General features: G+C 38.8%; 15 protein-coding genes and 1 long non-coding RNA gene across 16 annotated transcripts in view; 5 read left to right on the top strand and 11 right to left on the bottom strand.

The window, feature by feature from the left end:
- Window positions 1-16,406: 16,406 nt before the first annotated feature.
- On the top strand, window positions 16,407-18,217 carry LOC102711454 (tryptophan decarboxylase 1). The gene has a single exon (XM_040527028.1). It carries the CDS (start codon window positions 16,411-16,413, stop codon window positions 17,947-17,949), a length of 1,539 nt encoding a protein of 512 aa, XP_040382962.1. The 5' UTR covers window positions 16,407-16,410; the 3' UTR covers window positions 17,950-18,217.
- A 10,633-nt stretch (window positions 18,218-28,850) lies between these two features.
- On the bottom strand, window positions 28,851-30,707 carry LOC102711724 (tryptophan decarboxylase 1-like). Its single transcript, XM_040527048.1, has one exon. It carries the CDS (start codon window positions 30,565-30,567, stop codon window positions 28,996-28,998), a length of 1,572 nt encoding a protein of 523 aa, XP_040382982.1. The 5' UTR covers window positions 30,568-30,707; the 3' UTR covers window positions 28,851-28,995.
- A 16,722-nt stretch (window positions 30,708-47,429) lies between these two features.
- Window positions 47,430-50,742, bottom strand: LOC121055124. The gene is made up of 2 exons (XM_040526576.1): window positions 50,527-50,742; window positions 47,430-48,086 (listed from the first exon to the last, which is right to left on the bottom strand). The coding sequence occupies exons 1-2, from the start codon at window positions 50,740-50,742 to the stop codon at window positions 47,430-47,432; spliced, it is 873 nt and encodes a 290-aa protein (XP_040382510.1).
- A 7,631-nt stretch (window positions 50,743-58,373) lies between these two features.
- On the top strand, window positions 58,374-61,102 carry LOC102712562 (vesicle-associated protein 4-1; the record flags this gene model as incomplete). Its single annotated transcript, XM_006659755.2, is given in 8 exon segments — window positions 58,374-58,419; window positions 58,422-58,793; window positions 59,256-59,326; window positions 59,739-59,820; window positions 59,906-60,021; window positions 60,303-60,380; window positions 60,481-60,600; window positions 60,709-61,102. Coding segments are annotated over 8 exon segments (945 nt in total), but the record flags the coding sequence as incomplete, so codon positions are not given.
- Window positions 61,103-62,819: 1,717 nt separating this feature from the next.
- LOC102712838 (external alternative NAD(P)H-ubiquinone oxidoreductase B2, mitochondrial-like) lies at window positions 62,820-68,585 on the bottom strand. The gene is made up of 10 exons (XM_015840720.2): window positions 68,363-68,585; window positions 66,352-66,616; window positions 65,637-65,843; window positions 65,147-65,397; window positions 64,749-64,965; window positions 64,567-64,671; window positions 63,903-64,175; window positions 63,671-63,792; window positions 63,298-63,417; window positions 62,820-63,179 (listed from the first exon to the last, which is right to left on the bottom strand). The coding sequence occupies exons 1-10, from the start codon at window positions 68,455-68,457 to the stop codon at window positions 63,092-63,094; spliced, it is 1,743 nt and encodes a 580-aa protein (XP_015696206.1). The 5' UTR covers window positions 68,458-68,585; the 3' UTR covers window positions 62,820-63,091.
- Window positions 68,586-75,962: 7,377 nt separating this feature from the next.
- LOC102713110 lies at window positions 75,963-76,669 on the bottom strand. Its single transcript, XM_040526713.1, has one exon. It carries the CDS (start codon window positions 76,563-76,565, stop codon window positions 75,999-76,001), a length of 567 nt encoding a protein of 188 aa, XP_040382647.1. The 5' UTR covers window positions 76,566-76,669; the 3' UTR covers window positions 75,963-75,998.
- A 1,520-nt stretch (window positions 76,670-78,189) lies between these two features.
- On the bottom strand, window positions 78,190-79,256 carry LOC121055193. The gene is made up of 3 exons (XR_005812369.1): window positions 79,228-79,256; window positions 78,923-79,131; window positions 78,190-78,659 (listed from the first exon to the last, which is right to left on the bottom strand). It is a non-coding gene; the product is annotated as an uncharacterized LOC121055193 (long non-coding RNA).
- Window positions 79,257-85,440: 6,184 nt separating this feature from the next.
- Window positions 85,441-86,013, bottom strand: LOC102708171. Its single transcript, XM_006659042.1, has one exon. It carries the CDS (start codon window positions 86,011-86,013, stop codon window positions 85,441-85,443), a length of 573 nt encoding a protein of 190 aa, XP_006659105.1.
- A 1,606-nt stretch (window positions 86,014-87,619) lies between these two features.
- On the bottom strand, window positions 87,620-88,269 carry LOC102713388. Its single transcript, XM_006659758.2, has one exon. The coding sequence runs from the start codon at window positions 88,267-88,269 to the stop codon at window positions 87,703-87,705; it is 567 nt and encodes a 188-aa protein (XP_006659821.1). The 3' UTR covers window positions 87,620-87,702.
- A 1,806-nt stretch (window positions 88,270-90,075) lies between these two features.
- Window positions 90,076-90,842, bottom strand: LOC102713658. Its single transcript, XM_040527256.1, has one exon. It carries the CDS (start codon window positions 90,829-90,831, stop codon window positions 90,280-90,282), a length of 552 nt encoding a protein of 183 aa, XP_040383190.1. The 5' UTR covers window positions 90,832-90,842; the 3' UTR covers window positions 90,076-90,279.
- A 4,070-nt stretch (window positions 90,843-94,912) lies between these two features.
- Window positions 94,913-95,545, bottom strand: LOC121055136 (the record flags this gene model as incomplete). Its single annotated transcript, XM_040526714.1, has 1 exon — window positions 94,913-95,545. A coding segment is annotated over one exon (537 nt), but the record flags the coding sequence as incomplete, so codon positions are not given.
- An 11,024-nt stretch (window positions 95,546-106,569) lies between these two features.
- Window positions 106,570-110,914, top strand: LOC102713931 (4-coumarate--CoA ligase-like 3). The gene is made up of 6 exons (XM_006659759.3): window positions 106,570-107,737; window positions 108,298-108,487; window positions 108,929-109,068; window positions 109,569-109,636; window positions 109,759-109,861; window positions 110,494-110,914. Exons 1-6 carry the CDS (start codon window positions 106,640-106,642, stop codon window positions 110,644-110,646), a joined length of 1,752 nt encoding a protein of 583 aa, XP_006659822.2. The 5' UTR covers window positions 106,570-106,639; the 3' UTR covers window positions 110,647-110,914.
- Window positions 110,915-110,989: 75 nt separating this feature from the next.
- Window positions 110,990-114,444, bottom strand: LOC102714210 (lysine-specific histone demethylase 1 homolog 2). Its single transcript, XM_040527223.1, has 2 exons — window positions 112,867-114,444; window positions 110,990-112,035 (listed from the first exon to the last, which is right to left on the bottom strand). The coding sequence occupies exons 1-2, from the start codon at window positions 114,410-114,412 to the stop codon at window positions 111,281-111,283; spliced, it is 2,301 nt and encodes a 766-aa protein (XP_040383157.1). The 5' UTR covers window positions 114,413-114,444; the 3' UTR covers window positions 110,990-111,280.
- A 271-nt stretch (window positions 114,445-114,715) lies between these two features.
- On the top strand, window positions 114,716-118,239 carry LOC102708456 (beta-glucuronosyltransferase GlcAT14B-like). Its single transcript, XM_006659043.3, has 4 exons — window positions 114,716-115,461; window positions 116,061-116,136; window positions 116,251-116,366; window positions 117,570-118,239. The coding sequence occupies exons 1-4, from the start codon at window positions 114,813-114,815 to the stop codon at window positions 118,133-118,135; spliced, it is 1,407 nt and encodes a 468-aa protein (XP_006659106.2). The 5' UTR covers window positions 114,716-114,812; the 3' UTR covers window positions 118,136-118,239.
- A 14,662-nt stretch (window positions 118,240-132,901) lies between these two features.
- LOC121055137 (phospholipase A1-Ibeta2, chloroplastic-like) lies at window positions 132,902-134,368 on the top strand. Its single transcript, XM_040526715.1, has one exon. The coding sequence runs from the start codon at window positions 132,902-132,904 to the stop codon at window positions 134,351-134,353; it is 1,452 nt and encodes a 483-aa protein (XP_040382649.1). The 3' UTR covers window positions 134,354-134,368.
- A 5,930-nt stretch (window positions 134,369-140,298) lies between these two features.
- LOC102714485 (lipid droplet phospholipase 1) overlaps window positions 140,299-144,179 on the bottom strand; it is a 5,554-nt gene continuing 1,673 nt past the window's right edge. The window contains exons 4-10 of the mRNA XM_006659761.3: window positions 144,112-144,179; window positions 143,260-143,423; window positions 143,077-143,132; window positions 142,920-142,972; window positions 142,688-142,805; window positions 140,807-140,904; window positions 140,299-140,687 (exon numbers count right to left, since the gene is read on the bottom strand). The exon at window positions 144,112-144,179 is cut by the window's right edge and continues 148 nt beyond it. Of these exons, the coding sequence (XP_006659824.2) occupies window positions 140,619-140,687; window positions 140,807-140,904; window positions 142,688-142,805; window positions 142,920-142,972; window positions 143,077-143,132; window positions 143,260-143,423; window positions 144,112-144,179 (626 nt within the window). The 3' untranslated portion in view covers window positions 140,299-140,618. The remainder of the gene's footprint in view (window positions 140,688-140,806; window positions 140,905-142,687; window positions 142,806-142,919; window positions 142,973-143,076; window positions 143,133-143,259; window positions 143,424-144,111) is intronic.

The raw sequence follows: 144,179 nt of genomic DNA on the forward strand, positions 1-144,179 counted from the left end.
AACGTTTGACCATTCGTCTTATTTGAAGAATTTGTACAAAAACTTAAAAAAATTAGTTACGCATAAAGTACTATTTACGTTTTATCATTAGTAAGAATAAAAATATTAATCACAAAAAATTTCAAATAAGATGAAGAGTCAAAACATTGAATTGAAAAACTGAAAAATGATCTTATTTTAGGACGGAGGTAGTATTTGACATACACAAACAGCTAAATAGATATTTTGTATAATGACTTGTCTATTTGTTTGTCTGTAAAACATTTAATTTATTCTTTAACACATAATTAAATCAAGGTAATCAATAATACTAGCGAATAGACAAGACGTAGCGTATAACAGTGCTAACGCTGTCGGTTTGGTGTTGAAGCACACACCCCTACCGTTTCTTCGCGAAGAGATGCTGTGATTGTCTGTTAGATGGAGAGGTTTTTTTTGTAAATTTCGTAACATATAGACGGCTTAAAGATAGGCGTTATATATGCTCTAACATTGTGCCATGTTGTAACTAAATCTAATTATGTCGAGTTTAAGACTAAGATAAAAAATTGCGATTAATTGAGAAGAGAAGGTGGTGGGAAAAAATGGTAAAAATGAAAAACTAGGTGGACCAGTAACTATATTTACAACAGAATTTAAATTCTAGCAGTAACTATGATATATATCCCTTATTTTGCTTAACTCTAATATAATTTTAAAAAATAAAATCTTTACGAGATCAATGAGAAAAGCTAAAGATAAGTCTTCGTGACGGAGACAGTGATAGAGGCAGTGAAGAAGAAAAACAAAGACACACCAAAACCAACTACAGAGAAGAAAATACCGACCACCGTCCTCAGCAGTCCGGTATAAACTGACAGACTTATTTTGTCATTTTGCTTATACTTAAGCCAAAAGTAAATTATCAATCTTAAATTTAAAAGTTAATTTTAGGATTTTTTTATCATAATTTATTTTTCAGCCTTAGCTTTTATATCGCTAAGAGTATGTATGTAAAAATTTTATTCATTATTGTCCCTTTTCTATTTGAGTCCCTACTTTTGATTATTAATATACTTTAAAATATTTTGAATTTACATTCAAGGCTCTAAAGTGATAGAATTTATATATCTATTCAAAGTGAATATGTATGTACATTTTTAACAAAAATACATAGTTTCTAATTACTTTTTCTCTATTGCAGTTGTTTCTATTACTTGGGCTAAAATATTTGGGCGAAATAGAAATGAGTAAAAAGTTTTACACATAATATAAAATATTCTCTATTACTTTTAGAACCGCAAAAAACGAAACGCATAAAACAGTTTTCTTAACAATAAGTCGTAGCGCTTCCAAAAATGCGCGGTGTACAATGCAAATGATTAGTATAGCAATACATTCTAATTTTGTCTTTCAAAGCCCAGCCTAATTATGTCCTCCCAAAATTAAAAGACCACTTGGGCCGCAAATTCTCAATTTAAAGCCCATATCGAAATAAGGAAAACCCACTTGTCTGGGCAGAAAATGTCCGGAACGCAACAATAGTAATCAACTCCCATTCTTGGTCAGAAAAAGTCCAACAAAGGACCCTAACTTTAAGACAATTTTGTTTTTCGTCCCTTAACCGTAATAGTAGAAATATGTACTCCTAAATTCACATAATCTATTTAAAAAAGTCCCTCGGCAGCATTGACTGGTTTTGCTGATATGTAGGACCCACCAGTCGCCACATCAGCAAAATCGGTCAAAAAATAGGTCAATACTGTCGAGAGACCTTTTTGAATAGATTCTGTGAGTTTAGGGGCAAACATTTCTGATATTGCGGTTAAGGGACGAAAAACAAACTCGCCTTAAGTCTAGGGACCTCTGGTAGACTTTTTACTTCTTGGTCCAACCTATACTTGAGGGACTCAATTTACATTTTTCCTTCTGGCCTAACCAAGATGGAACGCACGTAACTCCCATCCCGTTATTGGGCCTAATAAATATGGGCCTCACGAAATCAAAATCCAGTTAAGGCCCAGCTGACATGTCCCGGGCCAACCGATACGGGCCTCATGTGAGTTTCGGCCCACTCAATAAGCCGGAGAGCCCAGCTGTAGCCGCTCACCGGATTGAATTCCGTCTTCTCCGGCGCCGGCGGCCGACCGCCGGAGGAAAGGCCGTGTCGCCGCTTCTCCACTCGTGCGAGACACAGCAGTCAGCCACACCCATGATTTTCCTCGTCTTTTTTCACCGGTTGGAATCACCGTCTTCGTTTGCAATTCCATGCATTATTATCACCAACAGCTGGATTTGATCCTCGATTCGAATCGATATCTTTGAATTCATGAAAGAAGCTTCGTGAGCGTGACCAAGATTCTGTCATGTCAGCAACTGCCTGACTGTCTGCAATCTTTTCTGACGGTGCTAACTGAAAAGAAAGTATTCTCGCTTTACCTTTCCTCCTTCTACCTGCATTTTGGGCAATGCTAACTTACTTTCCAGTGGATTTAATACAATGGTTTCATTGTCTAAGAAGAAATTTAGTCAGGTATAATTGACTGTCTACATCCTCAGTTACTAACTGCATGCATATTTCTTTATGACCAAAAATTGAAGCTGCAGTCTGCAATTCTGCATGAGCATGATCTCAGTCCCAGAGAATAAGAACCCGCGTGTGTGCTGCAAAATGAGGGTGTTAGGAAATTCTGCTGGTGACATAGCTGCCAACCTTCAGATGGATGGATCAACCCTGGTAACTTTTTCAAGATCAAGTTGTTGAATTTTTTTGAGTAATTGTGTTTCTTCATTCTTCTATGTTCAGATTGAAAGTGTGAATGTGCTGGTTCTTTACATGCAGTGCAATTGTTTTATGCCATAGTAGTATAGGCGATGGACAAATGCTTCTTCTTGATCGTGATTGCTTTTCTAACAAAGTGAAGGCTTGAAAACTAGTGAGAAAGTAGAGCAGAGGAAGTAGATTGTTCTGCCAAATGCTGCTGTATGCCTGTATCGAACTTATTATAAAGTCTATTATCCTTGAGAGCCCATACAGAAGAGTGTAACCATGCATCTTTATATAGGGGGTGTTTGTTTGTAGGGACTAAAGTTTAGTCACTAGTTACATTAGATGTTTGGACACTTATTATAAATAATAAACGTAGATTATTAATAAAACTCATCCATAATCTTGGACTAATTCGCGAGACAAATCTAATGAGCCTAATTAATCCATGATTAGTTTTATGTGATGCTACAGTAAACATTTGCTAATTATGGATTAATTAGGCTCAAAAAATTCGTTGCGGGTTAGCTCTCATTTATGAAATTAATTTTTTATTAATCTATGTTTAATACTTCAAATTAATGTCCAAATATCCGATATGACATGGGGCTAAAAAGTTTAATCCCATCTCAACAACCCCATAATCTAGGCCCAGTTCATATTTAATGGGCCGTATGCCTGTAGCCTAATGAATCTCAAACAGACCAAAAGTGGTATGGGCTGGGAAAACATCTCATCCGGTTTACAAATTTAATTTTTATATAAATTGTTGATTGCCAAAATTTTTAAAGTGTGGTTAGTTTCTCAAATGCCCAAACAGATATCAAGAAAAAGGGAAGGTCTTAACATTATATTTTTACCGTTGTCGTTTCATAGTATATCATTAATTACTATAAAATTAACATTATGATTTCAAATACAGTATTACACATGCAGATCTTGAGGAATATATTCGGCCAAAAGAAACTAATAAAATTGGAATTACTACACATGTAGGTAGAAGGCAAAGTTGCTAGAGATCAATAGTTACACGGCAAGTGGTTACTTAGGCTGTTTCTTTCGGCTTAAGACTATTATTATTATAATCTAAATTATTGAGTTAGATTACTATAAACTAGATTGTTATAATCTGTAAGAATAAACGGTTAGTTGTTTTTTTTCTAGATTATTAGGTTTGTAAGTCTAAAGGGGAGTGGGATGGTGTGGCGGGTAATTTTTCATCCAATAATATAGAAAAAGCCCACCTAAATGAGTTTATCAGATTATAATAAGCTGTACTCTAGATTATAATAAGCTACTTTAATAAGTTGTCTGTTTCTTTCAGCTTACTCCTAATAATCTAAATTATAATAATCCTAAGCTGAAAGAAACAGGGCCTTAGTTTTACCTTGTTGATCCGTGCGTGAATGCTCGGTCACAAGTCAAGACAATAATTTTTACAAATATATATAAATTACATATTAATTTCTAGATAAATTAAGATAATATGCAATGGATAACTAATTTTTTCATTAGTTTCTTTCAGACATCGGTCATTAATTAATTAGACACATTAATTGACAGTTTAGTATCACCTTATGTATGGATAGATCCGATTGATCTATAGTCAATTTAAAACTGACTCTGGTTCATCTAAATAAAATAAATTTTACTCAAAACAAAATTACCTCTGAATTAAGTCACGCCATCTCCTACCATCACCTACCATATATACTCTGCTTTAATCAGGGGTGGGGGCTCGAGCCCCGCCACTCCTATAGATTCCTTACAGTTTTATGATAAAAATCAATAGAAAAGGGCGGGACACCTAAAACTTCAACATATTCAGACCCCTAATTAATCTTGTCGGCGAGATCCGCCACTAACTTTAATCACAGCTTAAACCTATCACTTGAGCATGCAGAACGAGCGATCGAGAGAGGAAAGTCCACAAGCTAGTGTAGGATATACACTACCAGCTCAACAAATAGCGAGGTAGTTTACGCAAATATTTTGTTTGAGTAACTAATTAACATATGTAGAGAAAACTCAAGCGGCTGAAAGTGTACGGCATTTATAATTTCTTTGCAGCCGAAGTCGTCGTACGTCATGCGTTTTCAGTTATAATATAATTCTTGGTTGGTAAGAATCGAAACAGTAAAACTTGCATAAGGGCATTGATTTTCCCCATTGCAATTTGCATCATGACGACGACACATTTAACTTTTTACCCCCACTTAAAAAAATGGCACATAACATATTTATCATCCGCTGTCTATGACACGTAGGCCCTCATGTGTCTATGATATATGGGGGCAAATATGTAGCATTATTTATAAGAGTGGCAAAAAGTTAATTATTCCCATGACAATCTAGCTCGATCCAAAAGTAGTCTGCAAATGAAAATGCACGCTCAACTGCATGTTTGACTGTTCCAGCAGAAAAAACATAGAAAAAACAAACTCTGTCAATGAATTTCGACGGATATACTTATTTCACACAGAAACAGAGCCTTTTTAATTGCAGGTTTTTTTAGTAATTCTAGATTAGTAATACTAATAAGAGAAATTTTATGGTTACCTCAAGACATTAATTTTTATATAAAATTTTGGTACCGCTAAATACACGGTGCCTAGTGGTACCAAAGTTTTTATTAGAAAATATAGTATCTCTCGATAACATCTTAATGGTAATAAAATTGCCCTATTTATAGTGGATTTTTTTTCTATCCGATGGTATTAGAGCATTCCCAACAAATACTTCATCCTATTCTCCATCCTAAAAATATAGTATGTGAGAAAAAAATATTGCTCCAGAACATACTTCATCTCGTATCCGAAAATAGAACATCATCCATATTGAAAAAAGAAACTGCATATTTGGAGTTTCTCTTCTCACTCAATATCTCGATATCCAATCTCAAGAGGAAAGAGAGCAAGAACAATATGAGTATACATAATAATAACTAGGTAGATGATGTAATTAATGTATGCGTTCCTTTTGCTAAACTTATTATTAATCAACTACTCTATGTTTCCAAAAACGATTTATATATTTAGAGTTGTACACCAAAAGATAAAGACTGAATTTGCATAAATTGTCTCACATTGAATTATTGCTCATATATCCCTAATTTTAGAGTGAAGTCACGTACATTTATTAAAAAAAACATCATGCATCAAGTTTGCATGCATTCTCGCATGCTCGACGCACGCGATATCCATTCAATGCGGTAACATAACCGAAGAGATACATACATACTATACGGATATCAATTCTGAAAATGCAAAAAAGAACTGCTACCTTCGTTAGTAAATGTTTGACGCATTTGATTTTTTAATGCACGTTTGACCATTCGTTTTATTAAAAATTTACATAATTACTAATTATTTTTATATCATTTTATTTATTGTTAAGTATAATTTTATGCATATATATAAATTTACATATTTTTAAAAAAATTAATAAGATGAATGGTGAAACGAATATAAAAAAGTTAACGACGTTAAATATTTAGGGACGGATGAAGTAATATAAATTAAGATAAAATCTAGATGAAGTATTATCAGCTAGGTGCATGCCATGAATTACACCATAGATCATTAAGCAAGATTGGATCGCGACACAAAGTCACATGAATGACGAGATTATATAATTACTTGATGAGCTAGCTAGAACTTCCGTGTTGTCTTTCGTTTTTACCATATCTGCGCGTGAATGCTGGATCCATCGGTCGGTCAATAGTCAAGACAAACTCCTACCAACCATATATTGTTTAACACTTTAATACTATTCTACTAGTCGTTAAACAAATGAGTTGTCTAACTAAGCATGCAATTAGGCCCAAAAAAGAAAGTGTTAGTTCACAAACCATCTAGTTCAACAAATGCGTAGTTCAATTTATAGCTAGTTTACGTCCAGATTAGCTTGCTTGCTTGCGTAACTAACTGAGAAAAATTATATCTTTCTTGCTAGCTGGAGAATTATAAGAAACTAAGGTGGTGTTTAGTTGCCAAACTTTTTTGGCAAAAACATCACATCGAACGTTTGATCGGATGTCGGAAGAGGTTTTTAGACATGAATGAAAAAACGAATTTCACGGCTAGCCTAGAAACCACGAGACGAATCTTTTGAGCCTAATTAATCCGTCATTAGCATATGTTGGTTACTGTAGCACCTAGGCTCAAAAGATTTGTCTTAAGATTTCTTCCATAACTGTACAGTTAGTTTTTTGGTTCATCTATGTTTAATGCTTTATTTAGGTGTCTAAAAATTCGATGTGATGTTTTTGAAAAAAAATTTGGGAACTAAACAAGGCCTAACTCAAATCAAGTAGCTGAAAGTGTACGGCACTTGGAAGCTGAATTAAGTCAAGCGTCGTTTTCAGTTATTCTAGGATCGATCTTAGCTTGACCATGGTTGGTAGGACCAAGAAGCAGTAAAACAATATTTAGGGCATAGATTATTGCATGGTCCCAGAATAAAATTAATTTGCGTTTCAACCTGTGCTTTAGTTTTCTTCACTTCATTCGTTCATATATATGTCTAGCTATGAAGATATGTATATATGAGTCTGAAACTCTTTAATTCGACAGGATCTGTTTACTGAGGAATACAATCATATTCCTGACAACCTGGTATGTAGCCCATGGGAAAAAGGATACGAGCTGCTAACTATTGCGACAGATCCTGTCAAGAAAAAACAAATGCACATTAATTGTGTTCTGCAAATTGTTGGTGCAAAATTTTTCTACCCTCCAGGAATTAGTGTGTCAATAAAGTTAGCAAATTGTCTGTGGATTTGTATGAGGTAGGCAAAATATAAAGTCTTTTTTTAGAACATAGAGAGTATTGATTAAACGATCTGACCATACATTTGTACGTACCCTAATATGCATGGTACTTAATTACTCCTCTTTCCACGATATAAGACCCTCTAGCTTTATCTATAATTGTACGGATGCTAATGAAACTAGACACATATAAATCATATACATCGATGATTAATGAATGAATCTAAATAAGGGTATAGTACCTTACAACATGAAATTGATGGAGGAAAGTAATTAATTACCACAAAGGAAAAAAAACAAAATTGAAAAATCAATGAAGAACTACTATACAGACGCAGTTGCATGGATGATTCATACGCAGATCGATGATATATGCACGTGCAAACCAGTAGGGCTGCATGGCTTGCTGTGTATGCAAGCACACAAATGCCGGGTAAACGCAAACGTTATAGTTTGTTGGATCTAGCTTAATTAGTCTTCTTCCCGGCCGATCGAAGACGATGCCAATCTCTTCTCGCCTACAGAAGATCGATCGATCGAGTACCGGTCAACTGAACAAGCCAAAAATTTTCACTGCAGAGAACTGAAAAAAGTTTGCAAGAGACCGATGATCAAACGACAATATCGAGATCATCGCTTGCGGCTCCGGTTTGACGCGTGCACCTGATTGATTTCATGGAACGGAATTTAGTTTGATCCATCCATCGATATCGATATGATTTTATGATGCTTGCTACCTGAACGTGTTCCTACTTGGTCACCCAATTGGAGTACGTGCTTTAATTAATTAATCAATCAATTAACTACTCTGCAAATCGAGTCGTCTAAAATGGAGTAATTAAATAATGCTTAATTATTGTCGGCTATAAAGACATGTGAAGTACGTAGTTAATATAATATTCTTCACATCTAAGATTTTCTTTTTCCGATTAAACGGGAGTTACACACGCATGATATGCATGCGCACGCGCACGTCGTGTGTATCGCCAAATGCGCTCTAATCTAACAACCACTCAGAGAGATGGAGACCAGAAATCATCTTATTATTGTTTATGTTTACGAGAATGCTACTATATATTATTACTAAACATTTATATTGTATGTTAACTATCATATCATATACTACCTCTGTTCATCTTTGTTTGACGTTTTGGACAAAAACTTTAGCTTGTTTCTTTGTAATTTCTTGGTCCTAAACGTCATTTATTTGTGTTTGAAGGGAGTATTATTTTGTAACCATATAGTTGTGTTATGTTTAAATTCAAAAGAAAATTAATCAGTATTTAAGTTACATGAAAAAGAAACATGATTAAAGTATGACTTAATCATGACTACACATAATCCATAATGGTATCATTGTCAATCTAGTTTGAATCCTATCTTTTAGAAGTTCTGGAGTAGATCAAGTTAGTCAAAATAATAAGTTTTAGTTTATTTTTTGTTGTAAATTATAAAAGTCAAATTTAAACTTGCATATTTATATGATGATGTATCTTACATATACTAGTCTATCTTGTTAATTGTTTTAAAATTTTCCAATAGATATTTAAATGATACTTCCCTGTTCCATATTATAAAACCTTTTAATTTTTGTTTAGATTCATCCATATATTAATATATATGTTTTGTATATGTGTCTGAATTTATTGACATATAAATGGATTCAGGTAAGATTAAAAAAAATCTTATAACGTAAAACAGAAGTAATATTCAGGAAACAAGTCCACCGGGATAAAAATCCATCTCGTAGTTAAAGCGACGGAGAAGACTTCAATTATATGTTAACATGCGCCGCGGAAACTGAAGTTTGCTAGCTGCCCGGTGTTGACTGCAATTAATGGAATATTTCATGAGCATGCGTGCACGCACGTGTGTAAGTATATATTAATTGTACGTGACGCACGCGCGCACGAATTGATCGAAGCGCATGGATGAAATGTGGTCGACGGTCAACATCAACTTTTGCTTAGAAAATTATATGCCGTTTGATTCTAGCTAATTGTTTACTTTTACACTCGTAATCTAGCTTACTTACTTCCTTGTTCAAAATATAGCCTACTTAATCCATTCCATTTCAAAATATAATTAAGTATTTTTAGTATTTAAAATTTATACCACAATATAAGTATTTATGTACCTATTTTGATTATTCCAATCATTTTAATGATATTAAGAGCCAATTAGATGTTTCAAAAAGGAATCTAGTCCATTCAAAATTTAAAGTTGACATTGTAATGATTAAAAGAGAATATTTTGATCTTGTCTTTTTTTACTTCTTTGCCTCATATATCATATTTTTCAATGCATGTGGACAACGACTACTAGTCCAGGTACATGGTAAAAAAGTAACCTGTTCTTATGGAATAAGGTACAAAATAAGGTATATATAAGAACCATAATATACCTGTATATGAAATTAAATTTTCACACAAGTAGTGTCGATTAACCGCTTGTGAAAAATCCATTTTAATAGACACGTGCTTACAAGCGGTTGGTTTAATTAATTGCGAAAAATAAGTTTTAGCCATATGGAAAAAACCTTTTCTGTAGCAGCCAACACTACTTTAAAAAAGTGATTTTTCTATACGAAGCCCCTTGATTTTTACAAACGTACCATAACTAGTGGCGTCTGGAAAATTAATGGTTATTTTTGCATGTGGCCCCTTAAGTGCTTAAGGGGCCGCATGCAAAATAAAATTTGAAAATTTAAAAAAGTTGAAAGTAGTGTATCTCACTCATATGAATTCTAAATTAGATGATTCTTTTTTGTAAATGTTTATAAAATTATTGTCTATCATGGTATTGTGTTCTTACTGCTATTATTTAGCCATTTTTTCTTGTAACTTTGTTTTATCAATTATAATTTTGAATTTCAAAACTTCAAATAATATTTTGAAGCTATCATTTATTTCAGCTAAAAAAGTCATCAACAATAAAGTTATATAATTCATCAAGATATATAAGTCCTATTTTAGTTATCTCTTCATCCGATAAAGTTATTTATCAGATTGTTCACAAAGTGTACATCTCTCTTATAGTTTTACAAACTATATAAGAGATATGTACATTTTGTGAGCAATCATACAACTACATTTTGCGACGACAAGCTCGGGGGCGGCGGATCCGGGGTCGGCCGCCCTCCTCCCACATGGATCCGGCACCAGCGCCCTCCCCCGCGGCGACGACGAGCTCGGGGGCGGCGGATCTAGCTCCGGTGCGGCGACAACGACGGCGGCAGCGACTACGACGGCGAGCTCGTGCGCAGTGGATCCGGCGTGGTGGCGAGCGGCGGCGGCGAGCTCGGGCGCCTGGGGCTAGGGTTTTTTTTGGGATTTTTATTTTTTTCGTGATTTTTCATTTTTGCATGCAGCCGGCTTAAGCGGCCGCATGCGAAAATCCAATTTTCGCATGCGGTTGCGTCAGCCGCAAGCTAAGATCGTGATCTTTGCAAACCTTCTCTAGCATGCGGTTCGGCCAACCGCATGCAAAATTGCAATCCACCCGTTTGCAAAAAGGGGTTTTGTAGCAGTGCAAAGTCACCATCGACGTCGTCGATTTTTTCTTTCCTTTTTCTTAGGAGAATGTCGTCGATCGAGTACAGTTATAATTTCACAGTAGCCATCCATGCATCAATCGACGAGATCGACACAGCACCCGGCTTAATTAGCCGTCGGCTAGCTAGGTCACCAAAGTTTGTATATTACATTCATCCTCCAGATATATAGCTAGACTCGTAAGTAACAGAATATATAGTCTAATAAAGTGATATGCCTTTTCAAGTTTAAGACGAGAGGGAATACCTGCTTTTACTGTTATATGAACTCATCATCTGTGTAAATATTCTGTTACACGGTCTAATCAGTTAATTTTGACTGATCGATCGACCAGCACACAAAACATGTGTTAAATATGTATGTACAGTACTATTAGATTATATCACAAAATAGTTCTTGCTACCCATGAGGTTAATTAATTAATTCTTTAATTTCTAACTAATTAATTAATACTTTTCCACGTTTTAGAAATGGGTGCAGGAGGGAGGCACACCCCAGGTGAAATGAAATGAGAATTTTTTTATTTTTTAAACCTTTTTAAGAAATAATTTTATTACTAAACCTCTGGGAAAATATTTCCACTGCATGAACCTTTTGGCCACGCCACCAACATTAGCGTAGCCAAACGGCTTGGCACACCATTGTCGGTGGCGTGACAGCATTATCTTGCCACGCCACCGTCAATGACGTGGCAAGCCATGCGACGCCGAAAAGGCTGTGTGGCAGCATTGTCTTGCCGCGGTAATGTTGGTGGCGTGGCTAAAAGATTTAGATTTGAAAATATTTTCCCCGAAGGTTTAGTAATAAAATTATTTCTTAAAAAAGTTTAAAAAATAATGAAATTTCATGAAATGATAGAGGTCGTTTTCGCCGGCTCGTTGTACAGTACAAACATGTGAGAAGGGGCGAATTGTGCAGCTAGCGAATATATTGGAGGAGCGTGTGTCAAAGCAGCAAACGTACGTTTCTCCTCGTCTCTCCATACATCTTCAGCCTGGACCATACATAGACGACGACGACGACGACTGCTACGGTTTTCATTCTCACCAACCACACAACATGCCAAGATACCCATAGCTTCTACCCCTCTTCCATGGCCGCCATCGATCTGATGAACATTATGCATGCATGCAGTAAAAATAATTTGGAGGAATTTGTAATTAATTAACTATCTTAATTGCTGTCACCGCTCATCGATCAGTACTAGCTTGTCTCGATGACTAGGGTTGTGTTCTGTCCATTTATTGAAGTGGAAGGAGATTATTTGATATTTTAATAGCTAATTAATGGTAAAAATGATAGAATTAAATACTACAAATTTAAAACTATAATATTTAGAAAGGTGAGATGATAAATTTATATATAATATTTTTCTAAAAAAACATTTAGCGGTTCGGAAAACGTCTACATACAAACCGAGGAATAATCTGGTGAAAAAAACACAACCTAGTTATTAATATATACTCAAGGGTGTATATAGGTGGTGGCCCCGGTGGGCATGGGACCACCCAAAAATCCTAATATGAGCTACATATGTATGAAAAGAAAAACAAAATAACTCCAACGATATGTGATGATGATTTTTGAATCAATTTTACTCTTATGTGGTATATTTGGTATGGTACATTTATGGTATTTAAAAATATAAAAACATTTTTTGTCTAAAGCGCTCGAGCGAATTTAATTAAACTCATTCTCTTCATTATATCAAAACATGAAAACCTTTTCAGACATATCAACACATGATATATCACTATATAAACATATAAACTTGTAAATATATAAACAGAAACAAACAAAGACATCAAATGTGAACAATACTCAATGCTATTTGTTATTTTATTTCCTCCTGTGCTGGTCGAATTTAAATTTGTATATTTGTAGAGTGATATATTACATATTCATCCATCCTACCAAAAGTTCTTAAATTTTTTAATAATATTTAGGTGAGATACATGAAACAAGAAATAAGCGTACATTTGCTCAATGAACAAAAAGGCTTTCTCGCATGGTAATATGTGTACTCTATTTTCCATTAGAAACACCCCATATTTTGCTTTTGTTTATACTGAAAAAACAAATTTTAAATTTTTAACCTTTGTAGTTGATATATTTTTCAGCTTTTGTTTTTAAATTGCTAAGAATATGTATATAAAAGTATATTCACAAATTATTTTTCGTTTACAAATATGTCGTTTTGCTCAAAAAGCAAAATAATAACCACCATAATATAGTAGATTGCAGTTTGGAAGATCTCTTTTACTGCTAATGTTTTACTCTACATGATCCCACAAATGTGTTTCTTCAATTGGATTTATTTTTGAACTTTGGACCATATCAACTTTCTTCTGTTGCTATGTTCATAGGTGGGGAAGTACATGGCCGTGACAGGCCAATGTTCTGAACTACTCAAGCTCATTGATCGATGTGCTAGACAAGAAGTTAAGAGGTTGTCTAAATTGCATCAAAAAGTATACTTATCTAGCCCAAAGTAAAAAACGATGGGGGAATTGGAAATTTGTTAAGAGTCGTTTATTACAATACTGTCATTAAGAAATAACATAAAATGCCACTAAAATTGTCATTCAAATGACATCCATGGGAAACTGGAAAAACCAATATCAGATTTCCAAAATTGATTAGGTAAAGTGTCAGATCAACAAAAAACTTTAGTAACAAAAAGTATCACAAACTGTAATTTACTCTATATAATTAAAAGTTTCATACTTACTGGACTATGAATCAGCATAGAGATTTGTCTAGATTTGTAATACGAGATTATGCCAACTTTAGTACTAGGTTTTATTATTATGAGAGGAAAGCAATATCTAAGAAGATGCCATTTTTAATGCCCCAACATATTATCATGTATCCTCTGTTTCTATATAGTTATATTCCACAAATTAACAACAATACTTACCATAATTGTTTTTACAACTAGATACTATAACACCTAACTATACGCACATGCAACCTACTTCCTTTTTTATGTTTAACACCGTTGACTTATAGATATAGTTCGGTTTCATGTTATTTAATTCTTTTTGCAAATATGTAAAAATATAAGTTATATGTAAAGTTTACTTAAGGATAAAAAGGTCACAACAAAATAAATGATAATACATAATGTTTCGAGTAAGAGTAGTGCTCAAATTAAGATTCAAAAGTCAATGAGATCAAACATAAAAAAAACCAAGGGAATAAATAGTTATAAAAAAGTTAATAAATTTGATAAGTTAGATTATAATTCTATAAGCTACTGCACAAACATACAAGTAAAAAATCAATCTCAATGCATCAAGAAATAGAAAAGAGACCATTATTTGTGTTGTGTAGGTACTGTAGGTTGTCTGATTTTATTAATTTGTTTTTATGTAGTTGTAGATTGAATTTAGCCTTGTATATTTAAATTATCCTCACTGATGCTACTTTTGTTTTTGAAATTTTCTACAACTATTTAGATCACATGCATATAATGGGTGCTATTTTATACACACACACACACACACATCAAGGTGAATTTTTTTTTCTTCCATTACTTACTAGGACTATAAATTAGGAAACGGCCATGTCGAGTCATGTAATCAAACTGTGTTAGTCATTTGATTGAAGCGCCTCTAGCGGAGATAAATATTAAAATCAATAATTTGTCAGTACATTAGTCCTACTGTCTCACTGCAAACTGTACTGTGTGAAGTGATAGACTGCAATGTAATCTAATCTCAACTTTTCAAAGAATTTGTACTGAGTGTTTCTGATATACAAGAATTCAGAGGTAAGTCTCTAGACTGGATCTGTCCCTACTCTATCTGTTCACACATACGCCCTCTTTAGGAAGTACTCACTCTTTCTTTTAAAAAAAAAACTCCCAGCTTCGAGTTTGGACATGTATAATGGTACAAACATAGCCAAAAAAACGTTTTTTTTTCTGTTTTATGGAGCGGGTGCACTCAACCTGGCAATCTGGACTAAGGTAATTAATTAATAAGATAATTAATATCAAAGAGATTTAATTTTTAACCTACCTCACATATATTTATACAAAGCTATATAAAAATTAGAATACCCTTCACTTGTTTAAGCCATTATTAATTCTCTACTTTTTTTCCTTTGCAATTCGTGGAAAATTTATCTTGTTTTTTCTTATTCTATATTCAGGTTAGTAAGTTAAACTATAGCTATATGAGTGAAATAAAACTGCCCAACAGGAGAGCGGACGACTAATGTGTCCCACTTATTAAACCGGATGTATGATTGTTCCGTTTTTCCTGATCAGAAAAATACATGAAAAAGAAACAAGGTAGAAAAATTTTGGAGTACCTTAGTAGCCTATAATGCAATAGTTGCTAAAAGGTAAAAGTCTTCGTGGGACTAACAAGATAAGATAAAAATGGAGTCACCGTGGACAGGGGTAGTACATAAAAACGACATTACACTACTTGTCAAAAACACACTTTATACGGTTATACATAAATTATTAACAATATTAATTGACACATCATGTGAAACAAACAATTAGGTCAGTCTTAATGCATGTTTTATGGGGTGTTATACATATTAATATGGTGTCATATCAGCAAAATTACTGACTTGGCAGAGTCATTAAATGAGGGAGCTAGTTTCATGAGATAAGAGAGAAGGTTTATCCCCATAAAACTTGTCTGATTCAGTTATGTAATTTACGGTAAGACTATGTCATAAAACCAGACCGGACTTACCGTAACAGGAGCGTATGACCATGCATGCAGAAACGACTGACGACTGGCGATCGATGCAAATGCAATCAATTCTCTCTGCTGCGATCCTGTGTTTGATCAAATCAAATCAATCGATCAGTCCATGCATGACTGAATAGATGAATTAATGCATGCATTGCACGTACTACTGACGACCTCAGCTCAGCCTAGCAGCAGCAGCAATGTTGAGACAGACAGTTTGACACTACTCTCGCCTCTCGCCGCGTGTTCCTCCGCATCGCATGCAGCTTCCTCTCCCCCCCACCTACCAACCCTCACGATTCCTCCTCTTCCCTCTTCCTCTTCTTCTTCTACCTCCTGATCGATCCATGCATCCATCACGACTCCTCCAACGCCCATCCCACCACGCCACTGCACCGCTCCTCCATACTCCATAGCTAGCTAGCTCAGCTCGCTCGCTAACCCCTATATATACCCAGCTCCACCACCTCCTCTTCCCCACCAAAATCAAGCTCAGCTAAACAGAGCAGAATTGAAGCAGATCGAGCTAACCTAACTAGCTCACCTGCAAGCTCCAGCTTTGCTTCCTTTCCTTCCTTCTCCAGCTTTCTTGCGACCTAGGTTGAGTTTGCAATAGTGACATGGGTAGCTTGGACACCAACCCTACCGCCTTCTCCGCCTTCGGCGACGAGGGCGAAGCGTTCCAGCCGCTCAACGTCGACGATGTCCGGTCGTACCTGCACAAGGCGGTGGATTTCATCTCGGATTACTATAAGTCCGTCGAGTCCATGCCGGTGCTGCCCAATGTGAAGCCTGGCTACCTGCAGGACGAGCTTAGGGCCTCGCCGCCGACGTACTCGGCGCCGTTCGACGTCACCATGAAGGAGCTTAGGACTTCTGTGGTCCCGGGGATGACCCACTGGGCCAGCCCTAACTTCTTTGCGTTTTTTCCGTCGACGAACAGCGCGGCGGCCATCGCCGGTGATCTCATCGCCTCTGCGATGAACACTGTTGGGTTCACGTGGCAGGCGGCGCCGGCGGCCACCGAGATGGAGGTGCTCGCGCTCGACTGGCTCGCGCAGATGCTCAACCTGCCGACGAGCTTCATGAACCGCACCGGCGAAGGGCGTGGCACCGGCGGCGGCGTCATACTCGGGACCACCAGCGAGGCCATGCTCGTCACGCTCGTCGCCGCGCGTGACGCCGCGCTGCGCCGGAGCGGCTCCGAGGGGGTGGCCGGCCTGCCGCGCCTAGCCGTGTACGCCGCCGACCAGACGCACTCCACGTTCTTCAAGGCGTGCCGCCTCGCCGGCTTCGACCCGGCCAACATCCGCTCCATCCCCACCGGAGCCGAGACCGACTACGGCCTCGACCCGGCGAGGCTGCTCGAGATCATGCAGGCCGACGCCGACGCCGGCCTCGTGCCCACCTACGTCTGCGCCACGGTCGGCACCACGTCGTCCAACGCCGTCGACCCGGTCGGCGCCGTGGCCGACGTCGCCGCGAGGTTCAACGCGTGGGTGCACGTCGACGCGGCGTACGCCGGCAGCGCGTGCATCTGCCCGGAGTTCCGGCACCACCTCGACGGCGTGGAGCGCGTGGACTCCATCAGCATGAGCCCGCACAAGTGGCTGATGACCTGCCTCGACTGCACCTGCCTCTACGTCCGCGACACCCACCGCCTCACCGGCTCCCTCGAGACTAACCCGGAGTACCTCAAGAACCACGCCAGCGACTCCGGCGAGGTCACCGACCTCAAGGACATGCAGGTCGGCGTCGGCCGCCGCTTCCGCGGGCTCAAGCTCTGGATGGTCATGCGCACCTACGGCACCGCCAAGCTGCAGGAGCACATCCGCAGCGACGTCGCCATGGCCAAGATGTTCGAGGAATTCGTCCGCGGCGACGACAGGTTCGAGGTCGTGGTCCCAAGGAACTTCGCGCTCGTCTGCTTCAGGATCAAGGCCAACTCCGCCATGACCGAGGAGGAGGCCGACGAGGCGAACCGCGAGCTGATGGAGCGCCTGAACAAGACCGGCAAGGCGTACCTGGCGCACACGGTGGTCGGAGACAGGTTCGTGCTGCGGTTCGCGGTGGGGTCGTCGCTGCAGGAGGAGCGCCATGTCCGCAGCGCGTGGGAGCTCATCAAGAAGACGACCACCGAGATGATGACGATGAACTAATTAAGTTCAGATTCAGAGGACTCAACTCATCTCTTGGCCGGCTTCCAAGAAATTTTACAGATAATTACACATTTAGAACACATACGTTTTTCATTTATTTTTTTGGTTTATAAGCGAATTGAATCTTATGGGATTCATTTTATGAGCTATTATTTATTATTTATATCTATGGGTTGAGAGAGAGATACAGGGTATGTGTGCACAGACATTATTAGTTATTTGGTTGTAAAAGAAAGTATAGATACTGATACCTTACATGAATATACAATATGATACAAGTTTCTTTATTACTTTGTCAGAAATTTATAATCTTTGGTGTTCATTAATTAGTACTCTCTTTGTTTTTTGTATTATAAACCAATTTAGGTTTTATTACAAAAATGTACTAACTTTAGGTGCACTTGGCCTAATGGACCGAAACTACAAGTAGAACACACACACATGCCAAATTAGACTAGGGTATCTAGCTCTAGAAAATCTAGTGATCTAGCTAGAGCTGTATAATGATAATCCGCCCCAAATTAAACAAGTGATCGTTTTATAATTTAAATTTGTCTCAAAGTATATGGATTTATTTGTTGTGAAAGAGAATATAAATCAAACTGAATAAATACATATTCAGCGAATAATCAACAGAAAATAAATTTGTTACTAATTTTGATGAATATGAAATTTTATATTAATTATATTTGCTAATATACGTTTGGCTGCAGTGCATACAGCTATCATATCGATAGGACTCTGACGCTTCACTTATTATTATACATCTGGGAGGCCTTTTTGCCATTTTATAGTACAAATATTTTACAGATTTTCCTAGGCAGCAACTTGAGTTGGTGGTGGAATTGTAAATATACGGATACCTTTATCCAATTTGTTTGAATCTTTGTAGAATTTGTTGATTCTTATAAGGGGCATGCATATATATGTATGACAATAATCAACAGGGGGCTTTTAGCAGTACCAAGTAGACAAATTTGTTGACATGGAAGAGAGAGAAGAAACGACGTCAGAGAAGCATCAATTTAAGGTTATGATCGATTCTTAGTCTCTATGGAATAAAGTTTTGTCCTATGACGCTGGATTAGGAAAAAAAATGAGACATAAGAATGATAAAAAAAATAAATTTGGCAGGCGAATTATTAGAGTTTTTGTTGTCTCAAGTGTACTAACTGTGGTAAAACCACCATCTCTAAATATATGATGTGTACTGCATAAGAGTTCACACAGAATGTACTTTTTAAGATGCCCTTTAGTGCCTATAACTAAGCACACATTTCTCCAGATAATGGATATTTTACTTCTAAAAACTGAGAATACTTGGGTTTGGTCTTAGTAGAAATTTACTTATGAGGTTCACGTATCTATTTTTTTTGGGGTATTATACGAGTGTCATCATATATATATATATATGCATTTGTCATATGATTGCAAAAGAAAAGAAAAAATAGTGTCCGCAGCCTGATTTCAGATTTTATTTGTAGAATACTATTTCGAATAACAATCATTTGAACATACCAATATACCAAAGTTTGGCGTAGGCACGCAGATTATGGAAGGACATATTGTCGGCATGAACAGTTTCCTAAGTACTACATATGAGACCTAAATATAACTAATGCTACTCATGTTCCTTATTACTTGGTATAATATTTGTATGAAGCAAAAACTAATCTATATATCCTACTATGAACGATCCAAGTTTTACATCCCTGCTATGAATGCCAGCCTTTCTTTGCTAAGGATTAAAAAAAATACTATAGTATTGCTGGAAATAAATTAATAAAAATATATAGTATGTTATACACATTATTTCTCTACTGAAAATACTCACCTTAATTTGATTTTACATATGGCTATCTATTTAAATTTGATTGTTTTAATATTGAGGAGAAGTTCCAGGTTGTTTGCAAAATTTACTGCTGAAGTGGGTGAAGGTGGCAGATTCTTTTAAAGAGTTATAAATTGCATCTCTCTACGGCTGGGGTACGTGTATAGAGCACATTGCAATAGCTTTGGATGTTTTCTTTTTGTTTATTCTTTTACCCACTGGACTCGACTGTAGCAAAAACTACCATTGCCAGGTTAATTAATTAGTTTCAATGTGAAAATATATAGCGTTCTACTAGCATATTAACCACACGTTCAATGAGACTTTATTAAAAATTATTAATATGTTACTAATATTATTTTTTATGTCATAATTACTACATATATTTGTGTCTGATATATATATGTGAGGCTATTTATTACACATTTTGTTTTCTTCTGATAAAAGATAGAGAGTTAGCAGAGCTAGTTGTTTTCTCTTTTAAAAATCAACTCTGACTTGGGTAACACATTTACCGTCCACCATCAACACTGTTTTTTTATAGAAGTATAGATAGAATTATCATATCGTTTAGTAGTACGACCAACCTTAATTTTAATTATAGTGAATGATACATTTAAGTTGTATCTTAATATATATGTGGGCTCCAGAAGCATTAATTTTGCTGCATGTATAGAAGATGTACTGAAGTACTACTAGCTAGATTGCGCTTTGGCTCAATGATTGTCCTCTCCGTTTTAATTTATCCTTAAAACTAGTAGAAGAAACTTGCATGTCTCTCTCTCTGTCCTGGTCACTTCAAATAGGGTTATATTATTGTATTGGAGGTATCATAATGAAAGCACCTGACTGACCACTATTCTAGTATCTTTTTAATGGATATATAATAGCTGAGCATTGATGACAGGGAGGGAGAAATCTCTCTGGTCATGAAGAGACTGCATGCAATTGTTTTTTTTTTTGCATTTAAATAATTAATACACATGCATGCATAAAAGAAGAAGCAGGGAAAAAAATTTCTCCCCATACAATTTTTTTGATCTCATGGTCATGCACTAGCACCGAATATTTCAAAAGATTTGTGGCTTCACAATGCATGCATTAAATACACTAGTAATTTCCTTGTTTATTTGGCATATTTGCAGGTGGCCCCTGCTATGTGTGATAAAACGCCCAAGTAGTGGTAGGTAGGCAAGGGGGCTACATTCAAATATTCCTTCCTCCATTAACATACCGTTGTCCCTCCGCTGTCAGGTCTGCCACGTCGATTTTCGCTTCTAATTAGTGGACGGTTTATATTTTCACCCACTAGTTAGGCATTGAGAGTATAGATTTATGATTTTTCTAAACATATATATATATATATTTCAAAATTTTTAATTAAAAAATATATAAATAAAAAATTGCAAAAAACTTATGCACAAATATTTTATATATATATATATATATATATATATATATAGATATATAATGTAAGAAACTTTGATTCCAAAATTGAAGTTGAGACCCAAATCTAAATCAGACATATAAACTACTTAATTTACATGTATAAACTTTATATGTAATCACGTATAAAACAACTATACATAAAATTAAAAAAAAAGTTTCTTTGCATAGAATCTTTGCGTTGGAACTCTAGTTTTAAATCAGTATTGGACACATAAACTTTCTGTATATAAAGTTTTCTTATATAAATTTTATATAAAGAGAAATCAAAAGGCATTTGCGCAAGTGTTTCAACCACACGGTTGATGCAGTTAGAGGTTTCTTAGGTGTTTGTTGGCAGGTACGTGCAGGTAAGAGCATCTTTGGTTGTCTACCCATCCGTATGAGCTAGGTCTATAGCTGATTGATGCAGAGCTTAATTTGGGTTGATTGATGCAGAGCTTAATTTGGGTTTGTGATCACCTTCCCCTTTCTCTTTAGGCTTGGTCCCTCCCTCCTTCATCTCCTCCACTTCTCTAGGCCGCGTTCGAAAGATGTTTGATAAGTTAACTTATCCCGATGTGAAAAACGTAGTAATAAATTAGTACATAATTAATTAAGTATTAATTATTAAAAAAATATAAAATAGATTAATATGATTTTTTAAAACAACTTTCCTATAGAAAATTTTTACAAAAAATACACCGTTTAGCTGTTCAGAAAGCGTGCACGCGGAAAAGAGACGGGTAAGTTAACTTACCGCCGCGTGCGAACGTGCCCTTAGTGGTGAGAATTGGGGTTATATATGAATTCATTGACACAGATCTATCACTAGATTGCGATCGATCGAGCTTGCAGATGATACACCCAAAGCCCAAGAACTTGTGCTACTGGATCTGGGTGGTGACCGGCCGACCTGTTGAGTCCCTGAGATTGAGGTTGTCATCATCGTCTTCCTCTTGTCACTGGCCAACTTCTGCCAATTATACCAAGATTTTTTTCGAGAAATATTATTATTTTAATGAAAAGTTATAAAACAAAAGGTCATTAGCGGAAAATCGTAAATCTAACAACCTGTCAAACAGTGGATAATCGATTGGGCCTTATCGAACTGCCGCTGTATTATCCATCTTGTATTGTCCATGCATGCATGCCCATGTGATACAACCAACCAATATATCATGGTACATTGCACCTACACATTTAGGCCCCACTCAGTACAGATGGCTAGTTAATACAACCTCCCTCTCAAAATAAGTCATTTTAATTTTTGATAAAATATTTGACTCTTTGTCTTATTTAAAAAATTATGATTAATAATATTATTATTATTAGATGACAAAACATGAATAATACTTTCCGTGACTACTTTTATTTTTTCATAAAATTTTTAAATAAGACATATGGCCAAACGGTCGACAAGGAAACCAATAAATATTTTTTTTGGATGAAGTAGTATGAGCCAGGTACAATGGTGCAGAGAACCAAAGAAGCCATTGGTATATGCAGAGGTACCATTAGGGCTGTCAACGAGCCGAGCTCGAGCGAGCTGGCTTGTCCAGGCTCGAGCTCGGTTTGAGTATATGATAAATATATATTTTGATGATATTTATAAATAAAAATAATAATTTTAAGTCAACTCTATTAAATATATTATAAATAAGATTTAAAATTAATATATAATACTAAAACAAATTAATTTATCATTTAAATAAATACAATAATTTATTATTAATCTACTATTTTATTAAATAAAAAATAAAAATAACATGTATAGATAAGCTCGTGAGAAGCTTGAGCTTGGCTCGAGAAAGCTCGTGAGCTTCCGATCGGGTTCGGGCTCAGCTCGTTAGGAGCTTGAGCCGAGCTCTAACCGAGTCTGAAACGAGCCGAGCTTGAGCAGCTCTCGAGCTTCGAGCTTTTTTGACAGCCCTAGGTACCATCCTATTAATTGGATGACCTCTGCCAGGGCTAGTGCATCATTTAGTAGATAAAGGCTTCTTCGAAACGCTTATACTGCCTCCGTCCTAATTTAAGTGCAGTTATGTATTTTCGTGTTCAGTGTATGTTTGACCATCCGTCTTACTTAAAAAATTATTAAAAATATTTTAAAAATAGTTATATATAAAGTACTATTTATGTTTTATCATCTAATAATAATAAACTTACTATATAAATTTTTAAATAAGAATTATTAAGTGTTGAACACAAAAAGTGCAAAACTGCACTCTTTTTCTAGGACAAAGCTGGGATGGAACATTATTTTTATATAGTAAAAAGGTTCACCTTTTTACATCCTTGAAATTTCAAACAGAGTACTCTAACACAACCATCCCCTAACTTTACAATTGGATATTATTCATCTATGAATTTTTCAACACTTCTCATCATTAATTTGACAAGATTCAAAGAGATTTTGGATTAATTACAAGGCATTGCACTTCAATGGCGGAAAATATTTTGAATTGTAAAATATAGTATAGCTACTAAAACATCTTTAAAAATAACCACCTATTCTATGTGGCATGTATAACTTATAGTCATTTAATTTATAAACTATATATAAAATAATTAGCCTGCAGAATTTGTTTTATAATATAGATAAAACAATTTTTGTGCTTTGAATAAACTCTATTTTTGATGGATATAATTATTTAGTTTAATATACTCAAATGGGAAACTGAAAACTTTTCTTAATTTTTCTGACATAAACTAATATTTTTAAAAACCCAAATGTAATTCAGTCATGGATTATATATTTGTATTTAAAAATTAAAAATTTATTTTTACAAAAAGTTACAAATTGAACAGATTAGAGTTTACATAAATTTTGTAAACGGGGATAAATAAAGTTGACTTTTATCTTAAAATACGATTTAGTAGTTAAGGACTATTTCTATGGCCAAATTATGTTTTGGTTTTAAGTCATGCGTGCATGGTCAGCTTTGAAGGCATTTTCATATATATATATATATATATATATATATATATATATATATATATATATATATATATATATATATATATATATATATATATATATATATATATATATATATATATATATATATATATATATATATATATGGCTATAAGCCGAAGACACGTGACCATATTAAGGTGGTGTTTAGTTTGCAAAAAAAATTTGCAAAAACATCACATCAAGTTTTCGGATAAATATTTGAAGTATTAAACGTAGTCTAATTACAAAACAAATTTCAGATTCCGGCTAAAAACCGCGAGACGAATTTTTTGAGCCTAATTAATCCGTCATTAGCACATGTTGGTTACTGTAGCACTTATGGCTAATCACTTTCTAATTAGGTTCAAAAGATTCGTCTTAAGATTTCTTCCGTAACTGTGCAATTAATTTTTTGATTTATCTATGTTTAATGCTCTATTTAAGTGTCAAAGATTTGATGTGATGTTTTTGGAAAAAAAATTTGGGAACCAAACAAGGCTAAAAGAAATAAGTTTGGGGTAGGACTATATTGTACTTCTTCTCTTGTCAGTTAAAAAGGCAAAGCTAAATAGATACGAAAGGACTGGAAAAGCATCTAAGTAATTAATTCTAAAAAATAGTTAACTTAAAAAACTCAAAATTAATTGTTATGTTTGTTACTCAGACAAGCATGCATATCACTACTAAAAAAGCCCCTTTAATTAATTAGTCGATTTGCGTGAGCAGTTGGGACTGATATATTGCATTCGACATATATAGTTGCGGTTCTTGCCGGGCATCGCAAGATCAATTAATTATTCAACATATATAGTTGGGAAAAAAAATTCACGTTTCATCTGTAAATTCGTTGGATCCAACCACATCTTTGTTTCCCCATTATAACGCGTCCTTTATCCTCGTTAATTAACTAATTGATAAGGTCACATATTTTGACACAAAGACTGAAAACAAAATCGTCCAAAATTAATCAAAGCAGATGCCATTAATTATGTATTCTTGCTGCTGGTGTTTGTGCATGCGTGTGTGTAGTTAATAAGTTAGGAAGAAAACGACAATATATATGCATGATCAGCAGCTTGAAATTAATCAACCAAAACATGTGTAGAAAGAGGACACGGCATATGTATGTATAATCAGCTTAGGTGCCAGGTGCAATTAATCAGCTAGCAACAAATTAAAGCTTTCTTCACAAGGTGGTTGGTAGGGACTATAATAGTCCTGCAAGCACTATTAACTATATATATGCTTCATGCATTTGTGTTGTACATAAATTAGTGGCTATTTAGTTCCCAAAAGTTTTCACCCAAAAACATCACATCGAAACTTTAGATATATAAATAGAGTATTAAACATAGATAAAATGAAAAACTAATTGCACAGTTATGTGAGAAATCGTGAGATGAATCTTTTGAGTCTAATTAGTACGTGATTAGCCATAAGTGCTACAGTAACCCACATGCGCTAATGACGGACTAATTAGGCTCAAAAGATTTGTCTCGCGGTTTTCACGCCAGCTGTGAAACTCGTTTTTCCATTCGTGTTCAAAAATCTCTTCCGACATCCGGTTAAACATCTGATGTGAATTTTCATTTCACCAACTAAATACCTCTTTAATTGATGCTAGCTGCCAACTAACTTGTGCAGGGAGTACAAAAGTGATAGCTATATATGCCTATATATATACATACGTGTATGGATCATCGACGGCCATCTATCTGTTTTATCAGATATATGCATGGAGAAGTAAAATTGAAATGTTGTTTTGACTTTCCACGTACTGCTCATCTGTTACTTTCTTGTGTCACTGTGAACACGTTTTGTTGAAGTTATTGTCCCTGGTTTGCAGGTTAACGTAACTGTCATGCTTGCACTTAAGCAACGAATCTGATTTACCAAGCTACACAGTATGTGCATGTGATGGGGTGTTTAATTTCAGGGGAAACACACACATTATTATCCTTCATTTTATAAAGCTGGATTTGTGGATATATATATATGCCTTGCATTCTCCTGGTAATTAAACAATATCTTAAAACCACATTTTATGTACATATATACGTACTGAGGCTCACCCATGGCCATGCATATATGTGAGACGACAGATAAGCCCATATGTTGCTATGATCGATATTAACTGTCGCATGCAGTAAGTGTAGGAATAGCTGTGTGTACCGGCAAGTTCGTTGCTGGGCGTTGCAATAAATTAACACCATATATATATATAGCAACGGCATGTTGCAATAAATTTTGAAGAGAAGCAGTAAACGGTTACTGGGAGACCATCTGGATCGATCGATCGCGGTCGTTGGGCTGCTGGATTCGATCGACGGTGTATCGGCCGGTGTATCGATCCTTATAGAGCAATCAGCGATAGATGTGATAGGTCAAACAACAAGCAGGGGTGATTATATTTTGTAAACGAAAACTAATTTATAAATAAAGCTTTTAAATACGTATTTTTAGCGATCTTAAAGTTAAGGTTAGAAAATAAATTTTGATATAAAAATATAGAACCTTAAAATTATCTCTAAATTTAAGATGAAGAATTTAGATTTTCACGTATAAGCAGAAATATTTGTGAAAAGATAAGTCCAAAGCGGCACGTTGCAGCAGAATGTCAAAAAGCCGTGATGGTGATGCCGCAAATCGAGGAGTAGCAATGGCAATGGCACATGTTATTTTATTTTGTCATTCATTTAATTTTTTTAAATTGTTTAGATGGTATGCAAAAAAATATTTTATCATTCTCTCTCTAATTAAAGATCAACGCAACATGACTGAAGACATTTTCCGGACCAATATAATTAGATTCCCTAATTATCATAATCCCTTTATCACATACAGTTCAACAAAACATTCTCCCACGAATTAATTGCAGAGAGATATGTTTATTATTTGTACTGACTGCTACATGAAAATATAAATGCAACCTATATATCCACACAAATCTTGAGCTACTGTAGTATGTGTATATATGGGTCTATTTGAGAGGAGCTTAACATTCTGAAGAACAACTGATAGCCTATTTCTCGTAGTCTTAAAAAATTGGGTTTTCTAGTTCACTGTAGTTCATTTTCTGGATTCTATACCTCTAAATTTTTAGAAGCTAATTATTATTTGAGAGAGGTAGAGATTATGTGAAACATGCGGCTGTCAGAAGGTCTCCAAGCAGCACACAGTGGCACACGTAGGGCCAGGCCATGAACTCACGACATGCATGCTGGTTGCAGGGAATCTACAATTAATTACTACACGAGCTAGGGACGCTACTACTATATTAACATAGTATGTATAGGACGGGCCCGTTTAGTTTTTAAATTTTTTTCCTCAAAAATATCAAATCAAATCTTTAAACATTTAAATAGAATATTAAATATATAGATGAAAATAAAAACTAATTACATAGTTAAGTTAAAAATCGTGATGTGAATCTTTTGAGTCTAGTTAGTCCATGATTAGCCATAAGTGTTACAATAATCAACATGTGGTAATAACGAATTAATTAGGCTCAAAAGATTCGTCTCGCAGTTTCCAAGCGAGCTACGAAATTTCTTTTTTATTTGTGTTAAAAACCCTTTTCAACATCAAGTCAAATGTCTGACGTGATATCTTATTTAAAAATTTTTGGAACTAAATAAACATTAGTTCGTGAAAATATATGTTGCATGCATGCCGTCAGGAAGCACCATTTATAGAGCTGTCGGTCATCGCCACTGATCGATACACAGCTTTTTCATCGATCGATCAGCTATAGTGGCCTCGATCGAGCTAATGTGCAATATATGCAGCTCGAGCTAATCAATCAATATAGATCAAATAATAATTGAATTTGGCATGCACACGATCCTCTCGTGATGCAGCATTAAGTGTTCTCTCTGCTTCTCCGATGATTCAATTTAATCTGGCAGTCATGCATTCATGCATGCATGTTTGCAAACAAATGTTGCAACTTGTGCTTGCATTAATTTCATAATTGCATTACCTACCAAGCTTCACAAAAATGAATACACAATGTCCATCGTACATTAGCTGAGAAAGACATCAATGCTTAATGTGAGCACTGCATATATATGCATAATGGGGAAAAAAATATAATTTCCCCATTATGTCACCAATGAAGGATATACTTATACTTGGGTAACCGTTTTGCACTTCGGTTTTGCTATCTGTTGGTTGCTAATTTTATTGTTTCCCCTTATTTTATCAATCAAGTCAAATCATAAATTAATTTGTAGGCGTGGAAAAAAACCTATAAAAATTAAGTGCAGTTTTTAGTTTCATTGTTGTTTCATTGTTTTTTAATCAATATAGAGGCAATTTTACGCTTATATGTCTAGATTATTGTTTTACATATAAGTACATTAATCTATTAAAGTAATACATTTACCCTGGAAAAATTAAGTTAGAATCACAGTAGCTGTAAAACTGCAGTAAGCATAATACACATGATATAAGGCTGAACCAAAAGTGAATTTAAATTTTAATGCATAAGCATAACCAAAAGTCAAAACACAGGGTGATATAAGGCTGAACAATTCACCTGTATTTTTAACCCAATTAATACACATGATTTGACATGTTGCCTCTTGCTTGGTATACACCAAAAAGCAGGAAAAAAAAAGAAAAAGAAAAAATGCACAGTATATATGAATCACTCACGCGGAGACTACACAACGCCCGATCGACGTAAAGCGATGAGAGGCTTTATTACCACGCGTACGTACGTATACGGTATTTATACCACACGTACCTCCCGTCGGCGTATTTAATATTTTACTGACAACTTCCACCAACAAAAAATAATCAATCCAACACACGGCAAATAACTCTACACCTTCTTCCTCGTCTTGTCTTCCTCGGCGCCGGCGACGATCTCGGTGGTCGTCTTCTTGATGAGCTCCCACGCGCTTCGCACGTGCCGCTCCTCCTGCAGCGACGACCCCACCGCGAAACGCAGCACGAACCTGCCTCCGATCACCGTGTGCGCCAGGTAGGCCCTGCCGGTCTTGTTCAGGCGCTCCATCAGCTCGCGGCTCGCCTTCTCGGCCTCCGCCTCGCCGGCCGTGTCGGGTTTCCTCGGCCTGACCCTGAAGCAGACGAGGGCGAAGTTTCTCGGGACCACGACCTCGAACCTGTCGTCGCCGCGGACGAGGTCCTCGAACGTCTTGGCCATGGCGACGTCGCTGCGGATGTGCTCCTGCAGCTTGCCGGCGCCGTAGGTGCGCATGACCATCCAGAGCTTGAGCCCGCGGAAGCGGCGGCCGACGCCGACCTGCATGTCCTTGAGGTCGGTGACCTCGCCGGAGTCGCTGGCGTGGTTCTTGAGGTACTCCGGGTTGGTCTCGAGGGAGCCGGTGAGGCGGTGGGTGTCGCGGACGTAGAGGCAGGTGCAGTCGAGGCAGGTCATCAGCCACTTGTGCGGGCTCATGCTGATGGAGTCCACGCGCTCCACGCCGTCGAGGTGGTGCCGGAACTCCGGGCAGATGCACGCGCTGCCGGCGTATGCGGCGTCGACGTGCACCCACGCGTTGAACCTCGCGGCGACGTCGGCCACGGCGCCGACCGGGTCGACGGCGTTGGACGACGTGGTGCCGACCGTGGCGCAGACGTAGGTGGGCACGAGGCCGGCGTCGGCGTCGGCCTGCATGACCTCGAGCAGCTTCGCCGGGTCGAGGGCGTAGTCCGTCTCTGCTCCGGTGGGGATGGACCGGATGTTGGCCGGGTCGAAGCCGGCGAGGCGGCACGCCTTGAAGAACGTGGAGTGCGTCTGGTCGGCGGCGTACACGGCGAGGCGCGTCAGGCCGGCCACGCCATTGGACCCGCTCCGGCGCAGCGCCGCGTCACGCGCTGAGACGAGCGTGACGAGCATGGCCTCGCTGGTGGTCCCGAGTATGACGCCCCCGCCGGTGCCACGGCCACCTGCGGTGCGGTTCATGAAGCTGGCCGGCAACCTTAGCAGCTGCGCGAGCCAGTCCAGCGCGAGCACCTCCAGCTCAGTCGCCGCGGGCGCCGCCTGCCACGTGAACCCGACCGTGTTCATCGCCGACGCGATGAGCTCCCCGGCGATCGCCGCCGCACTATTCGTGGCCGGGAAGAACGCGAAGAAGTTAGGGCTCGCCCAGTGCGTCATCCCGGGAACGACGGCCTCCCTCAGCTCCTTCATCGCGATATCGAACGGCGCCGACGAGGAGGGCGGCGCCGACTGCAGCAGGCGCAGCAGGTAGCCCGGCTCGACGCCGGGGAGCACCGGGAGCGACTCGACCGACTTGTAGTAGTCGTAGACGAAATCGACGGCCTTGTGCAGGTACGAGCGGACGTCGTCGGCGTTGAGCGGCTGGAAGGCCTCGACGTCGGCGGCGAACGCCGCGTACGCAGCCGGGTTGGTGTCCAAGCTCCCCATGATCGAGAGTATGAGTGACGGAGAAGGGAGCAGCTAGCTGCAGATGGATGTGGTTGATGGAGAGTGGTAATGGCGGTGGGGTGGGGAGGATGTGAGCGCGGGGGTTTATATAGCGGAGCGGAGGAGATCGAGACGACGGATGGATGGATGGATGGATGGGAAGAATCGGAGGTGAGAAGCGGCCTGGCGAGGCGGGCGTTTAACCGGTGGCCGGTGGCCGGCGTGGTGGTGTGTTGGTAGGTGGTCGCGAGGAGGACGACGACGGCGTACGGCGTGCATGCGCGCATGGGTTGTATTGTACCCTACTCCTATGGATGTATTATGTGACACCATACGTAGAAATACCATTTACACGTACTCCCTCAGTTTCATGTTATACGATGTTTTGCTTTCAGTTTGTTTTTTGTCAATCGTTTGAAAATTTTCTAATTTCTAATTTATGAATTGAATATTTTGTCCATTAGATTTGCTTGAAAATTTGTGCTTGTGGTCCACATGTTAATTGGTTTAGTTTCCATGGTTACCATTCGATTTTAATCCAACGTCTCACAAAATCGATCGATAAATTTAGGTTTTTCAGGTGAGTGACTAATAGGTGGCCCCTTTTCCTTTACTACATTCATCTATAAATCAATGTATATGTTGTGTGTGTATACATATATATTCATATTCCTTTATCATCCATATATATGAATATAGAAAAAACATAACAATACCTTATCACCTACTACCACCGTCCTGAAATAAGATCATTTTTCATTTTTTTGATACAATTGTTTGACTCTTCGTCTTATTTTAATTTTTTTGTGATTAATATTTTTATTCTTACTAGATGATAAAACATGAATAGTACTTTATGCGTAACTATTTTTTTTAATTTTTTGTATAAATTTTTCAAATAAGACGAATAATCAAACGTTGGACATGGAAAAACGAAAAATAAAGTTATTATGGGACGGAGGTAGTAAAACAGAGGTAGTGGTGCAGTGTGATAGTATATCAATGTTGATTTTTAGCTGAAACTACCAATGAGTATGGTGTGATTGTTTTCTTTTTAATGGAATATCCAAAAGTCATATTTGCAAATAAAAAATAATTTATGAATAAAATTTTTATATACTTATTATTATCAATCTAAAAGCAAAGATTAAAAAAATATGATCTGGTAAAAAGAACCCCTATAATCAAGTCCAAATGCTTACAAGCTAGCATAACCTGAAACGAAAAGATAGAGGGTGTAGTGCCAAGTCTATGAATAAACTGTTGACACTGACTATAAGAAGAGGATTTTTTTATATATCAGATACCCTAACGAGCGTGTATATAACTCGGCAATGTAACATATGCCATGTTCTATGTGGAAATAAACTTTATGTATATAGATAAGTAAGATGTCCCCAATAAGTAAAGAGATATAGAGTTTACTTGGATCCAATCAAAACCACTCACGTAATACGTAACTATACTCGTTGCACTACTCTTACTTAGACAATGGGATACTTGAGGGTATAATACATTTCCCATCAGAAGATAAAACAAACCGAAACCAAGACAAAGGATAAGCCACAATGGACTCACCCAAGACAAGCCACCTATATGTTTCTTGCGAGAAATTCAACTTTTTGTCACTCTTACATACCAGTGACAATAAATTTATCACATCACTCTTCTCTCACAAGCCTTGTGAGAGAGATTAACCTCTTCATGTAAAGAGTAACAAAAAGTTAAAAGCTCCGTTACTCGTGGATCTCGTTACATTTAGATTTGAGAGAAGCCTGACAAGGACTAGCTACTGCCTACCACCATGCCCGAGCTCGAGGGATGTCATGCAAAGCATTGAAAGCTTAACATAGGGCTGCACATGTGGCAGGTATAAATACGAGGTTCGTCTAGGGTTTGTACGTTGGGGTGTGTTTGATGATTGGTAGAGTAATTAAGCTAGCTTTTTTGGCCTGTCAGTGAATTAATTAGTCGAGCTGTACTTCGATCGATTGGGGAGCAAGCATATGCATATGCAAACTCTATGCATGTGTGAGATTAATTGCATGTGGTAGAGCTACAACACGCCATTGACAAAGAATCATAGATATCATAAAGGCAACAATAGGGGTGTTAATTAGCTAGGTGAGAACTAAGACGGCTTTATAAATAAGTCCTTGCACGTGCATGCACATCCTCCCTGTCAAACTATAATTATTTATTTCTAGAATGTAAATCTTATATGATATTTATAGCTATTCACAATACTATTTATCATATTTTTTATTTAAGTTTCTTTCAATTTTTACCGATGGATATCATATTATTCATTTTTACTAATAGATATCATATTATTCATTTTTTTATTTAAATTTCTTTCCATTTTTACGTACGACTCAATCTTATTCATTTCTTATTTATCGATGAATATCATGATCTCTATTTCTCCACTTTAATTTCTACAAAATAGTATGGCGCAATGCATATATTTCTGAACAGAGAGAGTTACTTGAGTTAGTTTTAATCATCCTCTGTTAGTTGTAACCATGCACCTCACTAATTATAAGTAGATATCTGCAACAGTATACTATCGTCTCTACACGTACACTTGAATATATTTCTTCGTTTGCTTTCCATTATTCCATATATACTTCTTACCTTCCCTCTCTCCTCTTCACCTTATCATCCAAATCTATACTGGAGATAGCTAGCTAACATTTAATTAATGCCTTGTCAAAGATAACAACTAAATTATAGCATAACCAGTGAAGTTTCTTTTAAAAAAATCGACCTACGTAACAAAATCATCTCTAACAAAATTTCCCGAGCTTCACTAGCTTTTGTTAAATTTATACACACCTGCATAATGCAGTAGAGAAAAGTACACATCCTCTTGAGGAGAAAGCATGCTCCTTGCATTTAAAATACAGCAGTTTTTAGCATTTAAATTTGTATTAGAATTAATGTAACACTTTTTCACATACTCTGGTCATCTTCAGCAATCGTAATTATCTCGTATTTAATTTTTTATACACTCTTTCTAGCTCTATAAATTACAACCATTCGCATTAATTAATGTCAGCTCTGTCTTTAATCCCGGGCAAAAATTATAGAAGCTCTTTTTTTTTGCGATAGAGTAAGGTTGTACATGCGTTTGGCTCGTCTAATTGGTGCACCAAGCTCTGTGCATTGCTTGCAGGGGAGAAAGCCAAGCATACGCGCAATACTTGAAACGTGTGTGCTGATTAATTAACCTTTTTTTTGACTTAATTCTGGTCAATTCAAATAACTTTCGTGATCCATTACCTAAAAAAATATCAATATAGAGTTACTCCACACTTCTCAAAATATTAAAAAAAACTAGTATTAGATATTAGTAGTACAATTATCTGGGTAGAGGGCCGGGCTAGCTATAAAAGTATAAATATTTATAGTGCTAGGTTATGTCAATATTATAGTGACTTGTACCCTAACTAACTATATATATTTATGAAAATGCCTATCAATATTACTTCCATGCATGTTGCTATAGTAAAAAAAATTAAAAGTTATTTATAGTCAAAATTCTAAAAGTTTGACTTTTTTAATCTTAATTAAAACTATAAGTGTTTTGGAGCTAAGAGGGAGTGGCTAACTTATTATTTGAGTAGGGGTATTTATAATATGTGAATTTTATAACTAGCAAATGGCTAATTGACATTCTCTGGCTGGCTGGCTAAATTGGTCGTTAATCACTAGAAGTATATATATGTGCGCGTGGTGTGCCTGGCTGTTCCTGTAGTAGTAGAATATGCATGGAATCTTACACCAAGAATATTCTCGGATTTTTCTGTGTTCAAACTTGTTTGGGGAAATGAACTGCTCACATCGTCAAAGTACAAGTACGAATAAATTCAAGATAAACTCGTTGATCTTAATTCCATAATAGGAGGAGGGACAACGTCTTCCCAACGGCATTTCAGGCTGGATCGATCGATCTTCAAGTTGTGTTCTTGAAGAAAGAGGATATATATAGAGAGGGACCGTCGTCACAAATTAATTAAGTTACTTGGGCATAATTAGTTGTAAGATCATTAATAAATAAAGGATCTAAAAATTCTAGTATTTCAGAGGTTTAGCTGTCAGGAAAGTGACGGTCTTTTTTTTAACCGAATATAAGCTTCATAGTTAGTACATGATTAATTAATTAATTACTGACTTTTACAACTTTAGCAATTAGATTATTTATATTTTTATAAAAACTTCTATACAGAAAGTCTTTTGAAAAAAAGTTTGTATCGCGTTTTACTCACAAGTACAATATTTAATTTGGTTCAAGAAAAAACTGCATGCACCTTGTATCAAACTCTCACCACCATCTGTATAATATTTATTAGTGTGCATACGCATACATGGTACGTCTAAAACGTACATATATAGTACAGACTTTACGTACATACGTCATGTTTATACATACGCATCAACCGTTGTACGCTGTACATATCATAGTCAATTGCAGGTGTTTTCCATGATGCTCTTACGTACATACTTAGTTTGATCAGGGTTCGTATGTATACGGCGAAAATTAACTTCATGGTCGAGGTATTCGTATACACATAAGTATATATACTAATTAACGATACAAATTTCAACTATCCAATTAAACATGTCGCCTAGCTTCAATATATGCACATGGTTGGCATGTACTTAATTATGTAGTGATCGATTTCCAGCCATGTCCTTTCACTTTTGTTTGTGATTAATTATAAACTAAAATTTGAATTTTCAAGTTGATTTTGAGAATTTTTTTAATCACTGTAATTTATTTTTTTTAGTCTTTGCTTATAGATAAATAAGGACACATATACAGAAATCTTATTAAATTCTTTTTTATTTGCGAAAATAACATTTGCCTTTTATATATATATATATGAAAGATGACCCCGTTCATCGAGTCAGCAATTTCAGTCCGTTTTTCACATGTTTGGTTGCAGGCGGCGGCGGCAGCAGCAGAAGATGCAACAAGCCTGATCGATGTCCAAAGTCTTCACCTACCAACACTGATATATTCAGCTGCATGACTCGACATGCAATGTAACGCAAGATATTGAAACTGCAGGCCGGCTGATATATGGAGCTAATTAATTAAGCTGGAGAGAAAGGAGAACTACTATGCATTAGTTTTACCATGGCTTCTGCATTATAATCTAGTTCATCAATCGAGTAAATTTCATTTTTTTATCATCTTTTAAACTTTATAAATTTATCATTGTTATGATCGATGTAGATCATCCCGAATTACTTTTCTCATTACGTCAAAAATTCCTCTTTTAGTAGATATATATGGACTGGTGGGAGTTCATATATAGGTGCACCAAAACTGATTCGTTTGGGGCCATAAGAAATTGTCTGGGACGAAACAAACTGTAACTATCAATTATTTATTTAGTCCAAAATAAAAGGTATAGGTTTAAGTATAATCCAAAATACATTTTACTCTAAATTATTTTAAAAAAAATATGGCCTAAATTACATTTTACTCTAAATTAATCGATCCAGATAACCTAGTCACCGCAGCAATACCTGTGACAAGAAAACGCAAAGCTACCCGGCCCTCCGTTCGAAAAATATTATTTTCCCAAATCGGTTCATACTTACTGCCTATATATATTTACAAGATTTGCTTCAGTCCAATAAAAAGTATCTCGAGGTACCGGTACCAAATTATTTCTAATCGTTGGATCTAATAGTGCATAACCTACTCAAATAGATCTAATGGTGGAAAACAATTTGATACCTCAAGATACTTTTTGTTAGACCGGAGCAAATCTCTATATTTACATGGATGAATGTTAATTAAGGGACGAAACTACAGTAAATTTTGGTGGATGAACTAGTCCAATATTAACCAAACATATATCATCTCTAAAATTATTCCAAGCTAGCACACATCCTTGTCACACAAGAATATTGCCCCTTGAGCTATATCAAACACTCATAAACACATGAATTAATCAAGCGTTGGCACACTTGCGGCGTTTGACTCTTTTGACATGGGACATACAACAATGCCAAATTAACGGTTCTATATCATATTATGATCGATGTATCTGGACACATTAGGCCTTGTTTAGTTCCCAAAAAATTTTCCCAAAAACATCACATCGAATTTTTGGACATTTAAATGGAGCATTAAACATAGATGAATCAAAAAACTAATTGCACAGTTATGGAAGAAATCTTGAGAGAATCTTTTAAGCCTAATTAGGACATGACTAGTCATAAGTGCTATAGTAACCAGCATGTGCTAATGATGGATTAGTTAGGCTCAAAAAATTCGTCTCGCGGTTTCTGGCCAGAATCTGAAATTTGTTTTTTCATTCGTGTCCGAAAACCCCTTCCGACATCCGATCAAATGTTCGATGTGATATTTTTGCCAAAACAATTTGGCAACTAAACACTACCTTAGTGTGTTAGTTTCACCATTTCTAAGAAGAATCTGATCTTGCATGAGCAGCTGGTCAAAGGCTAGATTTGATCGGGAAGTGTACAACACCACATCTAGCTAGAGAGGCATGGACTGTACCTTTCTGTCATTTTTTCTTGCTGAAAGTGGAAGTCTTGGTAACTAATTAACTTAAGCTCGTTCACGTTCTTATCTTTTCGCTTCTAATTATATTTATAAGATAAACTTTCAATTTTTAACCTTTACTTTAAAGTGTTCATCATGATTTATTTTTTAACTTTTGTTTTTGATTGCCAAGAATATATATATATATATATATATATATATATATATATATGCAGTTCGGAACAATCACCCTAGTCCTCGATGTCTTGGAAAATTCTTGCTTTGGCTGTAGAGACTTCCTGGTAGTTGCATTTGACAACACTCGTGTGCTTGCTGCTTGGAATCATCTGTCAGATTATGCACACAGTGAAGGAACCACGTACAACGCCGTGTCAACAAATGCATATACTCTCGATCAGGGATTACATTGTTTGACACACTTGCATTTGTTTTTTATCGATGCGGTTTGACAACTGCGTCCATGTTTCTGTAGATTGATTGTTTTAATATATTATTGTTCATTTGTTTGCAGAAAGATCGAGTGGGTTGTTATATGTTCATAGATTTTTTTTATAGCTACTGCTACAGTATATGATATTTGTGAGATAAACGGATCGATGGTGACAGATGACTATGGCCCGGCACGGGGCATAAGTTAACTTATGTCTGATACAGAAAGACATGAGGGCATAAGTTAACTTATGACTGACATAGAAAATATAGTAATAGATTAGTACATAATTAATTAATTAATAATTATTATAAAAATATAAAATAGATTAATATAAATTTTAAAAATAATTTTCCTATAGAATTTTTTTAAAAAAATAAACCATTTATTAATTCGGAAAGCGTGCGTGCGAAAAACAATAGGGGCTTAGTTAACATGTGGTCATGGCCGAACGCGACCTAAGTTAACAATAGTTTGCTTGCTGCTCGCAGATTCGCACCTCCGGCTCAGGCGTCGTTCTGAAGCGTTCGATTTCGGTCGTCTACGGCTAGATCGATTTAGAAAAGGGAAGCAACCAAACAACCTCTATAAAGCTATGTCTGTTAATTGTCTGTGTTACCATATGTTTCCAAACATATGGATGCGACTATGTACATCAATTTTGACCAGTAATAGTTTAGTCCACATCTTACGTGACCAGAGGTAGATTATTAATTCCGATGACTTCGTAAATATTCGTTAATTAGAGTGGTTTAATTTGGGCTAGCTGCTAGATATTTTCAACACCATGGCATAACTAATTTCTTCATCTAATTCTTGAATAATTTTAGCTCGACCTGACGGCGAAACCTCCATTATCTGCAAGCTAGTGTTTGTTCCAACACGAGTACTGCATGCTTCAATTCAGTGTTAGCTAGCTTGTTCATCAATCTGCTATATATCACGTGCATTACTAATTATTAATAGTATAGGACAATTATTTCCCATGTGTTTAATGGCCGGGCAATTATTTTGTTTAATGGCCGGTTTACAAGTGCTATTAGTTTTTCTTCCTTTTTCTCTTCTCAATTTAAATTAAATTATTAACGCAACTCTTGGTTCTCTTTTCCTTACTTAAATTAAATTATTAACTCGGTCATGACTACCTCACTTAATTAATTAATTACTTGTTGCATGATCTTATGGAGGGAGTACGTAACTGACTTGATCCTGGACCAGTACTTCGATCAGTTTATTAACTAATTAATAGCTCTAGGCAGTCAAAAGTAATATACATAACCAGTTCACAGCGACCAATAACCAAAACGAGTGTGTGAACTGAACATATAATATAATTAGATCGTTCTTACATTTGCACGAGCTATTAAGTTGGTAGAAAGCACTAGCTAGTCTAAGTCTAAATCAAATAGGAGAATATATTAAAAAAATTGAAATCTTCATGCATGCATGCATATGTAGAAACAACATGGATCAGTTAGCTGCTACCCAAAATAATCGTCATTAAATTAATTAATTAGCTAGCTAGAAACGGTTCGGTGATTAAATTAATAAATTAGCATCACATCACAAGCGACGACAGATCTATCAAAATCGCCACAATTTCGAGTCTTGACATCTTAATTAGTCCATTTATGTCCACGTGAACCAATTAATGGCTGACGTACTGCTAATAAATTCTCGGTTGATTAATGTCTGGGCGGTCGTAATCTAATTAGAAAATTGATTCCTTTTTGTTGACTCATCTGATCTCTCTCCCTGGATTTTGTTCACAGACATATTAACCAATTAAATTAATTAGGAGTAGCTTTCTGAGATAAATGACCGATTTGACTGGCTGCATCTCTACGACCGTACAAGCTAGACAACGTCCAGATACATCCGTCTACCTGCTGTTATGCTTGCAATTGTAGATTTAATTTATGCCATAATATCAGCACTGTCTCGTTAGGGCACTCGCGGTGTAGAACCTTGGGCAGTCTCTATCTGTATTTATACATAAAAATATTACTAATATGATAGGTTATTTATTGAAGAGGGAGACAGAAAAGAAGAAACTCGTTCGTTCTAGATTAAGACCCAATATTTTCACGTAAAATAAGATTGTCTGTGAGAGAGATGAGTGAAACATGTGATAATACAAGATATACCCAATGTTTTCACGTAAAAATAGTTCAGCTGCGAACAAATATGTGTATGAATATATGTACACATATATATAGTGTGTAGCTACTATATATACATACATACATATACATGTATAGAAAACTTATATTATATCGTATAGTTATTCTCTTCATGCTTAAGGTGTAGTAACACCTCTCGATACATGTTTATGCTTTTATTCATCAAAAAGCATATATCTTATACGTGAACAGAGAGATCTAATTTATATATGTATGTATATAAATACACACACCTCTTGTTGTCTTGTTGATTCAAGATTGTACGTCTGTATTCCATTTAAAGAAAACGGTGGTGGTGAATCTGATTTTTCATCTTCCATGCTAATTTCTTTATCAACTATTCCATGTCTTTTAGTGTTATAAGAAATATCCTTCAAGATATTTATAGGGATGAATATCATGCAAAGCCATAGGTGCAAGTAAAAGTTTGAAAAATCTCACATTTATTTTGTTCCGAACAATTATAGCACATGCATAGTTTATTTTTATAGGTAGTAACGCATGGTAATTAGCTAGTATCCCTGACAAATCATTGAGTGAATAGTGTTGCTAATTAAAGTTTGAACAAAGACATTTATAGCATTAATTATTTGTCTTATCTTCAATTCCTTAATTACTCTGACTACTTATATGCATGTGTCTTAGGTTGGTAGTAGTAGTAGGTAGGAATGCAGGTGTCATGTACATAAACTTTATATATGTATCCATGGGTTGGTACAGTAGTATGCAGGATGCGGGTGTCACATAAACTTCATATCTAATGTTACGGTGCCATAATATTTTGATAATACAATTTAAAGTAAAAAAGTTCAAGGTATGTCCAGCTAATAAGCATAAATAGCAAGATTTGAAGTATGTTCAGCTATGCATGATCTAACACTCAAAAACACAGAAAATATGTCCTCTAGATAAAAAAAACTCATAACTAAAAATTGAAAATTCTACATAATTAAATTGTTCTCATATACCCTTCTAGTAAAAACCATGCAATCATTTGTGGGAAGTTAAAAAATGTTTTCACCATAGGTCATCCCATCGATAGAGAATTCAAGCAGATCAAATATAGTCAGTATAAACTTATATTTAGAAAATGTGTTCAAGCAAAATTGAGTGATGTAAATGCTAATCCTTCAGTACCGTAGAATCAGATAGCTCTTTGAATATTGAAGATATTACACGTTAAAAATATTGCTGCATAGTGAATCACCTAAAAGATACTGTAGGAAAATTTTAATCTTCCTTGCCATTACAAACTATACACCATGGAACAGACTTCTATGATGGCCAACGTTCAAAAAATTGAGTAAAACATCAACAGGGTGGGTCGTCGATTAAGCACCCACCTGCACGTCATCCTCTGCACCACGGAAGGAGTGAAAGCTCATTACCAAGTATATTCTAACCCACTGATAGAGTTTTGGGTAATCAAAAGGAAGCTCATAAAGTTTATTTAAATATCGGACAATATAATTTAGTAGTTGCCAAAAAGCATCCATGCATAGTGGTGTATGGATTTGTGAGCATAAAGTGGCTGAATATCAGCATATATTCACCAAATATATAGCTTGGGAAAAGAAAAATAAGAAACTTAACATTCTTCAAGTTCTAAAGACATAAGCTTAGAATAATTGTGCTTAATAACACGAGATGTATAGTCGGCAAAAAAATGACCAGCAGCGAGCGAGGGTAAAATCATCAAGATACTAACAATTGACTAGCAGCTACCATGTGGAAGTATATAAAATTGATCATCAAGATATTAGCAAGCATGCAGTTATACCTAATCTGACTTTTATGCCATGAACTCTGCATATTGTAAGTTGAATTAAACTGATAGGGCTTAATCCAGAAAATGCTATCATCTTTATTCTGCAGAATATCATTACGAAGTGTATGGGCACCAAAAACAACCATTACTGGACATCCGTCACTATCAACTCCGCCGCGGTAACTGCAATTAAGAAAAAAAAAGGACAACTGATAGGAGCGCAAAAGGTAAACTGAAATAAACAAGCAAACTAAAGAGAATCTTATGAAAGAATCCAATTGAGAATGATAACTTTTCACATAGATTATTTTCATTTCAGCAATCTCTCAAGGATTGAGAGAATTTGCTTTCAGAAGGTATCGTGAATGAAGTGAATATTCTTCAGCAGCAGATAATGGAGGACCACCAAGGTCACCGTATCCAAGCAATTTAGCCCAATTAAATCCCTTGTTTGCCTGAACAGACTATTCCCACTGCTTGCTCCTTGTGTCGGAGATCTGGATCTTTAATTATTGACACATGAAAGGTAGGATCCAAATATGAATCTAACTTGAAAGAATCCATGTTTAAAGATTAGCTAAAATCAAATAAAGTTCAAGTTCAATTGAGGGCCATCAGACAACTGGATGTACAGTGGGTATATAATGAAAAATATATCTTGAAGGAGCTCAAATGGTAATCAAATCAAGAGGGTGCATATGGTTTATAGCCTCACCCTCTAAGTGCCAATCCAGAATCAGAAAGTGGAAAATATCCACAGGCGCACGAGCTGCACATTTGCTAATAGCAGCTAGCCCCAGCAGGTAAAGGTTTTATTCGTATTTTCCGTTCATCTATTATTGTCTCGCCATTCTCATCCCCGACATCAGCTGGAAGTTTTACTGAAACAATCTCCTCCTCTTTCTTGTCCTAAGGGAAATATAGGGGAAGCAAGTTGCAAAATGCAATGTTGTTAACCCACATTATCGTATATAGATAGCATTAGTGGATGTCAGTCTAATTACCGCTTATATATCTCTGTATCAGATGATGCAGTAGTACAAAAGACAACAGCAGTTATTTTGCCTTTTTGCTTCTCCAAAAAACGTCTAATAGTTAATTCCTGTTCATCCAAAAAAGGATAGGAATTAAAACCATGAAAAGCTAAATGTATAATAAATAAGCATTCATACAGATAGAATCTAATACCTCGGCGACACCATAGTAGAAACAATCAAGCAACGAAATATAACGCGAGGCCAAAGAAACTATTCATTAGATAACTCACTTATTGCCACATGAGCAGCTGGTTCACGAGGGTAATTTTTGGCCCCTGTATATATGCAACCTATTGCGATGCCAATAAAAGCAAAAGAAAAAATTTACTTAGCATTTCAGAGAATTAGAAAACATGCAATGAGAGATTAATATTCAAGAGCATCAAAATAACCCAAACTAAATATGCACTCAAGGGGTAGAGCTTTCAATATACCTTTCCAGACCATTCTCAATGAGTAGTTCCAAACAAGATCTGTAGCAGTGAATAAGTGCATTCTCTGCAGCTGTGTGGTACTTGACAGCATATTTTTAGGGCCCATGGCATGAATTACCTTCCTTCCAAGCCATTCATAAGCATTAGAGATTACCAGAGAGCATATATACCAGTGTATCATCTAAAAACCTTATCATGAAATAAACTAACATCCTCAGATAGAAAACATGCAGGTTTTCATATATTTTTTTTTAGAGAAGAGTATTTTTACCCGGCCTCTATACCCAGCCGGATATATGCAGGTTTTCATATGGTAAACATTGTCACTCATTGCACTCATGTCTTCAATTTAATATCGTAAAGCTAAACTGCACTGCTCCAACAAATTACAGGCAACCTGCAATAGGGTCTTGAAATAATGAAGCGGAATATATAGCACTTAAGAGGAATATATAGTATTTGACACCAGTTAGTGTATTGCACCATGTAATATAGCATTCTCATTTTCTATGCAGCTATATATATATATATATATATAAAAGAAAGCGTGTGATCAAACAAGTGGCAGTGAGTCCTACATGCATGTTTCATCATCCACTCCTGTATATAAAATCATACAACCTACTCAAACTTTGTCCAGTTGGATAAACACCCGGTTGCCCAAGTGCACTCCCTGTATATATATGCACTCTCTATTTTGGTTTGCTAAAAAAAAAAACAACTTCTAGAGATCATGTTGTAATCTTAAAACTGCAATAGCTAGCAATGGCAAACAAACAGACGAAAAACCCATAAGGAGGTGCAGCGACCGCATCTCGCACACCGACGACGGCAACGACCGCAGCTTGTTCAGGTGCACCCACAGCTCCTGCCCGATCCGCGTCAGGAGCACGTTGTAGCTCACGTCCAGCACCAGCGACCTAGACGTACCACCATCGTGATCAATCACCATTGGCAAGAGCTCCTCCAGGTGTTCGAGCCCGCCTATGGCATCCGGGACAGCCTGCAAATTCAATGAAAATAGCTAGTAGAAGACCTACTCTCTTCACGTCTAAGGCACGGCTGTGCGAGCGCAAGCAAACGACATTTCACCATGATTCATCCAATGGCATCATAATCCAAATATCCAATGCCACTACCGCCTATGTACGGCGTCATGCATCCTCCTTCAAGCCTTGATACACACAGTACTAGCGCGCCGCCTGGGAACAGTTGGTCCATGAGCGGACGCAAGGGTGGGTAGTCTGTGCTGGTGGCTGCATGCATGGAGTGGTTTTTTCTCTCCCACAGATCACATGTCTATTAGTTTTAAGATGGTTGAAACGAAGCAATTTAATGTTTTTACTTACATCTTTTAACATCTATTTGAAGTGCATACTTGGAAATATAAAGCAAGAAAATTATAATAATTAAGTTAAGGTGAAAAGGAACGTCAATCTCAACAGGGAAATAGAAAAGCAAAGCAAACTAAAAAGTTCTGTCAAATAAAAAAACTGAGGTGATGCTATCTACTTATCATTTTTTTTAAAGAAACTTTAAGATATTTTTGTAAATGGCATAACTATCTATAAGAATTTATATCGTAAATATAAGCCTAACACTTTTGTTATGGCCGTCTTAATTACCATTAAAAACGATAGTTTGTAAAGCTAAAACAATACAAGTAAGCCGTGGCAAGTAAATTGAAACCGCAGAAACTCGCAGTGTTGGCGTCAAGCAGCAAGAGAAGAACGTAAGGTAAGGTAGGCGCTTCCGTCCATGTCGGTGATGGGGCTCCCGGAGTGTCGCCAGGCGATGTCGCCGGACGCCGGCGTAGCGCTCCAAGACGCATATCATGTTGTCGCGCACGTAGGGGCGACCGTCGGCAGCGACGAAGACGGCGTCGAGGAAGCGGGCATGGCGAGCTGCATGTCCTGCAGCCCGAAGCCGTACTCGCCGGTGTCCATGTACGTGTTGAAGTACCACGCCCCCGTCGGGTCCATGTACGGCATCCACAGCTCCGACGCCATGCCCTTGTAGATCACCTCGCGGTGCTCGCCGGTGGACGCGGGTCCTGCACCCGAGCCCGCGACACCACCATGCCGGCGCGTGCATCGGGCTTGAGGTGGAACTCCCACCCACCCACCCCACCGCACGGTGTGCCCGTCTATGAGCTCGAACCCCGGTGACCCGGCCGGCGGGTCCATCGACGGCACCCGTACTTTCTATAACCCGAGCCGCCCCTGTGCCTCGGCCGACGGAGGCGAGGAGTGTCCGTGCCGGTAGTCGGTGTTGGCGGCGGCGGGGATGGGGATGGGGATGGGGATGCTGGCGGCGCGGTCGGAGACGCGGACGACCTCCGTGGTGTCCATGTCGACCAGCACGGTGAGGCCCTCGATGGGGCGCATGTAGAAGTTGGCGGTGCCCTCGGTGGAGAAGCACTAGCTCTTGATGAGCCGGCGGTCCTCCTCCGCCGGGTCGTACCAGCCGAGAAGATGGGCAGGCAGGCGGCGGCGAAGGTTGGCGTTGAACGGCGTGAAGCAGAGGCTGGTCTGCTCGTCCATGTTCATCATCAGGTAATTAACCGGAGGCAGGGACAGGCAGAGAAGTCACCGAGGCGCCGCCGCCGCCATCGAGATCGACCAGCGAGGACGTGCGAGTCGCGGCGGAACCGCGCGCTGGACGGCCACGGCGCAGCGAGACGGGAGCAGGTCGGCGCCCTCGGCCCATCCGCCACCTATTGACGACGGCCTTCTTCGGCTCGTCGAGCTCGAGCGAGTGCACGAACAGGGACGACGCCGCCGACGTGAACGGCGGGTGCACGTGGAGGAGCTCGCGGGGCGGTTGACCTCGCTCACCGTGAGCCCGCCCCTGCTGCCGGCACGTACGGCACGGCGAGAACTTGGTGCAGATGGCGCCATCGAACAGGGACGCCGCCGCCGTCGTCGGAACGCGAGGGCGAGGAAGATGAGCTGGAGCAGAGAGGTGGAGTGATCCGCTGGAGCGAGTGGCTTTGTCCGGCCACCACATTCTCCCTAAGGCCTAAGTCCACCAAAGACATCTTTTTTTACTAACTTGTTCATGATTATCCAAATTTCAACTTACCATCATATAGTAACTTTCAACTCAAGCCATATGCATTTTTCAACTATGGCCTCAATTTTCATTTGAAAACTTCCCTATCATAACTTTCATATGAAAGTGTACCAAATATGCGTTACTTAGCAATCCTGAAGTGCTAAAACTTTAAAAATAGAAGAAGAATACTGCCGGTCATTGATTTAGTTCGATGGAAACCAATGAAAGTCAAGCAATTTTATTAATTGAATTTTGTTTTAAACTAGTAAGTCGCACGCGGCATTGTAACAAACAACGGGCTGAGTTCAGTCAATTGGTTAAACCAACTTCTCGGTTTGGGCTTTTGGACGGTTTTCAGATGTGCTCTCCGGCCGGACACGCGAGACGGGTATGAGTAGGGCAAAATAGCATGATACGCCGCAACTACTTTTAGAACCCTGCCGATAATTATTACTCCCTTTTATTTCCTTCTATTTTATTAGATTCTTTTTTTATACCTAGATTCATCCATAAGTAATATATATGTTTTATAAATGTATCAAGATTCGTTAGCATATATATAAGTTTAGAGAAAAGAAAACCATAAGCATCCTATCATATGAAACACATGTTATGGTATAAAACAGGGGTAGTTCATCCGTTTTAGACTATAAGATATTTTGATTTTTTTTCTAAATTCATCTGAACCAATTTATATTATATATATATATATATATATATATCCATATTCATTGTACTAATATAAATCTTGAAAAAAAACAAAATATCAAATAACCTGAAATGGAGATAATCTTAGTTAATATTCATATGAATATAGGAAAAAAATCGAAACATCTAATAACCTGAAATAGAGATAATAATACAAAGGATAGTTGGCAATGAGAATTTGATGATACCTTCATTTGATTTTAAGTTCAATTTCATCAACAAACGAGCATCCCACAAGTCATCCACAGCGGAAGACAATATGCTGCTTCTTGCTACTAAGATAGGTCAATCGGTGACAGTTCACATACAACAATATCAACGTTCCAGAGTTGGATACATGCAAGTTAGATTCCGGCTTGAGGTGACAATAAATAAAGGAAGAAGCATACAAGATATAACTAAAGTTGGACAACCGCACTTCCTAATCATCTCAGCAACTTATCTATCAATCTCATCTTGATTGATATGATCATCAAATTGACCAGTCAGGAAGCAATGGCATCGCACAACCAGAATTTAGTTTCGATAACACATCAATATGAGTTTTAATAAGGTAGGTAAGACACCAATTCCGGGACTTTAACACATCCACACGCAGAAAATCTTTCAAAGGCCAGAATTAACAATACCATACAATACCAGTTCATCTTTCACAAAGTTGTTATCACCATCGGATGCCTGTCACAAACTTTGAGCTACAGTACCGAATCAGCAAAAACAGGCTTCTCCGAAATGAGTGACCAGGCAACATTGACTTCCAGCTTACAAAAGCCAATGTCTAGCTCGCCATTGCTTAAACCAACTTCTAATGCTGTGAAAACCTTCACCTTTTCCACCACATTGTTATCAACATCCCATACCCTGATACAAACTTTCAGCTCTCCCATACTTTCAACTGAAACAACACACCGTGAAAGCTTGATCTTGCCATCACCTGTCACAACTAATTTCTCATCTCTAGAATCAAGCAAAACAATTTCCTCATGATCAATACTGGCTATATCACCTTCACGAACCAAATGCCTGCAATAGACACCAGTGGTAAAGGCACCAAATTGACCACGAAAACCATCAGGCCATGACCCACATATAACTCGCACGGATATTGTGGCCTCCACAGATGATGCAATATAGCCAAGTCTAAACTCCAATGTGCTTAGCTTGCTAGTGTAAGAACCAGACTTTAGCACACGTGAATACATACTACTACATACGAGTGGCACAGCTAGAAGGCTCAAGAATTTATCCTCAGATTCAGTAGAACCCTTCATTTTCAGTTCAGCATCGATCATCACAGGATCCGTAGACAACACAACTGCACGGGTGGGGCCTACCAGTACTAAATTTCTTTCCTACATGCATGAAATAGCACTAATGAATAATCACATGAAACTGTAGTAATAAAAGACGAATAGATATGCTCAACATAATCCATACAACACTGTAATAAACAGAAATCACATAGCATGAACATAGTGTGCATAACACAAAACCTGCGAGAAACATATGTATTTGGAATAAGTCTACATAACCCCCCAACATTTTGCCACCTAATCACTTAACCCCATCACCTAACAAACTAGGTATTTAACCCCCTAATCTATCTAATACCGTTTATATTACCCCCTCACGGTGGTTTTGGTGGTTTTGCTCCTTGTTTTGCCATGCTGACAGATTTTTTTTGAACATGATTCTTTGATGCCTTGTATATCGCACTAATTCAAGTGAACATGATTGCATATGTACTAATTCGGTAGTTTGCATATTACACTAATTTTTTGCTACTCTGTTTCATGAATGATTGTAGAGTATCCTATTTGTGTCATGTTTAAATGGATTTTCTCCACATTTATGTTTCTTAGTACTACTAAAGTATTGGACATGTGACTTATTTCTTGCACAAGGATGCAATTCAAGTTTTAATGGTAATGTTGATAAAGGAAAAAATTAGTTAAATGGTACTGTTAGCTTTCAGTTTCCAACGATCTGGCAAAAAAACTTTCATTTTCTAATGCAAGTGGAACTGTTAGCTTTCAGTTTTCTAGTTCATATAAAATCATGTTCAGCATGGCATAAAAAATAGTGCAATATACAAACTACCCGAATTAGTCCATATGCAATCATGTTCAACCGAATTAGTGTAATATACAAGGCATCAAAAAATCATATTAAAAAAAACATCTGCCAGCATGGCAAAACAAGGAGCAAAACCACCGTGAGGGGGTAATCTAAATGGTATTAGATAGATTAGGGGTTAAATACCTGGTTTGTTAGATGAGGGGATTAAGTGATCAGGTTGTAAAACGTTGGGGGGTTATGTACACTTATTCCATATGTATTAGCTCAATGCATTAGTGACAAGGAATAGGGTATTTCTTGGGTGCAGATATTCAAGAGTCATTAGGGGTGCTTAATTTGCATATCTGTCTGCCCATGCCTTGCAAACAAACCTAAAAAAATTTTAGCCCCAAATTCAGAAGAACAAAGCACCAGAAATTATCAAGCACAATCATTATATCACAATAGTTTAAAACATAATCCCTCTATTTCATATTATAAGTTATTTTGGGTTTTCCTTAAGTCAAACACTTTCAAGTTTGACCATGTTTATGAAAAAAATATTAACATCTACAACACCAAATTAGTTTCATTAAATCCACCACTGAATATGTTTTTATAGTATATTTATTTTATGTTGGGTATATTGCTATATTTTTCTATAAACATGGGCAAAGTTAAAGTGGTTTGACTTAGGACAAACCCAAAGTGACTTATAATATGAAACGGAGAGAGTATTACGTATTGTGGAGTGAAGAGACATATTAATGCGCCATGGTAAGCATGTATAAAGTCCAGACTTTGCCAAGCATAGTGGGGCGTTCGAAAAAATTGTGCAACATCTTCCATAGGATCCCCTTATACCTGATGTTGTGCATACACATGCATGAAGTGGCGAATCCACCAGGGGTGCCCCTAGGAAATTAACAGCGTGTTCAAGTATGTATGCGTGTGTCTATCACTAGCTAGCAGGCAGATCATTAGCTAGCAAGCAGGCAGCTGGAGGACTGGATACATGCATGGTTATCGCCACTAGCAGGTAGCGTCAGCAACTCGCTAACAACATGCAGCTAGGTGGAAAGTTTTGATGTGATGTGCCCGATTAACAGGGTGAAGATTTTAAATTGGGTTAGTAATTAAGATGTTTTGTCGGGGTATCAAATCTGTATGCTAGTATAAAGCAAGAGAAATGTTTTAGTTTAACTCTCTTTTAACGATCTAATTAAAATAGAGACGGGCATGTGTCGACCATGGGTAATCTGTGTCCGGCTCTCGCTCAACTAAAAAAATTAAGTTTTATTTTAAAAATAGTAAAAATGAAACTTAGTTCATTTGGTTAAACTAGAGCGACCACAAATCACCTGCAGACTGATCTACACCCATTCTTAAAATTCAAGTTAGAGAATCAAACGAGCAGTGGCCACGCAAGAGGGTCAATTGGACAACTTTTGTTCTACTGCTGTACTGCATACAAAAGACATGGTAATTTTCAACAATTAATTATATCTAATCGTCATGTATATAGAACAGGTTATTTTCCATAAAGTCCTTAAATGAAAGGAGGCCATTGACAGAATTGATAAGGGCGCCGAGAAACTATGACTACAAGCTATATATATGCATGCCTGCACGGTTATGAAAAGTTGGACAGCTGCATGAATGGTTAAGGTAAATTATACCAGCACAGGAGACAAAGTGATCAATAAATGTATGTTACTTAAAAAGGCTACTAACCAGTTGGGTGAGGGTTTGGCAGTTGTCCCTTGTGCAGTGGAAGAGAACATTGCGATTACGATCAACAAAGTCACGCACAGAAACTGTACCAAACACATGAAGCGGCCACTGCAAGCCTCCAGTTGTCGCAGCAGCTACCTTGACTGAGAAGATCTGTAGAGTATCTGACATGTTGGCAATGTGACGACCCAGCCCAGGTTTGTGGGTGAAACGCATTGGGGGGATCCTCGCTGCAAGAATTGAACTGAGAAGAGTTAAATGTTGGGATCAGATTTCAGCAGCACTAAACGCACTAGTGACATTAACTAGCAAGTGCAGGGATTGCAACATCTCAGGTACTAGTACTATTGTCGACTGAGAAAAAAAAGTCATGGATGGCACACAAATACTACTGAATTGAGTACAAAAAAAATCTGAAGCTTGGTTAGTGTAGGAGGATGAAAGGAAAACTGGCTACTCACTGGTGTCCTCATATGAACCATGTTCGGGGGAGTAGACATCGTTCCAGAATTTGCGATAGTGGATAGCGTTCCAGGATTCGTCGTCGTCGTCCTCCTCCTCCTCCACCCTGGCCTCCAACTCCTCCATGCTTTCTTTCCTCTTCGGTTTGGAGGAGGCGGCCTTGGCTGCGGCGTCCTCTAGATCGGCTTCCTCGTCGTCCTGGGGCTTGCTCGTCTCCCGCTGCTTACCGAGCGCTCCCCCTTTCCTGCGACGACTCCGCCGCCGCCGCCGCGCCATCGTCACCGGCGACGACGAACCCCCTTTGCGGTCGCTCTTCGGCACCGCCTCCCTGCTCATATCCACCTCCATCTCAATCTCGCGAGGGCACGGCCACCACCAAAACTCACCACCCCTCCCCTCCTCGCCGCCGGAATGAAACCCTAGATCTACACAAATCCTCTCAGGAGAGACCGAGTCTTTTCTCTCGAATTTTTTGAATTTTGAATTTTACTTATTAAATAATTTTTGTATTTCAAAAATTCACAAAACTAACCCCTACATCCCTCCAGGAGGGCGGAATGCTGACGTGGCAAACGGGGGACGGGTGGAGAGAGAGTTGGAGACGGGCAATGATGACAGGTTGATAGATATATGTATAAGATATATAATTGTTTGATTACAATTACTACCTTAGCCTAGTGGGCATTGTCCATCTTTTCTAACTAAGAGATCTAAGGTCGAATTCCCACCAGTGCAGAAACCTAAAAATGGACGTAGATTATGTACACCTGTGGGTGTGGATCGAGAAATTCATATGTTAGTTGACTAGCGCTCTATTGCCTATGTGGGCATGCATGACTGATTGTTGCGGATGATGAAGGGTACTACTATGCATGCCTAGAGTATAACCTATGGATGATTAAAATTCATGTGTTAGTTTGTCTATATGGGCATGCGACAAGGCTTAGTTCTTGTCATTGCACCTAGGGTTTGCGGATGTTGTTTGCGAAACATAGAAGGCACAAAGTTGTGGTGCTTGCTTGCGCCACAAATCAAGGTGGAAACGACAGAGCAATATCAATGTCCCTCTTCTCATGCAACCAAGGCCTCGATCGGGATATAGAGAACACAAGCATCCTAGACTATTTCCGTGATAAAGTTGTTTACGATCTTATTGCCGATGAAGCCGAACAACCAATTGCACATGATGTAAAGGACTATTTGGTAGTAAAGATGGGGTGAAAAGTCATGGGTGATAAGAACATTTCTCCATATGACTAATGGTTTTTTTTCAGATTTTCTCTTCTTTTTGCATGTTGGGGATTCTCCAGCTCTATTTAATCTTCTAAACTTTTGGCTCTGAGAATTTTATGAAGGCTAGAGAAGTCTTATTATCATCCATTATCTAATAAGATGATAGTAATATTAGAGTTGACAAAAAGGTGCAGTAGGGTAGTGATGGAGATAACAAAGAGCCTTTGCGAGGGATAGACTTTATTTAATTTAATTAAAAATTGGTTTTTCTAAATGCCAACCATAATATTTATCAAAAAAATAAAAAGCGAAGGAAAAACCTAATGTACGTCAGTTTAGATTTTTCGGTTTTTGGTTTGAACCGAATCTCTGTAGGTGTCTTGAGATCGAATGAAAGGATAGAGTTCAAGAATGGGTGGCCAAAAATTCTACACGTTTAGCTAAAAAGTATTTAAGGGCTAAGTTGGTTGTAGAAGAACCCATGTATCTTGATCTAGCCCATTATTATTCTCCCTAATTCTGGTCGTGAATTAATTAATAATATCTCTCGATGGAAACTTGTCATCCCATGACTCTAATGAATTGGTCTGTTTAGCCCTAGCTACTGCTTGTTGACACCACCTGGCCCAACTAGGTTGCTGCTTACTTTAAACTGGATTTATTTGGGCCAAAGCCCAAACCATAGAAAAAGTATTTTAACAATAATTTGCAGAACTAGTATAAGTTTCTAAAATACTCCCTCCTCCCATAAATAATCTACATATTTGGATTTACACCGAGACTGAATTTATATTCATTGTATTGTGTTAAATTATATGCATTTGCATCTCTAATTTAAAGGCGAAGTCATTTTACGAGAACAAAACAAACATTATAAGTTAAGTTTGTGTGCATCATGTGACGTGCGACCATTCAATATAATATGGCGACAAAACATAAAAACAACTATGTTATATGGAGATCAATTCTGAAAAAACAAAAAAAAAGCTAATACCTAGGTTATTTGTGGAAGTAGAGAGCGTAGAGTCTTTAAATGGATGCATAGTTATTATGAATGGAAACAAATGTAAAATTTGCATTGCAGACGGTATCTGTCAACAAGATCAAAACCATAACACTCCTTGCACAACCAACATAATTTTGAGTGATTCGTTCATTCTGTATCGTCAATATTTATGGCAGAAGAATTCACAGTACAAAATAACACACTTCAGTACTGAAAAAAGAATACTTATCAACAATTATGCTCAGCAGTTATTCATGAGATGACAGACTATACAGTGGAACTGAAAGAATTCGATCTCTCTCTTTAAAATTGAATTTAAATTTTAAATTTGAGGTTGGTTTTGAGGTTTTTTCACCGAAAATTATTTTTTAGCTTTGGTTTTTGGATCCCTAAGATTGCGCATATAAAATTTTTATTAACAAATTATTTTTGATTTATAACTATATTATTTGGTTTTTTATAAAAAGTGCAAACAATTACTCCTATCTCTATGCCTGATGATTGTTTAGCCAAACAACATATTTATAAATAAAAATTAATTTGTGAATAAAATTTTATATACGTATTTTTAGTGATCTAAAAAGCCGAAAAGTTAAAAAGTTACTAAAATCAACTCTACTGAGGTTATAAGCGCAAGGGAGAAAAGATAGGGTGTTGATTTTTTTTTTCTGGTCAATGTCCTGTTCATGACTTCATGCTAGTGAGAGAGAGACATTGACTAGCTGCAGTCTGAGGCCCCCTCGTTGTTTGCAACCCTGATTCTGAATGTTTTTCTGTTCCATGATTTTGTACCATATCTTCTTCGTCCGATTGCATGTGCTGTTCTTCGTAGACTGGGCCAAAAATTTAGTAATTACTTCTAACGCCAAGTTAATTACTCACCCCGTGGAACAACAGTTCATACCATCCAAATGGTACGTGTTGTTCCAGTTGATATATTAAAACCACTTAAGAGTCATAGTAAATTAGCTAAAAAAAAAGAGTCATAGTAGTACTAACTCATAAGCAAGGGCATTAACATTGACCACAGAACTCCTCCGTGAACATTATAATCAAATACTAATACCTTGTTATCTTAGGTAATTACATCAAATTGATATATTTACTTAACGACTATCATCGGCTTCTCTAGAATATTCACAACCAATAATTATTAAAGAGAAAAAGAACAATATGATAACAAAAATCATTCCCCGGCAAACTATAACCACAAGTGATCTTCATCCTGAAACCTCCACAGAAGCAGTTCTTCTACGAGAAAAAAATATCTCCTAAAATTCATCTGCTCCTCAAACTACCTTGTTACTATTTCGCTTATGCTTATGTTTATATGCCAAAATTTAAATTTTCAGGCTGTAATTTAAAATTGATTTTAAGAACTTTTTTATTATAGTTTATTATTTTTAGCTACACGTATAAAAGTTTTATTCAGGAAAATCACCCCGTTACAGCTCAAAACAAAACTCAAGGTAGACAGGGAATTTGAGTAGGTCTGTAGGACCACGCAGAGTCGCTGAAATAGTTGGCAGTGCTACCAGTTGAGGAGGCAGCCGAGCAGGAAACAATGGCGTTTTCTTGCCTCCGGGAAGAACACACAGCTCGTGACTCGTGATTGACCGGACCAGTGTCACCATGATTGTCGCTAAGCTAGTACCCATCTTTTGTTTTTAATCGACCAAGCGAAACGACGTATCTTTACTGCAATAAAAACCTTTAACGGTGCACCTACTTCTGTTGCATTTTTACAAATTACTCTTCTAACTTTGTCATATTAAAAATCAGATGATGTCCACGTAAAATCAAATTGATATGGATATTTTTATATAAAAATATATGGTCACATATTTCATAAAAAAATTTCTTTTGTCTAGGAATAGCGTTTTTATCCTTTACACATTCAGATAGTTTATAAATAAAAAATATATCATTAAAAAATCTTAATATATATGTTTTTAGTAAAACTAAAAAATAAACTATAATAAAAGAAACCTAAAATAATTTTTAAATTAAAGATAAAAAATTCAAACTTTGTGCATAAGAATAATAAGCCAAAGGACGTGGGTGCTAGCTCGCCGAGGAGATTAGTATGTACTATTATCGATGCAAAAATACAAAAGAGAGAAGAGAATAGTCTAATCCAATTCCAAGATGAAAAATTGCCCCTGTCGATCCGACGTGCCTCACAGGCTCTCTGCCATTGACTTCTCCAGCGTTCTTGTACGAGAGTACTGTACCTGACCCTACACTGTTTTGTTCCCTCTCCCATCCTTGGATTCTACTGCCTCCGTCCCGAAATTTATTTTTCGTTTTTCCGTGTCTAATGTTTGACCATTCGTCTTATTTGAAAAATTTATATAAAAACTTTTAAAAATTAGTCACGCATAAAGTACTATTTATATTTTATCATCTAGTAAGAACAAAAATATTAATCGTAAATTTTTTTCAAATAAGACGAATGGTCATATCAAAAAACGAAAAATAATCTTATTTCGGGATGAAGGTAGTATTCTAGTACCACCCAGCTCTCACTCCAAGATTTTTCTTCTTTGTAGAAAAAACTAATGTTTAATTGGTTGAGCTAATTCGACAAGTTGTAAAAAACTGAAGGAAGTATTCCAGTATAATTTATATGAAAATTTTGTATGTATGAAATGGAATAACAATGACAAAAACTAAAAACAGTTCTTTTAGAGTATAGACTTTAGCCACCACCGATAAGCCAGTGAACGACGGGAGTAATATTCCTTTGAGCTTGTGCCAATTTTATGGGCGTTTTAAGCTATTAAAAAATAAATTAATTGTACGCTACTATATTTTCTAGCGATGTTCATGTATATCTCGGAACGAGATCGTCTAACATTAAATTAGAGGGACTCAGAACACTGACATATGGATGGTGAGGCCTATATATCAGTGGCAACGTCCTCTCCTTCTGTATATCTCTCGCGGCTATAACAATGATAGTATATATGTATGTTTTAAAATTTTAAGGGTCATAGACAAGATTTAATTTAAGACAGTTGTTATTAATGAAGGATGGATAGCTAAAGGATTAGTAAAGCTCACTACCGCTCTGCTCAACTATATCAACCAACATCCACAAAAGCTAGTGACCGTCCTTTGCCAAAGACACTAGTACAATATAAAGCTTTGCGAATATTTCTTATTGGAAATCCCCTTTTAAGTCAATGGAGTCAACTACCTTGAAAAAGTCATTAGTAGCAATTCTAAATAAAAGTCATTAGTAAAAGGCAAATAAAGCGAGTGTACAAGTCAACCAATACATACCTATCATCTTTATTGTTGTCCTTAGAGCAAGTTCAATATATAGCCAACTAATAACTCCAAATTATATATAGTTAATTTATATAATAGTTACCTATAAAGTTTTAATACATAGTGCCACATATCATATATACTATGTCTTAGAGCCCGTGCTATAGCTGGTTACAAATTAGTGACTCACTACTCTTGTTTCTCCTCTCTTACCTCTTTAAAATATATTTATAACTGACTTATAGTCTGCTATTGTACCTGCTCTTAGTGTTAGACCATAGTTTGAGGGCACAGTGTTGTTATACTATGAGATCATATCAACCCTAGCTAGCTAGGCCATAGATAATCCATCCTCACATTAAATAATTGTGCTGCATCTGTGTGCATTTGTGCAAGATTTGTACCACCCATTGCATCCAACTAATTAAAACAGCTGCTGATTCTACTAAACTAGGCACTAATAATGCGATCATGACAGACCAGCAAAGAGATCAACATCATATTCTGTCGTGATTATGGGTTTTCGTGCGCACAATTCGAATCAGATTTTAAGCTGAGCTTATTAACCAACCACGAAAAAGAGGAGTCGTTAGTGTATAACTAATTGATTATTGACAATTATAAATTATAAAAATAAACTTTTGATCCTTTAAAAAATCTATTTATCAGAGTTTAAAAAATATGCTCACGAAAACATGAAAGTAGGTATAAAAAAAAATCAGAGAATCCATCCATCAGTTGATTTCATCTATCTCAGACCGATCCTAAGGCTGTTGTTCAAGCCAACGTAATTTTATTTTGGGCTGTCTATACATCATATGACAAAAAATCTCATCTCCTATCATTTGAATTTTGGATCATTGGATCAGTCTTAAGATTTGTGCAAACCCTATTTCTTTCTTTCATCCCTCTCCGCTCGCTTCCTCACCGCGCTGCCACCACCGCTCCACCGCGCTGTCGCCTGCCTCGCCCGGCGAGCCCCCTCCCCGCTCCCTCTTCCCCTTTCTCTTTCTTCTCAAGGTGGTGATGACCTCCCGTCTTCCCATCTCCGGCGGCTCCCCGCTGTCGGATCCACCACCACCCGTCGACGCCTCCCAATCTCACGCTTGCTTTGCCCCAGCCCCACCGTCCTCCTCCATCCCTGTGGCTTCGGGGGCGACGCCGCATCGCCGCCCGTCGGAGTCCACTACCCACCGCCGGTCCTCCATCGCCCACAGCCATCCCTCTAAGCCCTGAGGAAACCCCCCTCTTCCCCCTCCACCAACCCCTCAACCCTAACCCCAAACCCTAACCCGTATGCTCATTACCGGAGTTGGGCTTGTCGCCGGCGCCGGAGAAGAAAGGGAGCTCATCGGAGTTGGAGGAGAGAAGAAGATGCACGAATCTTGACATGGATCTAATGGTTCAAAATATGTAAGATTTTATCCTCAAATTTCATTCGAATGACATATAGCATTTCCGTTTTATTATTTCTTATATTTTTTCATACCCTTTTCAAACTACTAACAACATGTTTTTAAAAATTATATATAAAATTTAACTGTATTATCTTTCTAAAATAAATTTTCAGTATTGCAACAGATAATTTCATCATTTATACCAATAAATATATAAAAAAATAAAAAAAGTCTTAATTTTATTTTTCATTAGGAAGAAACATCGCCTAAGTGAAAAGACGGTCATTGATATTGAGATTAGAATTAGATGAGATTTGATGAATAGTCATCAGAAATGTGGTGGGCCCACCGTACAGGAGAGGGAGAGGTGTGGGCCCACCACAGAGGAGTAGAGAGAGGGAGAGAGAGCCGCTGCCACTCACTCCACAATAAGAGAGAGAGAGAGAGAGAGAGAGAGGGAGGAGAGCTCCACCGCTGAATTGACAATTCCACCGCCGCCCGCACTCGCAGTCTCCGGTCTCCTCCTCCTCCGCCTCGCGCCACCCAAACCAAACCCCCCCTCCCTCCCTCCCCCACCATACGCGGCGCGGGGGGCGACGACGGGGCGCCGCTGCTGCTCGGAGAGCCACCGGCGGTGACCCGTGCCATCGCGCACGCGCAGGGGGGAGAGGAGGAGGAAGGCGGCAGCAGCAGCCTCGGCCTGTGCCGCATGCCGCTGTGGGGGACAGGCTCGTCCGCGCCCGCGGCGGCCTCGCCCGCCGAGGGCAGCGCCGCCGGAGCCGGAGGGGATGCGCCCCGCGCGTCGTCCGGCGGGGGCGCCGCCGTCATCCGCTCGCTGCTGCCCACCCGCCGCCGCCTGCGGCTCGACCCGCCCACCAAGCTCTTCTTCCCATGTACGCTCCTCCTTCCCTTCTTGCGCTGTTGCTCTCATGGCGGCTGGGGTCGCTCTGTTCAAAGATGGCTCCTTTGGATCATCTCAGTTTTTGATCGGATTAATTTGGAGTCGCCTTTGCCGTGTTCTTGATTTTGCTTGGCTCAGACTCGTCAAGCAGCCGCCTTTCGCATACTGATTTCTGGTTCAGAATTGTCTTCCGCTTTGTCTCGTCAGAAGAAAAAAAATTCTCACTTGTTCTTCTGTTTCCGCAAAGAAAATTCGCACTTTTACCTGCACAACTCGATTACGTTCAAATGATTTATTACAACTGTTGCTTTTACTTGTTTTGGGAGATTAATGAATGAATCATTCGTGGCATCTCTGATGCTCCTCGAAATGGAATAGACTAAAATCAGCGTGATTGATTGAAGGATACTGGCTCCTTGTTGTTTCTAAATTTGCCTTGTACTGATTGGTACAGATGAGCCTGGGAAGCAAGTCCGTAGTGCAGTCAGGATCAAGAACATCAGCAAGTCTCATGTAGCATTTAAGGTAATTAACAGAACAACTCTCCGGTGGCTTCTTCATTAAATTCGACCCATAGATTGATTTTACTAAGAGTAGATGCCATAGCAGTGGTTTTTCCATTTCATACAACTGTTCATCTCAGTTACCTGTAGTCCATCTGCTGTTAATTTAAAGGTGCTCACATTAAAGATGAAATCAATCCTCTCAACTACTCATATTAAAGGTGAACTATATTTTAGGATGAAATCAACCCTCTCAACAACCAGTATTAAAGGTGAAACCATATTTTAGGATTATCTGTTACTTAAAGATGCTCAGATTTTATCAGATGGATTGGCTATGGATTGATTTACACCTTAAAATTCTATTAGTCCAATCCCCACTTACACAATAGCTAGTTATGAAGCACTAATTTGATGAATGCATTTTGTTCTAGTTCCAAACAACAGCACCAAAGAGTTGCTTCATGAGGCCTCCAGGTGGTATACTTGCTCCAGGGGAGAGCATCATAGCTACAGGTAATGCAAAGTTTTGAGATTAATCTTTGGTGCGCATTCCTCGTTTTACCCTCGCCTTCCTCACTCCTCACCTATGCAATGCTAGTTTTCAAGTTTGTGGAGCATCCTGAGAATAATGAGAAGCCATTAGATAAATGCAAGGTTAAGTTCAAGATTGTCAGTCTGAAAGTCAAAGGACCTATGGAGTATGTCCCAGAACTGGTATGCATTTCTGTATGTTGACCTTGTTCAGAAGTTCTATTATGGATGCTTAATATATTCTAGGGTGTGAAAGGCAAGAATTTATATAATAACATCCCACATCCTCGCTAGTAATTATCAATTTACCTGAGGTTGCTCTGAACTTGATCATTAGTGACAACATCTCACAACATATTTATTTCACCAGTAACACAAAAGGAATACAGTCCATCTGGTAGAAGCCTCCACATATTTTGACCATTTTAGCATTGATAGTCTAAAATTTTACCATTATGTGACAGTTTGACGAACAGAAAGACCAAGTAGCAGTTGAGCAAATTCTGCGTGTTGTGTTCTTGGATGCTGAGCGTCAAACTCCCGTAAGTTACAACAAGTTCTATTCATTCATTTTTCTTAATGCAATGCAATTCTGAAGAATAGCAAGTTCATCTTACAAATTATCATCAATAATTTTTGCAGCAAATGGACAAGCTCAAGCGCCAACTTGCTGAAGCAGAGGCAGCCCTTGAGGCACGCAAGAAACCTCCAGAGGAAACCGGTCCCCGTATTGTTGGCGAAGGCCTTGTAATTGATGAATGGGTAAGATCAGGCACATAATTATTAATGACAGTTGTCTGGTCTTTTACTAATATCTTGGTGGCCGTCTCATCTGACCATTTGACATTTTCCTTTCCCCTCTTATTTCAGAAGGAACGAAGAGAACGATACCTTGCTCGTCAGCAGATTGAAGGGGTTGATTCAGTGTAGACAACACGGCGTCATGAACTGTAAACCAATTGTTGCTTGGACATATCGTTTTATCCTCAGCACACGTCCTTTTGTCCATGGTTCTTCAGCTTTTACAAAGTTTCTGCTTGGAACAAGAGTGAGGCTTTGTGTAATTAGGATTTGAGCTTCATGCTGCAGGTCATTCCCGGGGTCTAAATGTAGATACTCAGTCACTGCTTGCTAATAATATCTTCCGTGCTAGATCGTGTACTGGGGTTTGAGTATCATGTTCCTATCAATATTGAATGTAATATTGTCAGAAGGGACTTTTCAAAGTGATAAATGGAAGTTCTGCTATCATGTTACTCTATTACTTAAGACTTACATGCTTCTGCTGCACATATTTGAGTCAAGTTTCTTCCTAAAAAATGTATTAATTAGCCAGCCTAGTGCCAATTATCCAGGGAATCTTCTCTGTCAAGTTATTAAAAAGTATCAGTACTGTCCTAGAATTTGTTTTTTTGTGACATTGTGTATGTGAGTTATGTACTGACAGGTCTTTCGAGGAGAGGAAACATTCTGAGCTCAGCATCTGGTTCTCATGTTCTTCTATTCTTTTATTTGTCTATCTGACCTGTACTGATATAATTGTTCTTGTCCCTTTGTTCATATGATCTGTACTAATGTAACTATTGAGCTGGAAGAATTAGGTACAAATACACCTATACCTAACCAACCAAACCATTAGGCGAATAATAATGGAATATAGGTAATAGTTTAGTCCTTTGTGGTTTGGACAACCTGTTGCTTTCTTGGAATTCATACTTGATGATTTGTTAAGTATTAACTTCCATTTCATAGCCAGATAGATGCAATCAGACATGCTTGACTTTAAAGCTGAAAAGCGCAACTTGCAGCTTCTTATCTTCTGTTTAGGGTTCTTTCATTGTCATTGAGACAAAGATGTATTCTCAGGAACATTTTTTTTTAATGTAATTTCACCCCTTCTCTCTCTCTCTCCCCTTTTTTTTCTTGTGAAGGGTGGTGATCCATTGGCCTAAGTCAAAAACTAAATATTTGGCCTCTTGTGCATCCAGGTGATAATGCAATTTGGATTGATGTGTACTATTATACATTTTAAAATGTCTGAGCTTTCATTAGAGTCTGTTGCTTACCTTTCTTTTCTTTTGCTTCAGCTGGATTACCTCAACGAGAAAAAAGAATAAAAATTATCAATGGAGAAAATGAACATTATTAGAATTGATTTTTTAAAAAAATCTGGAATGTGAATTATAAAGTTTAATTCTGCCCTCCCTGATTTTCTTCAACATGTTGTACCAAAATATATTGAGCTGCATCTTTCTCCCTAATTTTGGATGCATCTCTTGAATATGCCATCAAAACTGTACATCTTGCCCTTAGTTTGAGGGAACTGTCTGCCCCACTACCTGTTCTTTATGTTTCCATATGTTCTGAAACCCATCAATGAGGTAATGGATGATGAGAACCACCTAAACAGTTGCACCTAAATCATCATTTCCAGGAGGTTGTTTTCAACATTCAGACTTTTCATGTAATAAAAATCCAAGAACTTTTAACTGCAAAGCAAGACCAACAATATGTCTACTTTATTCGTCATCAAAAGCCCAAACTAACCAAATTAGCTGAAAAGAACGGGGTCACAGATAATAAGCACATGGTACTGAAGCATGTTTAATAATAAAAACTTATTCCTCCGTTTTATAATGTATTCCTCCATTTTATAATGTAAGATGTTTGATTTTTTTTATAATGTTTGGTTATTTTTTTATTCAAAAAATTATAAAAATATTATTTATTTTGCTTGTGACTTACGTTAAAAAAAAAATCAAACAATCAAACATCATGAAAACGGAGGTAGTACAGTAGTCCAAAAACAGAGAGCATCCACTACAGAGAGCACAACTGTTTGATCTGTCACCACTGAATAATGACTGTTCAGCAGTTCCTATATCATTCTATCAATATAAGCCAGACGACAATTCAGATAATCCCACTGGACTGTTAATAAGAACAAAATTCATGTAAACAGGATATGAAAATAACGAAACCAGGTCCAAAGTGGGTTTCTTTCGCTTCTCTTTCAAGGTAAAGAAACTAGTAAAGAATCTGCAAGTTTGCTCATGCCGCAAAAGTACAACTCTTCCAAAAGAAAGGTACAAGGGAATTTTTTTCTCCGTTGTGCACTAAGCAAGAAAAAAAGGGTAACTTTTATTCTTCTGATAAAAAAGAATATATATTTGCAGAAACAAACTCAAGTGGGAGGCACTACTGCTGCCATTTAGCTTCTGAATATGTCACAACAAAATCTTCCCTTCCTTGACTATATGCAACTCGAGTCCCTACCGAAGATAAAGCGACGGCTCCAGTCAGAGATCACCAGTGCCCTCGTGCGCCAACTTATTTGTTTACTGAATTCAGAGAAAAAAAAAAGAGCATTAGACACCAGCATGGATGAACAGCAATGGGGGCACGGGAGTGATAGCAACATCAACTTTTGTCGTCCTGAAAAGGGAGAAGAATACTTACGTTGCGTACACAGAATACCAGAGCCACTGTGAGCTGTGGCCAATGGAGATCCAATCACCGGGGAGCTGTGCCGCAGTCTGCTCACCTCCTAGTGGGGCAAATTGGCCTAAATGCCTGTACCTGCAGGAGTCATCAAAGCTGTGGAATCAGATGCTTGAAAAGAGAACTTCTAGAATTATGCAGGCATGAATTTCTTAGCACTGAATGCAACCTAACGCAAAATACTTGTCTTTGGGAAGATTACTGTACAACGACACTTTTAGGGGGGCAATTGTAACAGGCATTGTGTTTCATTCAACTGTTTTCTGGATGATGTCATATATCAACACTTCTAGGAGGATAGTGAGAAGATGGCTGATGAGAGAATAGGCACCTGAATGGGCGGAAACGATGACGGCCTTCTCCCCTTATACGAATTGGGCCTTCAGGGTTTTCTTCAGCATCCTTCATCTTATTGAAGCACCTAGCCAAATATTGTCCTTGCTGTGAAGCAACCTGACAGAAAAAAAAAATACACTAGTTAACACTTGGCACTGATGCACTTTCATGGAATGTTCACTTTGAAACTGGCAAATCAGTGAAAATTCTGAGGAAGAGAAGGCAACCTGAGCAGTTGCAGGCAGATTTTTGACTTGAGAGTCCACAAGAGAAAGAGCCTTCTTAAATTCTTCAATGTTCAGTTCTATAGATTCCTTTTCAGCATCACCTTTGGCAGTCCTTACTAGATCAGCAATTCCATTCATTTGCCTACTCTTAAGATAGAGCTCCACCTGCGGATATCTTACGTAGATATCATCTAAGACATCTTGGATTTCTTTCACTGTCAAGGTTCCAGAGTTATCTTTATCTGCAACTCTGAATATTTCTGAGATGTCATCCTGCATTACAGATCAAGAATATAAATCCATATATATAGATATAATCACATAAGAGACAAACAAGATCTTTCTTTTACATATTCGACTTATAGGCTTAAGGTTGTATAGCAGGAACAAAGGATAGTTGAAACATCCCCTACACCAAAGGTAATTTGACAAACCAGGTATACTACTTCCATTGTATGCTAGTACAAGTCAAATAAGCTGCATTTCCACTGTAACTTAAAAAACCAAGAGCATTATGCATCAGCAATAAACTTTCAGATAGATGACAGGAGTCTCAAGAAAACAAACAGACAATGTAGAGCATGCAAAAGAACAACAAAAAGAACTCTTATCTTCATAGAAGAACGTACACAAAGATTTAAACACGACAACACCCATTGCTTACCATCACTCTCCTCTGGTTTATCGTAGCACAGTCTCCTACAGCGTAGACACCATCGCATTCACGGATCCTTAGCCATTCATCAGTGGCCAAAACACGCCGTTTGCCCTGCAAATTGAGATTGAGAATTAGATGGCTAGCTCAACTAGCTACAAAGAATCAACGCTGAGTTTCTATCTAGGTACCTGCCCAATTTGTTTCATGAACTCTGATATAAAGGGTCGGGTACCAATACCAGTGGACCAAACAGCCATTCCATAAGGAACTGAGATATCTCCAGTGGCTGGATTTTGCATGGTAATTGCATCCTTAGAAACCTTCACAACTTTGTATCCAGTTTTCACATCAATGCCATCCCTTCCAAACTTATCCTCAGCAAATTCAGTTATCCTCTTGTCAAACCTATAAAGAGCACACGTAATCAAAGTTACACTTGCACCTCAGGGTAACATTGTGTTGCCACATCATTGGATGATAGCTAATCATGATGATCAACAAAAGGGTAAATCTCATGTAAAGAAGTACTAGTTGTAATAACTTCATATGCATCAAACGAAACATAAAACCAGTATGGCCTTCTTACATGGTCAGTATGTGATCTGCAGCTTCAATCAATGATATCCTGACAAGGTGCTGAATAGAAGGATACAGCTTGGATAGATCTTCGGTAACAAAATCGTGCAACTCTGCTGCAAATTCCACGCCTGTAGGTCCACCACCTACAACAACAAAGTGAAGGTTCTTCTTCCTCTCTTCTTCATTCAGGTAAGGCAGACTTGCTCTCTCGAAGCAGTCCATCACATTCCTTCGGATCTTTTGGGCATCCTCTACTTCCTGTGATTCAGCAATGACAGTATGACTGTATGAGCATAGAATGTATGATTTATCGCACAGAAACAATGAAGATGTAATATACGACATTTTTCAGTCAAAGAAGTAAGATAAACTTTTCCTTTTGAAAATAGGGACAAACTGTGTATATTACACTATGGAACAGTTATATGAGTCACATTGTCTTTCAGATATCTGCACACAAATATCGGGTAGTGATGAATTTCATAGTGCAAGCTTACCTTCAAAAAGTAGCAATTCTCCTCAACACCAGGAGTGTTAAATGTGTTAGACCTAGCTCCAACCGCTATCACAAGATAGTCGTAGTCAACCAAGAATTCACCATTTCCATCAAGATTCGTCCTGATATTTGACCGGCAATGGATCTTCTTGTTTTCTGAATCAATCTTGAAGCATTCTGCTTCCCAGAACTTGATATCTCCACCTTTCTGCAAGAGGAATTAGAGAAAGCAATGTTAATGCATCTTGCTAGAAATGAATCAATCCTTGGTGCATGTAAGGAACTTAAGCTAGTTTTTGAGAGATCAAGAAATTCATTAAACTATTAAAAAACCGACAACTCTGTTTCTCAGTGTACATGACATTCAACATGTTCAAAACTGCGTATAAACAAGTTCAATATTTGCGTACACATGTATGTAGAAGTTCTTCAACACAAACTCCTTGAATTTATATGTTATGTATATTACTTCAGGTTAAATAACATATATTCCATATGTTCTATATCATAAAATGTTTTGGTCCTAACTAGATTCATCTATGGATCAATGAATATGTTCTATACCTATACATATTTAGATTCACTAGCATCTATATGCCAGAACATGAAACGGAGGTAATAAATTGAAGGAAGTGCTCTGACAAAGACAAGTCAGTGACAGAAGTTTAAATATAGAGAACACAAATAAATCTCTAGAAAATTATGAGTCACCATACCTTCTCCAAAATCCTACGAATTGGCTCAACAACGCTCCTTGGCTCAACTGTCCCACAAGTGACACTTGGGAGCAGTGGTGTGAACGCGAAGTAGTTCCGAGGTGAAATGACCTGAACATCATACAATCTGCTGTCAAGATTCCTCAGGAACGTGGTGCCACCCCAGCCGGTGCCAAGAACAACAACTTTCTTCTTGGGTGGTCCTTCGGGCTTGTCAAGAACATCATCTGATTTGGAATCCGCATATGCTACTAGGCCTCCACTACTGCAGATTTGATCAGCAACCGATGAGCAACAGGTTTTTGAAAAGAAACACGGGACTAGAAATGCAAAACATTAAACAAGTTCGCAGAATTATTCAGTCATTTCAACTATAGGCAGAATACATCGAATGGATGAATAGATCGAAACAGGAGTGAAGAACCCAATCATCCAAATCCAACAGTGACGGCCCTAAAACATTCACACGTCTCTGTCTACAAACAGCTTGAAAAGACTAGTTATACTTTTCGTTAATATCCGTAGGTATAATTACTTCAATGCACAAGTCAAACCAGGAATTTGATTTCATTTTGTCCTCGCATGCTCTCAAATAGGCATGTTGCCTAACTAAATATTTATATTTCATAGTTAATTTCCCTTAGCCTTTTTTATTTCACATCATCGACTTTTGAGAACGTTTGATCATTTGTCTTATTCAAAAAATTCATAATTATTTATTATTTTATCGTGATTTGATTTATTACTAAATACAATTTAAGCCTGGCTTACAATTTTACATATCCACAAAAAAAATTAAATAAGACTGAACGATAAACATAAATGTAAATACAAAAGTTAACAGAGTCAATTAAAAAACGGAGGGAGTAATCATTATTAAGATTTTGATGAAAAATGGCACTGTCCAAACAGTTAGGCACAGTATTATAAGTTGTGAAAGAAACGTTACTCTCAAGTCCAGAAATGAAAAGGCAATTAGCAGCACATGGCACCGACTCACCTACCTTGCTAACCATCATGTGCCCTCTTCACGTTGTTCGATATTTAATTAAACTTTTAATAAGTATACAAGAGATCTCTCCGAGTACAGGTGGGCATATTATTATTAGAAAAAACAAATGAAAATGTGAAACGTTGCATCTAGCATGGAATGGAGAGATGGAGGGGAATTTTCCTTGCTAGTTTCTAGACTGGACCACGGTGGAACTGGAATATTCATGTGTGGACACGTACGCCGACGACAGCAACGAGGTGGGGAACAAGAAAGAGAAAGCACGTTCTTTCTTGTTGTATTGTGAAATCCGAAATTAATTTAACAATTAGTATAAGCAAGCGATTGTTTGGATCTTTTTTCAAGAAAAAAAGAAATGACATATTTACAAACATAAAAAAAATTATACATAATATATATATATATATATATATATATATATATATATATATATATATATGTTCCTAGCGATCTTCTGGAAAATATACTGCGATGAAAACCGCAAACTCAACTTAAATATAAGATTAAAAATTTAAATTTTGGCTCGTACATATAAATGGAAGCGAAAAGATGATGTTTTAATGAAATTAATATTATTGTTATTATTATAAAAGAGAAGGCAGATCCTGCTCTGGATGAAAAGTTGAAACCAGAGTCGGCGTTGAACAAATAAATTGGAGCTCTAAAAAGAATAGATGAATTGGTAAACAGAGGAGTGGTGAATGCGTGAAGTATCCCTTCCGAGATCCATGGATCGATAGAGACGAGGAATGGAATTACTCAAAATTAGGAGTACTTTTCAAGAAGAAGAAGAAAAAAAAAGGGCAAAAATAAAACTATTTTTTTTAAAAAAAAAGATTGGAGGAGGAGCTTGATCTCGGAGGGATGAATCACGAAAGGCAGCTGCGCATACGGAGCTTGACCGAGCCTCCACCTCCATGGAATCCGGGCTAGCGAACTCCGGCGCGGCGGCGCAGGAGCCGGAACCGAGCAGGAAGGGAGGAAGGAAGGAAGGAAAACCTGGCGGCGCCGAGGACGAGGACGAGGTTGGTGAAGGTGGGGCGGTGGCTGAAGGCCCTGGACGCGCCCTCCCAGATGAAGGCCGTCCACCTCATCGCCGGCGGGCGCTCTGCTTCTCCGGTGATGTTGGAACCAACCAACTGAACTGGAAGCTTCCCCTGCGCCGGCAACGTGCAAAGCAGGAGAAGATGAAGAGGAAGAGGTGGAAGGAAGCCCAATGCACGCAGGCTGCAGCTGCAGCCTATATATATATTAATTAATGTTCGCTATAGTTTTTCGTGAAATTTGTAAAATTCAGATGCTCTCCCAGTTTTATTAAATTTAAAATAGTTGAATCTAGAAAATAAACTAAAAATCAGAAGGTACTTTTAATTAGTTGCTTTTTATAATCTTATGCTCCCAAACAGCTCTATCCCTAGCGGGAGCGCTCCATCTTCTTTTATTTTACTTATTATACCTGGGAGCAATAATTTAAATTTTAAATTGTAAATTTAAAGCTGAGTTTTGAGTTTTCTTTTGGTTTATTTGTTAGACTTAACTTCCAGGAATTAGTTCTATATATGTGAAGTGGAAGTTGCTCTGTGGGATTTGTTTTGGAGCAGGCTACAGAAATGCATACGCGTTCCTGTAGTACGATCATGCGTAGGTTGGTGAGACTGGTGAGTGGGCCCTCGGTCAAAGGAGGCAGGCTGGCTGCTTTCTTTCCTTCTCGTTTGTTCCGGCGAAAGAGGGTTGGCGTTGGGAGTGGGACACGTGGAATGCGTGCTGCTAATAAAGCGGAGCTCTCCGCGAAACATACGCACAGATTGGAGCTGATCGAGTAGTTCCTAAAATATTTTTTTTTCCAAAAACATCATCTCAAATTTTATTGAAGCTTGAAAAAAACTAATGACATGATTAGAGAAAAAATCATGAGACGAATCTTTTAAGCTTAATTAATCTATAATTAATCATAAGTGCTACAGTAACCTGTCTATGCTAATGATAGATTAATTAGGCTCAGGAGATTCGTCACGCGGTTTTTAGCCGAGTGGTAAAATTCGTTTTTTTATTATTCGTATCCAAAACCCTCAATTCAGATCAATCGGTGGACGTGGCACCTAAATATTCTGTTTGCCAAACTAAACGCACCCTTTAACTAATTGGTGGGGTGAATGGCTGGCTGACTTGCTGCGCAAGAAGAAATAGCTGGAGCGAGATCTAGAACATTCACCGGGGACGACCAACCAACAGGCAACAGCCGAATCCTAAGTTAGACTTCCCTGCCACACACACCGGCTTTTTTGACGTGCACGACGTACGGTTGGAGCTCCGTAAGCACCTCATCCTAATTTGATTATTTAGAATAGAATGTTCATATTACATCGATTATTCATTATACTTTATTAATTTTTTTCACCACATGCTTTTATATATTGTTCTTACTCTCTACTCTTGAGAATAGATGTTAAAGATAAAAAAGCGCGGAGAGGAACTCTAAAAGATAAAGGGGAAAATGATTTGGGGGTTTTACAATTTTGGAGTTATTGTCCATTTATTTCAGCTACGAGGGTTTGCGTAAATCTTGAACTTACATGCATTGTTATGAAAGGGAAAATCGTTGGTGGTCATAATCAGTTTTCATTGGCGGACATGGCAACCACCACTGACCAAAGAGCAGAGAAAACAAAAGTGTCATACATACGATGTGTAGTGTAGAGTACGATTCACTTACGATCTACGGCCGGACACTGCGAGATCGTCAGCGACTTTTTGCGTACCGTGAATGCATCAATCAGGACAATAACGGCTGTACGTGAATCGTATGATAAAATCGCGCGTATAGCATCTCTCGGGAATGTGACATTTTAGCTTGCGGCCGGCCATGTGCCCGCCAGGGGAGACCCATCTTTACGGTTGGGCCATGTAATGCAGCCATAGCCTACCTGACAACGGTCTTGCGGCCACCAGGGAAGATTATTTTGTATCCGTTAGGGCTGATGCGTCTAACTGGTTAGGGCTGTTAACGGAGCGGATTCGGATGGACAATTGTTATACAATATCTTAAACCATAATTTTTAAGTGGATGCGAAGCGGGTGCGGATATTTTCGGATGCGGATTGTTGCGGATGTCGGAAATTGATGATTGAGCTATATATCTATATCGATGTGAGCATATTCTTTGTACCTTAATTGAGAATACACACATATACGTCTCTCACAACTTATTTAGAACACATATCCCAAAATTCGTTCGATCGATTACCTGGTGTCATTAGGTAATAAGACCCTCCTAATGCGGGTCTGAGTTGAGGACGCCGTCATAGTCAAAGCTAGAAACGCTCCTGCCTATGGCAACACCGATTGACAGAAAACATGTGGCATGGGGAGAAGGGAAATGAGGCAGCGCCGACGACGAAGCAGCAACAATAAGGGTGTGTTTTGGTTGCTTGAATCATCCTAGTCTGGCTCATTTCTTTATTCCAGGCTGAGTTTGGCTTGTTTCTGGACATACAGATGCACTTGTTTGGTTGTCTGTATTGAATGAGTTCAGATATGGTTAGATGTTGTTTGGTTGCCTGTAGTAAAAGATACCATGGAGAAGATGTTGTTTGGTTGCGTGCGGTACAAGGTTTTTGAAACAAGGAACTTAGAGTTGACCTTTTCCTCGCTTGGGCCTCAATTTCCAACCAGTTATGGGCCACCAAATTCTCCCTTAGCGCTACTTTAGTGCTTCAGGTCTTGCCCCTTTTCTGCGGGGTTTACACCACTACTTTTTAGTAGATTTCACTGGAATGTTGAGAAGTTTAAGTTTTTTTTTAGGGGATTGGGAAGTTTAAGTTGATTCTACTGGCGTGAAATGGGCATGCAAGGTTTGAAGGCCTATACCCAAAAAAATTGAATAAATTGAATCAAAATTTATTTGTAAAAAAATGTTTATTTGAACCTGGTTGACCAGGCGTTTTTATGTACCGATGGATGGTCAGACAACGGGGACATCACAAGGAAATCCATGTCATCCAAATTGATTTGGAATAATTTAGGTTTTCAGCTGACTGAACAACGCACACTAGAATAAACCCTCGTTGATACTTACCTCTGTCGGAAAAAAACTTATAACTGTAATAATGAATCTATGTAAATATGCGTTTGTCCAGATTTATTAAAAAAAATTAAATCTTCCTTCTAAGAAAAAAATAGTCTTTAGAGGCAGAGATAATAAATTATTTTAAGATAAAAAGTATAACAAAAATATAATCCAAAACCAATCGCAGTTTTGTTCCTTCTAACTGCCAAAACTGACGCCATTGCTGCCCACGTGACGTCACTTGCCGACGATGAGGCCCGTGAGCTCACACGCGAGCGTGGCCTTGAGCTGGTCGGCGGCGTTCATGGCGTACAGCGGCGACGACGCGAACCTCCACAGCTCGCCGCCGCAGGCCTCCACGTGGACCCTCGCGTCGACCAGCTCCTGCTTCGCCGACCCGTACGAGCACTCCATCAGCTGGCCCTGCACGGCCATCGCCAGCGACCTCGCCGCCGCGTACCGCCCCGCGCACGCCTCGTACGCCGCCCGCTCGTCGCCGGCGAGCGACGCGTCCCCCAGCAGCCGCCCCGCCGCCTCCGCGCTCGCCTCGTACGACCACTGCGCCGTCTTGGCCGCGACCACCGCGTACACCGTCAGCTCGCCGCTCTCCGGCGTGTTCAGGAGCTCGCGGTGGCACAGCTGGAGCAGCGCCTGCGACGTCGACGCCTTCAGGCACGCGACGTCCATGCTCATCGACGGCACGTTCTCGCAGGCGTCCACCATGCCGCCGCCGGCGAGGTAGGCCACGGCGACGGCGACGGCGACGAAGGCGGCGGCTGATGCGCTCGTCATCAAGTATGTACCTCTGTTTCTACTTTTTTTTTGTTTTCTTTTAATTTTTTTTTCTATGAATGAATTGGATGCATGGCCTTTAAATAGGACGCATTTTTAATTTCCTCTATTTATTTTGCATGCTAATAACAAGGTAATATCTTTATTCACATTTATTGATGTTTATATATTTCTGGTGCATTTTCTTTTCTTCTAATTAATTTTGTTTCTATGGATGAATTGGATACATGTCTTTTAAATAATATCGATTTTTAATTTCCTCCTGTTGAAGAATCAGCTATCCAAAATATGTGCTCTGCAGCACGGTCAGGCAGAGCTCGTGCATGGGCGGGATGCACGCCGTGGCGCACGCGCCCTCTTGTCTCCCCGTGGACGGCGCCGCCCCGAACGCCTTGCGGCACGTGTCCTCTCGCGACATGGACGTGACGCCGTCGCAGGCGTCGACGACGCCGACGCCGGCGCCGGCGAGGAGCAGGGCCATGGCGAGGAGGAAGACGGTGGCGTCGGCTCTCTTCGTCATCTGGGTTCACCACTTCACCTGATGACTCCTTACTTTTTCTTCTTCTTAATTTCTGTTTCTTTTTTTCTGTGGCGAATGGGTGATGTCACTGCAAAAATGCAAGTTAAATGCGATGCCATGGATACATAAATCCAAATTTGCATTTACATATTCGGATACCAACAAATGATTAGAGTTTTTAATTGATTCCTACTATGCGGTCGTATCTTTTTCATTAGTTTTCTGTAAGTCATAAATTTAATTGAGTAATTTTTTCATAGCTTGCTTCATCATAATTCAGATTTATTTTTCCCATATCACTGACTTTAGATTTTAATTTTCTTCGATCTGGTGTCTTTTATGCGGTTATTTATGCTCAACAACCAGGGAAGCAGAATTAGCCAATGACGTATGGGAAAAATAACAGTCCCACTATACATACGGCCTAATTATACCAACCACGTACGTATGAAACACTCCACTCATTTATTGGGCAAAGGGGATAAGTGAGTGGTAATATAGCCGTTGATAATTTAGGTCGTATGTAGGATAGTTGAGTCGTACGCCTGGCAATTTTTGAAAAAATAAATTTGAATTGTGGCTATATTATACTATAGATGGAATAATTAATTTTGAAAACTATGTGAATAAGATGCATATATTTTGTCACGTTGTTTTTGCTGCTTGGAACCTAGCTAGTACTGGATTAGAATTGTCTTTCTTGGGGTTTTATATGTCCATTTCGTTCTTTCACAAAAGGCAATATACACAACGTATCTATACCATTGATGATAAAACTGTACATGTTTATAGAGAAAAAAAACAGTCAGCCCATAGAAAAATGGTTTTTCTTAAAGAAACCACTTAATTTTTTCTTTTATTAAAAAAATGATGCTTCTTGTGTGAGGTGAGATACAGAGGAGGACCGACAATTCTGCTTTCTTAGTAGGGTAGAAGATAGAGCTGTTATAAGTGAAAAAATAATCTTATATTGATATTAAATCACAAACATGGTTGACATATATAATTTCTTATTAAAAGGAAAAAAACGAAGAAGAATGTAAGATCATAAGCATGATTAATATTTTCTGATGAACAATTGGCTTGCGATTTGGTTTATAAATTGAATTTGGTTTGGAAACAATTAAGGTGTTGGTGCGAGTGTGTGTAACTAATGTGAGTCAGGTAGCGATATCTGTGCTCGGAAACGGTTGGTTTGTCTCTAGTTGTGCAGGTGACTTGAGGCCAATATCGGTCAATGGCGGTGTGATCATGACTAGGCTCAGGGAGGAGCTGAGGTCCGGACGATCGAGGATGCCAGGTGACGATATTGAATACGAGTTGGCACATGGTGGAGCAACACCGTGTGGGATGAAATCGTAACGGGCTTCACATGTTGTGTGTGTAAGCGCCGGAAAAATCGGGAAGTAAATTGGATCAAAACTGGATGAGAAAAGGAAAGGAATTTGCTACAGGTTCGGACACTCTAGCAGCGCCGGATACTGTAGCACATGATACTGTAGCAACCGGATTACTGTAGCGCGCGACACTGTAGCAACCGGATCGGATTACTGTAGCGCGGCGGGTACTGTAGCAGTCGGACTACTGTAGCACGGTTGATTTTGGCATGTTGGATTTGATTAGGAAAACTAAGAGATGAGTCATATTAGTATAAGGAGTTCTACTCCTATTTGGTGATAAACTTTTCGATATAAATAGAGACCGAGGGGTATGTCCCCGGTGTGCTTTTTGTGAGACTTAGTTGTTGATTCTAGATCGACGATTTTGATAGGAGTGCTGTTGGTGCACTTTGTAAATACCAGTTGATGCAATAAAGTCAAGATCATTCAATCTACGTTTTTGGCTTTCATCTATTGGTGATTTTTGGATTCCGACGATCCGATCGACGTCATAGGAGTGGCGCGATTCGATGATCTGCTCGGCGCCACATGAGCGGCGCGATCAAGATAGCGGCGACACAGGAGCGACGCGATCAAGGTAGCAAGCCTGCGTCAATTTCTTCGATAGAGGTAATCTTTTATTCCGCGAAAGATTTTTGAGTTTTGTTTTTTCCTACCATTCACCCCCCTCTAGTAGGTTTGTTTGATCTTGTTCGATCCTACAAAGAAAAATATTATGGAGCTAGCTAATCAGGCAATTCCTACAATTTGTTGCTGGGGAGAAGCAACATGGCGAGCCGGAGCGCGAGCACGGCCCGGTCCCGATCCAGCAGCACCATGCGGTGCAACGGCGTGGGCGCGCCGCCGGCGGCGCGGAGAAGCAAGGTGGCGCAGTCGTCGATGGCGGCGGCGGCCGTGGCGAGGTCCACGCGGATGTCCGGCGTCAGCTGGCAGCCGCTCAGCCGGTCCCTGACGCCGGTCATGAGCATCTGCGCCCGGTCGTACTTCCCCAGGCACCACCCGCACGCGTCCTGCGTCTCCCTCGACGCCGACGGGTCCTGCCGCACCTTGTCGGCGGCGAGGTACGTGATCACGAAGTCGTCGGCGTTGCGGTTCATGGCGGTGGCCACGAAGCCGGTCACCTCCTGCGGCGCCGGCGAGGCGCCCAGCATCCGCACGCACAGCTGGGACATCACGCCCGCCGTGCTCGCCTGCTGGCACGCCGCCACGGCGGACATCCACGGCGCGCCGTCGCAGGCGTCGCCGCCGGTGACGAGGAGCGAGGCGGCCGCCATGGCCGACAGCAGCAGTGCTTCGATGACGCCGGCTCTCTCCATGACCGTAAATCTGTAGTTTGTTTGCGTGCAAAAGATTTGCAAATTGATGTCGGGGAAATGCTGGTATTTGTAATTAAATTGCATTAAACGAGATGATCTCTCAAATTATTAGTGGATTTGGGCATGCGTGATTTGTCAAATCATCGTTGATTTGAGTATTTAAGGATACAATTAAGTTATAAAATCATGGGAGATTTCTAAGATTTTGCCGCATGTCAACGTTTGCACATCCAATCTTTCTTAGGGTGTTTATAAGGGGAATGTATGCGTGTGCCTCTGTATTTAGAGGTAAGCACAAGATCGAGATCATCCTAATCCTAACGATGATAAATTTATCTACTTCAGAGTGAGAAGATCAGTATAAGAATGATCTAATTTGTTCTTGGATTAATAAGACAAAGCTCTACATTTAAATAAGAGAAAGAGACATGTAGATTTAAAAGTTAACGGTGTTAATTAAAAAAAACGAAGGTAATAGGTATCAAATCATGCTAAAGTTTATTTTCTTGGCATGAAAAGTAGATTATACAGGTAGGTGAGGTCAGTTAATTTTGTTGGGCACAAGCAATATGGCGAGGCGTAGAGCGAGCACGCTCCGGTCCCGGCCAAGCAAGATGAGGGAGTACAACGGCGTGTGCCCGCCGACGGGGAGAACCGCGGTGGCGCACTCGTCGATGGCGGCGGCGGCCGTGGCGCAGTCGGTGCGGAGGTCCGCCAGCGCGCAGCCGCGCAGGTGGTCGAGCACGCCGGCGAGCAGCGACTCCGCCTGGTCGTGCCGGTCGAGGCAGGTCCGGCACGCAGCCTTCAGGTCCTCTGCCGCCGCCGGGTCCGCGACCACCTTGCCGACGGCGTCCTTGGTCGCCACGTACAGCTGCGAGGCGGCGCGCGCGGCGGCGGCCACGAAGCCGGTCACCTCCTGCGCGTCCCCCGACGGCCCCAGCGTGTTCGCGCACAGCTGGTACAGCGGCCCCGCGGTCGCCTGCTGGCACGCGTCCGCCGCCGACATGGACGGCGCGCCGTCGCAGGCGTCGACGCCGCCGGTGAGGAGGAGGAGCACCGCGGCCGTCACCGACAGCGAGAGCGCTGCAAAGATGGCGTCTTTCTCCATGGGTGTGAAGGGATCGATCGACGCTTAATTTCTTCTTCTGTATATCGAACTGAATAGATTTAATTATGACATGTTGAATGATATAGAGTCTATTATGATCTCTATTTCAAGCCACGTCAGCAGAAAAAACTTTCTGTATAAAGGTCAAAGGACAATCTCCTAAGCTGATACTAATTAATTACTCGTTTGTATTCCATCTAGTCAGCGTCTCTAATTAAAATCAGCACACGTACAAAACATATTTTATGATTGTCTTCTTGTTTTATGCTTCAAGAGTCGATGTTTTGCTGACTTTATACAAAATAACCAAATTTCTCTCTCCTATTGTCATTCTCTTCCACGTCAACGAGCATACGGTGATAGAGATGATTTGCCCTATGTACATGCCCTCATGAGTTGCATTGCACGGTCCGAATGAATTTTGGTAATTCTCGACAAGGCTGCTAAGGATGCAATCTATCTATCTAGCTATCTCCTATCTGTCTGTAGTATGAATACCTATCTATCTATCAGCACAAAACAAAGAAGCAGAAATCCAACACTATTATTGAAAGACCAAACTCAAGTATATACATTAAAATAAAAGCAATTTTATCAACATTGAGAGAGAATCGATAGGTTTCTAGTATAAAATTTAGTAACAGGTAGCAGATTTTGAAGCGTAAATTTCATATCCATGGATATGATTTTAAGAAAGGTAAAAATTAATCTTTTGCTATAGAGTCATTTTAAGGTACTCCACATTACCTCCTTGGAGGTAAGAGGCAGTGGTAAATCTCAGCCCTTGAATATATGATTTATTTTTTTGTAAAACATATTTTATTCTCTCAATTAATAAATAACATAAAAGGAAATTATTTATACATTAATACACATTATTACACTTTCTATCTTAGCCATGCATGAAGGAGATTAGGCTCCACCGAGGCACCAAAATGTCAGCTATATATGGTAGCCAATAATTTTGCAGTGTATTTAAACCATATATAAAATGTTGTTGTAAAGCCAATAAAACATGAGTTGTAATGTATCTAAAATATATTTGTACGGAAACAAACAAGGAACAATGATTTGAAATTTTAAATATTTGAAAAAAGAAACGAAAAATGTGCTCCTATAAAATTATCATTAAAATTTCATAAAAAAATTAAGAATACCATATTAATTTAAATTTTCGGATGTGATTTGATCTTATAATTTTGAACTACTCATTTTCGATGTATATGTGATTTTAAAATTGAAATTTAGTAGCTAAATGTGATTTGAATTAGAAATAGAGAAATAGCAGGTGGGATTATCAGAATAATTAGTTCCTAAATAGCAAGTGCAACATATTATTTATTTCCTTTTTAAAGATCTATTACCAATATCAAGCGTTGGATCAACATAAAATGGATGGCCAAAACAACCTTGGAGCACTGTATAAAAATCATTATCACTCAATAAGCTTGTTAGGGCACCTCCAATGCAGCGCTGAAGAGGGGTGCTTACATAAAAAAACCGGGTTTTTTTGCCACATAGGATTAGCGAGGTGCTTAGCTGAGGAAGCCGCTGCTTCATGCGGCGTCGATGCCTGCGAGGCGCTCCAGAAAATAAATTCAAACGACGATGGCGTCAATGCCTACAAAATGCGTCAACAGACCAGATAATTTGGAGGGAACCAACAACCACACAACGTCACCAAGCAGATAATTTGCAGCAAACAAACAACCATAGCGAACGTGAACAGCCGCATATCTTTCGTAACAAATTAGATGCAAACGACCACGAGGCAACAATCAACCAAAGCTGTCGCACATCTACGTTGCTATTATCTCTTTTCTCTCATCTGCACAAAATCCATGGAGTCCTATATTGACACTACATTCATGGATTTGTTGAGTTCTCATTCAACAAATGTGGTTCCAGAATCATGTTCACAAGCACAACATATTGATGTATCTATCCCGCAGAATCAAAAGATGTCATCTTCACCAAGGATCCAGAGAAGCAGCAAGTGTCCTGGATCATCCTCGGTTCGAATTGATGTAGCTCCAAGTGACGGCGGGGAAGATCAAGAGGTAAACCGAGGTAGCATAGCGGGTTAATCAACATCTAGTAGACAAAATTAACAAACATATATGTTATATACGTAGTATATATCTTGCAAAAATTATGAAATACCCCCAAAATCACTGCTGCGTGAGCTTGAATCGAGCTGAGACGATTCTGAACCCCGTGGCGATGAAGACGGTATTCAAAACCAAAATCGCGACCAGAAATCGCTAGTAAATTTGAGAATACTCTGAAGCTCTTAACGAAGACGAAGAGGGGGATGGAAGGGGAAAATGAAGAGGAAGGGGAAAGGGGAACTAGACCTGATCCCTCGCCATCGACGGGCCCCTCTCCGCTCGCCCTTGCCGGTGATTTGGGGTCCCGCCGAACCTCTCTTCTACCGCTGCCGCCGCCGCCGACGACGCCCGTGCCGGCCGCAGACCGCCTCTTGCCGCCAAACCTCTCTTCATCCACCTCCTAGATCTAGCCATCTCCAGCGGAGGAATGAGGGGAGCACCAGGAGGAGAGCTAGCTGAGAGAAGCATTTGAGAGGAAGATGAGCACTGGCTGAGCTTGACCGGGCAGTGTTTTTTGTTGGTTGGTGATAGACAATGGAGAGGGGCAGCACCTGCGTTGTAGCATACTGGTGCTTGGACTGCGGCTGCAAACCAATTTCACAATTTTAAGCATCTGTTCAGCGCTCTACCATTGAACGATTAAGGCTCCAAGTTATTAAGCACCTTCTCAAGCATCTAGTATTAGAGGTGCCCTTACTGGTTCGGCAGTCCTCCCCAATGGGTTCTGAGTTCCCTAATAACCATAGGTATCAAATTTAAAGTTCACCAAAACAAAATTAAAGTTGGCTTAAAGCTGGACTTTTTATTGACAGTTGCACTCGAGGAACTTGGTACAGTTTTTCTAAACTAGAAAACTATGAAGCTAGCTAAACTTGCTGGGCACAAGCAACATCGCCAGCCGGAGAGCGAGCACGCTCCGGTCCCGACCGAACTGTATCTGGTCGTAGAACTGTGTGTCGCCGCCGACGGGGAGAACCGCGGCGGCGGCGATGGCCGCGGTGCAGCCGGCGATGATGTTCGTCAGCGCGCAGCCGTGCAGGTTGCGCACCACGCCGGCGGCGAGCGCCCGCGCCTGGTCGTGCCTGTCGACGCAGGTCCGGCACGCCGACCTCAGCCCCTCCGGCGACGACGGGTCGGCGAGCGCCTTGCCGGCGGCGTCCCTGGTGACCGCGTACGCCAGCGCGGCGGCGTTCGCGGCGGCTCTCGCCATGAGTCCGATGATCTCTCTACTGTTAAGCTACTTTGTTCTTCTACCAAAATGGAAAATGTTGATATTTATAAGTTGAATGTCTAAATGGACGTAGGATCTCTGCAATTATTTAGTGGATTTACGTATATCTATTATATATATATATATATATATTCAACTATGCTATATATCTATATCCATCTATATGTTTGACAAAATAAACATGCAGACAAAACCAACTAGTGTCAGACAGTGGACGTGTGTGAGCTTCATTTTTCTCCTTAAAGGTTTTGTCTAGGTGCCTCTCAGCCCTCTCTCATCCTTCAGGTTAAAACCTAGTTTAGTGTTTGAATATTATTTCGTCGAATTGGCAATTCAATTATTCTCTCTCGTCTAAGCCATACTTATAGTTTGAGGAATTTTTTTTTCTTTAGTATGGAAACTCAATGACAGGTTATAGGATGTCAATTTGGGCATGTCGGGCATTATAGTGCATATTCATATTTATACCCATGAGATAATTTTGTGCTTATGGAATACGCAATGCTCGTGATAGATATTAAATTTTATCTATACTGGTATCCTTGGACATCACGTACCCATGAATTTACTGTTTCCCCATCTTCTGTATATGCATGATATAAACAATAGAAAATTCATATCATAATAATTTTACTCATGGATTATATATCTATCAACTTCGGCGTTTTTCGCAATTTAAACATGATGTTAACTTAAAATGTCCACAATCCACGTCATATCATACTGCAATTGATGAATTACAATTTAACTCAATTATACATTAAAAAATTTATGGGATAATTAAATTTACACATCGATTGAATTTAAAGAGTACACAAACAAATCAAGCATGTGTAGTGTCTACTCATACCCAAACTTAGAGATGGTCATAAGGCCCGAGTCTCAACGGCCCGGCCAAAGCATAACACGACACGACTAGTGTTGGGTCATGTCTAGGTTGATGCGTTGCTACGGTGGACTGGTTGGGCACGTCACAGTCCAATAAGCAGGGAAGAAAAATAATTGAGCGACCAAAAAAAGATTTAATTCCACCATATAAAGCACAACCTAAAGAGAAGAGTGGGAGAAAAATAGACTTATTGTAGCCATATAAGACATGGCAAAAAAGACGAGGGAGAAAAATAGACTTATTTTATGGAGAATTATGATGGGTTATCATGCGATCGGCTAACCCGCCGCTGCCCAAGTCCTATTGAGTCATGCCTAGACTGTTGGTGCAAACACGTGGGCTAGCACGACTCAACTTGGCTGGTAGGTCGGGTCATGGCGACCCTAGCCTAGGCCTAAACATGCTCGGGCTGGACAACCTATTTGGCCTTCTATACTCAAACTCAATGATCCGCAACCATTATTTTCAATCTAATAACATAGATATATGAATATAAAATGAACAACATATCAGATCTTAATAGGTAAACCAGATCCAAACAGGGTACGATTGGAAAAGAAAGGAATAGAAGCGTGCGGTGCCTCTTTATCCCGAGCTCCGCATCCTTCTCTCTTTGATTGTTTGCCTCATCGCTGCCACAATTCTTTCTCCGTTGATGCTGCCATGAATAGCATAAAACAGTAAAAATACTATAGCGATCAATCTTGAGCATTTGTTGCGAATTGGACGTCTCAAAATACCGCGAAAATTATGGGACTGTTCATCACTAACTTATATAAACAAAGTTAAGAATCCTATCCGCATAAAACGACGTAGCACTTACATGAGCAACGGAGATGGTGCTCTAATAGATGCGACAAAGCTGGGATCGATGAGATGAAGTTGGGAACTGGGGACCAACAACCCAAGCACCGGTGACCAGCCTGCTAATCTACAATTAACTTGTGCTTACTCCGATAGCAGTAACTTCTAGTACAGTTGAGATAGATGCACTTTCTCTACTTTGTATTATAAGAATTTTTTTCTAAATTTATTTATTAATAAATATATTTTATTTATATATATGTTCAAATTTATCAATGTCAAAAACGATGATAAAAGTTTTATATTACGATTTTTATATTACGAAATGGAGGTCATGCCACGATTGACCATCATCACATAAACACTGAAGGTAAAACAACATTTATGGGGCACAAAATTCATTTTTGGAAAGAAAAGAGACCAATTTTTGGTACATCTATCTAGTCGAAACCTACGCCGTCTCGATACGTCGATACGGATACGGATACGCGATACGGTGATATCGGGATACGACGTTTTCCCATAAACATGGATACGGAGATACACGAATATGTATATATATATATAATTAAAATACAATAATTTTGAATGTGGAATATGAAAAAAAATTGGCAGCACAACTGCACAACATCTTCAAGCCACCATTTACCAAATCACCAATGCACAAGTCACAAATCAATACTAAAAAATCTCAGCAAGTCAACAATGCATAAATAAGTCCATGACTTCAAATTTAATTCAATAAGTAGATAGCAAGACTAGATAAATTAAATTCAACTCACAAGAGCAGTATTCAAAATGCTTCTTGCATGCCCTCCCATTGTTGAACACTCTCACTAGTATTATCAGTACGACTGCTAGCACAACCACTAACATTCATGCTATTACTTATAAAATCAATTTAATCTACCAAAGCAAATAGCAATGTACTGAGAAATAGTACCGATTTTGCTATTTATGGTTCTCCCGTATGCATACCATATCCTGGCGTATCGGAGCCGTACCGGTGTTTATTTTAATTATTTGATGAAAAAAATAGGGGATACGTACCAGATACGTATCCGGCCGTATCCCACGCGTATCCGTATCCGGAGGCGATCGAATACGGATACGCTGCTCAGGGGACGTATCCAGGTAGCATAGGTCGAAACCAGGGTTTGAAATTTTGATAATCCCCAGACACGAAATAATTCCTTTCAAAATTTCGAGAGTTTAGCGAAACTTGTTTAAATTTTTCTCAAAAACCCTTTTAACAATTCAAGACCTAATTAAATATTCTGAAAAATTCACGAGATCATGGATTAATTTGCTGGTCCCCAAATATTTTCCCCTTACGAAAATTGCTAACACTGTTTAAAACCATACCAACCGCATGACATGATACATTCTTTTCTGAAAGGGAAAAGGTGAAAAACAAAATTAATTCTGCAGCTAGCTAGGTAATTAATCAATCAATTAATTAATTAATTTCCTGGATGCTTGAGAAGAATGCTAGTGAGCCGGAGAGTGAGCATGCCCCGGTCCCGGTCGGCGACCACCATGTTGTACATCGGCGAGCTCCCGGTGACGCGGAGGAGCGCGGTGGCGCAGTCGTCGACGGCGGCGACGGCGTCGGGGACGTCCCTGATCAGCTCCGGCAGCTCGCAGCCGCGCAGGTGGCCCACCGCGGCGGCGAGCCGCTCCCTCGCCTCGTCGTACTCGCCGTCGCAGGCCTGGCCGGCCGCCCTCACGTCCAGCGGCGTCGACGGGCCCTCCACCATGCCGCGGATGGCGTGCACGGTGGTGTCGAGCGACGCCGCGGCGGCGTTCGTGGCCGCGAGCACGAACGCGGTGACCTCCCGCTGCTCCGGCGCCGCCGCGGCGCCCAGCGTGTCCGCGCACAGGCGGCGCATGGCTTGCCCCGTGCTCGCCTTCTGGCACGCCGCCGCCGCGGACATCGACGGCGCGTCCTCGCAGGCGTCGCCGCCGGTAAGGAGGAGCAAGGAGAACGTGAGAGACATGGAGAGCACTACAAAGGCGGCGCCTTTCGCCATGATTTGCTCTTAATTTATTGTTTGTGTAGATTTTAGTTGTAATTTCGTGTGCGATCGATGTGGAAATCATCGAAATTTATAAGCTGCATTGTACAAGGAATCGAATATTTATGATATCTGCATTTACTAGATTTACGTTGGCAAGACCAGTTTTTCTCGATCCAATTACTGAAATGAATCTTGCATTTAAGGAAGCAATTTAATTAAAAAACCACCGCATTAGAGCAAGTTTAGTAAAGCTAACTTGCTTATGTTACAATCAGCATATATAATAGATTAGCTACAAGGTTGGCTTTATCTCTTATCTCTTTCTCTTACCTTTGCATTTAATTTATTTTTGTTGGAGTTGGTGTATAGCTGGCTCTTGCATGAGAGCCAACCCCACTTTTTTTTTCTATTACCTCTTTGTTCCACATCAGTTTATAGTCAACTTATAGTGTACTATTATACTTGCTCTTAGTTTCAGAAGATTTAGAATATCTCCTTCAGATAGTATATTTGCCATGTATATGTATTCTCTGCTTGGATCTTTTTCCAGATATCGGTCGAATGTTTTAGCTGAAATTCTTTGAACTTGGACTACTCCCACGGATCAAAAATATTTATTATTTACGATAAGATTTTTAAAATTCTGTCCAGCAATTTTGGGTTATAAATAAATTTGTTGTGTTGGTTTAGTACTTGTCGTTGAGTGCTATATTATCAAAAACCTTGGATAATCTATGCATATCATTTCTCTTCTATTTAAACTAATTATTTCAGTCAGAAATTATGGATGGTTAGAATTTTAAAAGGTTCGCTAGATCTTATCTTAAACAATAAATATTTTTGACCCGAGTGAGTATATGTCGACACAAATTTTCTACAAATGGGAGAGTGAACCATCTTTCCGTTGCTTTTGATTGATGAGCTAGGTAGAGATACTTCTACGTACTGACAAGTATATATAGGCCGCGTTCGGTAGGGTATAAATTAACTTATGCTCTAACACGGAAAACGTAGTAATAGATTAATATATGATTAATTAATTATTAAAAAAATATAAAATAAATTAATATGATTTTTAAAATAACTTTTCTATAGAAATTTTTTGCAAAATTAAAATACACTGTTTAGCAGTTCGGGAAGCGTACGTGTGAAAAACGAGGAGGGAGATAAGTTAACTAAGTGGGGCTACCGTTCGCGGCCATAGTATAATTAGCAATACATTGCATATGTTACACAAATCTACTGCATAAGGGATCCCGGTGTACTAGAGTTGAGGACAACTCTACCGGGTATTTTTTGGTCATATCTAAACCATCTTCTACATGTACAACTTATTTTAAAATTTATTGTAGATTCATAAATCTACTATACAACACTTGTGCATTTTATAGCCTAAACAACAGTGACAATCACTGTGAGGTGATTATTTGGCTTTTTAAAAAACAAAACACATATTTGAAATTTAAAAATTATGAATAAAAATTTTATATATGTATTGTTAGGGATGTAATGCCAAGACTAAAAAATCAACTTCGGTGAAAAATCTTTAAAATCAACTTTAAATTTAAAGTTAAAAATTAAAATGCTAGCTTATAAGGATAAGTAAAAACATGGGATGACAGTGAAACAGGTCACTAGAGTATATTCATTTGATATTTGACCCAGCTAGCTTTCCAGTGATAATCACACAGTACAGCTAGCTCATAATTACATGCTTATTATTAGCTATTCTTTGGGATAATTATCAGTTACCCAAACATGAAAAAAAATAAGAAAAAGAATCAACTAAACAGTAAAAACTGCTGCTTGCACACATGAATCATATCCCCAACAATTTGCCGAGCAAGAAAGCCAGCGCCGCCTTGTTCCGGTCGACGAGGACCATGGCGTACAGCGGCGACGCCGGCAGCTTCAGCACCCGGTCCCGGCAGCTCTCGATGTCGAGGAGCCCGTTCAGGTAGTCGTCGGCGAGGCCGTCGAGGCGGCAGACGTCGAGCTTCCCGACGACGCTGCCCATGGCGCGCTCCGCCGTCGCGTACGCCTCCGCGCACTGCGTGTACGCGTCCTTCTCGTCGCCGGAGAGCGACGAGTTGTGGAGCACCAGATCGACGGCGGTGCCCAGGGTGGCGCCGACCGAGGCCAGCGCGCCGCGCTCGGCGGCGAGCGCGTAGACGGTCACGTCGTGGTCGCTGAGCGGGTCCGGGACGGCGCCGCCGCCGAGCGCGTCTTTGCACACGTCGTACATCGCCTGCGTGCCGCTCGCGTTGCGGCACACCGCCTCCACGGTCATGGACGGCGCGCCGGGGCACGGCGGCTTCTCGTCTCCGGCGGCGGCGAGAGAGGAGGAGGCGGCGACGAGGACGAGTAGCCTAAGCAGCGACATGGTGTTCATGGCTTTGTATCTCTCTCAAGTTTCGAACAAGAAAAGGAGTATTGAGACTTGGGTTTCTATCCCTATTTAAGGTGATTGCTCGCCACGTGTGTGAGAAATATGTTTTTGCTTGAGTGGAAATTGGGTGTAGTTACTGTTGTTCGGTAACTGCAGCTGACATGTGGATTCTATATCCTATGGGTCCACATATTAGTAACCGTAGAGGATGTGCATTTGTTTTACTCGCTCTTGTGATTATGAATAAACTTTATGTATACACCAATTCTAGAAAGAGTGAATAATAAATAAGGTCACCCATTAAGTTGAAATCGAGATATGATTGTTCACTATTGATTTCTAGTTTTGGAATTACCCTAATTAGGAAAGTATTTAAATTGATATTCCTGTGGGAGAAAATGTCGCATGTAACTTGGAAATTAGTAGTTTCCAATTATGAAATCATTTGAATTAAGAAACTATATCAAAGTTTACGCTCCAAGAGGAGAACAATTTTGGTATCTATTATCCATAAGTTTTGGATTATTTCATATTTATTAAGAGTTGGCTTGTTAGGATTTATTCAAAAACTAAAAAGCATATAATTTAGAGATAATAGTCATGTAAATTTTAGGCAACTTTGTTAGAGATTTAGCAATAGGTTTGTTTCCTTAATATATAAGTTGTCTCTTTTTGTGGTTGGATGTGATTAAATATGTCTTCTTGTCAACTTTTTTAAATATTTAATTTAACAACCCTAAAGAAGTTATAATTGTTTCGGAAGGAATGACCAAATTATTATAAGAAAATAAGTTTTGGAAAGTTTATTTAAAAACTAAGAAAATTGAAAAATTACACCTAATACAGTTTTATAAGGTCAATTGGCCCAAATCTAGATCTGCCATGCGGCTGATTGGTTGTGTCCCAAAATAAGTTAACTTTTACTTTATTATCATCAATCCATGAAAAAAATATTTCTTCGATACTCTCCATCAAACTACTATTCTAAAATAAATTTAAAATCCATAGGACACAGTAGTGAGTGCTTCTGGAATATCACTCTTTGACTACAACCCAAAGAGCTCTTCGGTCATGTTTCATCATGTACTCATTTTTATGATTTGGATGAAGGTGATGTTTTATGAAGTGTAACGAAGCATACTTGTTTGCATTTGGAATTGCTTGGCCATTAAGGTTATGAATTGGATGGCATCAATGAAACCTTTAGATGATAAATAAATCTTTAGGTCGATAGCTCATGTCAGGTAGTTGCTACCATCTGGTTCAAGTTCATTAAAATCCTTATTGGCAATGTGAGCCATATCCCTGGGTGAATGAAGTCTGGTGATTGTACGTCTTTATTTGCCTGTAACCAGATAGTTTATGTGTTGATAACGTGTTAGAACGTTATCATAAAGTGATTTAAGAATGATTAGTTTTTCATTCATAGAGATGCATAGTATATATAACCGACCAACCTGTGTGAAGTGTGAAACTGTCCGTACGGACGCGTCCATTGGGATGGTCGGTTACAAGAAGTTGTGCCTTTCTATATATATTTATCTACTAATTATATAATTATGGACTATTCATCACTTAATCTTTCGTTTGCAAAAGAAGTCAAGGCCAGATCATATCATGAGTATTATATTTAAAAAACAAGGTGATACAAAAGATTCGACTGAAATTTGCAAAACGCACGCACACGGGGAGTCATATGCCCAACAATTCGCCGAGGAAGAAAGCTAGCGCCGCCTTGTTCCGGTCGACGAGAACCATGGCGTACAGTGGCGACGCCGGCAGCTTCAGCACCCGGTCCCGGCAGCTCTCGATGTCGAGGAGCCCGTCCTTGTAGTCGGCGGCGAGGCCGTCGCGGCTGCAGACGCCGAGCTTGTCGAGGACGTTGCCCATGGCGTGCTCCGCCGTCGTGTACGCCTCTACGCACTCCACGTAGGCGTCCCTCTCCTCGCCGGACAGCGACGAGTTGCGGAGCAGCAGCCTGATGGCGGCGTCCTGGGTGGCGCCCACAGACGCCAGCGCGCCCTTCTCGCCGGCGACCGCGTAGACGGTCACGTCGCGGTCCCTCAGCGGATCGGGGACGGCGGCGGCGAGCTCGTCCTTGCACATGTCGTACATCGCCTGCGTGCCGCACGCCGTGCGGCAGGCCGCCTCGACGGCCATGGAGGGCGCTCCGGGGCAGGCGGACTTGTCGTCGTCTCCGGCGCCGGTGACCGCCGCGGGGGAGACGGCGGCGAGGACGAGCAGCGCAAGGAGGGACATGGTGTTCGTGCCTTGTCTGTCTAGTGCAGACGAAGAAAAGAGTACTGGAAATTGAGTTTCCATCCATATTTAAGCGTGTATGACCTCACTAGAGATATGATGTGTTTTAATTACTCGCTCCATTTATGAGTATGAGTAATCTGTCTGTGTACATTAATTGAATGTGAATCATAGTATAAGTGAAGGGGCAAATACATTTGGATTTTAAAGAGTGAAGGGGCATTCTGATCTTCGTGGCTTTCTATTAATTTGTATTACCTCTGTTCTAGAACATAAGTATTTATAGATTATTTAGCATAGACTAAGCAGACGTCAAAAGATTTTTTAGTTAATTTAGTGGTTAATTTTTTAATTTTAAATTGTTAGATTCCCTTTCTAATTAAGCATATGATCACAGTAAAAATGATTACATTATGGTAAAAAATTTAAATAATAGAATTATTCATATTTTATTGAGAGGATGAAATATACTAAAAATGGTGCCCTCAACTCCACCTCCACACCATGCTTCGTCCACCTGCAACGCCCTAGTCAGGAACGGGGGGCCACCAGGATTGAGGATCTTCTCGACCAGCCTGGCCTCAACCTGCTCCGTTGTGAACTCTACGTAGGGTTCATTACAGTTTGATAACTAGATAACATACTTTCACAAGTTTTGATATATATATATATATATATCAGAACTATCAGCTTAATTGTGATATCTAGGTCTTCGTACTTTCAAAATACATACATACATACGTACATATATATATACGTATGTATGTATTTTGAAAGTACGAAGACCTAGATATCACAATTGAGCTGATAATGTACTTCAGTCTTAACAAAATATTAAAGTTGACGATTCGATAGGAAAATAACATTGGTATGTATTAATCATAAGTTTTGCAATTTTATCCCATGATAAAATATAAAAATTGAGAAGGCAATATATCCAACATTTTTGTAGTCGTTTTGTACAAGTGGAAATGGCCTGCTTGGCAGCGGCCTTCATGGTGAGAAAATGTGCCCACTAATATTACCGGCCGGCCCTGTACGATTGCACGGCTTTCTATGACTGTGGTGATTTCTCAAGATGATCAAGGTGATTTCTTCGGTGATTGAAATGGGAAATTTATAGCTTGCAATGATTTTTCTAAAAGATTCTAAAATTACTAAGGTAGGTTAAATCGTTGACCTTGTTTCGAGTACAACACTAGAGGTATTTTCTTTAAATTTTGTATCACCTTAATGCCTATTCTTGAGTTTATGTTTCGGATATTTAGGCTTGTGTATAGGGTCAAAATTTGACCCTTTTTTTTTGTCCTCGTTCCCTTCACCATCTCAGTAAAACTTCAACTTTCTGCTCATTTTTGGTGTGTTTCTGTAGGGTTTTGGTGGATTTGTATGTTATAGTCCTCCAATTATTAAAATTAATCTAGCTTATCTATGGATGCAAGTCAAATTATCAGGCAAGTGTTGCAAATCTCCTAAGACATTGCCATATTTGGTATATAAGATTACCATCCAAAAAACCCTATTACATTTGGCTCTAAATATCATCAAGAAGTGTTGAAAATGAGCTACTAGGTTTGTGCTTGAGACTATAAATTATCATGTTAACTAAAGGAATAAAAATGATCATTAGGTCCTTGTGGGTCTGGATAATGATAATATAGATTGATTGATATAGTTCGCATATAAAACAATTATATCCGTGGAAGCAAAGCTATGAGTTGTATGTCTATATAATGAAGCTCAAGTTAAAATATGTACCAAATCAAATTCTATTATTAAAACTGCGCAGAAAATCGACTACTGGTATCTTCAAATTCAGTTCCAAACTTTCATTATCCATTCAAACTTCAAATTTGTAAGATCTTGACATCAACATTCATTTGATGTTATTGACCGTTGGATCTAATCTCCATTGACAACCCCACAGGCCACAGCTATTATCACATGATTATTACTCATTGGATTACACATAATTACTAGTATTAATTAGTACTACCACAAGTTAATTAGTCATATCCCCAACAGTTTTCCAAGGAACAAAGCCAGCCCTGCCTTGTTCCGGTCGACGAGGACCATGGCGTACAGCGGCGACGCCGGCAGCCTGATCACCCTGTCCCTGCACCTCTCGACGGCGAGGAGCCCGTCCATGTAGTCGTCGCCGAGCCCGCCGAAGCTGCAGGCGCGGAGCTTGCGCACGGCGGCGCCCATGGCGTGCTCCGCGTACGCGTACGCGTCCTGGCACTCCGCGTACGCGTCCCGCTCCTCGCCGGAGAGCGACCGGTTGCGCGTGAGCAGCTCGGTGGCGGCGCCCACGGTGGCGTCCTCGGACGCCATGGCGTCCTCCGCCGCGGCGAGCGCGTAGCCGGTGACGTCGTGGTCGCGCAGCGGGTCGGGGACCCCCCGGAGCGCGTCCCGGCAGAGCTCGTACGTGGCCCGCGCGCCGCTCGTCCGGCGGCAGGCCGACTCCACGGTCATGGACGGCGCGCCGGGGCACGTCTTGTCTTCTTCTCCGGCGGCTACGGCGACGGTGGTGGTGAGGACGAAGAGCCCGAGGAGGGACATGACGGTGATTTTCATGGCTTTTTGTTGCCTCGATGGACTTGGATTTCCATTGGTATTTAAGGCGGGATGCACCACATGTATGAGGACGAAAATGAAATAAATACAATCTTTCTTTCCTCTGGATACTATTTAATGCATGTGTAAAAGAGTATCAACTTTGGCCATGTGTATCTCCTTTTTTTTTTTCAAAACTTTAATACTGACCGTTCATATTATACGTCGTTTGATTTTTTTTTCTAGTCAAACCTTTTTAGATTTAATCAAACTTATAGAAAATACATTAGTATTTCCAACACAAGACAATTATATTATAAAAATATATTTAATGTCAGATTTAATGTAGCTGGCCGGGAACCTGTCTTCCACCGCCTGCATTCTCCATGGCCGCCTTCGCCGTCAAGTATGAAGCGGACGAAAACAGAGCAAAGCGGTAAGTTGAATTACGCTATCAAACCAACAAGGCGTAGAGTTGTGTATGTGCGAAATGAACATTCGACTTGTCCGCCTTTCTCTATCTTCTTCTCCTTCTCCTCTGTTATACCCTTGCGGCGGTGGTCTGACGGCGATCGCCGGCGGCGAATTCACTGGCGCACGGACATGACAACCTTGCATAGGTCGCACATCGCCTTTTCTTCTCCGAAGGTGGTGACTGCATGCTGTGGGAGAGACTATGGCGAGGACGATCGAGTAGGGGAATGGTGTTCGCCCTATGTCCTTTTATCGACAGATGAAAAATGCATGATTATTTTATTTTTTTGCGGTTATTTAATGATACATACGGAAAGGCTAACTATACTAAAATGTTAAAATTTAGAAATATAAGATGATATAGTTTTATAATTTGTTTTTGAAAAAAATACGTCATTTATCCGTTCAAGAAAAGCTCATGTAAAAGCTAAGAAAAAAAACTGAGAATAATTTGCCAAAAAAAGATAAAGAGTACTGAACAAACTTCCTTTTTGGCATCCGGTTTAAGGTGACCTCACTAAAATACAAAAATAAAATAAATGTTAATTGACTCACTCTATTTATTATTATCAATAATGTATCTCTATACACCTTATTAACTTGTCAATCCTACGAACGGTGAATAAATATAGCAACGCATTAACGGGAAATGGAACCAATACGGTTTTGGATTGAATGGAGTTTCAATATTGCTAATAATATGATTGACGTTCAACGGGGGCAAAATGTCCCATGTGTAACTTAGCAATAACTATTTTCCGATTCTGGAATTATTCAAGGTAAGGAAACAGTAATCATCTTACTGTGATTCTGGATTTCTTAATTCAACAGAAATATACTTCTTCACTTTTGTTATTTGACACGATTAACTTTTGAATCTATATTTAATCATTCGTCAAGACAAATTGTAAAAAGTAAATCCAAAAGATAACGGCATGAAATAGAAAAACCCGGAGGGAGTAATTGAGAAACCGATGTGTTTAAATACAAATATCTATTTATTAATTTATATTTTAGAATTATATAATTAGAGAAACATAGGACTTTTTGTGAGAAAAATAAGGTCAAATTTGTTACAAATATGAGTGGTTTTTTTATCGCGTTGCAAACTATAAATCCAATCAATACTAACAATATAACATCCGTTTGACATTATAAAATGATATGACATTTGCTAGATTCATATTGATGATAATAAATCTAGACACATATATATAAAATATAATTCATTGATCCATGAATAAATATATAAATATAGTTAGAACCAAAACATCTTGTAATATAGAATGGAGAAAGTATTTCGTAAACCATTCAATACTTTTTCAGAAATATGTATAACCATAAGGCTATAATATTTTTCAGAAATATCTGGTCATAATGTTAACCATACATAAAGTCAAAACAAACATTTGCATGAGGAAGATGGTCCTGTAGACATGTAATGGAACAGCAGGTGGCCCCAAGAACGAGGGAGATGGAGAAAAGAAACAAATAGCTCAGGAGGAAGGTCGAGTCACATGTCCATGTGGCTATAACCTCTCTTGAATGTGTAGACTGGTAGCTAGATGTTTGAGTGTTTTTTATTTGATACTGTATTAAAGGTCAGGGATGAAAAGGTACATTTTTTTTTTACTTTTGTAGACAATCGAAATAAGTTTTGCATATGGAGCGTGTTTTCATTTTTTCTCGTGACAACTCTGTGCCTACGATAGTACTCCCTCCGTATTTGTTTGTAAAACATTCATGTACAATTCAAAAGCGTTTTTTATATATGACGTATGTGGACATCCTAAAATTACCATTCCAAGTTTGCCGCTTACCGATTAACCCTAGCAAGATATCCATGCGCCCTGCGGTGGCGACGGCAGCGGCATCTACGTGCTTAGCGACCTACCGACCTCGCCGCCATGAAGGCAGCTGAGGACGACGCCGAGGGGATGCACCAGCAACAACAGTTTGGTCGGCCATACGACGAGTCGACGATGCTGGCGTCTCGCCTCCGGCAGCACCAAATCAGTGGCGCGCCGGGTCTGAGGAGGATGAGGAGGAATCGTCGTTGTGAAGCAGATGATGCTCCAGGGTATGGGATGCTGGTCGGTCGGTGGTGGTGGCGGCAACGGCCTGCTCCTCCCACCCACCCTCGGCAGCGGCGACATCCAGGCCTTGCTCAAGGTGGTTGTACTAATCTATTCCTTTGCTTAGATTATACTTTGCCGTATTGAACAGGGAAAGTAATCAAGGCAAAAAGATCATTTCTCCCATTTCTTAATGTCACGCCCCAACGGGCATATGCTCTAGAACACCCAGGAAATGACTTTCCTGATCGGTCACCCATCCGAAAATTGCTCTAGGCCAAAACCAAGCACACTTAACCTTGAAGTTCTCTCGATATAAGCTTTCGGAAAAGAGGTTGCAACTTGTTGGTATGAGTATCTATCAAATCCTATTAAGCCTTGGGCTAGGATGTTACACTTAATTTCGCCAATGTTGTCTGAAACGTCATACAAACAAATATGGAGGGAGTATGTAATTATTTTTTTTAAAAAAAGTTTAAAAATGTATTTATAACCGTGCATCTTCTTACACTTCTAATAATAAATGAGTGGTGATTAGATATTACGTGAGGCCGCCATTACGTAATGTTCCACGTGCTATTTTCTAGTGTGATTGTTTGTCTTTTTTAAGAAAAGAAATCAAATTATATATTTGCAAAATAAAAATAATCTGTGAATAAAAATTGTAGGTGTTTTTTTCGAGCTAAAAGTCAAAACTAAAAAATAAACTATGATAAAAAATTATTAAAACGAACTTCAAATTTAAAGTTAAAAGTTTAATTTTGACTTATAAACATCAACGAAAACAAAAGATGGGGGCTTACATCAGTCTGACCAGTTTTCTCTTGCTCGTTAGGCCATGCTCAATGCAAATTTTATGGACACGATTGCCTAGAGTGACATGTTACGTAAAAAGTTTGAAACTAGAATAAAACACCCATCTCTTAATGCATAGTTTCATCTATTGCTGTTTCCTAGGTTATATGCAAGACACCAGCTATCTAGGTAACAATGCATAGAAGATAAAACACCCATCTCTTAATGCATAGTTTTATCTATTGCTGTTTCCTAGGTTATATGCAAGACACAAGCTGTCTAGGTAACAATGCATAGAAGATTTTATCTTCATGAAACTCATTTCATTCTTTTTATTAATAGTTTGCCATATCACGAAAAATGTTTACATGACAACCTATTTATTGCTCATAAAATTTTTATTGAGATTGCCTTACGACATAAAAATAGTCTCTAATACGTGTGTAATCATAGCTTTTCTCAATTCCGATACACAAAAGTTGAAACTGAAGCAACTCAATCCTTGGCTGAATTGCACTGGTTTTCACGCTTTAGTTCGTCACGCTAACTGATCAGTGATCGGTTGCAAACAAACTCTGTGATTTGCGTATGCGTGTTGCTAATCTCCTATCACGTTCCAAAGCATCACTCTTCTTGTCTAACGCATAATTTGATTACGACGAAATGTGACTAATTCATGCCAAATTTCGATGAACATTAGCAGAACTGAATGGAAAAATAAAACTAAATATATATCCAGCAAATTTCATGGCCGGCGCATTAATTAATTCGATTGGATCGATGAAAGCCATTGCATTTTTATTTTTTTCATCGATGGAAGCTATCAACAATGGCGTCGTCTAGCTCTCCGGCGGCTTGGGCACGAGGTTGGAGAGTAGGCCGACGAGCATGGTCTTGTTCCGGTCGGCGAGGTTCCGGCCGTACAGCGGCGACGCCGGGTAGACGAACAGCCTCCTCCTGCACGCGTCCATGCCGCTCAGGCTGCCGGCGACGTCGTCCTTCAGGCGCGCCGCCGCCTCGCAGCTCGCCAGGTCGTCGGCGACGCGGCCCATGAAGCGGACGGCGAGGTCGTACCCGGCCATGCACCACTCGTGCGCCGTCCTCTCGTCCGCCGGCAGCGCGCCGCTGTACTGCATCGCCCGCTTGGCCGCCGCCGTGGCGGCGTAGGCGTCGAGCGCGCCGCGCGCGGCCGAACCGACGAACAGGGTGACGGCGTCCGGGCGACGGTCGCCGCGGTGGTCGGCATCGCGCGGCAGGAGCGCGCGGAGGCATAGCCTGAACATTCGCGCCGTGCCGCACACCGCTCTGCACGCCTGCTCGGCGGTCATCGACGGCACGGGAGCGCACCGGGCGATGCCGTCGCCGTCTCCGGCGCCGGCGGCGACGACGCAGAGGCCGGCGAGCGCCGTGGCGAGGGCGGCGGCGGTGGCGAGAGAGGCGATGGCTGTGGCCATGGTGTTGTTGATGCGTCGAGTTGGTGGCGAAGTGCAAGAGCGTCGAACAGTTCAGGTGGCGAATATATTTGGGGCTTGCTGCCACGCGTCTCTTTGGAAAACTCCCCAACTTTAATGCAAAGCAGTAATAATTTACTCTTATGCTCTCCGGTTGCATAATTTTTATTATTTTGAACGAGGGTGTGATCAAACATTTTTAAAGTGCCTATTAATATTTTTAAAATATTTAGTTTGAAAATAGTAGGTAAGCTGTATAGGTAAGTAGTAAAGAGTACTTTAATGAAAATAAAATTTATTTTTAGTTATATTTTAATAGCAAATTATAGTAAAAATTGATTTAGAAGTCTGTCTTGCAATTTATTTATGTTTTGTTGCGCTGAAGAGAAATTCTTCATTTATACTATTTGGTAGGTGCCAATGTAAGAAGTGTTTTAAATTGTATATTTAAGTGTAGTATCAGTATACTTAAAATAGTATGGGCATCATGAGTTTTGTGCTTACATGGGCAAAAGAATAAACAGCGATCTCAGAGATAATGTCTCATATAATAAAGTAATGATCATTGATGAACATAATTATAATGGTTATCCAACGATGATCATACTCGCTTTCAAGGTTGTCGCACGTTCTAGTCATGTTGTCTTGTCTACATTATGGTAGCGCGGAATCAACACGAATAGTGGACCCCATAGAAAGGAGGTAAGATGCATGTGCAGTAATATGTCATTAACATAGTGGTAGAGGATGTCCCGTAAGAAATGGGCGCAAAGTTGATTTTTTTTTCACAATAATAAACTCATGGTTTTGAGTTTTTCGAGGCATTCAACAAATAATCATTTCAAAAAATGCATTCCAAGTATTGCTGAGCAATGGGCGTGTCCTTCTAATATATTTTTATTAGATTTTTAATTTTTCATTGTTTAATTCCATCATTTATGTATTTAAAAAACTATCATAAAAAGCTGATAATCTTTTCATGTTTCGAAAAAACATGATTATACAATTAGGATATCAGTCAATAATTCGATCTTATATAAATGTGCGAAGTCATATGTAACCGACACACGAGATAAGAGAGTGACAAAAAAGAATGATGAAGCCAAAAACTTCTATAAGGCGTGCAGGTGATGCATGAGTTGATCAATGGTTGTGGTCCAAATTAAGGTTCTATTTGCAAACGCAAAAAAATCGATCGTTTTATGTAGGGATGGCAACGGGACGGGTCGAGAGCAAGTTGGACAAGAATGGACCCAAACCCGTCACCGACTTCTATACCCAAACCCGAACCCAATGGAGAAGTGGGTCAGACTTCATCCCTGTACGTATCCGACCCGATCGGGGACCCGTAACCCGACCGGGTGACCCGCTCGTCCATATTGTGTAATGTCTCACTTCAATCATCACAAGAAATAAAAGACAATGATGAATTCAACAAGAATAAAAATTAAATTGGATGGATGCGCACTATTGCAATTTAGTGGATTGCGACAACATTGATGAATTCAACAAACAGATGATTTGCCATGACAGAAATGTGGGCTTAGTATTTGGATTTTGCACCATCTATGGGCTATAAGTTAATAGGGACATAGTCTAATATACCCTTCTCGGGTCCCCGCGGTAGAACTCCATCCCCGTCCCCTCACTGCTCAAAGGCGGGGCCCCAGACCTGGTTACCCACGGATCAAAATTGGAAGAGTCTTTTACCCCTATGCCATTAAAAAAAGTTGATGATTAGCTGTGTGCCAAAAAAAATTATAGACACCTCTATGCCATCACATAAACTTTTTAACATGTATGCTATTCCGTCTACATTCGTTAGAAAATGAGATCTGACATGTGAGACCATGTATAAAAATGATCTCTGGTACTGCCTGGCTCCCCCAGTCCCCCGTGCGCCGCCTCCTACCAAACCCTATCCGCCGGCGCCGCCGGATCATCGCCGCAGCCGGAGCGCCTAGATCCGGCGGCCCCCGCCTCGCCCGTGCGGCCTGCCGGCGCCCAGGCCGGCGAGCCCGTTCGGCCGTGCGTCCAAGCTCCTCCTCCTCTCGGGTATCCAGAACAATTCTCCCTTTGTCTTCATGGGGAACCCTGGGTCTACGATCATTGGCATCGCCCTTGCAAGTCTGACAAAAACACAACAGAGTGATGAGCCATTTTGCTTATCAGCTAAGGACGAATCGAGAATGATGGATAGCCACTGTTCTTCAGTTAACAAAAGATACGCTTTCCGGCCATTGTCGCTTGTGTGATCGATGAAGTTGAGATCACGTGGCAGCTTCGAGAACACATGCATCAAATCTGCACCAATTAATCAATCAGTCCATCCATCCAGTCGAGTCCAATCAAGAACAGCAATAATTTTCAGGAAAAATGCATGTGACTGAATTGAATTTGATTCAACTTCCAACGAATGTGATTTTTATGGATTTATTTAGGAGTTTTCCTGTATTTTTTAGAATTTTCCGAATTTATAAGCCAATTTTGCTGAGTTTTTTGAATTTCTAGACATTTTATAATTTAATTACGAATTTTCTTGCTTATTCCCTGATTTAAAATTATCTGTCATTTTCTAAATTATCTAATGATTTTCCATATTTATCTACTATTTTAAATTTAGTTCTGTCATTTATTTACTAACAAGGGCCAAATAGTCTTTTTACACCTCCATTTGACACTGTTAAGTCTCCATCCATCCAAAATGACGTGTAGATAAAAAAATTAGATCAATGACATATAGTGCCTATAAACTTTGTTGTGACATATAGATAGCCATCAACTTTTTTATAGCATAGGGGTAAAGGACTCAAATTAGGACCCCACCCCATACCCATAGGGCTGAGTACTCGCCAGGCCCTAGCCCCGCGGATGAAATTGCCACCACTAGTCTTACGGGCCGCAGTGGCACCAGATAGCTAGTTGAGTCAGACTAGGCTTTTTAACTGGGCATCTGTGGGCTAAATCAATCCAAAAGGCTTTTTATGTCTCTCGTCTTATCGCTCAGTTTTAAAAAAATGTCCAAAAACCCTAAAACCAGATACAACACATAACTCATCTAACAAAATGAGTGCAAATAAGGTCCTAAGATGATTTCAGCTAATTTGGCACCCATATAGCATGTTAACTTTACCATCGTCTGATGTGGCATGTTTATGCCATAACAATCCAAATATAAAGAATAAAGTTCACAAAACTACATATATTATAAACCAAGTTTCAGAAAACTATAATGTTTTTGGTATATGGCAAAAAGACCACAGGTACTATGGTCATATAGCTTCATAAAACAAAACTTTTGACCAAATATGAGTTATAAAATTATATCAAATTTGTAAGTTCTTATGACACCGTATACGAACTAAAAATCCCTAACATTAATTATTGCTTAATGATGTGGTTTTATGAAACTATTTGTTGATGTGCCAAACCTCCTGTCGACTAAAGCCTATTTTGCTATTTGTATGATTCCGATAAGACATATACAAATACAAGACTAGGAACTCCTTGTCTAGACTATCCCTGACTAGATGTTAGCCGCAAAGTTGATGATAATACTGTACATACTTGATCTTGATGAAGCTCGGAAAGTCTTAGCATGGTGGCTTGTGTATTTTCTACAACTTGTCCCCTCCTTTCTTGAGAGATCCCTGTATTTATATACCGTAGGATTCTCCATCTCTAAGTAGAGCTCAGGTATAACCTTGCAAAGTATGGCTAGGAAGTCCGTTTCATACCTGGATCTGACTAGAGGTTGTCTTGCTCAAGTACAATTCCATCTCCTTAAGCTATTCTACATTGGACTATGTGGACATAGTACATAGTTATGTAGACATCAGTGTATAATCAATGAGATAAACAATATTACTACATATACGCTAATGCAATATCATAGGTGTGTCCATACCCATAACAGTGTACCAACCATATATTTGTACTCTACTGTAGATGATGGCGCCAGCCCTGTAGTTGCATCATTTGCACGTTGAACCTCGTATATATAATAATCTATCCATTCTAAAATATAAATATTTCTGTTATTTAAATCTAGTAACAAAACATAAGCATTTGAGACACTAATATGATACTATTTATCCCATCAGTCAATTTTTATTTTAAAATATTTATTCTTTCTGTTACAAAATAAAATCATTTCTATACTGATTCTTATGATTTCAATCATTAATTCCAATGATTATAGACCCAATCAAGATGCTGAGAAAGGGAATTTAATCAATTAAAAATTCATAAATTGACCACTAAAGTGGCTACAAGGAAATCTTTGAACATCCATTTAATCTATGCTAAACAATCTAGAAATGCTTATATTTTAGGACGAAGGTAGCACTATATTACCCCCACCTACCCTTACACCTTATTCATTCGTTATTTATTAAGGAACATCGTAGTTTATTTTTTCTCAACCTTAATTTTTTGCTAAACAACTCAGCGATGCTTAAATTTTAGGATGGATGTAGTACCTTAAACCAAGATTGGAGACTTGAATATACATTTTACAAGTTTATGGAGCTGGATAATACTTCATTTCAAGTTTAACAATTAACCATATATTTTACTCTATATGAATTGTGTTAATTGTGTATATATATACTCCATGAGTTACAGAGCAAACGTGTGGCAACAATGAATAAACAAATATTGATAGTAATAATATAGATTTCTGATTTATATTGTTATCCATAGTACTAGAAATAATTAATATCGGAGACAACTAAGGGTGGTTAATTAATTACAAATCTAGGCAACGCAATAAAGAATGGTGATATCGTGGGAGAAAATCACACGCACAATTAGCTAGCCATGCATCAGCTTTGGTAGTGCAGCCCGTAGAAATAGTGAATATTGGACGGCCAAAAATGTGCGGATTTATTTGTATGAAACACTACAGCTCGTAATTAAAAATGTACCAGCACTATTATTTATTAATTGGCACGTATAACTTGTACCGTATAAATGAAAGGTTCCGCGGTAGTGTTGGCTCTGTACCATGTACATCAATCATATCGGTGCCTTGTATACGTAACCCACCATAAATCCATATAGAAAAAATGTTATATATATATAATCATCTCGCAATCTTTGGGTCTTTGCTTCTCATCAACCTGCTAATTATTGATTCGTGAGCTTTTCTGGGAGAATTGGTCACTTGGTGGTGTAGTAATGTGGGTACTATTCTTGATAAATTGTAAGGGCAAGCACAAGAGAAAAAAAAAAGAGGGCAGGCAGGTACTCTAGAGAATTTAACTTTTTGCCGCTGTTACGAGTGGTGAAAATAGATTTATCACTTGCTGTATATAATATATAAGCCTTCATGTGTTTATAATATGTGGATCCAATGATAAATCTATTATCACCACTTACAAGAGTGACAAAAAGTTAAATGTTCCGATAAGTAGCTGGTGGCTGGTTAACAAAGTTGATTATTAACAGACTCTCTGCATCGGCATAGAAACAAATATGATAATATGAAAGAAATAGAACTGATGAAAAAGAAAAATATTTATTATGTATGTCAATGATTTAGAATTGACTATTTAGTATTTCTTGAGGAAAATTTTGTTACATGTGGTGAAAAACGAAATTAATAAAAAAATCTTTATATTATAAAAAAATAATAGTTAACTCTACCTTTGTATCTATCATTATAAAATAAATTATTACTGCTTATGTGAATAAGAGAAAAGTTAATCGTAAGCAGAGTTTGTGTTATGACGCAGACCTTCGAAATCGTCACCTGGTCATATCACGATTATTGTGGTTTTTTTGTGTTTTTTGACGGTTTCTTGCTGGGATAATCGTGGTAAAATGGAAGCCATACCGTCGGTGGCGGCAACTCTGATTATAAGCCATAGTTTTGAACATGCCCTTAGATCAGTTAAGTTTAATTCATCTCCATGATTGAGACGATACTTTGGCCAAATCTTGATGGAAATCATTGAATCAGCTATACCTTTCTATCGACCATGTATGCGGAATTTTCTGCAGGTCCTGGTCATAGAGATGGAACTGCTTCAGCACCTGCGTTCTTTTAAGCATATGGAGATCACTATCAAGATTTTACATGAAAATATTAATTACATGATACCTGTTCACAATCATTTTACATATGTATAATTGAAAAGATGGGGTATAAATTTTTGCTGAGTTAATGATATACATAGGATGTTTAATCTGACGTGGATGCATATGGACAACCGTTGTCTCACTGCCGTACACGCCCTAATTGTTGTGTTTTAGATGAAGATTCATCGCTACAAAACTCCAAGGAACAATTATCCAAGTTCAAGAATTTCTATCCAATTTATCTTCAGTTTTACGTGATCAACACCAAAAATATCTCCCTTGTTTGGTTAAATAAAACGCCGCTGCAAGATTAGTAGATGCAACACTTTCTTGTTTATTTGATTTTACTTAGTTGATTAATCTCTTTTATAGCTTGATGATTTTTTAAAACAACTTTCCTATAGAAATTTTTTTAAAAAATACTCAGAAAACGTGCGCGCGAAAAACGAGAGGATAAATTAACTTATAGGTGACAACTACCGTGGCCTAAGTGTTTTTTTCTAGAAAGACGCTATATTTTCCAATATATTTTGATAATACTTAGAAGCAATTAGATTGTCATGGGCAATACATAATTGGTGTTTCGCGGTGATTAAACATGACCTCTTGCACTATAATAAAACTATTTTTATACTCACATTAAAATACAGGGTCTCCTATTTTATCTCGTCCTAGGCCCTTGAAAGTTCACGACCGGCCCTGACTATCATAAACCAAAACATATTAGATTTTATTCAATTATTTGCATATAAAAGTAATGCGACAAAATTTTAAGTATCCTAAAATCAAATATCAATGACCCAAAGGAGCATGAATTTTTAATAAATAATTTGAATAGACACAACATCGGATGTCCTGTCCGGCCGGCCGGTTATATATTGAGTCCCTCTCGTCCTTGCAGTGTGTTAGACATTTAGCTCGAAGAGGCTCTGGTTGCTTCATTCCTATCATTTTCTCAAATTGCGTACATGGCTTAAATTTTCAATATGGTGAGCTTAACCGCATGTTCAACACTGAATTTCATGCATGTCACACGGGCTGTGTTCTTTTAGTAATTATTCCATGGCTTTTATGCGCACATTTTTCAAACTGCCAAATAATGTATATTTTAAAATTTTATGTATAGAAGCTAATCACCTCACTTTTTAAGCGGATTTTTAGCTTTTTAGTAGTTAATTATACTACTTACACTATGAAATAGCTATCATAAAAATAAAATAATCTTTTATCTATAAAAAAACACAACTTGAGAGAAGTCCAGAGAGAGGGGGCAAATAAGGGGTTGGGTTAATTTTTAGGAGCAAACATATTCAAATGTTTGTGCAGTACTATACGGTCTTTAATTTAAATTTTTAATAATTAAGTAAAATATTCTAATTCAGACCAAGGATACCACGTTCATTTTCTTGTCTGACAGAAATCTCTAGACGTACTGCAAAAGTCAATAAGTCTATCCTACCATTCAAAATTATATGTACGGAAGGTTAGGTGTAAGAGAGTACATGTTCCGTCTTGCCTGGAACACACATTGTTCATTTGTTTGTATGCAGCACAACAATTTGATGGTTTATTATTGTTCATTCATTTGAATGACTAACAGGAGTTGAAAATTTTGGTGATGGGGGTAAGCCCGGTAACCGTAGTAAGGGACGAGCAGAACGATTTGATGGTTTTAATGTTACCAGTTACCACAGTGGACAGCCTAAAAACTTGATGAAGTTTACTGAAAAAATAAATTGTCACTTAATTTTCTTTCCGAATCTTGCCATGTTAGTGTTACCGTACCTTATGATAAACCTAGTAACCAACCGTAAGAAAACTTGAGAACTCCTATAACACTTATTTTACATAAAGGGGCAATTGTAAATTTGCCGCTGGTTTAAATTATTATGGTAAAACTGGCACTAGGCAATTATAAAAATATCATAAGAACTGTTATTCTAATGGCATACTTGTAATTTAGAAAAAACAAATAACAAATATGTAAAAGCCCCTTAAATAAACTATAATTTTGATAATGGATCTATCTCATAAAAAGATACCTTCAGAAAAAACTCGACAAAAAAAAATCACACAGGCAAGTTATTCCCACCATCCTAAGATAAATTCACCTTTCTCGTTTAAATTTGATTTGAATTATTTGAGACGGAAGAAGTATAAATCTATAATAATAAGTGGGAATAATTGACTTCTGCGATTGCTCTATGTGAGGATCACGCTAGTAAAGATATGATTTTCGCAAGTTATGGATAAACACTCGTGGTAAAATTTATTTAATAAACTAGATGATAGCCCATGGTTTGCTGCAAAATATATAGATAAATGCATGTTAAATATTGTTAAAATAATAGACAAATAAATGTTGATGTATTATAAAATAATATAATGTGTGATGATTTGATATGCTTGCATATGAAACTCTAACTAAAATCTAACAAATTGTATATGATGTATCACGTTTCCATGTTGCTTTTTAGAATTATTACGTTTTAATTATATAAGAAGATATAAACAAATCGTAATAGTATTTGAAAAAACCGTACGTGCTAATTAGGGATCAAGGCAAATAAACAAATCAAGATGATCAAGGATTGTGTGAGAAGAAAATTATACGCATAATTATCAGCCATATATGCATTAGAAGCTTCCAGAAACGTATTTAATTGAATGAGGCTAGGTACAAGTAGTGATGGGACCAAAAATTTGACCTAAAACTTGCAGACTTATCAGCTACTGTAGCATGTAAACCATAGTTAACCCGTACAGTAATTACCCCTAACAAAATTATTATATCGTCAACTCGCCGAGAAAAAGAAAACAAGAGAGAGAGAGAGAGAGAGAGAGAGAGAGAGAGGATTTGAGGATAATGGTGTGATGTACTTTCTACGCCTTCCATTTGAAAGTAACAAAAAAAAAGAGGATTTGAAAGTGACGGCGTGTTCTCCTCGCACACCACTCATTTTCAAATGGTTCTGTGAATTTTGTGTGGTTTCTGGTTTGCTGTGCCATCGACTTTTCTCAAGTTTTGGGCATAATCAATATACTTGAGACTGCAGTGTCTGTACATTTATGAATATTGCTCCATTGGATTTACAGTTCGAACTGGTTATATACACTACATTTGGTAGCTAGTAGTATATAGACTTTTGGTATATATATCACTTAAGATGAATGTGCTAATAAAATCAGTACTCCTTCAATTTTACAATATACAATTTTTAAATTATATGAATATTAATAAATCTAGACACATATACCAACTATATATACATTAAGCAATGAATGAATCTAGGTAACAAAAAGAGTTTATAATAAATTCTGACATTTTGGCCTTGACTAGATTTATATGTGTGCTAATGAATATAAACACATATACAAAACATATATATTGATACATAAATGAATCTAGATAAATCCAGAAAATTATAATATAGAGTAGAGGAAATAGAACGGAACAAGTGTTTTGGTGCTATTTCACAAAATATAATAAGACGTGAACAATGACGATTATTAGCTGACTCTATCGCCACACGAGTAAACATGATGACAATGGAGAAAAAAGAAGTGAGGGAAAAGGAAAAATGATTGTTCTACATGACAACGGTTTAGAGTCGACTCTTAGTATTTATTTAAGAAAATTTTGATGCATGAGGGAGATTAAAAAAAAGAAAATAATAATTTTTTTTATTAATTAGGAAATCATAACTGACTCTACCTCTATAATACGCTCATAAAATGAGATTACGAGCTAGTGTCGTTGACGTGGATGAATAGCCAGTGTTGTTGATGTGATGAATAAGCGCTCAACGCTACGCTATCCATTAACCACCAATTATGCTGCCTTGCGAATGCTCAGAGAGATACAGTAACTTATATTAGAAATTCGGCCACTCACGTATGGGTAAATATATGCTAACATTTAAACTGGTTAAATAGGGTGAGGTTTTAAACTTGGTACAACATCCGTGGAATGGTGCGACGTATAGCCATGAATAAAATATTTATTTTGACGGGAAACTAGGTGGCCAATTAATTACATAATTTTGTATTTATCCTTATCCTTTTATTCTTGTTCACATATAGTAATTATTTATCATTCTTTAAAACTTTAAAATCCTCTTATTCGAATAATCTTCGAGATAGAGTGAGTAGAGGGGATCGATGGAAAATAATTTATATCAAAATAGGTGGCCAATTAATTACATAATTTTGTATTTATCCTTATCTTTTTTTCTTGTTCCTATACGGTAGTTATTTATCATTCTTTAAAAGTTTAAAAATCCTCATATTTGAATAATCTTTGAGATAGAGTGAGTAGAGAGGATAGAGGAAAAATAATTCATATCACAGTAGGTATGAAATAGATGGCCAATTAATTACATAATTTTCTATTTATTTCAACTTAAGATGAGTTAATTTAATATTTAAAGCAACTTTTCTTAAGAAATTTGTTAAAAATATATCATAAAGTTGTTCGGTAAGCATACGTATGAAAATAACAAAATTGCTGAACTCGCTTAGCTCAAAGTAACTCGTTCTAGTTCCCCTCTAAATCCTATCTATCCCTCTAACGGAAAAAAGTTAAACGACATATCAGAAACAGAAAAAAATTTTATGAATATAAAACTTTATATACGTATTATTAACAATATAATATAAACAAAGTCTAAAAATATAATATGATAGAAAAAAATCCTAAATGACAAATACGAGGAGAAGCGAAAATATAATCCTCCTGAATCCTTAAAACAGTTTTTTTCTTAAAAAAAACACCATGAAAAAGGGCGTGGTCCTCTTTTAAAACTGGAACCCGCGTCCCGTCGTCTCTCCCACCGGCGTCCCTCTCTCTTCTCTATTCCGCCGCCGCCGCCGCCGCCGCTCCAGGCTTCGATAGTTCCACGCCCCCTCAGGGCTCAGGCTCCGCCTCGACCGGTAATGCAGCCCGACGCGATCGCCTCGACCGGCACCGCCGCGCCTGCCCCCGCGCCGCCGTTTTACTCCGCCGCCGCCGGAATCTACAGCAGCACACACCCTCCCGTGGCCCTCCCGCCCGACCCTTCGCTCTCCCTCGTCCCGCACCTCTTCGCCCGCCTCCCGCTCCGTGACCCGGCCTCGCCGGCCCTCGTCGACGCCGCCACCGCCTCCTCCGTCTCCCGCGCCGGCCTCCGCCGCCTCGTCCCCTCCCTCGCCGCGGGGCTCCGCCGCCGCCATGGCGTCCGGAGCGGGTCAGTGGTGATGCTGCTGCTCCCGAATTCTGTGGTGTTCCCCGTGTCTTTCCTCGCCGTGCTCGCCGCCGGCGGCGTGGCCACCACCGTGAACCCCTCCAGCTCCCCCAAGGAGATCGCCGCGCAGGCGCGGGCCACCGGCGCCTCCCTCGTGCTCGCCTCGCGCGACGGCGCCCGGAAGCTGCTCTCGCCTCTCGCCGCTCCGGTCGTGCTTGTGCCAGAAATCCTGGACCTCTCCGTCGGCGCCGCCGCCGAAGACGAAGACCAACGCGCGTTCGCGGAGTTCCGCGCGCTGCTCGACGACGACAGTGAATCCGCCGAGATTGCGACAGTGGTGGGCCAGGACGACGCCGCGGCCATCCTCTTCTCGTCGGGCACCACCGGGCGGAGCAAGGGGGTGGTGCTGACGCACCGCAACCTGATCGCCATGGTGGAGCTGTTCGTCCGGTTCGAGGCGTCGCAGTACGCGCGAGGTGCTCGCGAAAATGTCTACCTGGCGGCGCTGCCCATGTTCCACGTGTACGGCCTCTCCCTCTTCGCCGTCGGGCTCCTCTCGCTCGGCACCACGGTGGTGGTGATGAGGAGGTTCGACGTCCGCGAGGCCGTCAGGGCCATCGGGAGGTACAGGGTGACGCACCTGCCACTCGTGCCGCCCATCATGGCGGCGATGGTCAGGGCGGCGGCCGCCGGCCGAGTGCCGCCGGCGGAGGTGGCCTCCCTGGTGCAGGTCTCCTGCGGCGCCGCGCCGACAAGGGCCACGCTCATCCACGAATTCCTTCAGGCCTTCCCCCGTCTCGATTTCATTCAGGTTGTCAGCTACTAAATTCATACTATATATCTATATTGATTATTTTTTGCTAGTTGCCCAGATCTCTTTATTTGATATTATCAAACTTTTTTAATAAAATAATGTTATTTGATATCAGCCATTTTTTTAGAAAATAATATTATTTGGCATGATCTAATTTTCTGCAATGTTTAAGTTTGTTTGCTTCAATGGCTAGATTTGTTAGTACATGGTTTGTTTATTTCTTTTGTTCTATACATAATATTTGTAGGGATCAACCAAAAAGTTCTTAATTTAAAATACTGTTATGTTTCATCCCAGTAAAAGGAGGGCAAACTTTTAAATGTTGGATTCTTTGCAGTGGTCCAAATTCATGACTAATAATAGAATTAACACTCTTAACTATTGTGAAATTATCCGTTGTGGATTCTATGTTTTGGCTGAGGAAAAAACGGGTAAACTCTTGAATTGTTGGACTCTTTGTAGTGATTGAAATTCATGTTGGATATATAAGAAATAATTGACCACCTAATCAATAGAATTAACATTATTATTGTGAAATAAACCTTTTTGCACTGCAGGGTTATGGCATGACAGAATCTACTGCCGTTGGAACTCGCGGTTTCAACACTAACAAGCACAAAAACTATACCTCAGTAGGGCTTTTAGCGCCCAACATGCATGCCAAGATTATTCATCTTGAGAGTGGTACATGTTTGCCTCCTGGCTCATCAGGGGAGTTATGGCTTCATGGCCCAGGAATCATGAAAGGTGCAGTACTGTCGCTTCATGCATGAAAGCCTAGCCTTCAGATCACATGATATTTGTTTTCTTTCTTTTATGCTGTTGGTTAAGCTTAATTACATATCTTTGTGACCTCATATTGTATCTTGCTTTTACTCCCTCCGTTTCATAACGTAAGACGTTTTAGCTATGCTTAGATTCATCTATTAACCAATGTATATTGTATATTGTTTATATATATGTCTAGATTAATTGATATCTATATGAATTTAGGATACGTTAGAAAGTCTTACATTATGAAACGAAGGTAGTACTAAACAAACAGAGTAATTTATCATGTCTGGTTTTGTACCATCAGGTTGATCAACTAGTGTCCAAATTGGAATCGTACTAGTATCATGTTCTATTTAATGCCATACTTTTCTTCTTTGTTCATTTGTATTTGAGTCAAAAATTGGTTCTTCACAGGTTACTTGAATGGTGATGATGATGCCAGCACAAGAAAGGATGGCTGGTTGCGGACCGGCGACATTGCTTACTTTGATTCAGATGGGTACTTATACATTGTAGGCCGCTTGAAGGACACAATCAAGTACAAAGGATTTCAGGTATGCCCTACTGTAGGCCTGTAGCAGAGATACCTGGAATACCTCTCGTTTGTCGTAATGGCTGCTGTTTAATTTCTTGCTGTCTTAATAAATTTCTCAGCGTGTGAAAAATTGTACCGTCCTTTGTTCTTGTTTTGTGTTAATAGTTAAATGCTCTTTCTTTGCTACAGATAAATGGAAAAAATACCATGACATTGTCTAAAATAAATAAAAACATATTTTTCATGAAATATGTCACATACCTTTTTGCTATAGAGAATGCCTGCCTTAATTTAATTTTATATGTGGCTATTAATTTGGATTTAGTTGTTACGTGACATTAAAAAGTTTAAAAGATAATATGTAAAAACTACAATCGGAGTAGCCAAGTAGGTGCGGTGGCAGATACAGAGCCACTATTGTTGAGGTGTTTTTTTTTAAAAAAAAAGAAAACATAATTTGAAGATAAAACTTCCAACATGCAAGAAAATATTTGATTCGGTTGTTTTCCTTCCTACCAGATAGCTCCAGGGGACTTGGAAGAAGTTTTGATCCACCACCCTGAAATTCTTGATGTTGCTGTGGCGTCGTAAGTTTTTTTGTTCGTTTCTAAACAGTGGCAATATTCAGATAGTAGGACCTATATGCTCGTCACCACACCATGTCCTTCCTTCAGCTTGCTTCTTTTAATTCTCCTGTTGTTATACATAGTGCTGAGGATGAAGAAGCTGGAGAGATACCAGTAGCTTTTGTGGTGAGGAAATCTGAAAGCAGCCTATCTTGTATGCAAGTGATGGAGTATGTGGCCAAGCAGGTAGGAACAGTCTACGTACAGAACATTAAAAAAAGGCAGTATTTTTCTTTTGCTTTCTTCAAAATACTAACAATAACTAATCTTTGGTTTCATATACATTGCAAACATACTGACAAGATGCTATTCCTCATCTATTTGAACAAGTTGTAGCAAACCCATGTGCCCCTAGATATAAATATCGTGATTTTTCATGCAAGATGATACGCCGAAAATTAATTTTAGAGTTGATTTTATGGGAGGTTTCTAATTGCCTTCTAAACCATGAAAAATACACATATAATTGTTTTACTCATTAATTAACTTCTTTGATATTTCTGCGACTTATTAGTCTGAGCTCAAGCAATTACAGTAATACTCCCTCCATCTCTAAATGTTTGTCGCCATTGACTTTTTTATACACGTTTGACTGCTCATTTTATTCATTTACATAATTATTAATTATTTTTATATCATTTTATTTATTGTTAAATATACTTTTATCATATATATAGTTTTATATATTTGACAAAAATATTTAAATAAGACGAGTAGTCAAACGTATATAAAAAAAACATTTAGGAACAGAGACAACTGAAATGAACTGAAATAAGAGCATGTTGTTGTATTGTTCTGAAGCATTGTGGATGGTGCAGGTGGCTTCGTACAAGAGGGTAAGGAAGGTGATATTTGTGGAGGCAATACCCAAGTCAGCTGCTGGAAAGGTTTTGAGGAGGCTTCTCAAGAACTCGCTTGATGCTGCTGCTGTTGCTGCTACCTCCCCTAGCAGCATCGCCTCCAAGCTCTGACCATCACTCGACTTCAGAATTCTCGAGGTTACATATTATAGATGAAATTGTACTTCGAAATTGCTGGGGTTATATTTTGCATGTATCTGGAAACACCTAATGCCTGTAATGTTTATTACAAACATATGTGCAAATACAAACACCCCAAAAAGGAATCTCACTTGGGCAGCAAACACAACAAAGTAGTTCCAGGGGCTTAACCCTCTTACAATTTTGTCATGCCCAAGAGTGATAGTGCAAAAGGCAACCAAACTCAACTTCATGAAGACAAACAAAACGGTTCGGAAGTGAGCCTATCAACCATTTCAGCAAACACATAAACTGTCAGGGATTGAAGGCCAGATACCAGTACAGCACCATCATCATCCAGAAATAAGGCAAAGACGAAGACAATAGTAGCCTCCCTAACAACCAATGCCTGCAGCCAAACTATCCATGGAAAATATCGATGTTATCTACTAAGGGAGGCCACATGACTGATCATGACTACTACCATGCTACAAATGGCAGGAAGGATGTCGTTTCCTGCACACATCTAATAAGTTTCTACACTACAGAACAGTCTATAAGCCAATTTTTGGCCCAAACCAAAAGAAAAATGGGTTCTCTTCTACAAACAAAGAAGTGGTACAGATTAAAGTGGGAGTTTAAAGTTCTTTGAGCCTTCCAACCTTTTCCTGGCTTTCCGAGCTCTCAAGATGCCAGAAATCAGAGAACTAACTACGTTGCATGTACTGTCGTAACCCATCAGTTTTGCACCAAGGTCTTTGCATAAAAATGCTATTCTACTTTTATCATCTTCGCTTGCCATCAATTCAGTTGCCTGCTCTTGAGAGACAGTAGCGTATAAATGGAACACCTGCTGGTCTATCTTCTCAGCTGCAGGCTCCTGATCGTTCTTTTTGCCCTTTACTTTGCGTTTCTTGGAAGGCGGAAACAGATGCTTCTCAAGTGTAATCCTAACCAATCCTGGAGCCTGTTGTTCCTCAGGCGTAATAAACGAGAACACAAATGAGAATCTTCCACATTCTAGATCTGGCTCCATGAACAGGTCATCCAGTACTCCATCTACAGGCCTAATGCTTTTCTGCAGAGCATACTTCTTATAATCAGAATTAACTCTATTTTCTGAAGCACAAAGAATCTTGGAGGCTTCCCTTAGTCCACTCAATAAAGCTCCATGCATTGTTGCAGGGTATGCACGATTTGTTGCTTCTCCAGCAAAGAATAGCTGGTCATTAACACTCTCAGCTAGAATATCGTAGTCAGCACCAGAAGACCCAACTCTGATGTGAGAATAGGAACCTGCGCAGAGAGGATCACTACCCCAACTTGTGCAACATGATTGAATGGGATCAGGCACTGTAACACCTTTGGGACCATAGATACCTGGCGAAATTACAAAAAAGTTCTTAAAATAGAAAAAAAAATCATATAACAGGATACGGGAAATTATCCAAATTAGTTTCACAGTTCAAGATTTTCCACTTCTCAAGGTGGAATTTCAGGATTTGCCACCTCTTGTCTATAGCATGTGGGTCCCACAAGTCATAGACATATGAGTTGCAAATCCTGAATTGCAACTATTTAACAAGTGGTAAATTCTTAAATACCCCAAGATTAATACTACTGAATTTAAAAATGTGAATGCATCCTACCAAATAGGAATCTAAATGAACAATAATTTGTTCCACATTCAGTTAATATAAACAAAGCAAACAAAGAAGAGCTATCCTTTCATCAAAGCACTGGCCATATTATACAAAACATCTAGCTGCTGACTTGTATTATGAGTATAAACATGTTAAATTAAATACATAGCATGACACTTCAATAAATTACAGAGTGAGCATGAGTATATAGGGTTCCAAATATAACCCTTGATGGTTCAAATTGCAACCATCCAATGTATATGGCAGACTCCACTTATGTTAATACAACACAGTCCTTGTCATAGTAATATTTAAATCTAATTCTAAATCAACACATGGCACCTTAGTAAGATGTTCAAAACATAATATGTTTCCCCTCTTTCTAGAATGCACTTAGTTCACACTAAAGTTAAGATGTTCAAAACATAAAATGTCTATTGTCTCCCCTCTTTCTAGAATGCACTGAGTTCACACTAGAGTTTTAAATCCATACTCCAACCTTGCTGGATGAGCATAACCAAATTATGGTTTCATGAGGATATATGGCAATGTTAGTCTTAGTGATTACCTTTAAGAATACCAAGTACCCTATGAAGTGCTACAGCAGGATCAACCTTTTCAAACTCCAAAGCAGCTTCTCCCGCAACAAGTGCGATAAGTACTGGACCACCAGAGACAGTATGGTAGCTGTAGAAGAGAAAGAACTCACCACGCTTGCTCCTCTCCTTATTCACACACCCAAACGTATCAATCTCCTCATCCCAAAATACATGAGGAAACACCATGGCTACTTTATTCAACAACCCAAACCCCAACCTTTGGATTGCTTCAAGCTTCCTTTCCGGCAACTCTGGTTCAAACATGATGCTCCTACTCTTCAGCACTCCAAGTGGAACAGTGCAGAGTGCCATGTCAGCCTTGAAAACCTGATCTCCTTCCACTGTGATGCTCACCCCATCCTCGCCATGCTCAATCTGCTTCACTGTCTTCTCATACAACACTGGCACACCATCGCATAACGCATGTACCAGCCTTGAGTTCCCTCCGGCCAGGAAGCAATGGTCTCCACCCATCTCATACTGGTCATCCTGGTCCCAATGCGCGAGCGAGAGATCCGATAGACAACCGGCATTGGAGAATTCAAGGTTTGCCAAATGCCAGTCCAAAACCTCCCTCTCCTCATCGCTTGTCGCTACTTTGTACAGGCGTCTCAGCCTCTCAATCCCTTCCCCCAGCGAGATCTTCTCGGCGGACGCCTTGAGATACTCGCGCAGCCTGGTGGCGTGCTCTAGAAGCTTGTTGAACACCAGATCCATGCTCCTATCCAGCTTCGTGTCCACGGCCTGGCCGTCGTGGTGGTACAGCGGGCACCTATCACGCACCTTATGGAGAGGAATCCCTAGCTGCCGGGCGAGCACGCCGAGCGGATTGGCGTGGATGCCGGTAATGACGCTCCCTCCGAGCTCGACGGCGGCCTGGTCCTCGCCGAGACGAGAGGTGTAGACGCGGCCGCCGGGGCGCGCGCGGCCCTCGAGGACGAGCACGCGGAGGCCGAAGCGGAGAAGCTGGCGCGCGGCGGCGAGGCCAGCGAGGCCGGCGCCGACGACGAGCACGGAGGCCGCGGGGCGCTGCGGCGCATCTGGGGGTGGGGCAGCGGGGAAGGCGGCCGAGACGCCGAAGTTGATGTGGCCCTCGCGGGCGAGGTATCCGTGGGCGACGGCGACGAGGTGGTCGTAGGTGGCGGCGACGGTCTCCTGGACGCGCGCCCGCGGGAGCGGCACCCGCGGGTCGGCGCGCCAGGACGCGAGGATGTGGTTGCGGACGACGATGTAGTCGTTGGGGGCGGCGGCGACGAAGGGCGGCAGGAGCGGCCGCTCGGCGGGGAGCAGCTCGTCGATGGGGAACCCGAGCGAGAGCGCTATCAGCGCCTCCGTCTCCGTCTCCCGCTGCCGCTCGTCGGCGGAGAGGCGGCGCAGCCGCTTGATCCGCCGCGACCGTTCGTTCCCGAGGTAGGACTCCAGCTCCGCGTCCACCAGGGACTCGTCGTACGAAGCCACCGACGCCGCCCTCCTCGGCGGCCGCCGCGCCGACGACGACGCCGACACCGACGACATCGCCGCCGCCGGTAATCTCTCTCGTCGGGGGGAGCGAGACGGGGTTAGGTGAGACCGCGTCTCTCTCCACTTGAAGGCGACCGCCCACGCCTCTCCCTGTCACTGACGTGCGGGGCCCACACGTCAGATACTGTGGGTCCCACCTGTGAGGTGAGTGACTTCTTCCACCACGCGAATCTTATGGGCTGGGCCTTACGGCCCAAGATGTTCACGATGGGCTGATGGGCCGAGTAGTGTTGGGCCGGCCCAATTGTCGGTGGTGTGGGGTTCTTCCCCCTCAAGCTCTCACTAGGTAGTTCAGCTCCGGTTGGATCTCGCTGCCTTCTTCCGGAGCTCAGCTCGAGCTCGAGCTCGGATTCCATCCATGGCGAGGTGGTGATTCGGAGGCGGCGGCGGCGGGATGAGGAAGAGCTGGGGGATGAGCACGGGCCCGGGGCGGCCGTCGGCGTCGGGTGACCGGGGGTGGCTGCTCCCGTTGGTCGCGAGCCTCCTCGTCTCGGCGACCCTCTTCCTCGCCGCGGCCTGCGGCCTCTTCTCGCCGCCCTCCCTCGGCGCCGGCGACGACTCCATCCTCATCGACGTGGCCACCTGGGACGACGCCGGCGGCGGCGGTGGCGTCGAGTCCGAGATCAAGAACCGGCTCCTAGACGACGACGACGACCCGGACACGGCGGCGGTGAACTCGGACGCGTCGGACGCGGAGCCCCCGCGGATCGCGTACCTCCTGGAGGGGACCAAGGGGGACGGGGCGCGGATGCGGCGGACGCTGCAGGCGATCTACCACCCGCGCAACCAGTACATCCTCCACCTCGACCTGGAGGCGCCGCCGCGGGAGCGGATCGACCTGGCCATGTACGTCAAGGGCGACCCCATGTTCAGCCAGGTCGGGAACGTGCGCGTCATCGCCAAGGGCAACCTCGTCACCTACAAGGGCCCGACCATGGTGGCCTGCACCCTCCACGCCGTCGCCATCCTCCTCAAGGAGGGCCTCGACTGGGACTGGTTCATCAACCTCAGCGCCTCCGATTATCCCCTCATGACGCAGGATGGTCAGTCTTCTCCTCTTCTCAACTTACTTCCTTCATGCTGTGCTGCTTGTTCTACAATGTAGAGACATTTTGTTTTCTATGAAATGCTGCCGAAAAGATTGAAATCCAGGATTTGCCTCTAGGATTACAATTTGTTGAGGGCTGCAATTAGAATTACCTGCTTTGCTTTGTAAGTTTTAACTACGGTTTAATGGTTTAAACAATTGTATAGACCATGTCCTCTCTAATAGCTCCGCTTAATTTCTGAACTTGCTCTGTTGTATTTGTCCTAGAATTTCAAAGAGATTTTGTTAACTATCAATGCCACCGAAAAGATCCAAATTTTGGATTTGCCTCTAGGCTTATCCACTTGGTAATATTATTGAAGGAAGCAATGGTTAAAACCACCGTGTAGACTATATGCCCACTCTGATGGCTCCAACTAGATTTCTTTGTACACTGTCACTTATGTAGAGCACACTGGTTAGTATCAGCAAACTTCATTTTCAGAAAAAAAATAAAGTCTATTATAAGGAAAGCTTTAACCTTCATTGCAAATACTGGAACATGATTTTCAATGTCATCGTATTTGCACAGCTAACCGTTACTATTCTATGCAGATATACTACATGTTTTCTCTTCCTTGCCGAGAAATCTTAATTTTATAGAACACATGCAAATATCAGGTTGGAAAATGTAAGTTCCTTTCTAGTCTTCAATATTTCCAATTTTGTTCACATTATCTACTTCCGTTTCTCCTTTTGATTACACGCATTCCTCACTCTGATGCTTACTGTGATTTTCTCACAGGATTTCAAGAGCAAAGCCTATTGTTCTGGACCCAGGGCTCTATCTGTCGAAAAAGTTTGACCTTACCCTGACTACTGAGCGACGGGAATTGCCAACATCTTTCAAGTTATATACTGGTAAAGCATGTTTTTGATTTGAATGTCTCACTTGGCTATTCTATGATTCTACCCACAAAGTAGCAATGCATTCATGCAGTAATAGGCATGGGTATGGAATCTGAATATTTATGATATTATTTTCCAAACCAGTTCTACCTTTGAACTGTGATGCTTTGTGAGTCATTACTTCATGATAGCAGACAGTAGCGTTCAATACATGACTGACCACCATTGATTGCAATAGGACACTTGAATTGTCTATGTTAATGTGTGTCCTCTTGAAATTTTAATCATTTGCATGCCCTTTTAACAGCTTTTTATCACTTCCATTTCCAATGTAAACATGGAGCTTTTTTAGGTAAAAAAAGGTAGACATTATTTGCAAATAAATAGGTACAGAGAGAGAGAGAGAGAGAGAGAGAGAGAGAGAGAGAGAGAATGTTACGCTCCAACTTTTGGCTGGTAAGTCAAAGATGCAAGTTTGGGGATTTTGGAGAAATTTGGGGGAAACGGAGAGAAGAATTCTGACTTGGGAAGGAGGTAGATATATTGGGAATAATTCTGGTAGTTTGGCTTATACAATTTCAATATCTTCTCACCACTCGACACAACTATTTAAACTCAAGCACTATTCAGGCATTCTGCAAGGCCCACTTCCCAACGTAGTAATGACAATTGAGCCTTCGTACTCTCTTGGGCTGTTCCTGGGCTGGTGATGTCCATGCCCTCTGGGTTATGAACTCACAATAGACAGAATAGGGGCTGTTATATTAAAGTATCTCGACATCGCAGTTATCATTCCCCCCCCCCCCTCAAATCAAGCCCTTACAGTTTAGATTGCACCAGGATGTTTTGAATGAGCTACTTTTCTCGTTGACTATGCATATGACTTCATTTCCTGTTTGCTTCCTTCCTGCCTTCATTTCTTGTTTGACTAGAACTGGTATTCCCTTGAAATGGTGGATCAAATCTTCCATTACATTTCAATACACCTAGGTATGATACAGAATAATGGGTGTCATCTACTTGTTGATAGCAAACATATTTCTATTACAGTTGTGGAATCAAAACATGGTTATGGGTTGTTTCATCAAATACCCATTTATATGAGAGACACATTGTGACTATTCACAAACATCTTGTGTGTGGTCTATGATCGCTGATATAAAACACACAACTTATAATGTATGTTAACATCAGAGTCCTATTTTTGACCAACAGGTTCTGCTTGGATAATGCTCACAAAAACATTCCTAGAGTACTGCATATGGGGATGGGAAAATCTCCCACGGACACTGCTAATGTACTATGTTAACTTCATCTCCTCTCCAGAAGGTTATTTCCATACTGTTATCTGCAACTCGGATGAGTTTCGGGGCACTGCAGTTGGCCATGACCTGCACTACATTGCTTGGGATTACCCTCCAAAGCAACATCCGAATATCCTCTCCATGAAGGACTTCAACAAAATGGTCAAGAGCGGCGCGCCATTTGCTCGGAAGTTTCCCAAGGATGACAAGGTCCTGGACAAAATCGACCGCGAGCTTTTGCACCGCTCCGAAGGCCAGTTCACCCCCGGAGCATGGTGCGACGGGAGCTCTGAAGGAGATGCCGATCCATGTTCCTCTAGGGGCGAAGATTCAGTTTTCGAACCTGGCCCTGGTGCCGAGAGGTTGCGAGGCCTGATGAAGAAGGTGCTTTCATGGGATTACCGCAATGGGAGCTGTTCATCGCTCGGTTACGATCAGACGAAAAGAGATTGGTATGTCCCAAAAACTAGAGGATAATTCTGTTGTCCTGGCACTCTTTCTTGTAAATGCAGATAGGCTGAACTTGACCATTTCCATTGAAATGAACAAAGCTTATGAATCCAACATTCTGACCAAGAAAATGTTGAAATACCATCATCAGTACATATCTGAAGTACCAATTTTTTAAAAGTACGGAAACTAAAACTGATGGATGACTTTAAAGTTCATCCCAGCTATTCGGTGCCGAAATTCTGACAAAAGAGTTTGGTCAGATTCATTCATGGACTTGACTTTGTGTGGCTGCGTTCCGTTGCGTACACACATTTTTTTTCCAGCAAATTCATGTCGCCGACCTGATCTGCAAAATCTGCCACTCCAAACAGCAAATCTCTGCAGTTCCCAAAGACCTAACACTGACGACCAGAAACAGAAAAAAACACAGCAAAATTAGCTGCTAATCTTATCATTCAGCCGCTCCTTTTGAGCTTGATCACACATGGGGGAAACAAAAAAGGAAGCACGAGGCCAACATGTGAAACATTTGCTGATTTGAGAGCTGATTACGCGGCGCGTCGGCGTGTGTGATTGAGCTGGAGGTAGCTTTCAGAGGTTGAGAGCGAGAGCGAGTGCGTGCTGTTCTTCACAGTGGAGGCGTCAAAAGTTTAGGGGATCTTGACACTCGCTCCCCTCTCTCTTGGATTGATCGACCTACCTACTGTTACATATTTTGTTCCATATTTTTAAGACTTTTTGATTTTGTTTAGATTCATACGTGTACTAATGAATCTATATATACATATATATATATATATAATATTATATTGATATATGAATAAATCTAGACAAATTCAGAAAGTCTTATAATATGGAACGGAGGAAATACCAGACTTGTGATTCGATCCAAACTTCCAAGCGATTTCAGAGGATCTCTGGATTCACCGAGGTATCTATTTGTTCACTGGTATTTTTTTCGATTACACAGAAGAAATATGCTGATCATAACATATGTGTGTACACCACACTTATATATCTGTGAATGTGTCATCTAATTAAAGAGGCAGAAGACGGTGGTAAATCCCTAACTCAATTTATATTGATAGGAGAACCATGTGTGTATAATATCTAATATATTATCAAGTCATACACCAGAAGTCCACTACTCACCTAGTGCTTTCCCTTTCACAAGTATTTTGTGTACATCTATTGTTATTAAACCCCAAAAAGTCTTTGACATTAACATAAGAATTTTACATAGTTTTGTAGAATGTAGATTAATATCTGAATTTTTCTTTCTTCCGAAGGAGGCCTTAGCGTCCAGTTACAGGTGAGTGAAAAATATGATAACATAGTCTATAGCACTGTACCCATAACAATAAGAATATTACAGATTATTTTTTGTATAACACATTAGGATATAGACAAACACACATATGTGCATTGTACACCGGGTAGAGCACACGACCCTCTTAACTTACACATACCTTAAGATCATCATTTTCCTTTTTGCAAGGATCTTAAGATGATATTTGAAACTTGAAAGGCACAATTTTGAACAAACCTACACTGGTCCAATCTCATCCAGGCTCCTGTCTATATACTCTCATCGATTTTTAATTTTTGACATCGTTAACTTTTAAATATTTGTTTGAGCACTCACCTTGTTAAACAAATTATACAAATATAAAAAATATAAGTTATGTTCAAATTTTCTTTAATCATTGAAAATCATAACAAAATAAATAAGAATTATATAAATGTTTTGAACAAGAAAATTCTGAGGTATTCCCTTTTAACCTCACAATCCATGTGGCGTTCATCCATGATCTAGAGGCCAGGCATGTAACCATCTTCTTTATGTTAAAAAAAATTATCTAAAACTTTGATGTTGGCTTAATTCGTCTGCATAGTCCACTAACTGGAAATTAAAGCAATTAATTTAAACTGAAGATTCTAAAACCGGTGGAGATCAAACAACAGACCGACGGCATTGACTGAAATCTAAATTCGTTTCCATTGACAAATCCACCGCACGAGCAGAGGGCTTTTTTCAGCAACTTTTCTCTGCTTGTAACCAAAAAATCAACACCTAACCTCTCTTAACTTTGCGTTTTTAAGCCAAAAAAATTGGGCATTAGCAAAGTGTAATTCTTTTTGTCTGCTCATAAGTGCTAATTAGTTGAGCTTTTGAAAAGGTAAACCCGGCCATTTTTCCAAGGTGAACTGACTGTCAAACTGTGCCTTAGGCCAGTGGGAGTTTCATAGGTAATAAATAGGGTGTCATATAGACATTTTTGATGATGTGGAAAAGTATTAATGAAGAGAGATAGAATGAGTTTTATGGAGATAAAACTTTCTGTACACTGTTACTTAGTTAGATAACCTGTATCTTGCATGTATCCTAGGAAACATTAAAAGATGTGTGTTTTATCCTAGTTTGAAACTTTTTAGATAACATGTCACTATAGGTAATCGTGTCCATAAAACTTACGTTGAGGATGGCTGGCCCTAGGTTCTAATAAGTGATGTGTCAAACAGAGCACTGCTCCAAGGAAATGTGTTGTTGTATGATTTGAGTCAATTTTTCTGTTTCTTGATTCTCAATTAATTTGTTAAGATCTTGGTTTGACTACCAGATTTTTTGGTAGAAAAATATGCTCAGTATGAGGGAGAGAAGGAGAAAGGTATCTGGATAATGGTTATAATAAGCACAAACAGAATGACACATTAGCAATTAAGAATAATTTATAGGTAAAACTTATACATACTTGTTTTTATCGTTCTAAAATAAAATGTTGTAAAATAAACTACGATGAAAAAACTCTAAAGTTAATTTTAAAAGTAAGCTCTAAAATTCAAATAGTGGCATATGCTTATATGAAGTTGTCAAAACGACGAGGGCATGAGGCCTAGATCGTTTAGAGCAAATCACTTTTTCAAGGAAAAAATAACTGATAAATTCCAATTCCAATGCCAACTATATATCTGGAGGATATTACAGTGCTCACTTGGAATTCCTGTTCCAAATCCTGATAAAATTTTACTTCACTTGAGGTAAGCACAACTGACGTTTCACTGGAGGCGTTCTTTCGCTAGGGTTTTGGTAACTTGTTTCAAATAAATCTTTATCAAGCTTTTTTGGTTGAAGTTTGTATAGCCTTTTGGCATAATTTTCTCACTGGAGAAAGTTTTTTAAAAATATGGCATAACACAAGTGCAAATGTGCAATATTGTACACATTTGCCTATGACAAATCAAAATTTCCTAAATCAAACTGTAACAATTTGTGGCTATAGCCTATATATTAACTCGGCGACCGTGTATACACGTGAGCAACAGCATTGTGTAATATCAATCCAAACAGGCCCAAAACGTGTCAAATTTGACAAAATTTACAAGTATCTGAACTAAAAAAATACAAAATTTACAACTAGCAATTGCACTCGCAGAAAACCCGAAATCTACCTCATGTTGACTTTGGAAATTAAAAATGTGTTGTTTTTTTTTGGTTTAGGTAGAAAAGAGTTCACATTATCAGAAAAAGGGGTGAAAATAAAAAGAGTTCAACTGTGTTGGCAGATCGGGTGCACGTTGCTTTTAGGCAGCCCCTTTGGATTTTCAGTAGCCATCAAAAAATTCAACTTGTTAGTCAAAACTCAAAAAAAAAACAATCTTTAAAAAGATGCCCTTTTCACTTTAATTTGCGGAAAGTTACAAAGATACGTGCGCATGTATGCTGTGACTTTCGTGTCCAGTTTGGCTCCTAACCGTGGAATTCGAGCCATATTACCAAAAAATAAATTGGGTAATCTCATGGAGTTAATTAAAAAAATATATATATATTCACATTTCAACCTACAGTAAATTTAAATAAAATTAGTTTCATACTTCAACTGGCATCCTATGTACATTTGATGTTACGTTTGGATTTAAATTAGCTCTATCTCGATCATTCTTGTTTCTCTTTCGCACAACAAAAAATATTTGCAGGTTTCATTTTCTTTGGGATATATTTTCGCAAAAAAGAAAAATTATGTGTTCCGGTATACTTAACTTGTTTTCGTTTCGATTTTCCAAAAAAAAAAATCCTTTTCATAAGAATAATTTCTGTCGATAGGAAATTTCTTACAAGCTTCAGTTCGAACTACCAACTTGACTCATTTGCCGACCTGCAGGCTTGTCCACGTCAGCACTTTATACCTTACAACTGGCGAGAGCGAGACTCATACCTCTGACTTTTTGTTTTTAATTAGGAATTAGTATGTAATTAAGTCTCCTCTCTACCTACATATTTTTCTGTTCAACTCCGTGTCTCACTTTTGGATGCAACCTTGATAGGTAATGCACAATTAACCATTAAAATAGGAGGCAGTAAGTGTATTTATTATAGAAGTAAATTAAATGATCTTTCTCTGGTCTTTTCTCACTCGTTAGATTGCTACTTGCGACAATAACACGTGAGACCATATGGACCAGAATTCAAAATCATCAAGGGTGATTGTTGGCTTTTTTGCGACATATTTTCAAACAAAAAAATTGTGAATAAAATTTTTATATAAATATTCTTAGCAATATAAAAGCCAAATCTAAAAAAAATGGTGAAAAACTCCAAAATAAACTTTAAATTTAAGGTTGAAAATTTAAATTTTGGCTTATAAGCATAAGCAGAAGCGAAAAGATGGAGGTGCAAATTCCTAATATAAAGAGTACCTAATCATCTAAATCCCCTGTTGTAAAGGAAAGCTTGATGATTTAATTTGCCAGATTAACTCAAAACTTTGTCATAATTTGGACTCATTATCCCCTCGAGTTAACCGATTTTTTGGGCAAGTTCTGCATGTTACTGTAAATAATAGTATTTTTTTTGAGATCATATCTGCAGATCCACTGTTGACATAAGCATGTCAGCATTAATGCAGGGTGTTGTAGTATCATTGTCCAGGGAAAGACAAGGGTATTGATAGTTAAGGCTCAGATTAGTTGGAGTAAGCTGCCATGCACCTTCCTTCCTATATGATCTGAAAAGTCTGGAAATGTCTGTTTCTGCCTCTCTCATGTTTTCATATTGGAGAGAGTCCTACATGTCTATTCTCAATTGGAACTCTCTTCCTAGTGATATAAAGCTAGGGATTTTGTATGAGCTATATAGGCAAAAAAAACAGACAAATTTAATAGTAACTTGTCATACTGCTTTAAATAATCTAGGGATTTAGTTATAATTTTCTTATATATACTAACTCTGTGCCCCGTCCTTAATGTAAGATATTCTAGAGATAAATGTCCATATCTATCCTCAGTATTCCTTATATTTAAGGATATATGGAGTAGACAGTAACCAACCATGAAGTAGTCTCTCTGTTGGTGGCTACTAGTTGAGTGGCTCCCAAAGAAGTGGTTTTTAAGTCCTCGAGTGAAAGCATATAGGCATGTTATCCAAACAATGATTGAAATGTTCAAATATTCATAAACATGGAGCACACTGTACTTAGATTAATGTAAATAACAAATCCAACGGGAAATACTACTGCAATTTTTTAGTCCAATTGTTGTTATTTTTTACTTTATTTTTTCCATGCATATTTATTGGGGGACATTGCCACAGTAACATATGTTGTATTTCCTTGAACCTTTCTATCTTGTATACCCCTTTGAAAGAAGATAAGAATCTGCTACCCCACCTGCCCTGTTTTATTTTTTTTTATTACCCCTAGAACATACAAATATTAAGAAATGGTCAAATCTAAATGGACAGCTAGATATGAAATAAAATTAAAATAAATATCATCTATAAAAATATGTGTAACACATTTCATGAAAAATAATTTTTATTTATCACAATATGACAATATATTTTATTTATACATAATAAAGTAGGACATTCAGCTACTAGTTATTAATAAGATTTAACCATAGGGACTCCCCTACCATGTTCAATTTAAAAAAAAACATATGTTTTATTATTTGAATAAAAACATAGTTATTTAAAAACATGCCAGAAATGAGACCAGTGCATATTTTCAAAATCATAATGGCACGGTTGCAAATTTTGCTATTTTCAATGGCTTGCAATAGATTCCCTTCAAAACGTAGGAATGCAAAGAAAAAGCTATCACACCGCCATAGTGGCTTTTGACAGATCAAAGATATTAAAGAGACATAATCAAGTCCAACTAGCTTAAACATAATTTAATATTGGCATATTAGACATTGATCCAAGTGTCTGGGCTCCACAAAACCAACCGAGAAAAAAAAAAGTTGGTAGTAGCTTTTTGGGCGTTATTCATGGCGTGACATTTTTTTTAATTTCCACTTGTAATTAACGCATGCAAATCAGTCACAGTAGCACACTTTCCAGGTGCAAAATTCCAAAATAAATCAAAGATTATATATGCTCCAAGTTGGGTAAATCTTTCCAAAACACTATTATTATTCTCTTAAGGGAACTGATCCCCCCCAACTTTAGTACTTGATGAGTGATATGTAAGACTATACATTGACTAGCTATAGCAAGATATATATCTTGGCAAATTAATACCGAAAACGCTATATACAAGACTATACATTGACTAGAACAAGATGACTATATAAAGAGATAACTATTGTTATGTTTTAAATTAAGTACGAAAAAAATATAAAAATAATTATCGCTTTTTAAGAAAATACACACTATAAATTAATGGCAAAACTGACAACACGCATGTAATTAAATATGGACACTCAATCTTTTATAGATATTATAAATAAGATGGACGTTAATTTCTGTATAAATCTGTCCACAAAATGTTTTTTTAATTGGGAGATGGATAAGATGAGAGGGACCTTTTGTAGTTGATATTATAAATAACTCTGACACGTTTTTCATCTGTAAAATCAACATAAAGTTGATATTATACAAATCGACTACCGATGAAACCGATTGGATCATGGGCAACCTCTAGATCTTCATTAAGGATCTTACAAAGGAATTAACTATCAACGAGAGAGAGAAAAAAAAGAAAGGACCTATATATGAACAGGTCTAATTCTGTAGATGAAAGACAAACTCTAGATCCTCTAATAGATCAAAATCCGTAAATAGTTTATTCGAGAAAACCCTAGAAACTTATTTGACAAGCACGAGAAATAGATTTCTTCTCTTACCTGCAAACAGAACATGCCAGGGGTGATTGTATGGAAAAAACCAAACAGCATATTAAGAATAATTTATGAATAATTTTTTTATATATTTTTAGTGATAAAAAAGTCAAGGCTGCAAAATAAACGGTGAAAGAACCCTCAAATTAAATCAAAATTTAAGGTTAAAAATTTAAATTTTAACTTATAAACATTAGCACAAGTAGAAAGATAAAGGTGTCAGTCTATAAGCATGTCGAGGTGAGCAACCTCACAGCCACCAAAAATTAGGTGTCACAAAATTATGTGCTTCAATTTAAACCAACAAGCTCCGAAATATTTTGGATCTTTTTTTCAAATTTCTTTCTTTCTTCTGCTCCACTAAATCAGCAGCTACAACGAGCTTCTTTTTCTCAACTCCGGCAGGTGTTCAATGGTAGTCATAACTATCTCAAAGGATTGTATTCCATGACGAAGATGTGAATGTGCATTCTAGGAAATAAGGATTTCATTTTTCAATGTATAAGAAAAACTAAATTGCTACAGTGATCTTTGTTTACCTAACCAGATAACCACTGGATAGGTAGATAGGTGAGCTTATTTGACATAGCTCTAGTTGCCATTGGTTAGGACCATTCCCTGCTTGTTTGATGGCAGGACATATTTACACCCCGGGTTTTAGCTTTTACTTATGCTTATAAATATAATTTTAACTTTAAACCTTAAAATTTAAGAGTTAATTTATAGTTTTTTTACTGAAGTTTATTTTGCAACATTTACTTTTAAATCGTTAAAAATACGTATGTAAAATTTTTATTAATAAATTATTATTTATAAATATATCGTTTAACTTTTTTATTCCATGAAAAAGCACAATCACGCCTTAAATAAATTCTAGGGAGGGACGGCCGAGACAGACGAGGGAACGGAGCCAGGAAGGATGCAAGATTTTCTAACCGACGACGCAAGATTACAGACTAATTAAGCTTAGAGCTTCATAGAAATTGAGGACATTTACCTGTCAAGCTTGCTTGCTAATAGGCTGTCAAAATTTAATCACCGACCAATTAATACTAACAGAAAAGCATACCTTCATTCCGCGACCGAATTTCCTTAGCAAAGCATGTGACGTACATGACGACATGCATGACGAAGAGCCAAGGTGCTTACGTACTCCCTCCGTTTTTTCAGTTTACCAAGATTTATATTTGAATATTCATTTTATTCAAAAAATTATATAATTAGTATTAATTATTTTTTTATAATTTAATTTATTACTATAGTAAATTTAAGCATGATTTATAATTTTGTATATTTTTAAAAAATTGAATAAGATGAATGTTTAAACTTAGATTTAAAAGTTAACCACGTCAATTAAAAGAATGAGTTATATATATAAGGTTTTTTTAGGAAGGTCATAGTCAAGATGCTACTGTACTGCATACTGGTAGAACTAATTGACCTAGAAATAGAATTTTGTCTTTCTCTTTTGTAGACATTTATTTTGATGATCAAACTACGTTTCTTAATATCATAGCCAGCGGTTCTCTTTCTGGATGAAAAATAAAAGATAAAATATTTTCTGATTTTTATAGCTATTTAATGGTATGGAGGATAGAATTAATTAGTAAAAAATTGAATATCTATTTTCAAAAAATAAGATGATGAATTTCTATGTATGAATTTCTTTAAAGAAACGTATTGTCTAGTAGTTTGAAAACATACGAGCAAAAGTTAAGAAAAAAGCCGATAATAACTTGACTTGAAAAACGCCGCTTTATTGTGATTCCTACAAAATAACTTGACATTCCTACAAAATACGTATAATACTTTGTGATTAAGCAATGGCGGCTATGTCATGTTTGGTTGAATTAATAGAGCTTGAACTGGAGATGCAGAGGCCATGGTAGGTGTTGATTAATTGTTCAAACTTTATTTGCATAACAATAACAATATTAAGCCCTTGATTTGTTAATCACTTGACCAAGCCACCATTTGTTGCTTGAGTGAACTGGGTTACATTCTTGCTTGTGCCTCTGATCTCCATGTAAAGGTTAGTATTTTTGTTTCATTTTGATGGTTGACATTGACAAGATCCAGTATTAATTAGTGTCTATGTAGGACCAAATTAATGACCAAATCCGTATGAACAGTCGCCCTTTAGACCAGTGTATGAAGTCCCTGAATTCTATAAAAAGATTGCGTTCAGTTGACAAAAGGGTTAGCTTCTAACGATCAGCTTCTTGGATTGACTAATTAAGGACTTAATCAAGGAGAAAGGTTCTTAATTACCTAAAGTTTTGTCATAATTAATGTCTGGGTGATCTAAAGCTGCAATAATGGTTTTATCAATATTATGCATATCCATCGTATTACGCCAATTTCTCTTGTTTACACTCAATGGAAATTGACATTACTTTCGGTGTTAAACTGCTACTAAACCAGGGAAACTTGCTGCAAGGAACATAGTGTGGTGATTCATTAGAAAGCTACTCATCCGTATCTAAATATTGTTGACTTTTTTATATACGTTTGACCATTCGTCTTATTTTTAAAAAAAATATGTAAAGTTATATATATGCATAAAAGTATATTTAACAATAAATAAAATGATATAAAAGTAATTAGTTATTCTGTCAAATTTTTGAATAAGACGAATGGTCAAACGTGCATTAAAAAATCAATTGCGTCACAGAGGTAGTATTGTTTATTAGAGAGAAAATGTTAATCTGTACATAAGATAGTCAATATATAGAAATGAGGCATATCTTTATAGTCTTTGCTAGTACTCCTCTGTTTCACGATGTAAGACTTTCTAGTCTTACCTAAATTAATATGGATGCAAATAATATATATATATATATATATACACGTTTATCAATTGATGATTTTAGACAAAGTTAAAAAGTTTTATAATATAAAACAGATGTAGTAGTATTCTACTACCGATACTATTGCTATCAACCATTGATTTATGGGTTTTACTTACTAGTAAAAAAAGTATTCTACTACTATTAATTTCTAGTTTCAGTAGAGAATATTGTGAAAATGCTCATAACGAGATACATATTAAAATGTTGGTGGAGATTATGTTGGTATTACTAAAAATAATTTGAGTAAAACTCATCTTATATGGTGATGTGGCTACAAAAGTAAACAGGAGGATCAATATTTTTGTGGAGATTAAGTACTAATCTTAACTTGAAACATGGCTAGCTATGTTTGTCGGCACTAAATGGTACTGCATCTATTTTATAATGTAAAACTTTCTAGTATGGACTGGATTTATATGGATGATAATAAATCTATAAATAATCAAAACGTATTAAGAGGATGGAGTATTTTGTTTAGTTTTGATGGTTGATACCAGATCGATCGAGTAATAGTTTAGGACCAAATGATCAATTAATATCCATATGAACAGTCCTTTTAGACCAGTGTGAATTGAAGTCCAACAATTCTATAAAAAGATATTACAGTTGACAAATGCTTCTGCCGTCCAATCTTCAAGACTATATAATTAATAAGGGCTTGATTAGGAGAACCAAAAGTTTCCTAATTAATTACCAAAAGCTTGCCGTAACGGTGCTTGATGTTGTAAATGATCTGTAGTGCATATTCTTAAGGGCACGTACAAATGTGTTTATTAGCTGACTCTCTTAGTCGCCACGTAAGTAAATTTGATGATGAGGGGTAAAGAGAGAAGGAGAGAGAAAAGTTATTACCATAACAACGGTTTAGAGTCGACTCTTATCATTTATTAAAGAAAACTTTTTTGCATGATAATGTATAAAAAGAAAACTAGCTTAATAAAAAATATTTTATTGTATTAATGGAGAAATCATATCTGACTTTACCACTATACATATCATTATAAAATAGACTTTTGTTGTTGACATGACTTAAGATAGAGCTCACAATGAGCTCTGCCGTAGAACATGCCCTAAGAACCAAAAGCTTGCTGTAATGACTCGGTAGTGCTGTAAATGACCTGTAGTACATTATCCTTATTGTAGTAATACACCGCCATCAAATTACGTCTATCTCTCTCGTGTTTTTGTACTCACTGCATAAAAAATAAATAAATTGACATTAGTGTCGGTGTTAACTGTTCCTAAACCAGGGAAAGTTTTGTTATGTCAACACGTTTCAATTACTTGGACATGTTCGTTTTACATGAAACATGTCGTTTAGAAGTTTAGGAAGAAGCATCACAAAAATCCATTGTGAGAAACTACTGATGAGAGGATTGGTGTTTAGCGACAATATATTGTTCAAAACAACCTATATGATTTTCAACAATACAATTTTAGTAAATTAAGTACTCTTCTAGCAAGTTAAATCTACCTCATCCATTTCGAAACATAGCAAACTCATATATACGACCCAATTTATTCATACTCGTAGTAGTAATTATGTTTAATTCAGTAATAAATTGATATATTTTAAACTAGGAGTGAGGCCGCGCTCGGCTAGGTAAAAAAGAGGGTTAGTTATCCGGTACGAAAAACGTACTAGTATATTAGTATATGATTAATTAATTATTAACTATAAAAATAGAAAATATATTAAGATGAATTTTAAAGCAACTTTCATATAAAAAATTTCATAAAAAATATACAGTTTAATAATTCAGAAAGCATGCACAGAAAAACAAGAGAATCGATAAATAGACCGGGGTGCCGAACGCTGCTGGAGTCGCACTAGAACAGTAAAACCAAGCAAGATCAAATATGTCATCTCAGATTAGCTGGAAAGTCGGTGCCATGGACGTGTAAGCAAAGAATACTTGGGAGACAAGGACGGATGAAAAATATTAGTACTAGTGTTATGTTATGTTATGTGAGCAAGTCATGTAAGAACAGGATACGTGCTAGCCAAGTTGTTCTGTCATTACCTTGGCATAATTTGACTAGAGAATGGATCTCTGTCTGTGCAATAAGTAAAGTTACAATCACACAGCGATAAATTAATTGGCTGTCACTAAGTATAAATGTTCCTTGTTAGTCGTTACTTTGCTTTTTTAAGATATGCTGTTTTCAAGATTCAACATGAACAATAATATCAAGTTATTCTCACTTAGGACGAAAAGGAAAATTAATTTACACATTTGAAGAGGTGTTGAGAGGATATTTTCCGTGGTAAAATTTGGCTTTTCTTCTGTCCCACAAAAAAAATGTATTTTTCTCCCTCTCCATTTGACTTTTTAGGAAAATAATATAGAAAGTCTCCTACAATAATATATTTAAAAATACAATGTACAGAGAGTTTGGTTTTATATATTATCTATTCATTGTGTCACTTGGAAAGAAATATTTTTTGCCCTAGGATAACCATGGCAAATTCATACTTGAATCGATAATAACAAACGTGGAATTGATGATTGATATTTCTGACAATGTTGTCATTTTGTCGTGATCCAAATGCATCAGGATATTAGAATAATTATTATTTACATTCCAAACGAAACTTGCAGTTTGTTGTTGTATATATGAACCTGAAACTGCTTCTTATTCCCAAATATTTCTCGATTTTGAGGAGCATATGTAATCCCAACAGGTTTGAGAAAAAGGGTAAGTGCAGAAGAAGAGGTGTTGCAGTGTTTCTTCTGTCTGTAAATTGCGCATCTGACAGTTATACGATTCCCTTTCAAGCTGATTCCTCCGTAGCATCTCATATTTCAAACAGTTAAGCTTTCATCTTTGAAATAATAAATACATTAATGTTTACTTAAAGTATGGAACAAATGCATTAAAATCTTTCCAGGATAGAGGGAGTACATCACAATGCGTCGGGTATTAGAAAATATTAAATTCTAAATTACAAATATGATACTTTTCAGTACTTCCTCCGGAACAGCAAAATCTACATTACAAAAACATGTTATTTAAAATCAAGTTAAACGTTAAAAAATTTGCACATCATTATTTTTAAATATTTGGATTGTAAAACATATATTTTTTCTTTAAAATGTACTTTTCATGTATTATTTCAAGTTTTATTGTGTTCTAAATATTTTTAATACTGTTTAATTTTGGAGATAACATTTTACTGTTGCTTATTGAAAATTAGTGCCAATATGCAAAAATACGATCATGCTTTAAGTACCTTTAGTCACAAAATGATACTCACAAACCCTTTTTAATAAGAGAAATTGTCGTCATCATACCCAAAAGTACGGTATCATATATTTAAAAATGGAGAACATAGTATTAATAAGCGTTAAAGTAAATATTTTAGTCTACCATGTGCAAGGCAATATAATCGTAGTTTCAAAATATAAGTACTTCTGTGCTATTTAAGCATAGATTAAGGGGGCGGTAGGTCAAAAACTATAATATCTTCTAATAAATTAGTAGATGGAAAGAAATTTGAGTGAGACATAATACACGGGAAAAATAGTATTCTAAATACATATTCTTTATATAAATTCTAAATAAATTGGTTATATTTTGGACGGAGGAGTGAGCGTATTTTTTTCAGATATGGGATTATAAATTGGTTTTAGTCTGCTTAGCTGTGTCTTATTCCAACAACTAAATGCATGCGCGTTAATAACATCCTAGCAGCCTCAGAAGTCAGAAAATGGACCACATGCTTCCAAACATTTAATAGAATATATGTCCTGCTAATGATTGAGCTAATTTGAGATTAAAAATTGAGATCAATGTAACTGAGCTCTATGGTGGATTGTTAAAAAAAAACTGTAGGCGCTTTTCGCAATGAAAATTTACAGGATTTTTCAGATACTTCACAGGAAACAGTTTAGCTCATGCAGAAAACAATCATGTTCCAAATAATACCTAACTAAAATAATCATCAACCCCATGTCAATCTCAAGGGGATTGAGAGATTAGATTATTTTAATAATCTTTTAGCTAGAGAATAATTAAAACTTCTCTTTATCAGCCATCATAGTCACCTGTGCAGTTCTGTACTGCATTGCCCCCGCCCTGGTCTCCAGAACAAACAATAAAGTAATAACATAATTCCTTAAAAAAAACTAACCTTGTAGCACCTCCATCTCATGATATAATTAATTATAATAATACAAATGAATAGATAAAATCTTTTATATCTTAGAACGGATGTAGTATATATTGAAAAAGACATACTTGTAAACAATTGTTTTGTGTTGTTGTCAGGTTTGTGAATGCTGCCACTGGTAATGTGAGTGCATGTGCGTCCTCTATGTATCCGAACCAACTTTTGCATGAAAAAAAGACAAAATTTGCAATTTTGAAAATTAACACCCTATCTTTTTCTTCTACTTATAATTATAAACCAAAATTTTATTCTTTTAACCTTAAATTTAGAATGAATTATAGAGTTTTTTTCACCATAGTTTATTCTTACCTTATATGTTTTCAGGTCATTAAGAAACATATATAAAATTTTATTTATAAATTATTTTTTTTTCACAATATATCGTTTGATTTTCTTTTTTGGAAGAGACGGGCCCTCCTAGGTTGTTCTTGAGTCGATGACATCACTCCAGTCAACTAGAGTAGCACACAAATGCAAACGAAGCTTCGGAGTTGACGCGATGCCCCTCGTCGCGTGCACGCCGCCTATAAAAGCCTCGCATCGTCGTCTTCCTGTTCGATCAAATTCCGGCCTCTCGCCGCCTTCCGATTCTTCCGGTTGCATGCCGCTCCGCTGTCCCGCCCGCCACCACCAACTCTGCCTTGCATGTCCACCGCCGCGGCGCCGCCGGCAACCTCGCTGCTCCGGCCGGCGGCGGTGACCACCACGGGCAACAGGGTGCACCTCAAGAACCTCGAGCATCTCTTCCGGAACCGCGGCGCCGTCGAGGGTGGCAGCGGCGCGGCTGCTGTGACGCCGGTGACGAAGACGAGGCAGCAGGCGCCGCTGCTGCGCCTGCCGTCGTTTCTTGGGAGGGGGAAGGGGGAGTGTAAGGAGGAGCAGCCCCACGTGTCGCCGAGGAGGCTCGAGCGCGTGCTCCTCCCGGCGGCGCCCGACGGGCCGTCGCCGCGCGGGAACATCGCGGCGACGTGGAGGCAGCTCCACGGCGAGCGCGACTGGCGCGGGCTGCTCGACCCGCTGCATCCGGACCTCCGCCGGGAGATCGTCCGCTACGGCGAGTTCGTCGACGCCGCGTACGGCGCCTTCCTCTCACGCCCCGACGCCGCGCCGGGAGACCGCGTGCGCGTCCCGCTGCAGGACGGCGCCTACCGCGTCACGGCGCCGCTCTTCGCGACCTCGTCGGTGGGGCTCCCCACCTGGCTCGCCTCCGCCGCGCCGTGCGCCGGCCAGCGCACGAGCCTCGTCGGCTACGTCGCTGTGTGCGACAACCCCGCCGAGGTCCGCCGCATGGGGCGCCGCGACATCGTCATCGCGCTCCGCGGCACCTGCACCGTCCTTGAGTGGGCCGAGAACGTCCGCGCCGGCCTCGTCCCAGCCACCTCCGCCGCCGACTCGCCCGACGCGGACGCGACCACCCCGAAGGTGGAATGCGGGTTCTGGAACCTCTGCAAGACCGGCGGCGGCGACGGCTCGCCTAGCTTGTCGGAGATGGTCGTGTCCGAGGTGCGCCGGCTGCTGACAAAGTACGAAGGGGAGGAGGTGAGCATCACGGTGACCGGGCACAGCCTGGGCGCCGCTCTGGCCGTCCTCATCGCCGACGAGCTCGCCGGCCTCCCCGCGCCGGCGCCGGCGCCCGTGGCCGTCTTCTCCTTCGGCGGGCCGCGCGTCGGCGACCGCGCGTTCGCGTCGCGCGTGGAGGCCCGCGGCGCGCGCGTGCTCCGCGTCGTGAACGCGCACGACGTCGTGCCGCGGTTCCCGCCCCGGCTGCCGGCGATGCCCGGGCGGTACGCCGACGTCGGGCGCGAGCTCCGCCTCGACAGCCGCGCGTCGCCGTACCTCCGGCCCGACGCCGACGCGGCGTGCTGCCACGACCTGGAGGCGTACATCCACCTCGTCGACGGCTTCCTCGGCTCGCATTGCCCCTTCCGCGCCAACGCCAAGCGGAGCATCCTCCGGCTGCTCCAGAACCAGGGCGGCAACGTCAAGCAGCTCTACATCAGCAAGGCCATGGACATGCGCATCCGCCTCGACGGCGCCGCCGACATCCCCGCCGCCTCGCCGCTCTCCCGCGTCGACGTGCTGGAGTGCGTGCACTGACCACGGCGCCGGCCATGTCGGCGGTCAAGAAATATTGGAGTTTGACTTTGGAAAATTTTAGTTTCTTTTTTTTGTTTTTTTTTTAATTTTAGTGTTGTTTGGTCTCAACCTCTTATACCAAGTAGTACAAAAATGAGAGGTGTTGTTGTGTAGAAATACCTAACATGAAAAACTTCTTACCGTACATAGAGGAATATTATTATTTATTGATTCATTGACACAAGAGGAAGAAAAAAGGATGTGCTTCTTGTCTGTTATCTTTGTTATTTGGTCAAAATAAGTGATGTGTTTAACATTAGGGTTCATACTATTTAACATTGGGGATAACAAGTCCATATTATTACTCATGAAATGTCTAAGGCTCATTTGTTTCCACATGGGATTGTGGATTTTCACGGGCAAGTTTCGCAAGCTTCTACACTGTGTGTTTTCTTACCGGACTTTCTAAAGTAAGATTTTTTACCAGCTAATTTTATCGTTTGAATCATTAAATATATATCACAAAAATCAGTTAATTATTCAACCGGAGCTATTTCAAACACCACCTAAAACCATCTCATAGCTAAAGCGCTGAATATTTTAAAGTATCAAATAGGATAAAATGCATGCAAGGACAAATAAAACCTTGTTTTAACAATTGTTTTAGGGAGAATAAATAAATATCATTAACAAACATCGTATTCTATAAAATATATCATCAACAAACGTAACTTATAGAAAATACCCTTATATGAACCAACTTGTACAAGAAATGTTATCACCGTCGGTAATAAGCACCCATTAGACCATGTGAAAAGCCTATTTTACCTTTGGATGTATAACTGTAGTATTTACATGCCAAGTTGGTATATACGATGTTATTTCATATAAGTTGTGTTTTTTTCATAGGCTACTTGTTGATGCCATTTCTTTAATTTTTCTCATAGTTTTATGATTTTAACATCCAAACAGATAAATTTTCTACATGTATGGCACCTAAGTTAGAAAAGGAGGTAAAGGAACCATTGAACTCTAAGTGAAAATATACATATATTTCGATGTTAAAATAATGAAACTCACCTTTAAAATCAGGTTGTATTGTCCTTAGGGAAGTATTTTACACAGTTTAACAAGTGAGGGTAGTAAAATATCCATATTTGTAGTTAAGAGTATTACAAACTAGATAGTTGAAATATATATAATATGGAGTTATGGACTTATCCCGTAACATCAACAGAGTGAAATTATAATTTTATATTAATTCGTTCAACCAAAAACATCATTCAATCCACCCCAAAACTTAAACTCCATTGAGAGTTAATTCCCTCACGTTTCAATAATAACCGATTCCATCTTCTGGCTTTCTTCAAGAAAAAAGCGAAACATCATGTTTACAAATGAAAAATAATATATGATCAAAATTTTTATATATGCGTTTTTAGCGATTTAAAAGCAAAGACTGAAAAATAAACTATATAGAAAAAAACCTTAAAATGAACTTTAAATTTAAACTTTAAAAATTCAATTTTTAGTTTATAAGCATAAGCATAAGAGAAAAGATAAGGGTGAATATGTCATAGCAATAGTTTAGTGGGCAGGAACACAGCTTCCTGGATTCGTATAAACCATACAAGCTTTTTGTTGCTTTCATAACATAGTCATTTTGTATCAAAAGATAGACGCTCTAATTGGTGTACTACTGCACATCACAAATATGAATGCACTTTAAATGCATAAAGATGCAGTAATAGTACCATATATCAGTTTCATTCTTGACTAACCTTGGACCAATTCAGAACCCAAACTACAGGACCAATCCAGACAATACTGCCGGTTCGAATCAAGGAACTAATTTCAAAGGAATTATGAAGGTTATAATCCCTAGGGAATAAAAGGAAATGATTCTTTTTAATTTCCTACGTTTGAGGCACAAAACAAAAGAAGAACAGAAAATCCACCCAAACATCTTGTTTTATTTGCCTGTGGCAAATGATTGTTTCCTCTGTTTTTTTTTATTTTGTGAACCTTTTTGTTTAAAAAAGTTTGGAAACTAAACTACATTTGAATTTATTAATTTCTACTACTAGATTTGATTCAGATATGGAAAGGAAAAGTTGGTAGAGTTTGGTTTTAAATTTATAAATAAAAATGTTCACAAAACAAAGAAAGTCCTTTCCCTGCTAGCTACTGGTCCGAAGTATCCTCGATTCCACACAACACATTGTCTATATTTTCTACTGTTTCACAATGTAATACTTTCTATCGTTACCTAGATTTATATACATGTTAACGAGTCTAAACATATATGGATTAAGATCCTCTACCATTATGTCACTATCATTACCGTCACTGATACGTGGGTCACATCATCAATGAAACCTATATGTCAATGACTATAATGTCACTACCATAGATCCAAATGTTCTTCCCTCCCAATCGGAGCAAGAAGAACGATTCTCCATAGAGGGATTGGATGATGCTTTTGAGTGGGAGAAATTGAGGCCAAGATTGCTGCAGAGGTTGACTGCAACACTATCTGATTTGCACTGATTTGATGTTCCAGAAAAAAAAAAGACAGTAGCATTGATTTGGTTTTTACCAGATCAACGTTGTTAAGATGCAAATTAAATAATCTCTCTGTAGGAGTGCGTCCGTTGCAGGGAACTGAAATTAGCCGCAGTTTGTGCAGCGAAAGACAGCTTAATTAATTAGTTTAGTTGCCGGTCAAGCTGGTCACTCACTGGCGGGCCGGCTCTCACTAGGTTAAGACCTGACTCCAATAAGTACAGTCCTTCCAGTGACTTAATTACGCTTATTTGTTGAACTAATATGGTGCGAAATGATCCTGTGCTTAATTGATCTGTTTCTGTCATCTTGAAGGCTTCTTGATATGAAACTCTTAAATTATTTATCGTTTTATTTGATTGCGTGAAGACGTAGGCACATCGTACTCATGTATGTGGTGAGTATGCCATCTAACACACGCTTAACGAGATGGAGGCTAGCAATCACTACTTCATAGACTCAGTAAGACCCTATTAAAATTAGGGAAGCATATGTGATGTGGTGGTAGAATCGTGGATGTATGAGTTGAAAGTTTGATGCTCACAAATATTATATTATGTACACACTAGAATTACAATAGAATTTAGTGAGATCGAGGATGTACCATTGCTTTTCCATCTTTTTTCCAAGCATGTGTCAATGGGTAACTACGTATATTCGTCGATGTAGGAGTGTGGTGTTGGGTTGTCTGTAGTGGTGTGTGCACGTGTGTCATTGTCCATAGTTTTTATGAGTACCAAAATTTAAACCTAAAATAATTGGAAAAAACCATACATCATAAATAAGATATAGAGAAAAGAGTGTATTTTACCTCTCTCAACTTCCGCGAAAGTCTAAGGGTCTTCATGGACTTTAAAACTAGTTAATATTGTTCACCCCTCAACTTTTCAAACCATTTTTCTCTAGTATCTCTGTTTAAATGGTACTCAAGTATCATTTTAATAACAAAAAATATCCATTTTAAGAAAAACCATGTTTAAATAGTTAAGAAATGAATTTGAACCGGTTTCAAAGTTTAGAGACGATTTTGAGACTTTCGTGTAAGGTGAGCCTCGTAAAATGAACTTCATCCAAGACTGAGCATTTGATCATCTCCACATTCAACTCTTTGCAACGATGGTTGTAGCATGGCTGACCTTGTCATCATGATAATGCATCATCATCAAGCAATTGGGTGCACCAACGACTTCACAAATTCAGGTCACAACTGACCCAACGTGGATACACCATATGCTCTCATCAGACACGACCGAATTAATTACATATGCTTAATTAATTTCAAGACCTGATTGATCAAAATTAATTAATGCTGGCGATGCCTATTAATTTAAAGATGAGAGACGACAAAATGATCGTGACGAAAAAAAATCGAATGCATTGCATCCGTAACTGAAGCTGCGTGTGTGTGTGTCATCAGCGTTCTGACCGACCCAGCAGCAGCAAGTGGATCGTCAACGCCGTTGAAACCGAGGCTGGGTTTTGTTTTCAGGCAGCCGCAGACGGTCGTCGTTTTTTGCAGTTTTTATTATTGGCATCGTCGTGACTTGACTCACCAAGCAGACCATGCATTAGGCAGCAAATTCCTCCCTCTACATTTTCTTTACATGACATTATTAACTTTTGAATTTACATTCAACCACTTCTCTTATTCAAAAATTTTATTCAAATATCCAAAATTATAAGTCATACTTTAAATCAAATTATAACAAAATAATTATATAATTTTTTGAACAAGATTGAATGGACAAACGTAAACATAAAAATCAACGGCGCCATATAACAAAAACATAAAAATCACCTAGCAACCATGCCATTGTCAGCTCTCTTTCTCTCAATCATCTCAGCATTAGGCAGCAAATTGCTCGATCCATGTTGGCTTCTAGTTCCTGCGTTATGCTCACTCCATATTTTTTATATGATACTGTTACTTTTGGATTTATGTTTGAACATTCGTCTCATTCAAATATTTTATTTAAATATATAAAATTATAAGTCATACTTAAAAATCCAATAATAATAAATCAAATTATAAAAAAAAATTAATAATTACTCTCTTTATTCTATATCATAAGAGTTTCTGGGTTTGACTAGATTAATCCATATATTAATGTATATGTTTATATATGTGTCTAGATTTATTAGCACACATATAAATCTAGCCAAATTTAGAAAGTCTTATAATATGAAACGGAGGGAATATATAATTTTTTGAATAAGAAGAATGATCAAACGTAAACATAAAAGTCACCTATGTATATAAACAACTTGAAGAGAGTACTGTTCTATGCTCCGTCTAAATGTTTAACTACATCTGAAGTTTAAATTGTCCAAAGTAATTTTGTCATACTTCTTCGTGGCAATCAATCACAACCTCCGTTCTCTTGACCTTAATCAGGTTGCAGTAAGTGATTATATCATTCTTTTATAGGGAATATGGTTGCAAAGAAAAGAACATGACACGCTTGTTAAATGAGGTGGTTGAGGTGTGTGAGCAGTTGGTAAGACGAAAAGAAATTTAAATTAGGAGTTGGTTTCAAACATACTCAATATAGCAAAATCGAGTTGGTTTCAAACATACTCAATATAGCAAAATCTTCTGTACTTTTGAGACAAATCAGAGATGACGAAAACACTTGCATTATGGAACGGATCAACGGAGAAAGAATTGTACCATTCCATTTCTTGCCGGAGACGCATGAAGTCGGAGGTGTTAGGAAACCGAAGAAATTAAGGGACCTGGCTGGCCTGTTTCGAGTTCTGTCTGAGAGATTTTCTAGTTGAGATGGTGGTTAGAGACTTAGAGTGGATCAGTCATGGTCGTTATCAGTGAAGGGCCCATTTAGTACGCGAATATTTTTAGTTTAGGTGCCACATCATATGTTTAACCGGATATCAAAAGACTATTTCGGCGACTAATTGAAAAACTAATCACGTAGAGTGTCAGGTAACTATGAGTCAAATTTTTTAAGCCTAATTAATCTGTTATTAGCACATATAAGTTAATGTAGCAGTTATGGTTAACCATGGACTAATAACTAATTAGGCTCAAAAAGTTTGTCTCACAAATTTCCTTTCAAACTATGTAATTAATTATTTTTAACTATATTTAATGTTCTATACATATATCTAAAATTCAATGCGACGGATGAACGTGGAAATTTTTGGAAACTAAACGGACCCAAAGGTAAGCAGCCTCTGATTCTTCCTCTCCTGCTTCTTGCCGACTTGAAGATCATCGTATGCATGAACGTGTATGGCTGTGCTGAATCTGTGTGTGTACATCTCTACTTTGTACCAGCAAAAACTTATAGTACAAGCAGCAGGGTATCACTGTGCTGCTGTTCCACAATGGCTGCAACTAGTGCACGGGACTGCACGTCTCCCGCATGCTACATTTCACATGTAAGAACAGTTCATTTCACACAGCAACAGCAAGTTTTTTCAAAGGGGCATGAATTGAGAAGTTCTCTGGGGTAAATGAACACTGTCAGGTCAAATGTGGCGATAAAACGAACAATTCTCTGAAACAGCCTTTAGGATTTCTTCTCTCTCTGTTTTTTTTTACTATGTCACTCCTCTTATGTACAGTTCTAGGGCATTGGTGTACAACAATACAACAGAAAATCTGGATTCTAACTTCTGTGAGTAGAGTGGAAAACCATCTGGATTCTTCAGGTCCATGTTTCCAGGCAGGATCTATATGCGAACGAGGGCAGGAGTATCAGACTTGGAAGTGGTCTATTATGTGCTGAATGACATCGGCGCCCTCGTTCATAAACTGGTACTTGACCTAGAGTAAGAACACACCGAATTAATATTTTGAAGCTTTTATTACAACAATTACTCTATTTGAATGCCCATGACTGAAGTGGGCGTGTTTTCGCAACGGGAAGCAGACAGATAGTAAACCTGAATTATGCTGTGTGCAGCAAATCTCTGCATGCTGGTATGGAAGCTAACATCTACTTTTTCCCATGAAACTCTTCGAAGTCCTGTCACCATTTTTTCTGCATAACAGCACAAGCAGAAAACGAATTGTCAGTCTAGTGAATCTTCAAGTACTTTCAGTATATGGCCGCATAGACTTTCAAACAAATTAAGCGTGGGTCTAGAGATCAACTCATTTGATTTTTCAAATGCCTCGCTACAAGCATGTACAGCTTGCCAATTTTAACATGCATATTCTTGGTTTGTTAGATCAGTGATTTCTCAACTAATATATTACTAGGCCATGGCTTTCAAGAAATTTATAGGCACATTGAATTAATCTGCATGAAAAAAAAGAAGCACGAATCTTTAATCTGTTTCATCATAGATTCATAGAAGATTTTCTCCCCTAGATTTTCCATATTGAATTCAACCATCACAATGGAATCAATGAATAAGGATGATAACATGTGTCTATTATTCAGGTCCTAACTTTTATTAGTATACCAAAACAGTATTTCAAGCATCGGGGTTAGCACAATGAGAAACACAGGTCAAATGATCTAACCAACGCATCACCAGGATTGGAATCAACTAGTCATAAGTTGACTGTTGAATATCATGGAAAACGAACCTCCTTGTTTTAAACAACATATCAACAAACTCAATTGTTAATTAGTTATGACTCGCTTATACAGTCCTAACTTCAACATTCAAAATCCGACAAAGACTGATAACAGATGAAAAATTATGATGCAATGGAAAATTGTGGATACCGTATAAGCTGATGAAATCTGTTTGTTACGAAAGTGAATCTTGCATCAAGCGGTTTCCCTTCTAAATGTTCTATAAATGTATTCAAACCCATGGCAAAACCAGATGGAGATACAGAGAAATGGTGTCTAAATTTCAAAACAAAATTTAGAAAAGTCCATGCACATATAACCAAGAAAAAGAATGGGAAATTCCCAAATATTACAGGTATTTGAATATCAATACATAGATTACTTTAAAAAATATTATGTCCTTGAATATCTCTAATATTATGTCCTTGAAAATCTCTCAAAAATGATCAAAAGAACTTCAGGTGTAGATAATTGGATGAATGAGTCAGCTCACAACAGGTAGTAAGAAAGATTTGCTTGAGGGACAAATTTCAGACTTGACTGTCCAGAAACAGTACAAAAACAATGCACAAAAATAGCTATCATATCGACCATATTTACCAATAAATGCACTAGCAACATATAAAGAAATGCATCTATACTTGTGATATATTTCAAGCTGGTTGTTCTAGGTGCTAACCAGCAGATACCTGCATGGTAACATTTTAATCTATAAGCAATCGGCAAGTTTCTTGTAAAATTTACTATATAAACTGTTCACAGATGAAAAGAAAAAGGGTGTATCGCCTACTTGTCAAATTATGTTAGGTATCCTTCAACCTGAGACTTCAAACACAGATCAATTGCCCCTGGAAATCTCAGTAACCACTAACCACCTAGACCTATAACCAAATGCGAAATTTGAATTTAGCATTTAAAAGTTTTTTTCACAAATACTTGGCTATGCTATTGAGTTCACCATCTGGAATATCCCAGTTCAAATGAAAGGGATTTTATTCAGCATTACTCAACAACATGTCCACAAATTGTTCCAAATGACTCAGTGGTTAGGGCAAAATGACACATTACTAAAATCTGAAGACACATGTCATTTTGTTCTGATACTCAACTGGTGTAGTTGATTTCAGCAGTGTTACACTAATTTGCTCAATTTGTATGGAAAGACTAAGCAAATAAGATTATCATTTATATATTATAACATCATAAAACAATTTCTGCTGCAACTATATAAACTGACCTTCTAGTATGTCTGAATCACAATCTGTTGCAGAATTTTGACACCTTTCATCATCAAATTCTTCTGAGTACTCCTCATGTACAATGTGGGGGTACTTCTCGGATATTGACTCCTCCCACTGCACATCATCAATGAACAAAATTGGCATTTTATTGTAAGAATGGTGCTACAAGTAAATCTTCTTTTCCTTTCCTGGGAATCACCCTAGAAAAATCAGAATCAATAAAAATACCTTAGGCAACTCAGTGTTTCTTCTGATAGACGATGTTCTCCAGCCAACAATGTCTGAATGGTCTGAATTAAGGAATTGACAGGTAGGTCTAAATTAAGGTGGGGCATTTAATTTAACATTACATTTAAAACCAAGATGTTTCAACTAATAAGGATACGATCGCAGTCGGCATTTGCATAAGCCACTCGTCGTTTAAATGCACGCAAAGCAGATCTGGGAAAGGTGTCAGTTAAAGCCAGAGTTAGTGCAGAGACAATGAATAACACAATAAACAACTATTTTGAAGTACAAAGAGAAAAGAAAATTAATCCAAAAGAAAAAAAATCATCATAAACCTTACATGAAGTAAAGATCACCATAATCTTCAGCCATACGCTGCAAGAGTGGTGGTTCTCCCTCGTCATTGTCAGTAAGAAAAAGATGTTTCCCAGTCCTCCTAAATATCCAATGGACCACACGAGAAGCAACATTTTCCATTGCAATGGACCCAAAGAGGAGGGGAACCTAATTCATAACAGTAAGGACAGATAACAGTTTAGAACAACACAAGAGTGGAAGTTATGCCAAATGCTCGTCGAATATGGCATGTAAAATGGAGCAGAAGGAAAAAAAAAAGATGTGGGAGTTTTTTTTATTAATAATAAGGAAGCTTCTAGTGAACTCAGGCAATTACATTAAGGTGATAGAATTTTGCTGATATCAATCTCGGCCTCTGAATAACTAAGATTCACACAGCCCACACAACTATGCAACTTAGTAAATAGCTCAATTGCACAAGTTAAAAAAAAGGAAAGGTATCTGAAGTCTTTCAAACACAAGTTCTGAGAACTTGGAGGGACAAGAAGTATAAGCCTTTTTGCGATTCTTATAAGAAAAAAAAAAGGACATCTAGTACTTAGAAATTATATATAAGGCGACAAATGCTCTGAAGCCAGAAAAGAATTATGAATAATGGCATATCCTGTACTTAGAAAATACTATGAAATGATATAAGAAAGAAACATCATAGCTAATACAAACAGAAAAAAGGATAAACAAATTTAATGAGAAAATTATTAATTTCAAAACATTTTATTAAACAAAGACATGATATAAGATATCCGGCATCACCCTCATGGTACATGAAAAATTGGAACTCCAATGACTGCCGAAGTGGAAAGGAAATACATTAAAAATAAGTCAAAAATAGTACCTGATTGTTCCCTCGAGACCCAAGGTGAGGTGTTGCTACTGTTATAAAGTTCACTGCTTCCAACCCAC

The sequence above is a fragment of the Oryza brachyantha genome, chromosome 8, assembly GCF_000231095.2.
Source record: "Oryza brachyantha chromosome 8, ObraRS2, whole genome shotgun sequence".
NCBI lineage: Eukaryota > Viridiplantae > Streptophyta > Magnoliopsida > Poales > Poaceae > Oryza > Oryza brachyantha.

Bases quoted from the DNA above. Each gene is read 5' to 3' on its own strand.
- LOC102712838 (XM_015840720.2), bottom strand. From the start codon at position 68,457: ATGAGGTGGACGGCCTTCATCTGGGAGGGCGCGTCCAGGGCCTTCAGC. The intron at 65,398-65,636 runs GTAAGCTTGCAC...GCTGAATCACAG, and splicing joins AGAATTGCTACTTTTTGAAG to GAAGTAGAGGATGCCCAAAA. The intron at 64,966-65,146 runs GTAAGAAGGCCA...TGCTCTTTATAG, and splicing joins GCAGATCACATACTGACCAT to GTTTGACAAGAGGATAACTG.
- LOC102711724 (XM_040527048.1), bottom strand. From the start codon at position 30,567: ATGGGGAGCTTGGACACCAACCCGGCTGCGTACGCGGCGTTCGCCGCC.
- LOC102711454 (XM_040527028.1), top strand. From the start codon at position 16,411: ATGGGTAGCTTGGACACCAACCCTACCGCCTTCTCCGCCTTCGGCGAC.
- LOC121055137 (XM_040526715.1), top strand. From the start codon at position 132,902: ATGTCCACCGCCGCGGCGCCGCCGGCAACCTCGCTGCTCCGGCCGGCG.
- LOC102708171 (XM_006659042.1), bottom strand. From the start codon at position 86,013: ATGAACACCATGTCGCTGCTTAGGCTACTCGTCCTCGTCGCCGCCTCC.
- LOC102708456 (XM_006659043.3), top strand. From the start codon at position 114,813: ATGAGGAAGAGCTGGGGGATGAGCACGGGCCCGGGGCGGCCGTCGGCG. The intron at 116,137-116,250 runs GTAAGTTCCTTT...ATTTTCTCACAG, and splicing joins CAAATATCAGGTTGGAAAAT to GATTTCAAGAGCAAAGCCTA. The intron at 116,367-117,569 runs GTAAAGCATGTT...TTTGACCAACAG, and splicing joins ATCTTTCAAGTTATATACTG to GTTCTGCTTGGATAATGCTC.
- LOC102713658 (XM_040527256.1), bottom strand. From the start codon at position 90,831: ATGTCCCTCCTCGGGCTCTTCGTCCTCACCACCACCGTCGCCGTAGCC.
- LOC102713110 (XM_040526713.1), bottom strand. From the start codon at position 76,565: ATGGAGAAAGACGCCATCTTTGCAGCGCTCTCGCTGTCGGTGACGGCC.
- LOC102713388 (XM_006659758.2), bottom strand. From the start codon at position 88,269: ATGTCCCTCCTTGCGCTGCTCGTCCTCGCCGCCGTCTCCCCCGCGGCG.
- LOC102714210 (XM_040527223.1), bottom strand. From the start codon at position 114,412: ATGTCGTCGGTGTCGGCGTCGTCGTCGGCGCGGCGGCCGCCGAGGAGG. The intron at 112,036-112,866 runs GTAATCACTAAG...TAATTTCGCCAG, and splicing joins GGTACTTGGTATTCTTAAAG to GTATCTATGGTCCCAAAGGT.
- LOC121055124 (XM_040526576.1), bottom strand. From the start codon at position 50,742: ATGCGTTTCACCCACAAACCTGGGCTGGGTCGTCACATTGCCAACATG. The intron at 48,087-50,526 runs GTTAGTAGCCTT...TCATGCATGTAG, and splicing joins GCCAAACCCTCACCCAACTG to GAAAGAAATTTAGTACTGGT.
- LOC102713931 (XM_006659759.3), top strand. From the start codon at position 106,640: ATGCAGCCCGACGCGATCGCCTCGACCGGCACCGCCGCGCCTGCCCCC. The intron at 107,738-108,297 runs GTTGTCAGCTAC...TTTGCACTGCAG, and splicing joins CCCGTCTCGATTTCATTCAG to GGTTATGGCATGACAGAATC. The intron at 109,637-109,758 runs GTAAGTTTTTTT...TGTTATACATAG, and splicing joins CTTGATGTTGCTGTGGCGTC to TGCTGAGGATGAAGAAGCTG.